The sequence below is a fragment of the Pistacia vera genome, unplaced genomic scaffold, assembly GCF_008641045.1.
Source record: "Pistacia vera cultivar Batoury unplaced genomic scaffold, PisVer_v2 Contig22, whole genome shotgun sequence".
NCBI lineage: Eukaryota > Viridiplantae > Streptophyta > Magnoliopsida > Sapindales > Anacardiaceae > Pistacia > Pistacia vera.
In genome coordinates, this window is record NW_022196024.1 from 1,054,782 (window position 1) to 1,197,237 (window position 142,456).

General features: G+C 35.8%; 15 protein-coding genes and 1 pseudogene across 19 annotated transcripts; 4 read left to right on the plus strand and 12 right to left on the minus strand.

Annotated features, from left to right (window-relative positions):
* Positions 1-1,679: 1,679 nt before the first annotated feature.
* On the minus strand, positions 1,680-4,694 carry LOC116130399 (annotated as a pseudogene).
* A 6,805-nt stretch (positions 4,695-11,499) lies between these two features.
* LOC116130349 (F-box protein SKIP31-like) lies at positions 11,500-14,574 on the minus strand. The gene is made up of 9 exons (XM_031416098.1): positions 14,482-14,574; positions 14,241-14,411; positions 14,066-14,139; positions 13,891-13,966; positions 13,288-13,398; positions 12,806-12,980; positions 12,575-12,693; positions 11,847-11,901; positions 11,500-11,733 (listed from the first exon to the last, which is right to left on the minus strand). The coding sequence occupies exons 1-9, from the start codon at positions 14,572-14,574 to the stop codon at positions 11,657-11,659; spliced, it is 951 nt and encodes a 316-aa protein (XP_031271958.1). The 3' UTR covers positions 11,500-11,656.
* An 838-nt stretch (positions 14,575-15,412) lies between these two features.
* Positions 15,413-17,099, minus strand: LOC116130351 (protein TRI1-like). Its single transcript, XM_031416100.1, has 3 exons — positions 16,945-17,099; positions 16,717-16,896; positions 15,413-15,613 (listed from the first exon to the last, which is right to left on the minus strand). The coding sequence occupies exons 1-3, from the start codon at positions 17,017-17,019 to the stop codon at positions 15,488-15,490; spliced, it is 381 nt and encodes a 126-aa protein (XP_031271960.1). The 5' UTR covers positions 17,020-17,099; the 3' UTR covers positions 15,413-15,487.
* Positions 17,100-24,002: 6,903 nt separating this feature from the next.
* Positions 24,003-25,250, minus strand: LOC116130419. Its single transcript, XM_031416174.1, has 2 exons — positions 25,037-25,250; positions 24,003-24,405 (listed from the first exon to the last, which is right to left on the minus strand). Exons 1-2 carry the CDS (start codon positions 25,247-25,249, stop codon positions 24,268-24,270), a joined length of 351 nt encoding a protein of 116 aa, XP_031272034.1. The 5' UTR covers position 25,250; the 3' UTR covers positions 24,003-24,267.
* Positions 25,251-26,063: 813 nt separating this feature from the next.
* Positions 26,064-29,578, minus strand: LOC116130423 (uncharacterized zinc finger CCHC domain-containing protein At4g19190). Its single transcript, XM_031416177.1, has 7 exons — positions 29,220-29,578; positions 29,052-29,114; positions 28,437-28,579; positions 28,224-28,337; positions 27,641-27,842; positions 26,951-27,068; positions 26,064-26,843 (listed from the first exon to the last, which is right to left on the minus strand). The coding sequence occupies exons 1-7, from the start codon at positions 29,439-29,441 to the stop codon at positions 26,101-26,103; spliced, it is 1,605 nt and encodes a 534-aa protein (XP_031272037.1). The 5' UTR covers positions 29,442-29,578; the 3' UTR covers positions 26,064-26,100.
* A 1,419-nt stretch (positions 29,579-30,997) lies between these two features.
* Positions 30,998-34,129, minus strand: LOC116130397 (ABC transporter G family member 14). The gene is made up of 5 exons (XM_031416150.1): positions 33,907-34,129; positions 32,929-33,721; positions 32,280-32,456; positions 31,963-32,150; positions 30,998-31,853 (listed from the first exon to the last, which is right to left on the minus strand). The coding sequence occupies exons 1-5, from the start codon at positions 34,075-34,077 to the stop codon at positions 31,203-31,205; spliced, it is 1,980 nt and encodes a 659-aa protein (XP_031272010.1). The 5' UTR covers positions 34,078-34,129; the 3' UTR covers positions 30,998-31,202.
* Positions 34,130-36,907: 2,778 nt separating this feature from the next.
* Positions 36,908-40,115, minus strand: LOC116130395 (ABC transporter G family member 14-like). Its single transcript, XM_031416147.1, has 5 exons — positions 39,825-40,115; positions 38,839-39,631; positions 38,190-38,366; positions 37,873-38,060; positions 36,908-37,763 (listed from the first exon to the last, which is right to left on the minus strand). The coding sequence occupies exons 1-5, from the start codon at positions 39,993-39,995 to the stop codon at positions 37,113-37,115; spliced, it is 1,980 nt and encodes a 659-aa protein (XP_031272007.1). The 5' UTR covers positions 39,996-40,115; the 3' UTR covers positions 36,908-37,112.
* Positions 40,116-49,018: 8,903 nt separating this feature from the next.
* Positions 49,019-54,338, plus strand: LOC116130401 (conserved oligomeric Golgi complex subunit 6). The gene is made up of 10 exons (XM_031416154.1): positions 49,019-49,477; positions 49,927-50,074; positions 50,171-50,278; positions 51,141-51,208; positions 51,631-51,754; positions 51,865-52,011; positions 52,124-52,387; positions 52,470-52,754; positions 53,050-53,196; positions 53,590-54,338. Exons 1-10 carry the CDS (start codon positions 49,206-49,208, stop codon positions 54,109-54,111), a joined length of 2,085 nt encoding a protein of 694 aa, XP_031272014.1. The 5' UTR covers positions 49,019-49,205; the 3' UTR covers positions 54,112-54,338.
* Positions 54,339-54,635: 297 nt separating this feature from the next.
* LOC116130346 (WAT1-related protein At3g45870-like) lies at positions 54,636-58,761 on the plus strand. The gene is made up of 7 exons (XM_031416096.1): positions 54,636-55,026; positions 55,647-55,709; positions 55,797-55,913; positions 56,040-56,325; positions 57,261-57,416; positions 58,112-58,263; positions 58,424-58,761. The coding sequence occupies exons 1-7, from the start codon at positions 54,683-54,685 to the stop codon at positions 58,614-58,616; spliced, it is 1,311 nt and encodes a 436-aa protein (XP_031271956.1). The 5' UTR covers positions 54,636-54,682; the 3' UTR covers positions 58,617-58,761.
* Positions 58,762-59,299: 538 nt separating this feature from the next.
* LOC116130390 (probable apyrase 7) lies at positions 59,300-63,972 on the plus strand. 4 transcript variants are annotated; one of them, XM_031416139.1, is made up of 4 exons: positions 59,300-59,434; positions 59,692-61,889; positions 62,761-63,087; positions 63,569-63,972. In XM_031416139.1, exons 2-3 carry the CDS (start codon positions 59,888-59,890, stop codon positions 63,063-63,065), a joined length of 2,307 nt encoding a protein of 768 aa, XP_031271999.1. In that variant the 5' UTR covers positions 59,300-59,434; positions 59,692-59,887; the 3' UTR covers positions 63,066-63,087; positions 63,569-63,972. The 4 variants fall into 4 exon arrangements, with proteins under 4 accessions (XP_031271999.1, XP_031272001.1, XP_031271998.1 ...); XM_031416141.1 differs by having other exon boundaries at positions 59,931-61,889; XM_031416138.1 differs by lacking the exon at positions 59,300-59,434 and having other exon boundaries at positions 59,442-61,889.
* A 1,060-nt stretch (positions 63,973-65,032) lies between these two features.
* LOC116130400 (probable carotenoid cleavage dioxygenase 4, chloroplastic) lies at positions 65,033-67,115 on the minus strand. Its single transcript, XM_031416153.1, has one exon. The coding sequence runs from the start codon at positions 67,076-67,078 to the stop codon at positions 65,228-65,230; it is 1,851 nt and encodes a 616-aa protein (XP_031272013.1). The 5' UTR covers positions 67,079-67,115; the 3' UTR covers positions 65,033-65,227.
* Positions 67,116-67,764: 649 nt separating this feature from the next.
* Positions 67,765-70,516, minus strand: LOC116130396 (pentatricopeptide repeat-containing protein At1g31790). Its single transcript, XM_031416148.1, has 2 exons — positions 68,027-70,516; positions 67,765-67,805 (listed from the first exon to the last, which is right to left on the minus strand). Exon 1 carries the CDS (start codon positions 70,514-70,516, stop codon positions 69,212-69,214), a length of 1,305 nt encoding a protein of 434 aa, XP_031272008.1. The 3' UTR covers positions 67,765-67,805; positions 68,027-69,211.
* A 3,471-nt stretch (positions 70,517-73,987) lies between these two features.
* LOC116130342 (bifunctional peptidase and (3S)-lysyl hydroxylase JMJD7) lies at positions 73,988-76,978 on the minus strand. Its single transcript, XM_031416088.1, has 4 exons — positions 76,228-76,978; positions 75,787-75,962; positions 74,560-74,630; positions 73,988-74,487 (listed from the first exon to the last, which is right to left on the minus strand). Exons 1-4 carry the CDS (start codon positions 76,885-76,887, stop codon positions 74,318-74,320), a joined length of 1,077 nt encoding a protein of 358 aa, XP_031271948.1. The 5' UTR covers positions 76,888-76,978; the 3' UTR covers positions 73,988-74,317.
* A 346-nt stretch (positions 76,979-77,324) lies between these two features.
* Positions 77,325-92,567, minus strand: LOC116130340 (protein root UVB sensitive 1, chloroplastic). The gene is made up of 7 exons (XM_031416087.1): positions 91,840-92,567; positions 91,413-91,688; positions 90,850-90,906; positions 90,461-90,659; positions 87,591-87,706; positions 86,609-86,785; positions 77,325-78,014 (listed from the first exon to the last, which is right to left on the minus strand). Exons 1-7 carry the CDS (start codon positions 92,509-92,511, stop codon positions 77,730-77,732), a joined length of 1,782 nt encoding a protein of 593 aa, XP_031271947.1. The 5' UTR covers positions 92,512-92,567; the 3' UTR covers positions 77,325-77,729.
* A 2,277-nt stretch (positions 92,568-94,844) lies between these two features.
* On the minus strand, positions 94,845-99,867 carry LOC116130386. 2 transcript variants are annotated; one of them, XM_031416131.1, is made up of 9 exons: positions 99,276-99,867; positions 98,915-99,113; positions 98,713-98,790; positions 98,274-98,637; positions 98,038-98,150; positions 97,652-97,816; positions 97,363-97,502; positions 95,274-95,366; positions 94,845-95,189 (listed from the first exon to the last, which is right to left on the minus strand). In XM_031416131.1, the coding sequence occupies exons 1-9, from the start codon at positions 99,389-99,391 to the stop codon at positions 95,024-95,026; spliced, it is 1,434 nt and encodes a 477-aa protein (XP_031271991.1). In that variant the 5' UTR covers positions 99,392-99,867; the 3' UTR covers positions 94,845-95,023. The 2 variants fall into 2 exon arrangements, with proteins under 2 accessions (XP_031271991.1, XP_031271992.1); XM_031416132.1 differs by lacking the exon at positions 98,915-99,113 and having other exon boundaries at positions 99,276-99,864.
* A 34,129-nt stretch (positions 99,868-133,996) lies between these two features.
* LOC116130333 (sugar transporter ERD6-like 11) lies at positions 133,997-135,868 on the plus strand. Its single transcript, XM_031416079.1, has 10 exons — positions 133,997-134,306; positions 134,407-134,469; positions 134,568-134,657; positions 134,738-134,797; positions 134,962-135,027; positions 135,110-135,175; positions 135,260-135,335; positions 135,417-135,481; positions 135,552-135,644; positions 135,764-135,868. Exons 1-10 carry the CDS (start codon positions 134,127-134,129, stop codon positions 135,866-135,868), a joined length of 864 nt encoding a protein of 287 aa, XP_031271939.1. The 5' UTR covers positions 133,997-134,126.
* Positions 135,869-142,456: the final 6,588 nt, after the last annotated feature.

A 142,456-nucleotide genomic window follows, 5' to 3' on the forward strand; every position in this document is an offset into this window, starting at 1 on the left:
GGACATGTCACAGTGGTTCCATGAGCGTCATACAGAGTCAGATAATTTTACCACAACCCTTGTTTTGTCAGCTGAAAAAATATTGCGAGAACGTATGGAAATGTCAAATGCACTATTTACCTATCGTCTCAATGCTCAAGAGTTCACCGTGTGCAACTATGGTCCGGATGCTCTAGTTAACATTTTTAGTAAAACTTGCAGCTGTAAAGTGCTTGACATTCAACGTTTACCTTGTCCTTGTGCACTTGCAGTACTGAAACTCCAACAGAAGCCAGATTTTGGTTCAAGAATTTACATGGAACTTTGCTTCCCTCTCTATATGGCAAACCACTACATGTTGGCTTATTCAGAAACGATATATCTTGTTCCTCTAGAAGAGTAGTGGGTGGTACCGCCAGAGTTGGTTGACATTATCATTCATTGTAATAACTCTCTCCTTTCTTTTCTGTTCTCTTCTTTTCTATTCTTTCTTGCTTTTCTATTCTTTCTCTTCTTTCTTTTCTATTCTTGTTTGTCAATCAGACTCGGTTGAGGCATGAATTCGGAACCCTGGCTATGTGAGTAGGTACAGTCCTCATCCACATGCACTTCTAACGGATTATACAAATTCTTCTTTCTTATTCTGTGAGACAGGGATGAAAAAGTCATGGTAATGGGACTAAAACCCTCTTATCTCCCAATTGGCTTCATTTACGTTCACCTTTCATTAATGAAGAATTTATTTATTCATTTTCTGAATAACAAACGACGAATAGATTCTTAAAATACGCATGGTTTGGTTTCAACTTTTAATTAGATGTCAAATTTTTGTGCAGTCTTATTACTTCATTTTTATGACAACCACAAATGATTCCCGGCCACAATAATGATAATGAAAACTTGCACAAGATGAACCCTATACCTATAGTATAGCAAGAACGAAAATTTTCAACACATAACTTCTGATACCGACCAACGATCACGATTACATGATAATATGCTCTCATATACTCAACTTAAAACAAGCTCCAATGTAGGTTCATCTTTTGGTTTCCATGTGAGGCAAGTCTTAACTGTCTCAAGGTGCTAAATAAATACTAAACCATCCATGCATTCTTGGGCATTGTTTTAAAACCCAGCCTGGCCGGCCTGGCCCGGCCGGTTCAACCGAGACCCGAAAGCTTCAACGGGTCAACTTTATATTTTTCCTATCACCCAAAACTCTAGGATTCGGGAGGATGATCAACGAACAATTGACGGCCGAAATGTTAGAGCTTTTGAATATAAATTGCCGGTGACTGCAATGGTAGTAACAGAGTTGATTTCCGGTGAGTAAATCAACCGAAAATCGAACAAAACTGGCAACAGCAACAATGAGATTTTTCTGACGATTAACGAGGCTAAAAGGCGTGGGGTGAGATGGGTTTTAGGCGAGAGGAAAAGGGGAGTAATTCCTTGGTGATGGGGAGGGTTTTCGACGCTGGCATCGATGAGATCTGGCTAGATACCGACGCCGACGAGTTACATTTTATTACCTAACAAAGTTAGCCACACCCATATTCCACAAGATCCCAGGTTTTCTGAGAGTCTTGCCAGCCAGAGCAAGCCAACCGGAGGGTTTGTATGGAGCAATTTTTATATAAAATGGCTATAAAAAGAAGAGATAGATCAACACGAAACATAATTTAAGTTACCTAACATAAGTAATTAATTCTTACAGCCGGTAAAAGTGAGAAAGCTTAAATATTTAACAAGGTAGTTGTGTGAAATTTGTCAACAGCTCTATAATACCAGATCAATACATAATCTCCAAGGAAACTGTAATTTAAATCGGGCAAAACCTCAAAGCAGCTTCCAGCTCCTTCTCATCATCACAATTGTATCCCAATGTATAAGCTCGAGCTGGCATACATACATCGAAATGAGATGTATAGCATATTTACCAAAAAAAAAAGGACGCTAAATCAAGGAAAAAAAACTATAAGATAACAAGGTAGGAGTAACTTTACTACCAAATCGGCCAGATCCCATGAAAGGCTCTGCTTCATCTGCCACACCACCTTGTTTCCTAAAATTTGACAGAAAATTTAGGGGATAAATCAGAGAAAATTACAGGATAAAAAACAACACTAATCTAACCTACGTAATGGATGATCATTAAATTGGGTCCTATAGTGTTTGCAGTAGATGCATGATGACAAATGATATAAAGCCGAAAGAGTTTTTTTTTTTTTTTTTTTTTTTTTTCCTCCTCTTTGATGGCCAGGCAGAAGTGCATGTTTAGCATGTTGCACATAAATTTATTTAGAGGAGAACCTGAACCAAGGAGGAAAACCATCATATTGGGCATCAAGACAAGAATAAGCATGTCTTCTCACTGTTCTTATAAATTTCCAAAAGCAGCTCTCTATACATGCACGTACATCTTCACACAACTTGGAAAAACCAACATTCCCCATTTAAATTATGCCCCTAAAAAAGTGTAGCACCAATATGGATTTTTGCTCTATTTACAGGTCAGAGAAAGCCCATATATTCAGGCTTTGTTTATCCAGAATGTTATGTGCCCAGAGAACTTCAGAAAAAGGTATTATCCATAGGTAAATTACGAGTCCTGAGCAACAGTGTAGGAGCCAGATTAACTAATTAAAATTTAGTTCACACAGTGAACTTATCCCCATTTAGTCTTTCATGGTTCAAAATTCTAGCAAACAAATGAAGATGCAGAAAACTTATACTCACAGAATCTGACTCTGTTTCAGCTTGTGACATCAAATTTTCAAAACAGCGCCCAGAAATTTTACAGACCATAAGCAAATCGTTGGGGTCCAAAATGACCTCTCTGCATGTATCATCACAGACTGGAGCAAAGGGAAGGCAAAATGACACATTAAAATCCCAAAAGTAAGTAGTAAGCATTATCAGCATGCAGATGAAAACGGTCGTGCTGTTAACAGAGTGTTTCCTACCATGAACATAGCCAGTCTTCTCACAGACAAATACATTGCCAATTTGGTGGTAACTACACGTTTCTCCAGAACAAGCATGGTCAGTAATCATGTTATCAGTCAGGCCCCGACTGCTTTTCCAGATAGAAACTTGATCACCAACTGTCTTGTCAAGAATTATCCTGTCATCCTTCACCTTCACATCACAATAAAAAGCAAAATAAGGCCTGAACATAAACTGCAATAAGAGAATATCACATGTGAACTCAAGCAATAATGTGCCAGAAACAAATTCTCTGGGAATTTGTGTTTTCATAAAAGCACACAACTTACGGTACCAAAAGAGGTGATATAAAAATCTCTTTACTTTTTTCTTCCTTAATAATAAATGCAAATTATTTTTTGATAACCAATGTCATTATTATTCTCTATGTTTTTCATTATCAACTTAATTTGAACTTATTTTGATGAGAAAGAATGTTGATGCTCAAGCCATTAGTCTACATGTTACCTGTGAAGGAAGAGGTGCTTGACTTCTCTTTGACATTGCATTTGCATATAGTACTCCTTAAACTCAGCTGAGCAATTCTAACAAATTCAACCATATCTTCTCATCTCGCTGCAACATGAAGAATTGTTTGCTCAAAGACTAATGTCTACACAGCTTTAACAATTTTTTAATCTTCAATGAAGAATTCAATGTGGTATAGACCAGCCAGATCTTGAAAAAAAAAATCCAACTTCCAAACACACTTAGAAATGTAAGTCAAGGAAATTAAGCCCAAAAACTATAGATGTTCCCTTTTAGTAAAAATGGTTAGGATGCAACAACAATAACAAAGTTTAGACCTCAACTCTTACCATTAAGAAAAATAAAGGAATAATTTATAGGACTTCCATAAAAATCACATTTCCCTAATAGTAAGAGCACTTCATAAGTTAAAAAATGGCACATTTCTTCTTATATGCAGACACCAATATGAAAATGTTTGCCCTTATAAATTTTATGCAAATAACCAATCTTGAAGTGCAATGATTCATAATCCTTATGCTAATTACAACAGAATAATAAAAATAGAGTAAATAAAAAGAAAAGAAACCTGAATGTAAAGCTTTTTCCAAGCACAAACTCGCAAACTCTTATAGGCGGCAACAGACCCCATCTCATACAGTACTGCCCAAACAAAAACAAAATAAGCACGGATTTAATCGTGACCACATCTTAACTTTACATACAAAGCATGAATACGCAGAAATCAACTGAAACTCACAGGCGACGCCCCAGACACTCATCAGAAGCAGCATAATTAAGGAATCTACAAACCAGTGAAACGGATACAAGGTCCTGCATAAGAAAAAAACCAACTTTACATTCTAAAGATAAAAAAGACAACGTCTGAAAAATGATCAAAATCAACCTCAATTTTTGATATATACAACCTCAGAAGAGAGAAATTTGAGTATGTGGGGAAATAGTTCGGGAGGAATCTTGCTCAAAATTCCACTCGCAATTCTCGCGGATCTGCACCTGAACTGAGCTTGAAACTCCTCTACACAGCAATTTCTTCTTCTTTGGCTCTTCTTCATCCTCCTCAATTTCTCTCTTTCTATTTTACAAACAAAGCATTAATATGGTATAAGAGAAAACGATATTGTTATGCTAAAACGAGTAGAACCTCGGTATCGGCGTCGGCACGTAGGCTTCACAGAGGACTTCAGATTCGAGAAACTCGCTAAGGACGCGTCTTCATCGTCTGACAACGTCATGGATGGAGATCGGAGACGGAGGAAACCAGAACTGATCGGACGATGCTGGTGGTGGTGGCCGGAATTTTAGTTATTTATTTAATTTTTATTTTGGGAGGTGAAAACCAAACAGAACCCTTGCATGATCATACGAGGATAAGCTAACAGAGATAGATGGACGGTCTAGATGACACGCCATTCCCTAATGGGCTACCCGTACTCTACGGAAAACTTTACTAACTCCACGAGCCCAATATTCAAGGTTATCTGGTAATTTAAGTGTAAAAACTAAAACCGACAAGTAGTCTACACACATATATTATTAAGAGATCTGTCGTTCCACTTCTAAATATCTTGGCTTACCAATGAGATTATATAATTATATTGAAATTTCGATAGCTTTGATATCACAGAAATTCTTTGTAGAAAATGCAATGGTCTCTGTTCTTGTGAATCATTCAAGATTCCCTTTTTCTGCAATTTCACAAATATTGTAACATTTATATAAACAAATCAAGTTAAAACAGATGTCTTGCATCTAGTCTTCTTCCCTTGGTAAGCATTTCTTCTTCTTTTAATGGTGCTGGTTATCAATCCTGGTTTGAAGCATACATGCATATAAACACTCATATATCAAACTTAAAGCAGAAAGAAGCACAATATGAAAATGAATCTAACAATTCATAACAGTTTAGAAAAATAATCGTTCAAATTACATCATCTACCATGGTGAAAATCAGATGTCTTGACACATCTATTTGAAACCTTTTCCGTATAACATCGAATGAACATGGGTTTCTGGCCTTGTGCTAAATCTACGATTTAAGTTTAAGGGTTCAAAGTCTAAACTAAGAGGTACATCAAAACCAAACCACAACCCAGATAAACTGATTTGAAAAGAACAGCATCAGGAAGATTTCACAAAATGCTGGGATAGCAATTTGGCAATCTCCAGGAAGCCAACGGTGTCTCTTCCGTTGAAAATACTCTTCCATTTCTCATCACAACGAATCTCCCTCTTATTGCAGGATTCTACAAAACATCAGAGCATATGTCATGTACAGCATTCTACAAAACATTACAAATGACAAAACAAAATGGTAGGCATGCTAGTTTCCTAATTTCATGATTGTGTAAAAACTGCGTTCTTTTTTCTATAAATTTGATTATAATAGATTGTTAGATCCTAAAATATCACACACAATCGGTCAAAACATGGGAGAGTCAACTTCAACAATAACATTAACTCAAAACACTTGTTTTATCCACAATTGTTGGTTAGCAAAGAAAAGAAATATTAGGACCATAACCATAGAAGGGGAAGTTAAATATAATGATAGATTCCCCACTTATTTGGTAAACCATGGTCTGGGCCCTAGGCACAAACATAAATTAAAAGGATCCCCTCTAAAGTTAATATAGGTTTAAATCCTATATGTCTTGCTACAGTCTTGAGAAATATAACTGACCAAAGTTAATGTTCAGGGGAAATTTTAAAAACAAGAAGGACAAGGTATGAATCCCTCTTCATTGTTAATTTTATATTTCAATATAAATTAGCACTTATTATTTGCCTTAAGATAGTTGTGGAATGAAGAACAACTATAAAACATGCACATTCGATAGATGATTAAATAACCTCACCAAGGATTTTTAGTTCCCACACGGAAAAGAAAGACAAACTATGATCATTAGAACTTTAGCTATATATTATACTCTACATGGTGTTCTGACTATAACCAAGCATTAAATAAAAGAAAAAAATCTTTCTTAAAAAAAACAAAAAAAACATTACAAGTACTAGCCTTATCATTGGGGAACACATTATTAAGCAACCGGCTCCATTGACCAAATTTATTATTCTTTACTTTTGAACTAAGCATGAGTTTTTACTCTTCAGCTTTAGATCTCTAAATCACCATAAAAAAAAAGTTCATATATTTTCTCAAGAATCCTGCTTTTTAACATTCCAAAAAAGAGTTCCTTATTTATTCAACAAACTTCAGTGGACGAAACTCAACTTGGTTATTATAACATGCTAAACAAGCGAAACAGCAAATGATGTAGCAATGTATGTTCAAAATATTTGATAAAGGCGAAAATTAGGAAGCACTGGAGGTTGTGGGAGTTTGACATGTTGCCAGACTTCTTGACAACATCAGCGCGAGAAGCTTCGTTGGGCCCAATAAACCTTCCTAGTTGTGGAGATACAGAAAACGGTTTCATAATCCCCTTTTTGGGTTCTCCGGGCCAACAGTGCTGCTGACGAAGATGACTTGGCTGCTGCTGTTGAAGATGACTGGCGCTGCCATCAGTGCCCTGCATCCTCAAATACCCTGTTGCACATTGTGTTGCTGCATTTCACTCTCCTCTTTTGCCTGCAAATACCTCACTGACTCCACTAAAACCCTAGAACTGGGAAAGACAAAAGGCAAGGGTTTTGTTTCACAAATGACAAATGACTCTACAATAAAGCCATATATACCCCGCAAGTTAGAAAATTTGAGCTGAAAAAGACTTTCTTACCTTCGCACCATTCAGGCGTGCTGCATTTTCAACATATTTTTCATCGACCAAGGTTAATTAAACATAATTAATGGTTAATTAGGATTAATTAAGTACTGTGTAATCTTTTAAAAATTATATATATCTCCAAAAAGCCAAAATTCTTGCAAACAACACCAAACACATTCTCTTCTTCCTCTTGCCATTAACGCACCTCCTGCTATTGATGTTTCTTCTAAGCTTCATCACATCTTCGTCTACAACTTTCTTCCTCTGCCATTAACACTTTTTTCTTCTCTTTCATTAACATCTATTCGCCAAAGATCGTCTCCTTCTCATCCTAACATTTCGTTCAGGTATGTATATCTCCTCTTTACATTTTAAATTTCGATTTACAAAGTTTAATGATGGATTAGGTTTAGGTTATGATTTTGATTTAGTTGTTTATTAGGTTGTGGATTGTGTTTGATATAATGCAAGTTCAAATGAGTGAATTTTGTTAAATATTTTCTGCATGTGGGTAGCTGGGGGTGGTAGCACCGATTGTAAGTGGAGATGACTGAAAATGTGTTTTAGATCTGATGGATCACTTAAGTAATCTTGTGAATCGCTAAGCGATCTGATATATCTAGTATAAGGCAGCAGATGGCAGATCACTTAAGTGATCAAGTATATGACATAAGATCGCTTAAATGATCAGACTTATTTATACCAGATCGCTTAAACAATACACACATCGGGTTAAGTGACTTTGAAGTGGCTTTTTAAAATCGTTACCCTTGAATATACGAGGTGCATTTTGCATGGCCTTATTTTGATCAGTGATAATTCCATTAGGAGCAACATCCATGCATTCAAGCCAAGAACGAAATAGCTATACAAATGTCTCAGTGTCCTCATAAGAAATTAACCCACAACCTAACAACATCGAATGTCCATGATGATCAACCCCCACAAAAGCAGCAAATGGCATATCATACTTGTTCGTCAGATACATTGTGTCGAAGGTGACAACATCATCGAACTCTTTATATGTAGCCCTACATCTAGCATCAACCCATAGCACATTCTGTAATCGACTCTCTTCATCTACATCAATCATGTACCAGAAATTTGAATTTTCCTTTTGCATTTTCATAAAATACTTGAGTATTGCCGAAGCATCTCCAACTCCAAGTCGTAGCTTTCTCACTTTTTCAATGTAGTTCCTATAATCTTTTTGTAGAAACATCAAATTCTCTACACCTCATGCCTCAACTAAACATGACTGAAAATTTTTACACGATCTAATCCCAACCACATCATTAACTTCAAGTCGCCTTTTCACATAAGGTTGTATCGTTCGGTTAACCTTGAAATATCTTCTTTTTGTCAGACTTGTAAGATCATGGTTATGTTCAAGTACAACTGATTTAATTTCCCATTTGCATTCACCATTCAAAGCTGCACTAATCTGACTCTTACAATCTGTTTTGGCAACATGTTGTTTTTTCAAGGTATTTTTGGACTAACATCTCTCCTTCCCAAAACAAGAACATGCCACTATCACATATCTCATCTCTCCATCATCACCTTTCTTTGACGTACGTATCATTGTTTCAAATCCCATTTTGTTACCATACCGCTTGTAATACTTCACTAGACTATCAACTGAATCAAACACCATTCCAATATGAGGCTCCACTTCTTCCTCTGCACATCCCATATCTTTTAATTCATCACGTTCATTCTCCTGATCATTTAATAGTTTTATAATAAACAAAATTAGAGTGTACTAATACAACACATCAAAATAAACAATACGATACAATAACTTTAAAATCTTGTTAACGAAAAAGTTAAGGTTTCGAGCACAATTTACCTCAACATCATTGAAATGAAGCAAACTGGATTCTTCCATATTCTGTAATTTAATGCAAAACCAATACTAGTGTTCGCGTTCACGAATCTGATTCATAACAATCACCAACAAATATTCTCTATCAGTTTTTTTCTATTATAACATATATTCAATCCAAAATAGAATACAAAACTAAATAAATGCATAACTAAAATAAAAACTGGTTAACAATCTCAACAAATCTTTCTAATCTGAACAAATTTTAATCTTCTTATCTCCCTTTCCACTGTAAAAAATTGTTTGATGAAAAATTTATAGCTTTCGTTCTTGTCACGGGAGCTAGAAAATGAGGAAGAAACGGCTGTTGAGGAAGAAATGGCTGAGGAATGTAGACGCAACGTAGACGCAAAAAACAGACGACAACGATGAAGCAGAAGGTGGCGATAGGTATAAAATGAAGTTTTCTTTCTCTCGAAGAATTTTGGCACTGGTTTTTGGAGAAGCGTATTGGAGAAGCTAATGTTATTCGCAAATAAAAAAAATTAATTAAAAAAACATTTCATTATATTATGGACGGTCGTCCATATTATGTGGACGACCGTCCTTTAGAAAAGGGACGGTCGTCCATACCTAATGGACGAGTGTCCATTCCTTACGAACACCCATCCAACCGTAAGGGACACCCATCCACAATTTATGGACGGGCGTCCAAAGTTTTAATTTAATTTTTTAAAACAACATAATGGACATGCGTCAATTCCTTACGGACGCCCATCCAAAATGAAGGGACGACCGTCCATAACTGATGAACGGTCGTCCCTAAATGTTTTTTAATTTTTTAAAAAGAATTGTTAATGGATGGGCGTCCATTAACATATGAATGCCCGTCCAATATTTAGGGACAGTCGTCCATAACCTATGAACGGTCGTCCCTAATTTTTATAAAAAAAAAAATTATTCCATTTTACTGATGGACGGGCTTCCTTTAAATGGAGACGCCTGTACATAGTAAATGGACCCCCATCCATATAATATGGACGGGAGTCCATGTAAGTGAACAGCCGTCCATATTTGATGAACGACCGTTCACTAGAACAAAATTTAATAACGTGCAATGTGTGTGGTGTGAGTCACAAGACACGTAGGCCGGTACAACATTTCTGTGCAAAAATCCCGGTGTCTGTAGCATTATTGTTATATATAATGGGATAATAGGGTTCCAGGTGTAGGTTTAAAGCGTAAATGAAGGGTCTGAAGATGCAGAGTGGCGCCGACGAGGACGCGTGCAAGTTGGCCTCAAGTAGAGCTATTCCTTGGTTTATTTGTTCAGCAGGGCCTTGTCCGAGACTTCCGATCAGAAAGTTTACTATGCTTAGATTGAAATTAATGTAAAATGGTAAAATCATCCTATGTGTATCTTCCCTTTGCATTCTTTATGACAGGGATGAAAAAGTCATGGTAATGGAAGTATAAGCCTCTTATCTCCCAATTGGCTTCATTTACATTCACCTTTCATTAATGAAGATTTTATTTATTCATTTTCTGAAAAACAAACCGACGAATGGATTCTTAAAATACGCATGGTTTGGTTTCCAACTTTTAATTAGATGTCAAATTTTTGTGCAGTCTTATTACTTCATTTTTATGACAACCCACAAATGATTCCCGGCCACAATAATGATAATGAAAACTTGCACAAGATGAACCCTATACCTATAGTATAGCTCAAGAACGAAAATCTTTTGCAACAACAAAACTTCTGATACCGACCAACGATCACGATTACATGATAATATGCTCTCATATACTCAACTTAAAAACAAGACTCCAATGCTAGGTTCATCTTTTGGTTTCCATGTGAGGCAAGTCTTAACTGTTTCTCAAGGTGCTAAATAAATACTAAACCCATCCATGCATTCTTGGGCATTGTTTTAAAACCCAGCCTGGCCCGGCCTGGCCCGGCCGGTTCAACCGAGACCCGAAAGCTTCAACGGGTCAACTTTATATTTTTCCTATTCACCCAAAACTCTAGGATTCGGGAGGATGATCAACGAACAATTGACGGCCGAAATGTTAGAGCTTTTGAATATAAATTGCCGGTGACTGCAATGGTAGTAACAGAGTTGATTTCCGGTGAGTAAATCAACCGAAAATCGAACAAAACTGGCAACAGCAACAATGAGATTTTTCTGACGATTAACGAGGCTAACAGGCGTGGGGTGAGATGGGTTTTAGGCGAGAGGAAAAGGGGAGTAATTCCTTGGTGATGGGGAGGGTTTTCGACGCTGGCATCGATGAGATCTGGCCTAGAATACCGACGCCGACGAGTTACATTTTATTTACCTAACAAAGTTAGCCACATCCCATATTCCACAAGATCCCAGGTTTTCTGAGAGTCTTGCCAGCTCAGAGCAAGCCAACCGGAGGGTTTGTATGGGAGCAATTTTTATATAAAATGGCTATAAAAAGAAGAGATAGATCAACACGAAACATAATTTAAGTTACCTAACACTAAGTAATTAATTCTTACAGCCGGTAAAAGTGAGAAAGCTTAAATATTTAACAAGGTAGTTGTGTGAAATTTGTCAACAGCTCTATAATACCAGATCAATACATACATCTCCAAGGAAACTGTAATTTAAATCGGGCAAAACCTCAAAGCAGCTTCCAGCTCCTTCTCATCATCACAATTGTATCCCAATGTATAAGCTCGAGCTGGCATACATACATCAGAAAATGAGATGTATAGCAATATTTACCAAAAAAAAAAGGACGCTAAATCAAGGAAAAAAACTATAAGATAACAAGGTAGGAGTAACTTCTACTACCAAATCGGCCAGATCCCATGAAAGGCTCTGCTTCATCTGCCACACCACCTTGTTCCTAAAATTTGACAGAAAATTTAGGGGAATAAATCAGAGAAAATTACAGGATAAAAAACAACACTAATCTAACCTACGTAATGGATGATCATTAAATTGGGTCCTATAAGTGTTTGCAGTAGATGCATGATGACATAAATGCTATAAAGCCGAAAGAGTATTTTTTTTTTTTTTTTCCTCCTCTTTTGATGGCCAGGCAGAAGTGCATGTTTAGCATGTTGCACATAAATTTATTTAGAGGAGAGACTGAACCAAGGAGGAAAACCATCATATTGGGCATTCAAGACAAGAATAAGCATGTCTTCTCACTGTTCTTATAAATTTCCAAAAGCAGCTCTCTATACATGCACGTACATCTTCACACAACTTGGAAAAACCAACATTCCCCATTCAAATTATGCCCCTAAAAAAGTGTAGCACCAATATGGATTTTTGCTCTATTTACAGGTCAGAGAAAGCCCATATATTCAGGCTTTGTTTATCCCAGAATGTTATGTGCCCAGAGAACTTCAGAAAAAGGTATTATCCATAGGTAAATTACGAGTCCTGAGCAACAGTGTAGGAGCCAGATTAACTAATTAAAATTTAGTTCACACAGTGAACTTATCCCCATTTAGTCTTTCATGGTTCAAAATTCTAGCAAACAAATGAAGATGCAGAAAACTTATACTCACAGAATCTGACTCTGTTTCAGCTTGTGACATCAAATTTTCAAAACAGCGCCCAGAAATTTTACAGACCATAAGCAAATCGTTGGGGTCCAAAATGACCTCTCTGCATGTATCATCACAGACTGGAGCAAAGGGAAGACAAAATTGAAACATTAAAATCTCCAAAAGTAAGTAGTAAGCATTATCATGCATGCAGATGAAAACGGTCGATGCTGTTAACAGAGTGTTTCCTACCATGAACATAGCCAGTCTTCTCACAGACAAATACATTGCCAATTTGGTGGTAACTACACGTTTCTCCAGAACAAGCATGGTCAGTAATCATGTTATCAGTCAGGCCCCGACTGCTTTTCCAGATAGAAACTTGATCACCAACTGTCTTGTCAAGAATTATCCTGTCATCCTTCACCTTCACATCACAATAAAAAGCAAATAAGGCCTGAACATAAACTGCAATAAGAGAATATCACATGTGAACTCAAGCAAATAATGTGCCAGAAACAAATTCTCTGGGAATTTGTGTTTTCATAAAAGCACACAACTTACGGTACCAAAAGAGGTGATATAAAAATCTCTTTACTTTTTTCTTCCTTAATAATTACTATGCAAATTATTTTTTGATAACCAATGTCATTATTATTCTCTATGTTTTTCATTATCAACTTAATTTTGATGAGAAAGAATGTTGATGCTCAAGCCATAGTATCACATGTTACCTGTGAAGGAAGAGGTGCTTGACTTCTCTTTGCTACTTGCATTTGCATATAGTACTCCTTAAACTCAGCTGAGCAATTTCTAACAAATTCAACCATATCTTCCTCATCTCGCTGCAACATGAAGAATTGTTTGCTCAAAGACTAATGTCTACACAGCTTTAACAATTTTTTAATCTTCAATGAAGAATTCAATGTGGTATAGACCAGCCAAGAATATCTTGAAAAAAAAAAATCCAACTTCCAAACACACTTAGAAATGTAATGTCAAGGAAATCTAAGCCCAAAACTATAGATGTTCCCTTTTAGTAAAACTGGTTAGGATGTAACCACAATAACAAAGTTTAGAGCTCAACTCTTACCATTAAGAAAAATAAAGGAATAATTTATAGTACTTCCATAAAAATCACATTTCCCTACTAGTAAGAGCACTTCATAAGTTTAAAAAATGGCACATTTCTTCTTATATGCAGACACCAATATGAACATGTTTGCCCTTATAAACTTTTATGCAAATAACCAATCTTGAAGTGCAATGATTCATAATCCTTATGCTAACTTACAACAGAATAATAAAAATAGAGTAAAATAAAAAAGAAAAGAAACCTGAATGTAAAGCTTTTTCCAAGCACAAACTCGCAAACTCTTATTAGGCGGCAACAGACCCCATCTCATACAGTATCTGCCCAAACAAAAACAAAAATAAGCACGGATTTAATCATGACCACATCTTCACTTTACATACAAAGCATGAATACGCAGAAAATCAACTGAAACTCACAGGCGACGCCACAGAGACTCATCAGAAGCAGCATAATTAAGGAATCTACAAACCAGTGAACACGATACAAGGTCCTGCCATAAGAAAAAAACACAACTTTTACATTCTAAAGATAAAAAAGACAACGTTCTGAAAAATGATCAAAATCAACATCCAATTTTTTGATATATACAACCTCAGAAGAGAGAAATTTGAGTATGTGGGGAAATAGTTCGGGAGGAATCTTGCTCAAAATTCCACTCGCAATTCTCGCCGGATCTGCACCTGAACCTGAGCTTGAACCTTCCTCTACACGCAATTTCTTCTTCTTTGGCTCTTCTTCATCCTCCTTCAATTTCCTCTCTTTCTATTTTACAGACAAAGCATTAATATGGTATAAGAGAAAACGATATTGTTATTGCTAAAACGAGTAGAACCTCGGTATCGGCGTCGGCATCGTAGGCTTCAGAGAGGACTTCAGATTCGAGAAACTCAGCTAAGGACGCGTCTTCATCGTCTGACAACGTCATGAATGGAAGATCGGAGACGGAGACAACCAGAATCTGATCGGACGATGCTGGTGGTGGTGGCCGGAATTTTAGTTATTTATTTAAATTTTTATTTTGGGAGGTGAAAACCAAACAAAACCCTTCCATGATCATACGAGGATAAGCTAACAGAGATAGATGGACGGTCTAGATGACACGCCACTTCCCTAATGGGCCTACCCGTACTCTACGGAAAACTTTACTGACTTTCCAACTCCACCAGCCCACAGGTTATCTGGTAATTTAAATGTAAAAACTAAAACCGACAAGTAGTCTACACCATATATTATTAACAGATCTGTCGTTCCAGTTCTAAATATCTTGGCTTACCAATGAGATTACATAATTATAATTGAAATTTCGATAGCTTTGTAGAAAATGCAATGGTCTCTGTTCTTGTGAATCATTCAAGATTCCCCTTTTTCTGCAATTTCACAAATATTAGTAACATTTATATAAACAAATCAAGTTAAAACAGATGTCTTGCATCTAGTCTTCTTCCCTTGGGTAAGCATTTTTTTTCTTCTTTTAATGGTGCTGGTTATCAATCCTGGTTTGAAGCATACATGCATATATAAACACCATTTTATATCAAACTTAAAGCAGAAAGAAGCACAATATGAAAATGAATCTAACAATTCATAACCAGTTTAGAAACTAATCGTTCAAATTACATCCATCTTCACTGTAACCAAACCCAAGATACTACCATAGTGAAAATCAGATGTCTTGACACATCTATTTGAAACCTTTTCCGTATCACATCTCAATAGCTGAATGAACATGGATTTCTGGCCTTGTGCTAAATCTACGATTTAAGGGTTCATAAGTCTAAACTACAGGGTACATCCAAAACCAAACCACAACCCAGATAAACTGATTTGAAAGAACAGCATCAGGCAGATTTCACAAAATGCTGGGATAGCAATTTGGCAATCTCCAGGAAGCCAACGGTGTCTCTTCCGTTGAAAATACTCTTCAACTTCTCATCACAACGAATCTCCCTCTTATTTGCAGGATTCTACAAAACATCAGAGCATAATGTCATGTACAGTATTCTACAAAACATTACAAATGACAAAACAAAAATGGTAGGCATGCTAGTTTCCTAATTTCATGATTGTGTGAAAACTGCGTTCTTTTTTCATATAAATTTTGATTATAATAGATTGTTAGATCCTAAAATATCACACTCAATCGGTCAAAACATGGGAGAGTCAACTTCAACAATAACATTAACTCAAACCACTTGTTTTATCCACAACTGTTGGTTAGCAAAGAAAAGAAATATTAGGACCATAACCATAGAAGGGGAAGTTAAAATATAATCATAGATTCCCCAACTTATTTGGTTAAACCATGGTCTGGGCCCCAGGCACAAACATAAATTAAAAGGATCCCCTCTAAAGTTAATATAAGGTTTAAATCCTATATGTCTTGCTACAGTCTTGAGAAATATAACTGACCAAAGTTAATGTTCAGGGGAAATTTTAAAAACAAGAAGGACAAGGTATGAATCCCTCTTCATTGTTAATTTCATATTTCAATATATAATTAGCACTTTATTATTTGCCTTAAGATAGTTGTGGAAAGAAGAACAACTATAAAACATGCACATTCGATAGACTGATTAAATAACCTCACCAAGGATTTTTAGATTCCCACCACGGGAAAAGAAAGACAACTATGATCATTAAGAACTATTAGCTATATACTCTACATGGTGTTCTGACTATAACCAAGCATTAAATAAAAGAAAAAATCTTTCTTAAAAAAAATAAAAAAACATTGCAAGTACTAGCCTAATCATTGAGGGAAACCAATTATTAAGCAACCCGGCTCCATTGACCATAAATTTTATTATTCTTTTACTTTTGAACTAAGCATTGAGTTTTTACTCTTCAGCTTTAGATCTCTAAATCACCATAAAAAAAAAAGTTCATATACTTTCTCAAGAATCCTGCTTTTTAACATTCCAAAAAAGAGTTCCTTTATTTATTCAACAAACTTCAGTGGACGAAAACTCAACTTGGTTATTATATAACATGCTAAACAAGCGAAACAGCAAATGATGTAGCAATGTATGATCAAAATATTTGATAAAGGCGAAAACTTAGGAAGCACCTGGAGGTTGTGGAGTTTGACATGTTGCCAGACTTTCTTGACAACATCAACACGAGAAGCTTCGTTGGCTCCAATAAACCTTCCTAGTTGTGGAGATACAGAAACCGGTTTCATAATCCCCTTTTTGGGTTTCTCCGAGCCAACAGCTGCTGCTGACGGAGATGACTTGGCTGCTGCTGACGGAGATGACTTGGCTGCTGCTGACGGAGATGACTTGGCTGCTGCTGATGAAGATGACTTGGCTGCTGCCATCAGTGCCCTGCATCCTCCAAATACCCTGTTGCACATTGTTGTTGCTGCCATTTCACTCTCTTCTTTTGCCTGCAAATACCTCACTGACTCCACTAAAAACCCTAGAACTGGGAAAGACAAAAGGCAAGGGTTTTGTTTCACAAATGACAAATGACTCTACATAAAGCTATATATACCCCGCAAGTTTGAAAATTTTGCGCTAAAAGACTTTCTTACCCTTCGCACCATTCAGGCGTGCTGCATTATCAGCATAATTAAACATAATTAACTACTAATTATGTTTAATTATCCTTAATCAATAATAAGACTATTTACTTAATACTTTAAAACTACATAATCTTTTAAAAATTATGTAGTTTTAAAGTAAGTAATTTTTAAAAATTATAATATATCTCAAAAAACCTAAAATTCTTGCAAACAAACCCAAATATCTTCTTCTTCTTCCTCCTGCCATTAATGCACCTCCCCTCGTTGTTGTTCTTCTAAGCTTCGTCTACATCTTCTTCTTCCTCCGCCATTAACATTTTCTTCTTCCTTTGCCATTAACTTCTTCTCCGCCAAAGATCTGCCTCCTCCCCATCCTGACACTTCGTCCAGGTATGTGTATCTCCTCTTTGCATTTTAAATTTCGATTTACAAAGATATAATGGTGGATTGGGTTTAGATTATGATTTTGATTTAGTTGTTTAGGTTGTTGGATTGTGTTTGATATAATGCAAGTTCAAATGAGTGAATTTTGTTGAATATTTTCTTGCATTGTGGGCAGTTGAGGATGGTAGCACTGATTGTAAGTGGAGATGACTGAAAATGTATTCTAGATCTGATGGATCGCTTAAGCAATCTTGTGTATCGCTTAAGCAATCTGATATATCTAGTATAATGCAGCAGATGGCAGATCACTTAAGTGATCAAGTATATGACATAAGATCGCTTAAATGATCAAGCTTATTTATACTAGATCGCTTAAGTAATACACCACATTGCTTAAGTGACTTTGAAGATGCTTTTTAAAATCTGTTAACCCTTAATATATCGGTTAATAATTTTTGTTTTCTTGCATTATAGGTACTTGGCTATTATTAGACATGGGACAAATGGTTTTGGGTGTTGAATATTTTGGTGAGTGGGTGGAGGAAGAAAGTTGTTGGAAGTGGATTGGGAAGAGCGAACAAGTTAAAGCAGTTGCTGTGAGTACAGAAGTTAGTTTTGATGAGTTGTTTGAAGAAATCATTAGAAGAGGTGGGTTAAGTTGTCACGTAGTGATATAGTTGTGAAGTATGTTTTAACCAAAGCTCTTGCAAATTTTAAGATACCCCCTATTGTATTAATGTCTGATGAAGATGTGAAGTTATTTATGCTTGATGTGGGCGATAATGGTTCGAGGCCGATTTTAACGGTTTCGATTGTGGATAAAGCTTTGGAAGTTGGTTCAAGAGTAAGCGATGATTTGGGTGGGGAGAATGTTGGTTTTAATTTTAACTACAAGGGCATTGATTTCTTTGATGAAAAATCAAGATTAAGCGGTGATTTGGGTGGTGAGGGGGACATTGTAGAAGAGGCTGGTCATGTGAGACAAAATGAAAATGTTGAGCGAGGAGGACCCCATACATGTTCCCGCAGATGCAATGATTTCTATAAATACAGATTTTGCAGAAGGTATAGTTTTTGAGGAAGAGAACAATATGGTCGTTTATATAGGTTCAGAGGTGGCAATTGCGGGTAGTAGTGAATCACCTCGCGTTTTTACTAATGGATCAGACTTGTGCATAGGTTATTTATTTGACAGCAAGGAAGAAGTAGTGAGGAAGCTAAAACATGTTGCCGTGAGAGGTAATTTTGAGTTCATTACCAAAAAGTTTAATTCATCAGTAGTGACAGTTGCATGTCATGACTGAAAGTGCAAGTGGCAGGTTTATTGTAAAGGTTGGCGGAGTCCGAAAAATTTATTGTTAGCACATATACTCGTGAGCACATATGTGGGTTGGGACATATTTCAGGCGAGCATTCGACAAACCTCTGTTGATATTATTGGACAATTTGTCAAAAGTCAATTTGTTGAAGGGAAAGGTCTATCTTCTAAGGACATTCAGAGACTTGTGCTCACAGAGTTGGGAAGCGATGTTAGTTACTAGAAATGCTAGAAAGGGAGACAACATGCACCAGATTTTGTGAAAGGCAGCCAGAGCATAGGTACACAGTATTAGAAGCGTACCATTCTATGCTTGAGTTGACAAACCAAGGTAGCAAGACGGCTTTGAAGTGGGACAACAATATAAGGTTTAAATATTTTTTTGTTGCTTACGGTGCTGCTAAGGGGTTTTGTAAACACGAGAAAGGTATTGGCTGTTGATGGTTGCTTTTTGATGGGAAAGTATGAAAGTACTTGTTGGTGGCCACTGCACAGGAAAGTGAGAATCACACATATCCCGTTGCATGGTGTGTGGTTGACTCTGAGAACGACAAGTCTTGGAATTGGTTTTTCCAGCAATTACTTACAATATTGCCTGACAGTGACAAGTTGTGCATAATATCCTATAGACACAACTCTATAAAGAAGGAGATTGCCACTATTTACCCTTAAGCACATCACGAATTCTATATGAGACTCCTTGGCGAGAACATAAAACAAAAGTTTAAGTGTCTTGGCCTCTTTCAGACATACTATGACAGGGTAACAAAAGCTTATTAAGTTGATGAGTTTGAGGAGCACTTTCGGCAAATCCGAATAAAGGATGATAGAATTGCTAAGTATCTTGAGCATGATGTTGGTTTCGAGCGATAGAGTATAACTTACTTTCTAGAAGAAGGTTCGATGTCATGACCATGAATATAGCCGAGTCCATAAATTTGAAGTTGTTAATAGAAAGAGAGTTTCCAATTGTTGCCATTTTTTATGCAATCCAGAGGACATTGTCACGATGGTTCCATGAGTGTCATACAGAGTCAGATAATTTTACCACAACCCTTGTTCCGTCAACTGAAAAATTATTGCGAGAACGTATGGAACTGTCAAATGCACTATTTACCTATCGTCTCAATGCTCAAGAGTTCACCGTCTGTAGCTATGATCCGGATGCCCTAGTTAACTTTCTTAGTAAAACTTGCAGCTGTGAAGTGTTTAACATTCAACGTTTACCTTGTCCTCGTGCACTAGCAGCACTGAAACACTAACAGAAGCCGGATTTTGGTTTAAGAATTTGCATGGAAATTTGCTTCCCTCTCTATATGGCAAACCACTACATGTTTGTTTATTCAGAAACGATATATCATGTTCCCCCAGAAGACATTATCATTCATCTGCCATTCAAGAAGACAGAAAAGGGGAGAAAAATAGTTAAGTGTATTCCATCAGTCTGTGAGGTTCCCCGGATGATGAATAAGTGCTCAATTTACAAGCAACCTGGCCATAAGAGAAGCAGTTGCTAGAATCAATCACATGCAGATCTAGGAAATTAGGTTCAAATCGAATAGAAGCAAGAAAGCAAGCAATCTGCAGATAAGATCAGATCGCTTAAGCGACTGAAGATAGCTTAAGCGATCTACTCTTATCTGTAGCTCTGAACAATAGATCGCTTAAATGATCTCCTGCTCAAATCAAATCTGGTTAACACCATATCACTTAATTGATCCTTGGTCGCTTAAGCGATCTGCTACTCAAATCAGATCTGGTGAACACCAGATCGCTTAAGTGACAAAAGCTCGCTTAAGCGATCTTCTCTTATATGCAGATATGACTAGTAGATTGCTTAAGTGATCGAATATATGCAGATATGACTAGTAGATTGCTTAAGCGATCTTCGATCGCTTAAGCTGATGAAGTTATTATGTTTTTCTTTTGTGGTGCATTAAATTGATTTTATATCCCTGTATTTCCAGTTATGTCACAAGAAGAAGGATGAAATCGAGAGAGTTGTCAAGGCCAACTGTTGAAGACTTGTTATTTTCAATTTTTTATGTTCTAAATTTAATTGTTACCTTGAATAAATAATCTTTTATATCATATTAAATCAAATTAATTATTTTTCATTTTTCATCCATTTTAAAAAGGGTTTAAGTAAGTAAAATTTCACATATTACCTGTATACGTCACTAATTGCTACCCAAAGAAGTAAGACAAGCAAAATAAATATTATCAATATAATTGTCGTGTCAAGTCAATCAATCAATCAATTTACTGAATTAGTTATGAATGTGACACATTAGTAGAAACATACCTCATTTCACAAATATGGATGGTTATGATTAAATATAGAGCTAACCCGTAATACGGAATATAATTTCTCACTCAAACGCGCACAATATCAAAAGATCGAGGAGATAATAAGCAAAATGGCCTTGGTGGACCAAGGCTAAAATTAAAGAATCGCTTCAATGATCTTAATTTTGCCTTGGACATGATCGTTTAAGCAATCATAGATTACTTAAGTGACCAAGGGTAAAAGAGAAGAATTGCTTAAGCGATCGTACACTTGGGGTGACTTGGTTTTGCCTTGGACTTGATCGCTTAAGTGACCAAGGGTAAAAATGAAAAATCGCTTAAGTGATCTTGATTCTGGTTTGTACGTGATCACTTAAGCGACTAAGATTAAATATAATGGATCACTTAAGCAAGACCTAAAATCGCTTAAGCGATCCAGTATATTCGGATAAACATTAAAGACGTCCATGCCTTTTCCATGCAGGGAGTCAATGGTCAGTTAAAATGATAACTGTCCCCACGGATAAGCATTAAAGAAGTCCATGTTGCTTGCAAACTTCATCCAATCCATAGTAATGGCTTTTGTTGAGTCAGAAGCCATTAGAATCGAATGCACGAACCATACCAGACACATCTTGAACTTCTCTAAAGAGGCATACCCTATCTTCTCCTAACCTCTTCTCTAAATTACATCCTGTAATAGACGCCTTCCCCCCCCAAAACCTTTCTAGCCAATTTATCGACTGCCCTACTTTTCATTATTCTCTCTTGCTCTTCCGCATCTGGAAATGCCCCACATCTTAAGCTTGTCATAAGGGCATATTCCATCATCCCAAAACGTAGTGGCTTCCCATCCACCACGAACCATATTTCATTTTTTTTCTTGGCTTTTAATTGAGTGTAGCAACATATAATGCACTCCCTGCCCCCAAAACGCCTTTTTCCAATTTTCTCCGATGTTTGCAAAATGACAGAAACAACTATCTTTGAATCAGTCCATACCCTTCCTTTGTTCCTCCAAAATCTCCATTATTCTCATAAAAACTTTCCAACTCGACCTAATTGTCACCCTTACGGGGAAGTACGGTATCTTATCGCTTACAAGCTCTAACCCATAGTCATTATAATTTACCTTTGGAAAATCTGCACAATCGATATAAACTAAATATCAGCAAACAAAACAAAAAAAAAAAAAAAAAAGAACCAAAACAACAAATAGGCTACCAATTTGGGGGATATAGGCTTTGAGGGCATCGAGGAATGGGTGTTTTTGGCTTTAGAAGACTAGGGAAGCCAATGTAGGCCTTACAGAGGTTGTTATGGCAGGTTCAAGACTGGAAATGATTGAGGATGGCAGGAGGTGACGAAATAGGGGGGTTGGAGGGCTGCCCTACATATTGTAGGGCTAGCCACGCACAACTGTGTGCACGCAACTGTGCATGGCCCTCTAGCCCCCCTATTCCGCCACCTCCTGCTATCCCCAACCCTCTAACCTCCCACAAACAACCTCCCTACGACCTCCCTTACCTTCCCCCATCCTTTAGAACCCAAGCAAAGCCACTTCCCTGATGCTCGCCAACTGCTCGACAAAATACCACAACTACCGTAACAATAAAACCAACTACATATCCCCCAAATTCGCACAAACTAATCAATTTTTTCATCAAATTCAAAGCCGCCAGTAAAAAACATACTTTTTCTTCACTGACATCCTCCTCTTCAGAACCATTTTCCGATTCTTCTCTCTATTCTTGTGCTGCCATTGTCTCATCTGCCTCTGGACCGCCTTCACTCATTGGATGATCCACCAGAGCGTCTTCTTCAACAACCTTTGAACAATTGCCGCTTCCGAAGTCTAGGATTTGGAGTGGGGTTGGGTTTTCCTTCTCTTTGTGAATATCAGCTATGACTTTGTGTAACGAAGCTTTAGGATTGAATATTGGCAGGAAATAGGGAACTTTTATCGTCGAAAATCGCAGTGAAATGGAAGGTGTTTCATCAATCGTTTTTTAGGTATACTACTCGATTAAGCGATTTTGAAGGGAGGGGGTTGTTTTCTAATTTTCAAAATTTAAACAAATTTCTATTAATTATACTATTACCCATATACGTTTCAATCTTTTCACTCTAGTCCTCTTTTTTTTTGCATGTTTAGCTACAATTAAGAGTGCCACGTCAGATTTTTAAATTAAAAAAAAAAAAACCTGCGCTTTTCAGTGTAATTGTTTTAAATCCAAACTTGGGATTTAAATTTCCTCCCTTTCATCCTATTAAAGCACGTTTATCTGTACTAAATATGTTACTATTTTTTGATATTCCCCAAAATTTTGTGATGTTCAGCACAGATGAGAATGAAATGAAGAATTCCATGACTCGGCATATAAATGGGCTTCAATGGTAGGCTCATGGGAAGCATTCTTTGTTTCTGAACGTACAGCACGTGCTACTTTTGTTCCCATGGTTATATTGTTTCTCTAATTCTGGTTATCAAGTTCACATTCAGAGCTTCATTGCTTGTTAGATTCTAAATAATGACACATATGTGCCAATCAGAATGATGCAGAAAAGAGCATTTCATTGAACATTTGTATAGTTTGCAATTGTAAGTAAAATCCTGTGTGTAAGACTGATAATGGAAGTTACGGCTTGCAATCAACAAATCATCACAGAAACAAGCATAAGCAACCCTGTGTTTGCCAATGTTCAATCATCCTAATGGCTTTATCAAATGTATTCGTATCCCATTTTCCAGCAGGCTTGCTTTCTACCTTCGATTTTTTTCCCAAATAAAAAATTCCCAAACTCTTCAAATTAAATGAACTCATGAGGCATTAGAAACAAAGACAAAAACTTCATCCTCAGCTTGCTAATATTTTCTCCAGAATACAATTCTCTTGAAGAAGCAGAAAAATTCTCCCAAAAAGCTATAATAATAACTTACGAAATTATCACAAACAGATTTAAACCATACACTGAATGTCTGACTACAACTTCAAACAAATATGCCCATCAAGTTATGTTCCTCAATTTTTATAGCATATTCTGACTACGCCACAATTTTATTAGTAGCACAACAGTTCAAACAAAATCAAGCCAGGCAACTATCGGCGGCTGTAGCGAGTTTTGACAAATTGCCCGGACAGCAATTTGGCAATCTCCGGAATCCCAACTTTGTCTTTCCCAGACAATATAGACCTCAGCTTCTCCTCACCAAGCATGTCCTTCTTCATTCCAGGGTTCTGCAAAAGAATCATAGAAATGTCACAGCCAATAATTTCTAGACATGAAATGGGAATGGAAGAGGAAAGAGGATTACTTATGAACAATAAACAAATTTTTGAGATGCAAATATACTTCTGGCACAACAACAAAGTGTATAATATGGAATCAACATGGATGTTCTAAATAGATGTGAGATTATCTTATGCTACCAGTACTTATCAACAAGAATGACTGTCTGCTAGTGTTTTGCCGAAAGACCAAAAAAACTTTCTACCACAAACTCCCCATACATGTGATCATAATTATGGTCATATCTCCATAGAAACAATAATTTATGTATATCAAATATTGTGGAAATAGCAATAATATAATGAATACATATCATAATAAAAAAAAATTAATGCAAATAATCCATGTTTATTGCAAATGGCGGAAACATCTATAACCCAAATAGCAGCAATTTAAATTATAAAGCCCAAAAAAAAAAAAAAAAAAAACATTCGAAACATTCAGTTAGGACAATCATCGAACACCTAGTATTACAAGCAACATAAGCTAAGAAATCACAAGAAATTCGGCAGGAGAGAAAGGGTTCGTCCCTAAATCTAACAATTTCTCCGCTATCAGAAAGTCGATAAAAGGAAAAACCTCGCGATTGTTGAGTTTGATGAACTTGGTGATCAATTTGGAAGTTTCCGAACGAGCCGTCTCGGGAATATTCAAGAACTTGCCCAACTCAGAAGAAGGAGAAGGCAAAGCTGATTTGGTTCTGAATTTGCATTTAAAAGGCCCACCACCAAATTTAAGGGCTCCGCCCTTCACCGCCCCCATCGCTGCTTTGCTTCCTCCTCTCGCAGCCATCTTCTTCAATTTGCTTTGGGCTTCCTGTAGTGAAAGCTCTCTAAAAAGCCGACTTCTTAAACCGAATAGTCTCTTTTCACACCCTACTTATAATTACCCGTATCATAGGTCGGTTTGTTTAATTACTTTTTCCCATTCTATTAATACTATTTCTTAGTGAAATTATATGTTTCTTTTTCTAAAATACTATTATATACTATTTAGTTTATTAATTTAACTAAATACTCATAAAAAAAATTTAAAAATTAACAAAAACATCCTCGTTTCATCCACATTTACTAGATTTTAGTCACCATCATTAGAAAATGACCAAAATCTGGTATAATAAAGCACTCTACCTACCAATAATATTTCAAAAATACTACCTAAAATAATAAAACAAACACACACAAAAATTTTATATTTTTATTTCATATTTCTTATAATTTTAACCTTAATTTAAATTAATTATTAATAGGTTAAAAATACAATAATAAAATATTGAAAAATATCATTTACAAAATCTTGAAACATTTTTAATCTTTATTTAGGCATTCTCTTTCTCCTTTTTCAGTGGATTAGTCAGGCTTTCCATCCTTCACGTGTACAATGACATCAAATTCTATATGTTAATGACATCAAATTTTATAGAGATGAAGTGAAAAACATAGGATAAGAGAAAATGAATGCTTTGATTTATGATTATCAGTTTATCACATACTAATTGATGTAATGATTGTGTCAACCCTTGAGAACCTGAGTGACAGAATACAAGATTGAAAATGATACAAATAAAGATAAACAGCATCCTTAGCTTCTTCCTGTCAGGGCCACGGCTTAAAAGTTATTGACTCCATAAATTGACGGTACTATTATTGATGCCGGCCAACTTTACCTCTACGATGTCCATAGGAGTCAGATTCTTCATATGACCGTGAATAAGAATACTCGTGTCTGCTCTTTTCACTTCTATGTCGCCGATCAGAGTCGTTTACAGCTGTGTAAGAATGCTTTTGCCTGCTTTTTTCACTTCTCCGATGCCTACCAGAGTCTGAGTCTTGATATGAATTAGAATGTTTGTTTCTGTTCTTTTCACTTGTATGCAGCCGGTCAGTGTCATCCTCAGATGAGAGAGGATGCTTTTGCCCACTCTTTTTTAATCTATAACGCCTATCAGACTCTAGATTTTCAGAGCGAGAAGAATGCTTGTGTCTGCTTTCTTTGTTCATATGATGTTCATCGGAGTCATCTTCGGATGGATAAGGATTCCTTTGCCTGCTCCTTCTAACTTCATTGAGCCTTTCAGAGTCAGAATCGTCAGATGAATAAGAGTGCTTGTGTCTGCCTTTTCTGGGATGCCAATCACATTCTGAATCTTTGGATGAACTTGATCTGGAATACCTCCGCTTCTGCTTTTTCTTATGTTTTTTCTCCTTTTTTGACCTCTTCTCTTCATTGTCAGAAGGTGAAGATGACCCATCTTCATCAGGAACTCTTAAGTCTTTACTACTTGGTGATGACTGCCTTTTGTGCTTACTTTTCTTTCTGGATTTCTTTCGAGGTTTGCTTGACAGGTTGGTCAACAACTCAGGCACATCACCCCCACCAAGAAACCCTAGAATATGCGAAAAAGGATAAATAGAATGCTTCATTCAATACAGCATGCATAGAATAAATATAGTAAAAATTTCGGCCACAACAAAAAAAAAAAAAGCCATTTACCTCCATACTCATCAAATATGTCCTCAGCAACTATTTGCTGATTGGGATCATCAGGTCTAAACCCTCCACGAGGAGGACTAAAATTTCCTGGTTGTCGCTTCAGCTCCCACTTGAGAGGCTGCAGGGAAAGAAGTTGCATCAGTAAGCAGCTGTTGCTCCCACTTTTTCAGAAATGAGAAGAAGGCAAGCAAAAGGCTCAAATAAGGAGAAACAATATAAATGTGCTTGTCCAAGCCTTGAACACAAGTGCAAAATAAAGTTACAAGTCTTTGGCAGCTTCAAATATCTAAATTGTTAGTGGCTAATTTTTCATGCATACTGATTTCTAGAATGCTTTCTCCATGTACCAACAAAAGAATTAGAGATTCTAGGTTTTCCTTCGAAGCTTGTTATCTGACAGATTTACACAAATATTTTTCAGCAACTGCAGTTACAATTTTAGTAAAGTTTTATCAATTACACCCTGTGCCTAAAATTCTATTTCCAGCCTTGTAAAGGGGATCAAAATACTTAGTTTCACACATACACCTATACAGTAGCAACTGGAAATCAAAAGAGAAGAGTAGTAATAAGGAAAAAAAGAAAAAAAGAAAAGAAGCATGGAGTTATACTTTTCAAGCACAATTCTGAAGTCAGGTTATGCAAAAGACCACTTAATTTGTAGACAACTGACACAGGAATAATGCTAACCTCAGTAGGATCTGTACGAGCCAAGATAGCGGTCAAGGGGTCATCTCTTTTCAATCTACTCTCTTCATTAGGCATTATAGCATCCTTCAATGGACATTCACGATCACCACTTTGGTGCCCAAAATTTCCACATCTTAAACATTTGACGTTGCGCACTTCAACACCAAATGGTTTTACCCTTGCAGGAGCACCTGTCTCCAGCCTATTCATATTCAAAGCAAATGCAACTAACAGTCCTGTACCTCTAATAGTATTTGTGAAAAAGCTATAAGTGCCCTTTGAACAATTCATGTCAGGTTAAACAATTTTGTCAGATATTTATTCTCTTGAAAATAACTGCAGCTTCCGGCTCAGGAGAACAAATGATGAAAATGTTTCATTAAATAATATACAATTTTGGTTAGGGCTGAGCAGTGGCATAGCAAAAACCTTGAAACTATATCATGGTTTAGATAAATGGCCTAGACAAATTTAAACAGTCATATATTGTCCTGATCAAAAGATTTACAACTCAGTTCAGAAGCAAAGCATAAAGATGTATGTTACTAGAGGAAAAAAATATCTAGGCTGAATTTAAACATACCGTGGAGCATTTTTAAGGACTTCAAATTCTTCTTCAGTGGGTAAAGGACGTCCGAAAACATCTTTAGGCCTAGATTTTTTCTTATCTTCACCCACAGGCAGAGATTCTGATTGCCTAGAAGACAAACAAATAACACATCACATTCAGAAACAAATGCAAAGAAAATTATAACAAAAACCAAAATTCAAAAGCAATAATAATAACAAACAGTACATTGCAGGAGCAGGTGAGTCTTGAGATGTGTTAACTTGTTCTTGTCTCTTCTTCTCCTCTTCAATCTCGGCCGCCTTAGCACTTTCAGCATTATAACCAGGTGGTCGAACATACATGAAGCTAACAGCTTGCATAGTTTCCATCTACACCAAATAATCAGAGTAGAAGAAGACATAAAAGAATATTCGGGTGAGGTCTAAAAATACATAGTTCAAAGTTTAAAACTATAGAAAACTAAGAAACAAACTCATTCAATTTTTTTTTAATGATTTTACACTAGTTTTTGTATCTGACAACAACTGCATTTTCATAAAGTTTTGATATTCCTTGTTTTCAAGAAGTTAGAATTGCATTTAAATTTTATACTTTTAAAAAGTTTTTATATTCCTTGTTTACAAGAAGTTAGAATTGCATTTAAATTTTATACCACACAGGTGCTAAACAAATATTCAAAAATTAATATCTCAATATTTATAACATCCGAAAATATCTTTTTCTAACATTTAAACAGAGATTTTTCAGAGTTAAAATCTGTAGAAAATGAACTGTATCTTGCACTAAAATACGAAGAATTGTACTAAAATTGTATATGAAACAAGAGCTAAACGAAGGTACCTTGTCCTTGTCTTTCTTGGAGATGAGAGCAGTCTGGCGAAAGAAGTCCTGCTCTTGGGCATACTAAAAATACCAAAAAAATAAAATTAAAAGTTTCAGTATTGAGTAATGAAATAAGGGAAAAAAAAAAAAAAAAAAGGAAAGAAATTGACTGTAAATAGTAAATACTTCGCGGGCGACTTCTTCGTTGCGGCGTTGTTTGTTAGAGTGTATCTGTTCAGCGATCCACTTACGGCGTTGGTTAGGATAAGAAAGTGGATGCCATGGTTTCTGGTTTAGATATGAATGACTCCATGCTGTTCCTGCTTTTGTTTTATAATCAACTTCCCCTGATTCGGTGAATTTCTTCAATCTCTTCCCTACTCCGCCTTCGAATTCCTCCCCCTCCATTCTCACCACTCAGATTCTCGTCGTCGTCGACTCAATTTCGTTCACATAAAACAAGGGTTAATAACAAGAAACACCTTGTTGTTGAGGGTTTCATCACTTCAATCTTGTATACATATGACATGACACAATAAGGGATCTTTTCATTATTTTGAAACATTATGGATTTAATAAATTTAAAATAACTATAGAGGGTATATTGTTATTATTCCTACCAGACAAATAAAAGCCCAATAGTCTAACTATATAGTTTGGGCTTTTGGCCCAAATTCTCCAAAACAAGAAACGACCCAGTTTTGAGAAGACAAGTACAAACTCTTGTTGCGGAATAAAGAGTCCAGCGGCAGCCATTTTTATGTTGGCGGTTAAGTTGAAAGACATACTTTGATTTCCCTTTTCCCATATATGATGATGCCTCAGTTTTTATCTGCTAAAGATTGTGAAAACGTTATAATTAGTCAACATCTGTGTAAAAGTTCCATTTTTGCAACTTTGACTAACTTTTATGCTGCAGTAATTAAGGTTTCTTTATTTTCCTAATCAATAGTTAGTTCCTGTCCATCTCAAGCTTCAATGTTAACGGCACTAGAATCCTCTGTTGTGTGATGTCTTTAAAGGAGTACACAGGACATATCCCTCTGTCGTGTGATGTCTTTAAAGGAGTACACAGGACATATCCCTCTGTTGTGTGATGTCTTTAAAGGAGAGTACACAGGACATATCCTATACATCTATCAGAATAAAAATGAATTCAGAAAGTCATTAGAGAAAAATAACACCAAAGGGTAACTGTTGTTAAAAGCCTTATCTGTTTTTAGCTTAGCTCAATAGTGGCTTGCTAAAGCATTGAATGATGTGATATAAATCGGTGAACAAAGAGTATCTTCAGAAACATGGGCACGTTTTCCTGCTAAATTAGGTTACAGATGTAGTTCATCCGCACTGACGTATTCTGCCGACTAAATATTTATTTTTCACACACGCCGTTCAACTTTGACTTGGTGGTCTATTATGTTCCTTTATTGGAAGCTACGGCCTACTCAGATTGCCACGTCTCATTGTTCTCAATGATCATTTTTGGAGAAGAAAAGGGTTGTCCTTTCCCATTAATTCACTATATTCAAGTAGAAAATGACAAGAATTTTTGCTGTCATTTCTCATTTGCATGGCTCTCCACCCAACTTCAATGATTTTACACCATTTATTGCCTTCTACTTTCCTAGTTTTTGTTTCATTTTTATGACGTCTTGTTTGATTTATTGATAAAAGAAGACAAAAAGACAGAAGATATGTTTGTGTTACATTTTGAACTTGGTAATTAACTTTTTGGTGTGACTTATGTTCCATATTCCTTTTCTTATCAATTACTACATTAACAGAAGTGGAAACAATGATTTGTTGTTCTCTTTTTTTGCCTCACTTGTTTTACTTGCAGGAGTAAAACGTCTTTTGGTTCGAGAAGCTCCAGAAATCATTCTGAAGATCATAAGGGGCTTCAAGGTGAGAAATGTATGTGCTTTTCCTTCCTTCTTTTTCTAAAGCGAAATGATTTTGTTGAGAATGGTATAATTTTATTCTGAAATTAAAACTTCAAGTTAGTATTATCTAGACTACAACAAAAAGGCTAATAAAATAAATCAACTTCAAGGTAAGTTGATCCAAAGTCTCACATGATTCCCATCTAAGCCTAACATTATTCCTCAGTTGAAGAAGGAGAAAACTCTTCAAATCGTCACATTTGAGGGAATGTGACCTATGCTAACTTTACCTCAATCGCACTCGATGCAGTGCCATATAAGCAACCAGTCGATAACCAACCAACATCAGAGCCATAATACATACATCTATCCACAAATGGTTCAGCCCCATTGACTTAACAGCAGGAAAATCTGCAACTCTGCACAACTCTCCCTTTGAGCACTCATAATAATCATCCTCACTGTATTGAACCCCAAGTAGAAGCTTGTAACAGTAGTAGCTATAGCTCAAGTACTTCAGCCACACAATGAAGGGTGGGATTTGTTGAACATAATATCCTCCTGCTATCAGGAAAACAAGAGTTGTAACTGAAGCTAAAGTAGTGGCTTGTTTTATGTCCATCAGAATAGCACCTATGGCTAAGCCAAGACTTTGAGCAACAAGGACTGTGTAAAGGACAATAAGTAAAGATAGGATGAAAGTAACGGGATCAGCCTTAAGGCCACCCATCCAATAAATTATGAACACAAAGGCAGTTGGAAGGGCAAGCTCCAGTGGCAGGTCCCCAAATGTTCTGGCCAAAAAGTAGGAGGAAAGGCGGTACATTCCCGAAGATCGTTCCTTAATTAGCATTGTTCTTTCTTGGGGAAATGTAAAAACTGCATTGTAGAGAGGATAGAAGCCCCAGAATACTGAGAAGAAGAAGAGCAATGCAATCTGCATTCAAAAGGAAAGCCTTGCTTAGCCTCCATTAAAAAATTAGAGTAGCCACCATTTTTCTACAAAGTATGCCATATTTTTTTTTCCTGCAAAGAACAATTCTTACCCTATCTTCAATGTGAGAAGATGGAGTATGCCACCATAGTAGTCCACCAAGTACAGCAACGCTAATGACTTGGAAAATTCTAAGCTTGTTGAAAGCTTCATGCCTCCTTTCCCTTACACCCCTTTGGAGCAGCACTCTGAATTGATGCCACCAGCTTGTGCACCATTGCTCTGCTTTCTGGTTATTTCCTGGATCATTCCAAAATTGATACCCCAGATTAGCTAAAAACCAGAAGAAAAGAGAACCAGGGATATATTTGAAGTTAAAATTAGTCAATCAAGAGGTAAAAACTAAAAGATAAAAAATGACAAAATTACTTCTGGAAGCATCTTTTGTATGGCTGTAGTTATTCACTTCCGAACTGTAAAGTTCAGCTTTTAATCTTGCGGAAATGTTCTTTTCATAAGCAGATTTGAGATTTTCCCTGAGAGACTTCTGCTCTTGTTCCAAGTTCTCACCTTGCTCAGTTGACTGCTTGAAATCGGGGCTTATTCCTGCAAATTTTGGATTTTCTCATAAATTTCGTGTCATTGTACACATTATGTCTCTGTTTTTGGTCGGTCAAAAAGCAATGCAACAAGTTTGAAATAATCAATCTCTAAAATATAAACTATTTGATGTCCACAAAATCAGTTGGCATGTTTATGCAAGACGTGTGTATATTGACATGTAAAATAGTATTGATGAGATGTAATATAGTATTAATCTTAAGAGTTTCAAAATTCACATATATAGTAAGTAAACAAAACTGATGATTTGTATGATTGGGTTGGTGGGGTCTTTTCTATATTAATTATATTCCACTTACATAATGGTACAAGCACCACTGTCAGTAGGCCAACTGATATCCTCGTCTCATGTTAAAGAAAAGCTAAAGAAATGATGACTAAACAAAAGTAACCTCCCCCTCACCGCATATAAAAGTTTAAATGAAAAGTAAAAAAAGTGAAGAACTGAAGAACTTACCATTGGCAAGATCAAGTAAGAGATCTGCCGGATTCACAGTCATGGATGTTGAGAAACCAATGGAGGAAAAGTAATCCAGAGCTGTAGATGCAGGACCATTATAGATTGGGGAGCCTTCTGATAGCAAAACCACTTTATCAAACATGTGATAGAGTCGGCTAGATGGCTGGTGAATGGTGGTTATGATGGTTCGACCTCCACTTGCTAGCCTTTTGATTGTGGTTAGGATCCTTTGAGCTGTAGTTGAGTCCAAACCTGAGGTTGGCTCATCTAACAATAATAAGCATGGGTTGATTAGCATTTCTTGAGCTATACTAACTCTCTTTTTCTCCCCTCCTGATATTCCTCTCACAAGTGGCCCTCCTATCATGCTATTCCTGCATCTAGTCAACCCCAGTTCAGTTATAACTTGCTCCACATGTTGGAGTTTATCATTCCTGCTCAAGCTATTGGGAAGCCTTAGAAGTGCAGTGAAAAAAAGTGTTTCAGTGACAGTGAGATGTGGGTATAAAATGTCATCCTGAGCAACAAATCCTGTTCTTCTCTTTATGGAACCAGAAAAAGGCTGGCCATTGTAGGTGATTTTTCCAGACAACTTGCCGTTGAGACGGCCTCCAAGAGCACTCAGAAGAGTGGTTTTGCCACTTCCTGAGGGCCCTAGCATGGCTAGCAGCTCTCCAGGACATACCATACCTGTGATTCCATTTAATATAGTCTTTTCTTTGGAGCCCCATGTACCACCACAGCAAAATCCTCCCTGCTCCAATTTCACTTTGTACACCACCTCCTCAAACTGCAAACAAGTTTATATGTTAGCAAGAACTAATGATTTCATATAATAAAGTAATATATGATTATTGGAAGAGAGACAGAGAAACTACTATATCACACATGATAGAAAGATGAGATACCTTATGATGAAAAAATGACTAATGGTAAGATACATAATATAATAAATGGTATGATGAGAAGAGAGACCTTGAGAGTTATAGGATACAAGGGGACTTGGAGTGGCTTTGGTTGTACTGGAAAGGCAAGGACAGCCTTGTTTTGAGACTCAGACATCTCTGTCAGACTGAGACTACTTTCCACTGGATCACTAGTGCTGCCATGTTCAGATTTTGGTGCTATGCAGTTGAGCTGAGGCATGGTTAATAAAATGATTGAACTAATGAAAGATGTTACTGATTGGTAGGTGTTTTGGGGGGGTGGAGTGGTGGTGGTGCTGATGATTAGAGAAGGGAGAGAAGTTAAGGCTTTGCTTTTTAACTTTGGCCTAGCTCCCAAAGTGAAGTAGAGAGCACATAAATATATAGTAGAGTCGAGGATTTGTCCTGTTTGTGTGCGCTATGGCTCCATGCCCTCCATGGTGGGTTCCCACCTCCTTTCCCTTATATTATTCTAACACCAACTCCTTATAACCATTATTTATACTAATCTTTTTCCTTAGTTCCTCTTTATCAGCATCTTCTTTCTATCATCTTCCTATGCTCACCTTCAGTTGCATGGATTCATTATGCAGCTCAGATCAAATTATGACAATTGGAATATCAGAAATTACAAATGCAAACCATTAATTCTCGCCAGTATAGTGTTTGAAAGAACCATTTATATATTCATATACTACTAAACATAGCAACACTTGCCATATTAGGGGTCAACATAAATATTAATATTATTCTGTTGTTTTTTCGATCTTGTTTTGTTTCTGTGTATAGTGTATGCCCACAAATCTTTGTGGAGTGCATGTGAAAAAAGAAAGCAGATTCTTAATTATATCCAAGTAGACAAATCAATGATATATAGTGCTTCCCACAATTTCACAAATGAAAGACAAGATCAAGATCATGATCATGATCAAAACCTCTCTCTCTCTAAACGTACAAATACCTTAAGGTTTCTAAGTCATAACCCATTTTCGTATATTATTTCCGAAATTTCTTATACAGCATTATTTGCTATTTATGGAACTTTAAAGATATGCTATACTGCGTGCATGTGAAAAATAAATGGAGTAGTACTTACTGCCTAGAAGACAATCATGGTGTTTCCCACCATTTTATAATACAGCCAATCTAACTCTTCTGCAAATGCCCTCATGCTTTTACACCATTTCTAAATAAATCCAACCCCCAATATCTCCTTACACTCTCTTTTTCTCTTTATTTGTGAAATGTACCAATTCTTATGTTTCTTGTCTCGTTTTAGACTGTTGATCAATTTACTGCTCTAAATCTAGTTGTAAACATTGAGTTGTTTTATATATTATTCGCAAATATCAGAATCCATTTATATAAGTTGTAATTTGGTGGGGTCATTTTGATTTAATGAAATACTTGTAGAAACCAAAATTCATTTGGGGTATTAAATATAGATATAGTAGTGTGTAGTGATCCTTTTCTTACTACTATATGGCTAGCTTTAGCATGTGTTATTCTTGCTTTGTTCTTTCCGTTTTCCTTTTTACTTTCTTTCGGGAAAGCTAAACCGATGATGTTCCATCGAACATGGGTATTTGCGACATAAAATAACATAAATTAGACATCAACAAATCTCTTTATCATTTTTGCTCCAACACGAAATAAACCCTCTATGCATATATTCTCTGTCACTATCACTGTAAAATTGATGTAGTAGTGTATAAACCTGATTAATTACCTAATCAATTAAGCACTTTGATTATTGATTAATGAAGCCAAAAACAAGATAACAAGTTTAGTTATTTTCACACACTTTTAAGTAATAATATACTTAGGACAATGACATTATGATGAGTATTCTGTAAGTTCCGTACGTGCATTTGGGACCAATTTCCAGCAGTGGAAATGAAACCTGTAAAAGGAAAAGCATAAGAAACCAAAGCAAAAGTATCTCTCTGATTCTCCCCTTCAGTGTGCATGCATCAATGTGTGTGATATACATCAATTCGTACCCTTTAATTGAGACCAGAAGTATTTAGATTTTTCTTATATATATCTTCAGTTTGTTAAATTGAAAAATATATATATATATATCGTTATCAATCTTTGTTTTTGACTAGTCTACATTATTTTAGATAGGAGAATTTTCAGTTAAGCAACTGGGTTGCTTCTTCTTGGATTATGAACATCTCCCCTAGCAGTAAGCTTTTTCTGGGTTTCCTCTTTCGGCAGATTCTGCAAATGAGTTCGTACAAAGTCAAAACAAATAGAAAGGGAGGCTTGTCGGTGAGTACAAAACTGAGGTTGGCTCTATTCTAACATAATAAGCATGGTTGATTAGCATTTTTGAGCTATACTAACTCTCTTTTCTCCCTCCGATATTCCTCTCACAAGTGGCCCTCCTATCATGCTATTCCTGCATCTAGTCAACCCCAGTTCAGTTATAACTTGCCCACATGTTGGAGTTTATCATTCTGCTCAAGCTATTGGGAAGCCTTAGAAGTGCAGTGAAAAAAAGTGTTTCAGTGACAGTGAGATGTGGTATAAAATGTCATCCTGAGCAACAAATCTGTTCTTCTCTTTATGGAACCAGAAAAAGGCTGGCCATTGTAGGTGATTTTTCCAGACAACTTGCCGTTGAGACGGCCTCCAAGAGCACTCAGAGAGTGGTTTTGCACTTCCTGAGGGCCCTAGCATGGCTAGCAGTCTCCAGGACAACCATACCTTTGTTTCATTTTTATGACGTCTTGTTTGATTTATTGCTTAAAGAAGACAAAAAGACAGAAGATATGTTTGTGTTACATTTTGAACTTGGTAATTAACTTTTTGGTGTGACTTATGTTCCATATTCCTTTTCTTATCAATTACTACATTAACAGAAGTGGAAACAATGATTTGTTGTTCTCTTTTTTTGCCTCACTTGTTTTACTTGCAGGAGTAAAACGTCTTTTGGTTCGAGAAGCTCCAGAAATCATTCTGAAGATCATAAGGGGCTTCAAGGTGAGAAATGTATGTGCTTTTCCTTCCTTCTTTTTCTAAAGCGAAATGATTTTGTTGAGAATGGTATAATTTTATTCTGAAATTAAAACTTCAAGTTAGTATTATCTAGACTACAACAAAAAGGCTAATAAAATAAATCAACTTCAAGGTAAGTTGATCCAAAGTCTCACATGATTCCCATCTAAGCCTAACATTATTCCTCAGTTGAAGAAGGAGAAAACTCTTCAAATCGTCACATTTGAGGGAATGTGACCTATGCTAACTTTACCTCAATCGCACTCGATGCAGTGCCATATAAGCAACCAGTCGATAACCAACCAACATCAGAGCCATAATACATACATCTATCCACAAATGGTTCAGCCCCATTGACTTAACAGCAGGAAAATCTGCAACTCTGCACAACTCTCCCTTTGAGCACTCATAATAATCATCCTCACTGTATTGAACCCCAAGTAGAAGCTTGTAACAGTAGTAGCTATAGCTCAAGTACTTCAGCCACACAATGAAGGGTGGGATTTGTTGAACATAATATCCTCCTGCTATCAGGAAAACAAGAGTTGTAACTGAAGCTAAAGTAGTGGCTTGTTTTATGTCCATCAGAATAGCACCTATGGCTAAGCCAAGACTTTGAGCAACAAGGACTGTGTAAAGGACAATAAGTAAAGATAGGATGAAAGTAACGGGATCAGCCTTAAGGCCACCCATCCAATAAATTATGAACACAAAGGCAGTTGGAAGGGCAAGCTCCAGTGGCAGGTCCCCAAATGTTCTGGCCAAAAAGTAGGAGGAAAGGCGGTACATTCCCGAAGATCGTTCCTTAATTAGCATTGTTCTTTCTTGGGGAAATGTAAAAACTGCATTGTAGAGAGGATAGAAGCCCCAGAATACTGAGAAGAAGAAGAGCAATGCAATCTGCATTCAAAAGGAAAGCCTTGCTTAGCCTCCATTAAAAAATTAGAGTAGCCACCATTTTTCTACAAAGTATGCCATATTTTTTTTTCCTGCAAAGAACAATTCTTACCCTATCTTCAATGTGAGAAGATGGAGTATGCCACCATAGTAGTCCACCAAGTACAGCAACGCTAATGACTTGGAAAATTCTAAGCTTGTTGAAAGCTTCATGCCTCCTTTCCCTTACACCCCTTTGGAGCAGCACTCTGAATTGATGCCACCAGCTTGTGCACCATTGCTCTGCTTTCTGGTTATTTCCTGGATCATTCCAAAATTGATACCCCAGATTAGCTAAAAACCAGAAGAAAAGAGAACCAGGGATATATTTGAAGTTAAAATTAGTCAATCAAGAGGTAAAAACTAAAAGATAAAAAATGACAAAATTACTTCTGGAAGCATCTTTTGTATGGCTGTAGTTATTCACTTCCGAACTGTAAAGTTCAGCTTTTAATCTTGCGGAAATGTTCTTTTCATAAGCAGATTTGAGATTTTCCCTGAGAGACTTCTGCTCTTGTTCCAAGTTCTCACCTTGCTCAGTTGACTGCTTGAAATCGGGGCTTATTCCTGCAAATTTTGGATTTTCTCATAAATTTCGTGTCATTGTACACATTATGTCTCTGTTTTTGGTCGGTCAAAAAGCAATGCAACAAGTTTGAAATAATCAATCTCTAAAATATAAACTATTTGATGTCCACAAAATCAGTTGGCATGTTTATGCAAGACGTGTGTATATTGACATGTAAAATAGTATTGATGAGATGTAATATAGTATTAATCTTAAGAGTTTCAAAATTCACATATATAGTAAGTAAACAAAACTGATGATTTGTATGATTGGGTTGGTGGGGTCTTTTCTATATTAATTATATTCCACTTACATAATGGTACAAGCACCACTGTCAGTAGGCCAACTGATATCCTCGTCTCATGTTAAAGAAAAGCTAAAGAAATGATGACTAAACAAAAGTAACCTCCCCCTCACCGCATATAAAAGTTTAAATGAAAAGTAAAAAAAGTGAAGAACTGAAGAACTTACCATTGGCAAGATCAAGTAAGAGATCTGCCGGATTCACAGTCATGGATGTTGAGAAACCAATGGAGGAAAAGTAATCCAGAGCTGTAGATGCAGGACCATTATAGATTGGGGAGCCTTCTGATAGCAAAACCACTTTATCAAACATGTGATAGAGTCGGCTAGATGGCTGGTGAATGGTGGTTATGATGGTTCGACCTCCACTTGCTAGCCTTTTGATTGTGGTTAGGATCCTTTGAGCTGTAGTTGAGTCCAAACCTGAGGTTGGCTCATCTAACAATAATAAGCATGGGTTGATTAGCATTTCTTGAGCTATACTAACTCTCTTTTTCTCCCCTCCTGATATTCCTCTCACAAGTGGCCCTCCTATCATGCTATTCCTGCATCTAGTCAACCCCAGTTCAGTTATAACTTGCTCCACATGTTGGAGTTTATCATTCCTGCTCAAGCTATTGGGAAGCCTTAGAAGTGCAGTGAAAAAAAGTGTTTCAGTGACAGTGAGATGTGGGTATAAAATGTCATCCTGAGCAACAAATCCTGTTCTTCTCTTTATGGAACCAGAAAAAGGCTGGCCATTGTAGGTGATTTTTCCAGACAACTTGCCGTTGAGACGGCCTCCAAGAGCACTCAGAAGAGTGGTTTTGCCACTTCCTGAGGGCCCTAGCATGGCTAGCAGCTCTCCAGGACATACCATACCTGTGATTCCATTTAATATAGTCTTTTCTTTGGAGCCCCATGTACCACCACAGCAAAATCCTCCCTGCTCCAATTTCACTTTGTACACCACCTCCTCAAACTGCAAACAAGTTTATATGTTAGCAAGAACTAATGATTTCATATAATAAAGTAATATATGATTATGGGAAGAGAGACAGAGAAACTACTATATCACACATGATAGAAAGATGAGATACCTTATGATGAAAAAATGACTAATGGTAAGATACATAAAAGAGTAATATAATAAATGGTATGATGAGAAGAGAGACCTTGAGAGTTATAGGATACAAGGGGACTTGGAGTGGCTTTGGTTGTACTGGAAAGGCAAGGACAGCCTTGTTTTGAGACTCAGACATCTCTGTCAGACTGAGACTACTTTCCACTGGATCACTAGTGCTGCCATGTTCAGATTTTGGTGCTATGCAGTTGAGCTGAGGCATGGTTAATAAAATGATTGAACTAATGAAAGATGTTACTGATTGGTAGGTGTTTTGGGGGGTGGAGTGGTGGTGGTGCTGATGATTAGAGAAGGGAGAGAAGTTAAGGCTTTGCTTTTTAACTTTGGCCTAGCTCCCAAAGTGAAGTAGAGAGCACATAAATATATAGTAGAGTCGAGGATTTGTCCTGTTTGTGTGCGCTATGGCTCCATGCCCTCCATGGTGGGTTCCCACCTTCTTTCCCTTATATTATTCTAACACCAACTCTTATAACCATTATTTATACTAATCTTTTTCCTTAGTTCCTCTTTATCAGCATCTTCTTTCTATCATCTTCCTATACTCACCTTCAGTTGCATGGATTCATTATGCAGCTCAGATCAAATTATGACAATTGGAATATCAGAAATTACAAATGCAAACCATTAATTCTCGCCAGTATAGTGATTGAAAGAACCATTTATATATTCATATACTACTAAACATAGCAACACTTGCCATATTAGGGGTCAACATAAATATTAATATTATTCTGTTGTTTTTTCGATCTTGTTTTGTTTCTGTGTATAGTGTATGCCCACAAATCTTTGTGGAGTGCATGTGAAAAAAGAAAGCAGATTCTTAATTATATCCAAGTAGACAAATCAATGATATATAGTGCTTCCCACAATTTCACAAATCAAAGACAAGATCAAGATCATGATCATGATCAAAACCTCTCTCTCTCTAAACGTACAAATACCTTAAGGTTTCTAAGTCATAACCCATTTTCGTATATTATTTCAGAAATTTCTTATACAGCATTATTTGCTATTTATGGAACTTTAAAGATATGCTATACTGCGTGCATGTGAAAAATAAATGGAGTAGTACTTACTGCCTAGAAGACAATCATGGTGTTTCCCACCATTTTATAATACAGCCAATCTAACTCTTCTGCAAATGCCCTCATGCTTTTACACCATTTCTAAATAGATCCAACTCCCAATATCTCCTTACACTCTCTTTTTATCTTTACTTGTGAAATGTACCAATTCTTATGTTTCTTGTCTCGTTTTAGACTGTTGATCAATTTACTGCTCTAAATCTAGTTGTAAACATTGAGTTGTTTTATATATTATTCGCAAATATCAGAATCCATTTATATAAGTTGTAATTTGGTGGGGTCATTTTGATTAAATGAAATACTTGTAGAAACCAAAATTCATTTGGGGTATTAAATATAGATATAGTAGTGTGTAGTGATCCTTTTCTTACTACTATATGGCTAGCTTTAGCATGTGTTATTCTTGCTTTGTTCTTTCCATTTTCCTTTTTACTTTCTTTCGGGAAAGCTAAACCGATGATGTTCCATCGAACATGGGTATTTGCGACATAAAATAACATAAATTAGACATCAACAAATCTCTTTATCATTTTTGCTCCAACACGAAATAAACCCTCTATGCATATATTCTCTGTCACTATCACTGTAAAATTGATGTAGTAGTGTATAAACCTGATTAATTACCTAATCAATTAAGCACTTTGATTATTGATTAATGAAGCCAAAAACAAGATAACAAGTTTAGTTATTTTCACACATTTTTAAGTAATAATATACTTAGGACAATGACATTATGATGAGTATTCTGTAAGTTCCGTACGTGCATTTGGGACCAATTTCCAGCAGTGGAAATGAAACCTGTAAAAGGAAAAGCATAAGAAACCAAAGCAAAAGTATCTCTCTGATTCTCCCCTTCAGTGTGCATGCATCAATGTGTGTGATATACATCAATTCGTACCCTTTAATTGAGACCAGAAGTATTTAGATTTTTCTTATATATATCTTCAGTTTGTTAAATTGAAAAATATATATATATATATCGTTATCAATCTTTGTTTTTGACTAGTCTACATTATTTTAGATAGGAGAATTTTCAGTTAAGCAACTGGGTTGCTTCTTCTTGGATTATGAACATCTCCCCTAGCAGTAAGCTTTTTCTGGGTTTCCTCTTTCGGCAGATTCTGCAAATGAGTTCGTACAAAGTCAAAACAAATAGAAAGGATTTCATTAAAACTTGTAAACGGCATTGTTGCGTTGGATTTACGAGAGCAATAAGGTATATTCATATTCATAGCTACACACCAAGAATTTTAATGACTTTCAAATAGTCTACATACATAGAAATAACTATACAAGAATAATCTCTAAGCGTCGTGGTGGCCTCTGGAGATTAGAGAAAGCAAACGAAAAAATATTGTTAATAGAGTGGAAGTAGTAGTAATGGTGCTTTTCCTTGTAAAGCCAACTGATTCTTTTATTCCCTTTTCAACTGCTATTGGTTTTTTACTGTAGTTTTCAACATTCGTATCACCGAAATTCGATATGACCTTTCTATATCATTACTAGTTAAATTATATTTATAACTTAATAATATTCATTTAAAAGTTAGACTACCTCACTTAGATGCTGCTATGCAAAAGTCTTCTTCTTTCTTAATTTCTTAAACAAGGGAAAGAGAAATGATTAAAGGAAGAACCCATCAAAGGGATTCCAATTTTTGTCTATATGAAATATAAATATGTGTGCAGAGCACTCAGATTAATGAAGTTGATGGAGGGGTCCGAGGGTGGAGCCAGGCAGCTTTTTTGAAGGTTGAAGACTTAGTTATACATTTTGGCTACTTGACACATTGGGTGCGCATCATTTTTGAGTGCAGCCTCTTTCTGCTCCCCAACTTGTACATTTATTATTTATATATAAATATGCAAGAAGAGTTGCAATTTCTTCTGTTAATGCCCTTTCCTATTTCATTTATTCCTTCACAATCCGTCTCTTCAATTTTATCTATACACTATACACTCCACCTTCTTCCATCTTGCATGGATTCTCTCTCTCTCTCTCATGCTCATAGGTGTCTGCCATATTATATCATATAAAAAAAAGAAAAACAAAGATTTCCCAGATGCCGAATCTCTCTCATTTCACATCAAATGCCTAATGTTATTTACTGCTAACAAAATAAGGACCCTCTCGATAGTGACATGTATAAAATAATTTAATACATATTGACTAAATTTATTCCATAACCATGAGAGTTATAGTTTATAGCTCGGCTGCAAGTAGCCGGTTCTTTCTTGTTTATAAGATAATATATCGACAGGGACACGCACTTAATTCAAAGATTTTCTTCCTGATCTAGATGACGATATCATAGTAACACAGAATACTATATAAGTAACTAGTAGTGCAACTTAATATTATGTTTATAATTAATTAATTAAGTTGAGAAAGATTATTATAAAGTTAATGATAATGAAGGTCAGTTAATCTCCATCGCCATCAAATACAATATATCACAACTCATTATGCTTTCTAAAGCTATATAATCATACCCCAAATTGAGTTCAATGAATTTTGTGATCATCTCCTATTAGAATTTTTGAAAAAATAGTGCAATTTCCACTGATATATATATCTTTTTTGATCATTGTAAGACTACTAGAGATCCACCATTAAGCTAGAATTTTATATAAAATAATCAAACTTAAACACGTATCAAAGTATGTACAAATTAATTGTTAATTAATGGGTTTGATTTAGAGACATCTATCTTTAAACATAATTATGGGGAAAAAAAATTTACTGAAATTAATTAATTATAATAATATATACAATTGATGAATGTGTTGGAGAAGGATTTGTTGTTAATTAATTAATACTGATACCATAAGAAGCAATAAGTGCAATGTCCTACCAGAATTATAAGCAAAGTGAAGAGTATTTATTTACTTTGGTGATCTGTATCTGATAAAAAGTTTAGAGAGAGGTTAATTAAATTTGATTAAAAAAAATATATAGAATATAGTTTCTTCCACTTTAATAATTAATAGTAATTAAAACAACAAAAAGCATCGTATTAGATACTGTTTTATGGCTTTAAATTAAATAGTGACCAGAAGGCATTAGAAGAAAGCACGAATCATTTTTGTACAAGTTATTATAAGTATGGGGTAAGATTATGAGTTTGATTAAACAGTGATATCATCGTAAAAGTTAATATTATTTATATATACAAAACGTTATCTTGTAATGGAATACTTGGAGCGAGATAGGGTTTAAAGTTGGAATTGTCGTCGTATAGTGATTTCGTGAAGTAAGTTGGGAAGTTGACAAGTGGCACGCACTCCCAGTTTGAAGTGGGGAAATTTTAGTGTCGTTTTACAACCAAATCATTTGGTGGAGGCCATCAATCCCACTTATCTATTAGTTTAACTCATAATTTCATCAATAATGGGAATTCATTTCATTCATCATTTTAATTATTGTCTTCCACCTTCCCCCTCCGTTTTCTCTTTGTTGTATTACTAAACTAAGTAAAGTCTAACATCTTTCTCCTCATCCGTTTAACTTATGTAAAACCTTAAATTACTAAGTAATGATAGAATTTAAGGTGAGTTTGACTTCTCATCCAATAAGACCTTATTGAATGAGAAAATTATCCTCTATTATAAATTCTAACATCTTTTCCTCAACCGTTTAACTTATGTAAAACCTTAAATCGGTAAGTAATGATAGAATTTAAAGTGGGTTTGACTCCTCATCCAATAAGACTTTGTTGAATGGGAGGATTATCCCCTTTTATAAATCAGTAAGTTTAAGCGTACCAAGTTAGTGTGAGACTCCAACACCCCCCTTCACGGCCAAACCTATATGTTGGATCATGCCGGCTTGAACGTGTCTAGTCGGTGTGGGATTCCAACACTCTCCCTTACGGTTAAGCCCATATGTTGGATCATGCTTGTTGATGGAGGTAGTTTCTGACTCTAACTCTTCACTCGATGGTCAAGTGCTCAGCTTAACTGCACCTGGGCTTTGATACTATGATAGAATTTGAGGTGGGTCTGACTCTTCACCCAGTAAGTCCTTGTTGAATGAGAGGATTACGCCCTCTTATAAACCAATAGACTTGAGCGTGTCTAGTGTGGGACTTCAACAAGTAATTTATATGGGATGAATGATTATTTGATCAAAATTGGTGGAGTGAATATCATGCGCGCGCGCTTGCGATTGTGGATAAATCTCTTCTGCAGGTAATTACATCCATCCACCTATATATATACTGGTTCTGGTGGAAGACTACTTTAATTATCTATCTCTGGACTTGGCAACTCACATTTTATTTATTACATTATCTTCAACTATACATTACTTATGTTTATCGGAACCAACAATATAGCTGATGATAAGATAATTTGGAGTTTTTACATTTTATGTACAGACTTTGTGTTAATGGTAATGCTTATGTAATCTGTATAAAGTAAGTTAAAGGCAGAGAGAAAGATATGCTAACAAACTTGAAAAGATGCATCTAGGAGTTTTCGAATATATGTAGTGCTGCTGCTAGTCTTACGTACGTTGATATATACATATAAAAAAACTTTCTTCTATTAATAGATCATATGTATTCTTCTTTTGATTCTAACTTAAGCTTTCACTTTTTCTCATTGTTATTTGTTAATCACAAAGCATTACCTTCTTATAGTATAAGTTATATATATGGTTTTTAAACGGAGGAGATAAAGATTCGACTATATAGCTACCTAGGATTATATATTAATCATAGCAAGCTAGCCAAGACCTAATTATAAGACCTTAGTTATATATATTGATATGTAAAGTTAAAGATATGTAGCTTGACAGAATTAGAAATATAAAATGCAAAACATTGAAAAAGTATGGCCGGAGAAAAAAGAAAAAGTGACGATGAAACAGGAAGAAGAAGATAAAAAAAAAAAAAAAAATGATCACATGATGAAGACGCAAGTGATATGAATTAAAGAAAGAGATCTCCAAAAAAAAGTGATTTTGGCAATGATACCTGGCCATAATATATTCATTAGCTGGGTATCTAGCTATATATATCTATATTGGTAAGCCTTAAAAATAAATGAATAAGTATGTGTGGTGGATGTTGAATATATAGATGGATGAACAGAGAGAGTGTCCTTTAAATTTATATTGTTTATAGTGTGATACACATTACACACACCCATGTGATAGATACCAAACAATGTCACTCTGCAATCAAAATATTCTTAGTGGAAATGATGTGGAGAAGGAGAATGACATGTAATTCAGCAATAAACAATAAATATTGGAAAAAAGGTAGTAGCAGAAGAATTCGTAGCAGCTTTGTTTCAAAGATTTAATGTAGAGACAGGAGAACCCACATAACCACGCGTGTGCTTCTAATGTTTTTGATGCTCTTGCTTTAGTTGTACTCCCACTTCATCACCATCAACTCAAAGCATTAACATATATATATATATCTATCTATTCAAGAAAGATAGAAAGAGATCATTGAGCATGTTGGTCGTTATTATTGTTGAAATCATATATTAGTTCTTGAAATAATAATTAATACTCATTGTGGATCAATTGGTGTTGATGGATTTAAATACTTGTGTAAGTGAGATAGATGGATATAAATTAATAAAATTGCAGAAGTAGGGAGCTCTTGCTCTTAGGTTTGTTGCAAGTGGAAGAAATAAATATACGATATGATAAAAGGAATGATTGTGTGGCTTGAAAATCTTGGGTTATCGATATAATTTTTATATACCTCTTACAATAGCACGCGCAATATCCTTCTTCTTCTTCATCTTTCTCTTTCTCATTCTCACGTAAGCATGAGCACTCACTAATTCTCAACCTAAAACTTTCATATATATCCTACCTAGCTTAATCAGTGAGATACTGATATGGATCCAGAGTTCGGCTGCTGTAGCTTTCCACTTTTGTCTATCACTAACTGCCAACTTAACTCATTTCCTAAATCTACACTTAACCAATTTAATTTTATATATTTTTTTGTGGGGATTTCAATATGTATATGCAGATTGTGTTTACGTAATCTGCAGATTTAGTTTTAGGAATATGTTTCAATTTGATGTTTACAGTATTGTCAGTTTATTTATATATATATATATATATATATAGGAGATTGAGGGTCCATCCACGATACAATCATGGTATTGATGTTTTTTTTTTTACAAGTTCAACAATAATGTATTATATAATGAATAAATAGTGTTAAATTGATATATATTTAGGGTTTGTATCTTGGACATTCATTGATGTAGTGGGGAAGTACAAACAAAGTCGACATATACCAAAAATAAGATAAAACATTCAAAAATATAATGTATGCGCAAGAGTGTCCCTTTCATGCATAAATAGATCTTATAATGCATCTTCTAATCTCTATGAATAATACTTGATATTAATGAACAACGAACAAGTTGCGGCTTCTGTGGGATTAATGGTAGGGGCAATTATATAAGGTCACTCTCATCTGGGTAATGGAGGATTAAAGAGAACAGTGTGGTCATATATATTACTGTTTATTATCATTATATCCAAAGTGGAAATACCTCGCTATGCAGATCTAAAATAATTATTGTAGCATACATCATGCATTGCTCTATCTACTGTGTGTATATATACAAAAATGATTCATGTTTGGATATTTGGCACTAGTTGTGTATTTTAATGGAATGGTAACCAACTTAATATTAACTTTGGATTGGATGAATTATTTCATTATAAAGAGAGAATATGAACTGTCATTTTTAATATATATTATGACATTCCATTATCTACAATGTTTATATACCAGGACCAAGCCTTGACCCGGTCAAAGGATTGGTCCCTAGGTTGGACGGTCCAACTGGTGGGTCAAATCGGTGATGTCAACATGAAACCTTTGTATGAAACTTAACGTATATATTTCATAACATACATACTCTTGAGAAATCCAATTGGACCGGTGACCTCAACATAAAACCCTAGTATGAAACTTAACAAACATAGCTTTGAGAAATAATCATCAATCCCTACAAGTTTGAAATCCAACAAACACACTCCTGCTATCTAGCTAAGAAACCTTAGCCACTAAAACTGCAATCCATCCCAAACCAGCCCAACGCTGGACAAACTACCACCAGGCCACCATGAAAACCCTAATCCACCACAAAACACCACCATAGGCCATAACAAAACCCACCACAAACTAGGGGAATCATCACGAAGAGGAGATAAAGGTTGAACGAGAGATGAAGGAGTGGCGACATTGTAGAGTTGCAGAGTGAAGAGTGAAGTGTGGCTGTGGTGGCAACATTTGGTTTAGAGTTGCGAAGCAAAGAGTGAAAAGTAAATTAGGGATTTCATTTGAAAATTAAAATTGGAAAATGAAAATTTGCAATAACCCCGTTTAGCCACCGGTTTGTTGACCCGAAGGTTGAAGCGGGTTCGATATTGTTCCCATTAGTTCAATCGCGAGTCAATTCGGGCCAATAGCTGAAACCAAGTTTAGAGTGTCTCTAGACTGAGTTTTAAAACCATGATTATCAAATAATTGGGTAGTTTATGTTTTATGAAAGATGAAATGACACATAGTTTTGCATATTGTATGGGTCGTGACAAATAACATTAGAACTAACCCAAGATCTTGCAAACATAATTCTTGACGATGTTTACATCTTTTTTTTTTTTTTTTAATAAATAGTCAAAAAATGTATTTTTGACATCTCACTATTCAAAATATTTAATTATCATACCCATACACATAAAAAAAAGAAAAAGAAAAAGGTTAATATCATTTTTTACTCGATTTCTGAATGAATAGTTAATGGGAGTTTAGACCATGTCAAGTTTTGGTCCTCATTTAAGACAAAATTTTGAAACTGTTGGGGGCACTTTGACAAAATCTGTATAGTTTCCCACAAATGAAAACGTCGAGCCTCGAGGGGAAACTGATTTTCTCTCTGAAATTAATACTAAAAATAAACCTCTCCTGTTTTACATGCTCCTTCCTCCCAGCTCTTGTATTGTTTCCGTGGGCTGGAAATCAGTTGAACCCAACCCATTACGTGTTATGAAATTATAAGGCCCAATTGAACCCATGACGTGGTATGAAATGGTTAATTCTATGATCTTCCTCTGAGTCTTAATATGTGCCTCATATACCGCAATAGTTTGGGAATTCTCATTGTCTCCCATTTTTAACATTTTGTTTTAAATTTTAATTATTTTTAACCCGTCATGAAATTGTAAGGCCCAAATTGTTGTTACTGAATTGATGAATCCAGTCCGGCGTTTGAAAATAACAGACAAGTAAATAGAGAAAAGAAGAGAGGAGAAGAGGAGATCACAGAGGGAGGGAGAGAATGGGGACGGTGGGATTGGCGCCGGGGCTGTCTCGGAAGCTGAAAAAAGTATTGGAATCAAGAACAGAAACTCCAGATCTACTGTCTTCTCTCAAAACACTCTCAACTTTCTATACTGATAACACTCCACAGACTCGTCGCAACCTCAGATCCACTATTGAAAAGCGCTCTCTTTCCATCAATCTCGATTTTCTTCAAGCTTCCCATGGCGCTCAACAAGCCTTGGATCGCGTTGAGGAGGAGGTTAATGAGCTTGCTCAATGCTGTGACAGGTCTCATTCATTTTACGTTACTTACTATCATTTCATTTTCTAGCTTAAGACTTGGCACTTTCATTTATAATTATATGAAACCTCTCATAGAGATCGAATTTTAAAGTTCACTTGTCAATTGCTTATTCGAAACCTACTTTGTTTTGGTTAGTTTGGACCTAATTAAAGGATATGAAGATCTATTGTATATTTTACCAATTAGGAGTGTTTGTTTGGTGAGGAAATGAAAGAAAATCTAACAAAAAGAAACACACCCAGTGAGAATAGAGGGGGAATAGGGAGAATTCTAAGAAATTGGAAATACTTAGGACAATCCTGGCACTTTTTGTGTTAATTGCTGTCATGCATTCTTACATATTTACGAAATATTGATCCTATAATATTATTCCATGTTCATCTTGAATTATTGTACAGCAACAATGATATTTAATGAATCTTGTACTTGGCAGGATTGAAAAGGCTTTGAATAGTTGTAATGCTACCACCGGGAATATCATTGAAACCACGGAGAGACTCAAACGAGATCTTGAAGTTAATACACAAAGACAAGAGATTGTTTCTTGCTTTCTTCGTGATTATCAGCTCTCTGATGAAGAGGTTTGAGTTTAAGCCTTTAGTTTTGAATTAATATATGCTTTTGTTCCATTATGGTCCAAATTCAACTCAAGTTACTGTATTCATATTCGTCTGTAGATAAATGCACTGAGGGATGAGGACTTAAATGAAAATTTCTTCAAGGCACTTTCTCATGTTCAAGAAATTCATGCTAACTGCAAAGTACTGCTTAGGACTCATCATCAGGTAAAATCTCCAAGTCTTTCTCTTTCCTACGTAGGAAATGTTTGTAAAGTAAGGGTCTGTGCAGTATAGTGTTGCAAAACTGTTCTGTAACTAAAAATGATAAATAGAATTTTGTGTTTTGAAAATTTAGAATTTGTTCAGTACTGTGTTTTAAAAGTAGTTTTCTGAAACAAAAAATAGTGAAATCCATTTGATTATGTAGAAATTTCTTTTTCAATTTTTTTTTTTCAAATACTAAAACTGTTTAGTAATTTCGAATTCAGCACTAATTTTTTGAGAATTAATTTATAATTTTCAACTCCCATTTACAATTACCAGACCAAATGCATTTTTAATGTGTTTTTGGATTTGCAATATAGAAAATAGAAATAGAAAACAATCATGCATAACCCCTAAGCAATATTAGAAGTTAGATGTGTAGAAAAGAGATCTTTGGTTTGAGATTTGACTAGATTTTTATAAGATGTTTGTTTGATTTTGAAAACTTGAAGAATTAGATACTGAGAGTAGTGATGCGAAAGATTTCTACAATATTGCTGTTACACAACTAAAGATGCTGTGGTTTGAATAGTTCCCTTGCTTTAGATGGTTGATGATGATATACCCCTCTTGGAGTCTGAGATGATGTTACTTTGGATGCTTCTTTTCTTGGAAGAACCAGTCTTGACCTTGATAATTTTTTATGGGAATTGTTAAGATTCTTGGTTGTTGAAATATTAAGTACTTGTCTGCTTGTATATATGTTATGTTGGTTGTATTTACAGTTATGTTATTTGCTCTGTGCTTTCATGTCTTCACCATTTAAATTCCTGGTTGTTGAATAAATGAGAAGAATTATCATTCACTTGAGGAGTCCTCACAGCGTGCAGGTTTGGAGCTGATGGATATGATGGCTGTGTACCAAGAAGGTGCCTATGAGCGCCTGTGCAGGTGAGGCCTATGTGATTATTAGAGAAGTTTCTTTGGTGAATAAAGTAACATCGTTTTTTCCATTGGCTTTAAAAATTTGGTTTATGTACTATCCTAATAAGCACACTGTGATCTTTTATAAAAATTTTTGGTTTCATGCTTTATTGATGCCAGTAGATTTTATTTAGCGAAATAGAGGAATTTATTATCATGCAAGTAGTTCTGTGCATGATTCATAAATATTTTTATACTGTCTTTTACAAAGCTCTGTAGATAGCTTATTGTTGTACACTATTCATAAACTTTTAATAGATTCTATCTTTTGGAGAGAAAAGAAAAAAAACTGTTCATCTCTTTAACTCAGTGTTTTTTAATTCAGAATTTTGTTACTTGGATGGTGCTTGAACAGTTTAGATAATATATATCTTATTCCTTTCTTCTAGGTGGGTTCAGGCAGAGTGTAGGAAGTTGGGTGACACTGAGAATCCTGAAGTTGGTGAGCTTTTGAAAACAGCAGTTTGCTGCCTCAAGGAAAGGCCTGTCCTTTTCAAGTATTGTGCAGAAGAGGTGATTCTATTCTAACCTAAGGCTTAATGATACATATCTGAAGCATGGTACATGCTTGGTAGTTCTTTATAGGAGTTTGTCTTAAGAGTATCGCTTCACTGCCTGTACAGGTAGCAAATATGAGGCATAATGCATTATTTAGAAGATTTATAAGTGCTCTTACACGCGGAGGACCTGGTGGACTGCCAAGACCGATTGAAGTGCATGCTCATGATCCCTTACGTTATGTAGGAGACATGCTAGGGTGGTTACATCAGGTGGCTCACAGAAACCTCTTTTAGTTGTATTTTATATCTCGTATTCTGATCTTGCTGAAATCTTTTCGACATTAAATTAAATTTTTGATTATTTCTATTGCTTTCAATGTAGGCACTGGCATCTGAACGGGAGCTTGTCCTTGGGTTACTTGATCCAGATGCGACAGTAGATATTGGAGTGACTGCTAGCCGATTCTCTAAGAACCTGGAGAATGATTCTGGAAAGACTGATTCAGACCTGACATTTGTTCTGGATAGAATTTTTGAAGGAGTTTGCCGGCCATTTAAAGTGAGAGTTGAACAAGTTTTGCAGTCACAACCTAGTCTTATAATTTCTTATAAACTCTTTAATACCTTGGAGTTTTATAGCTACACTGTGAGTTGAGCTCTATCCCTCTTTTGTATTTCTAGTTGTTTTGTATGCTGTCTCACATTTAACCTTTTGCTTTGTTGTGTAGATATCAGATTTACTTGGGAGAGAGACTGCTCTCTGTAATACACTCTGGGTGCTCAAGGATGCTACCCAAAAAACATTTTTTGACATATTGAAAAGCCGAGGAGAAAAGCTTTTGCGGTATCCACCCCTTGTAGCTGTTGATCTTTCTCCACCACCAGCTGTGAGGGAAGGAGTCTCTATACTGCTAGAGATAATTGAAACCCATAACAGTATGATGGTTCCCACTTCTGCGAAAAAACCTGATTTTGATCTGGTGATATCTGCTTTACTTGATCCTATCATCCAGGTGTGTTTGTGTTTGATTTTAGTAATTTAAAGTGCACTATATATTGTGGGATTACTTCTTCTTGTGGTTTTTGTCGTGTAACCAAATGTTGCATATAGAATTTGGGGAAGAAGTTATTTTTCCAAGCCTTTTATATTTAAGCTCTAGATAAACTTCAGGTTAATTATTCAAGTCTATGTCAAACTTGATTCAGGTTTTAAACCATACTAATGTGCATTATGTTAAGGATGGCAATAGTTTCATGTTTCTTAAATTTAACTAATGAGATAAAAGTCATTACTTTCAATTGTTATAGATGTGTGAACAAGCAGCAGAGGCACACAAATCCAAGGGAGCTGGGCATTCATCAAGAAGAAGTAGAATGAGTTCTGACTCGGGCCAAATTAGTAAATCCTCGGTTGATGCAATCTTGTCCAATAGCAGCTCCACCTTGTCCACGCAGGTTTCCTCGTCTGCTCCCCTGGTTACTCTTAATGTTTTTGCTTGTCAGACTTAAAACTTTATTTATGTGCCAATTGGATCATATTGTTATTTATTTCTCAGTTCATTTTTTGGTAGATATGTCCAATACAAACATTTTAAGTTATTATATGCAGAAATCTTGTCTAGGAAGAAAGCAATGGTCCTTTTATTATGCTCTAATGAAGTCAAGAAAAGGTTTCTATTTTCTGATGCAGTGGACCAATATTTAGCTAATCTAATCAATATTTTGATTATTAGGACTGCATCGCAATTTATGTTTTGTGTAAACTGAAATAACTTGATGTACAACAGTAATTTTTGTGCAAATTTTCTGAATAATTTTGCATCCTAATCTCCTTGATAATTTATGCAGAATAATGAGACTCCCTCCAAAATATTCCTTATCAACTGCTTATGTGCCATCCAACAACCATTACTTGGTCATGAGGTTGCAGCCGAGTATGTGAAGAACCTAGGATCAATGATTGAAAATCATATGCGTGTTCTTGTGGATAAAGAAGTTGATGCCATTTTAAGAAGATGTGGCTTATCACAGAAAATGCATCACTTCCATGGTTCTCTTAACAAGGAGTTCAGCAGTACAGTAGCAGGGCCCCCATTGGCAGAGATAGAAGACACTTCTCCAGCATCTCTTTCGGAGTGTTTAAAGGCTTTCTTTGGGCTTATTTTGGGAAGCGAGAGTTCTCTGCCTGAATTTGAGCTGATGCAGGTTCCAAAATTGCGTTCTGAAGCCTGTATCAAGGTGGCTAGGTCACTGGCCGAAGCTTATGAACTAATTTACAGGGCAATTATGGCTCCCGAGAATGGATACCCAGATCCAAAGTCACTAGCAAGGCATCCTCCACCTCAAATAAGGACCATTTTAGGAATATAAAGTTGTAATATTTGTTTTTGGAGCGACAAAATACCATTTCTTTTTTAAATGGATATAAATGTGTTGTATTCGTTTGTTTCATCTTTACACATTCATTGATAGCATGTAGTCGTAGATGAATTGCTTTTAAAGTGAAGTGCAATGAAAGAGGAAATTGTGTATTTTGTTTCGTGAGTGATTGAACAAACAAATATGAGATTTGAATTTCATTTTCAGTTTTTGATGCACATCTCGTCCAACATTGTTTCAGTTTTGTGTTAGAAAACAGACAGTTAAATTGACATTCCCATTGTATTCGCGAAGCCAACAACAAAAATGATGAAGGATTAACAATAATTTGCTTTGATTAGTAATTTAATTAGGGAAATTATTAATTAATTTAATCGAATTTATTTGTCAATCTACCAATCGATACTTGATGTAGAAATGAACTGAGACGGGGACGGTGCAGAACAGAACAGGGACCCATTTAGGAGAGAAACAGAAGAAAACAACAAAAATATCAAAATCAGGATCAAAGCCAGCATTATATTTAATCTATATTACCTTAAAAAACTTTGTTCCCTTGTAAATGAAGCGCACAACCCACACAAATGATCATTATGATGCTGATAATATCTTATTTTTGACACAATACGAATTCACCAACCAACTATTGCCCACCAAACGAAACCCTTCTCTCTTCGTTTCTCAGGAACAAGATTCCATGGCTGCTACTGCTACTGTAATTCCCTCAACTGACAAAGATACATGGAGAGCACATGGCGCCATGGCTTTGGTTCAGTTGTTCTACGGAGGTTATCATGTAATTACCAAAGTAGCCCTCAATGTTGGAGTCAACCAGCTCGTCTTTTGTGTTTATCGTGATCTTCTTGCTCTCTCTATTCTTGCTCCCGTTGCCTATTTTCGTGAAAAGTATTTTCCTTTTTCTTCTCCTTTTTTTTTTTTTTTTTATCTTCATGCATTGTTCTAACTATATCTTACATCCTTTTGTCTTCAATTTTCGATTTTTTTTCCTAGTTTGACGTACAATTATCATTGTCTGAATTTCGATTGCTAACTATGATTCCTATTCTTTTGAGTACCGAACAATCATAGTGCTAGTTCATTACATTCATTGCCTGCTAAATCTTATCTTTTTGGTTGCATCCATATTCCAATATAGATCAGTTTTTAAATTTTGATACCCATATGCCATATTATGGCTTCGATTGTTTGTGAAGGTTCAACTTTCGTTATCTCAACTTATGATCATATTTTACTCATTTTAGGTGATAAGTGGTTTACTAGATGTATTTTGTGGTTCCATGCTTAAATATGTCTGACTTAGAAAATTAGAACGGATTTAGAGCCTGGAACTGTGTACAATGAGCATCTTATTTCTTGTTCAAGCCTGTATCCTAACATATCCTTCTTTAGGTTTAGTTGTACAAATAGATACTTCAAGGTTGCAACTTTATTTCAACTAATATGTTATGCTTTATGATATATAAACTCATTAACTTGAAATGTTTCTTTCTTTTTTCTCTTTATAGAAGAATCCGTCAACCTATGACTAGACGCTTCCTCTTGTCATTCTTCTTTCTTGGGTTAACAGGGTAAGCTCTATTTTGTAAAACTCATTCTTGTTGGACTGGTCATGGCTGATCTATCTGGTTCTGTTGCTAATTTATATCTTTGATCAGGATATTTGGGAACCAGCTTTTGTTTCTTATTGGTCTTAGTTACACCAATCCAACTTATGCTGCTGCCACACAACCTGCAATTCCTGTGTTCACGTTTCTCTTTGCTGTGATGATGGGGTGAGTGACAAATTTCTACCTTATCCTGAATTTAATTGATTTTGTGCCCTTGTTATCTGTTTATATGCATGTATGCAGAGTGTTGGTGTTGCTTGTTCAATAATATGTATGAACTTGTTCATGCAGTACAGAAAGAGTAAATTTGCTCAAAACCGAAGGTCAAGCAAAGGTTGGCGGTACCCTTGTCTGTGTTTCTGGTGCTATATTAATGGTTCTATTCCGTGGTCCAGCTTTGTTTGGAAATAAGAACCAAGAATTTGTAGTGCACAGTGAAATAAGTGCAAGGGGTCAACCAGAGCCTGCTGGATGGTTCATGTCCAGTTTTCTGGTGATTGGATTTGATCAGTGGCACCTTGGAGTTTTATGCTTAATAGGGAATTGCATATGCATGGCTGCTTTTCTAGCCATTCAGGTACTGGATTGTATAGTTAATTTTTACAATTGAGACTTCATTGCTGAATCAAAAAACATAAGTGAGATGAGCATTATTTTTATCATTAAGAGTCTTAGATGATGCTCTTTGTGCATTTTTCACTTTTCTAAATGTGTCTAGTATCTTATTTACAATCGTGTAATTGCCTCACTTTAGCATTATCTACATGAGAACTTAGCTTATGTTCATGAAACTTTTCCATCTGTTTTTTGCATACCATGTTGTAAGTTATGTAAGAGTTCATGTATGGCATATGAAAGGATTCAGAATATGGAGCTGATTGATCATAAAAGAGCATCTCCATGTTGGGGGATTCAATGTATGTGTTACACCATTCCAAGAATTTGATGATGGTTTGAATGGCGAGCTTTTAGTGAATATTAAACTTACCTAGACAAAACTAATTGGGGAGAGTAACTTTTAAAGCATGTAGGGAATTTTGATTGGTATGTAGCACCAACTTTGCAAGACTTAATGATATATTGAGTTTTGGTTGGACATCAGATTTTTAAGTTTAAGAGTGTTCAAGAAAGAAAAGTATTGGGATATCTCCTTTGTTATACAGCAGTATTCTATGTATGGGATTGTGTTGATAGCCTAGTTAAACTAAGAGTTTATCGGAATTGATCTAAGAACCTTAATAGATTTAAGGCCGTTTTTGTTGCATGTAGAAAGTCTGATCCCTTCTGCTTGAGGGTTAACATGATTACTAGATTTAGCTTTCTGATAACCAATAAATCATGAGAAACATATGGTGAGATTGTTGATGAAAAGTTTCAATAGGTAATTACAGAAGCTGATCGCCTTATGTATTTCATGGAGCTTAACTTTGAATTTATTACTTTAGATTTAATGGTCTATCTCCTTGTAGATTATATTCTTCTGATCAATTTATTGTTATGAAAAAATTTCAGGCACCACTTTTAAAGAAATATCCAGCCAGCCTGTCTGTCACAGCATATTCATATGTTTTTGGTGCTGCTTTGATGGTAATAACAGCGTTCTTTATGACCAATGAATCAACAGACTGGAGTTTGACACAGTCTGAGCTGTTTGCAGTCATCTATGCGGTAAGTTTCGGATTGAAGTTACATTTACCTTGTTTCTTAACTTAGTGCTAGTCAGTTTTGTCTCTTTTTTATTAGTTATAATTTCATGAGAAGTTGTTTTGTTGTAACTGTTAATCTTCAGGGTATATGTATAACAATGCTAGTTGTTTTACTGGAAGGAATCAGTGGGGTGATGATTGTGTTAGTAGGAGAGGAATGCCTAACTCACTTCATGAAATAGTGATGACATTGCAATGATCTATCTCTATTATATGCAAGGCAAAGCTATGATCTGTCTTCTTTTTTTCTATTGAGGAGTACCTATTTGTTTTTTTGCATGTTACTTGCGTTTATAGAGTCATAAATAATGCAGCTTCTTAATCATAAGTGCTGCAGGTGGATTTTCGTTGTTTGGCTTAAATTTTGTCTTTAGTGAAGCAGAAACAGCTAATTTAGAAGTGATAAGTTCCTTCAGTCGTGTTAATTTATTCTCCAATCATAAAGGTTTAAGAATCCACCCTTGAATTTGGCCTGCCAATTGTTCAATCAAGAGATTGCTGACAGCATCTTAATCAGTGAAATCATAAATTTCTTCAGATCTTTGTTTTTCCATAAATTTTGGTGGCTTGGAATAACCTTTGAAACTATTGTAAAGGGAACCTTGTGCTTTTGTCTTAAAAAAGAATAGTTAAGAAAAATGCTCCATGCTTTCTCAGGGAATTGTTGCATCTGCTATCAATTATGGACTCTTGACATGGTCCAATAAGATCTTGGGGCCAGCTTTGGTTGCATTGTACAATCCACTTCAACCTGCAGCATCTGCCTTCCTGTCAAGAATTTTCCTTGGAAGCCCTATTTATTTGGGAAGGTAATACTTCTACTACTAACAATTTTGTGCAATTTTACTTGTTTGCGGATCATTGATATTCTTTGTATGTATCCAATGGAAAGCGAAAGTGTTGTTTCCTTGAGTTGATATCATCAAAGATGGTGTGATCTTACTTGGTATTTTTGACTTGTGGACACAGTGTTTTAGGGGGATGTCTAATTATTGCGGGTCTGTATTTGGTCACCTGGGCATCCTATATAGAAAAACAAGCAGCTCAGGGGCTCATTGCTCATGTTAGTCGGCCTTCTGAACCGCTCATTCACAAAGACGCATCAAGTAACAAGATTCCTCATCAGAGAGGACATGTTTTATCTCCAAAATCAAGAGACTAGACAAAAACTATGATGAGATTTGATGTAAAGTTAATTGTCATAGATGACAGTTACTATTGATATTGTTGGAACAATATAGCAGTTCTTGGAAGGACAGTTTTCCAGTCTCCCTTTCCTTTGGATATTCCAGCGATTACTTATGTCACATTCATCCTTCTCGTCTTCATAAAGCCATCCTGTGATGGATTTTTGTTCTTCACATGGCTACAGTTTTGCTCTACTGGCCTCATACAAGTCCATTTAACTATCATATTAGAACGGAGAAAAGTTGCCTAAATTAAAGGGAGGGGTAGACATTGTGGGAGAATCGTACTTATCTATTTTGGAAGGTAATCTTATGATTCATTTTTAAAAGTAAAACGTTATTATGGTATGTAATATTTTCTCTCTATTTGGGAAGGTAATCTTATGATTCATTTTTAAAAAGTAAAACGTTATTATGGTATGTAATATTTTCTCTTAATGGAAACGTAACATTTTTGGATTAATCAAATCCATGGTCTAAAGATAATAAAAGTTCAATGGACGGATTCAATGGTTTGAAGAGCAAATCGCTTAAAATCAAATAGTATAAACCCAAACCCGATATAAATGGGGATGTGATGGGTCGGGTCAATTGGCAATAATAATAAGTATTATATAGGAATTAGGAATTTCACAAACAAGGAAAACGGGGGGTGAGTTGTTAGTAAAAAGAGTCTGTCCCTGTCCCTGTCCCTGTCCCTGTGTCGACTCAGACTCAATTCACACATTTTAGTTTGGATCTGATTGTTAACAAATCTCAGGGACTTATAGATCACCCACCCACTTTTTTTACTGTAAGTGTTCCTTTTCTCAACCCTAACTTCTTTCTTGGATTTTTAGTATTACTCCTTTTACGTATATTATATATCTCAACTCAAGATCACAATGTCCTTCCCCTTGTTTTTTTTATTCACCTCTTCAAAACTAACACAACCCATCTTCCAAAATCTTTTTTTTTTTTTTCGTTAATTTAAGATCCTAATTTCATATTACTTGCGGTTTTCTCAGTAGTTGGACTTATTAGATTTCGTCGTGAAATCTTTACTTGCAGGATTTCTAAATTGATATTTGATACCAGCTCTCTACCCACAATTCCAATCATTATGCAAACTTCGTTTTAACTTGTGTTGGTTCCTTCCTTTATGAATACTATGTTGAAAGGAGGCACTTAAGCTATTTCGTTTTTTCAACACTAACATTAGTGTGGGATGTTAAATTATCGAAATTAGCAAATTCTGCTGCAAGTTATGGTGTTTAGTAAACTAGCAGAATTGATCTCTGTTGCATCAGGTCGTATTTCGGCAGCACAGTCTTCTACAGTTCCTTATATGTCGCCTGGATTGCCCCCCGAAACCGGTTCTGCTCATAGGTTTGACCTTTCTAACCCTGGAAATAAGAATAATTTGCGACTCTCATCGTCGCTCCAAGATTTTTCAGCATATCGTCGACTTGATCCAGAGGAGGGTGATCCTCGTGTTGGAATTGATAGGTATTCAAAACAACTTAATTCCTTACAAAGAGAAAATTTTAGTTCAAGTTTTTCGAAGGAGAAAGCATTGTCTGGTGGAACTCCATTTATGCGTAGGAAGTGGGTCCGAGTGTTCTTAATCTTACTGAGCCTATTGTTGTTGGCTTTTTTAGTGTATATGGTTTCAATGTATATTTATTCTAATTTGTATCAGGGAGGGTCCAAATTCTATGTTGTGCTTGATTGTGGAAGTACTGGAACTCGAGCTTATGTTTATGAGGCATCCATTGATCACAATAAAGGTGGCACTTTCCCTATCTTCATGAAATCATTAACAGAAGGTCTTTCTAGGAAACCTAGCTCACAGAGTGGGCGTGCTTATGATCGAATGGAGACTGAGCCGGGTTTTGATAAGTTGGTGCACAATAAATCTGGATTGAAGGCTGCTATAAAGCCACTTTTACAGTGGGCAGAGAAACAAATCCCTGAGCATGCACATGAGACTACCTCTCTCTTCATCTACGCAACAGCTGGGGTTCGGAGGCTGCCTAAAGCTGATTCTAAGTGGCTACTAGAGAATGCTTGGTCCATAGTAAAAAGTTCACCTTTCTTGCGTCGGAGAGAATGGATTAAGATTATTAGTGGCACAGAAGAAGCTTACTACGGATGGACAGCCTTGAACTATCGCACTGGTATGTTGGGGGCCATACCCAAAAAGGCAACTTTTGGTGCACTTGACTTGGGTGGGTCGTCATTGCAGGTTACATTTGAAAGTGAGAAGCAAGTGCATAACGAGACTAACTTAAACCTTAGGATTGGTGCGGTTAATCATCATCTCAGTGCTTACTCTCTTTCTGGCTATGGTCTAAATGATGCATTTGACAAGTCTGTAGCTAAACTTGTAAAAAGAATTCCGGACATAAAAAATGGAGATTTAGTTAATGGTAAAATAGAAGTTAAGCACCCTTGCTTGCAGTCTGGGTACAAGGAGCGATACATCTGCTCTCGCTGTGTTTCCAATCAACAAGAGAGTGGAAACCCTGTAGTTGGAGAGAAAAATTTGGGTAAGGGAGGAAAGTCAGGCATTTCTGTTTTATTAACTGGAGCTCCAAACTGGGAAGAATGCAGTGCACTTGCAAAAATTGCTGTTAATTTGTCTGAATGGTCGAATCTTAGCCCAGCAATGGATTGTGATTTGCAACCTTGTGCTCTTATTGATGGTTTGCCTCGCCCTAATGGCCAGTTATATGCTATATCTGGCTTTTTTGTTGTGTATCGGTTTTTTAATTTGACTTCTGAATCTGCACTTGATGATGTGCTGGAAAAGGGTCGGGAGTTCTGTCAAAAAACTTGGGAACTTGCCAGAAACAGTGTTCCTCCCCAGCCCTTTATTGAACAGTATTGTTTTAGGTCACCATATGTTGTTTCATTATTAAGAGAGGGTTTGCACATCACTGATGATCATATCATTGTTGGTTCTGGAAGTATTACTTGGACCCTTGGGGTTGCTCTGTTGGAAGCTGGGAAGACATTTTCTACTAGATTGAGAATTCACAGTTATGACATACTCCAAATGAAGATAAATCCAATTATTCTCGTTGCTGTTGTTTCAGTTTCACTGATTTTGCTGGTTTGTGCATTATCATGTGTCAACAATTGGATGCCAAGATTTTTCCGGAGGACATATCTCCCATTATTCAGGCATAATGGCACAGCCACTACGTCTGTTCTCAATATTCCATCTCCTTTCCGGTTCCAGCGTTGGAGTCCTATGAACTCCGGTAAGCTTTTCTACGATTTTAGTGGACATTTATATCGGTAAAACTGTGCTACATGTTTTGAAATTACTGGTTATATATTATTATTATTCTCTGTTGTTGATCTGTTTCTGTTAGAGGGAGAAGTCTCTCCTAAGTCTAAAAGTGTTTTATTAGTCTCTCTGGAAATCTTTTTCATTCAATCAAGGTTGTTAAAATTGGGATTCTATCTGGGATCATTTGGTAGATCCGGTCATCTGAATGTGGGAATATCGTTGAATTGAGATGTTCAAGATTCAACGAATTCTTGAAACAAAAACCAAAATTATTGTGGTTAGATGTTAGAAAACACTGAAAACTCAAAAACACCAGCCTAAAACTCTAAAATAAAGATCTCTGCTTACTAAATAAAATATAAAAAAGTATGATTATCGTGTTTATTTGATCATTAAGCATTTTCTACTTTAATGTTTTAGAACTGGAATATAATTGAAAAAAGTTGAAGCTTCTATAGTAGCTTTGAATTATGTCATTTTACAATAGAAAAGTTACAATATGCAGTAGGCTGGAGTGATTCGACAGGCTTTGACAGCCATATTACATTTTAATTTAGTATTTTGTTTCTGTTTCATCTATATATTAAATCAGTTTGTTGGAGTATGTTTTGTCCCTCTTTTCTACCTTACCTACTGACTTAGTTTTTTAATCCATGTTGCATGATCCAAATCATTAAAACTATGCTTTCATTGCTTATGTGAATCTCATTCTTTCTCTAAAACCATTTTCCTTTCCAGTTAGTTAGGAAGTCTTATTCTATTGGTTTGGATTTTTTATCTTGTTGGTTCTTATTTTGTTTGTTCAATCTACTAAGGCATTATCAACTGTGGTTTTATAGGGGATGGCAGAGTTAAGATGCCTCTGAGTCCGACAGTTGCAAGTTCCCAGCAAAGAGCATTTGGCTTGGGACATGGTCTTGGTGGCAGCACCATTGAGCTCATGGAGTCTTCCTTGTACCCATCAACTAGTGGTGTTTCACATAGTTATTCTTCAAATAGCTTGGGGCAGATGCAATTTGACAGTAGTAGCATGGGATCCTTCTGGTCCCCTCACAGAAGTCAGATGCGTCTTCAAAGTAGGAGATCACAATCTCGAGAAGACCTTAATTCTTCACTGGCTGAGACACACATGGCAAAGGTTTAGGACATGCTCTTGCGGAAGTTTGGTATGGTTTTTTCTTATCCAAATTACATTTTTCCATTATAAGAGGACTTTAAAATAAATATCTACAGTTTTGCTTTATCCATTCAATTCTAGGCATTCTTTTTGTATCATAAAGAGATTCGATTGAAAAGTAAATTAACACAGATTTTAATCCTTTGGTACCTTGTGCTTCAGATGTGTTAATAATAATTATATTAAGACAAAATGAAGAATTTGCACATTTATACAGTATTAATGATATTTTATGATTATAGATCCTACAAAATATCAAAGGATCAGACTTTAAATAAATCCGATATTCTTAACTCTCACCTGAATGCAAACTCTAACGAAAAAAGGAAAAAAAGAAAAAAATAAAAACATGACTCTGATGACCATGGATGATTAGACGCATTATTCAGTTATTATTTCTTTTTTCTCTCTTGTACAAGTAATGTCAAAAGAAATTGAATGTTTCTTCCATTCTTATTTTGATCTGTAAGGCATTCCACCACATTTTGTACATCTTCCCACATTACAGCGTTTGATGAGAAGGAGATGATTATGGAGCGAATGATGAGTTGGTCTTATCATGTTGGAACAGATCTTGGTCAGCAGGGATTTCAGGCATCCTTGGCAAATTCTCAATTAAAACAAAAGCTTGCATTCTTTCAGATTCCAAGCAATGTTTACTGCCCTCAGTCACTACCTAATAATTATTCCATGTTCGGCTTCTTCTTATATATGACTTTAACCAGGACAAAGCTCAGCTGATGACAATATGTAGTTATTTTCATGAAGCATGCATCTGTCTATAAGATAGCTTAGACCAATTATTTGACATCGGTCCGGGTGATATTGTCGGAGAGACTTGACCAAAATTAGTTGTCACTTACTGAGAATTTTACCCCATCATTGATTACCCAAATTGGTGAGGTGTGGTGATAGTTTAACCACTTATTATACTTGCAATACATTGTATTGACATCTTTTTATTTGGAGGTAGTTTTGTTTCAGAAAGATGCATTGTAATAGTATTCTATTGAAGATTATTCAGGCTGCATTTTCACCAACACCATTATGAAATACAAGAAAGATACTATTTTCGAAGTTTCGAAGTTAATTCTTCCCTTAACATGCGGTTTTATGCATTTATCAGTTGAAATGGAATGATGGCTATGTAATTACTTAAGTTGATCTCCAGCTCACTTTCTAATATTATCTTTAATCAGATTTATCCCTTCTTAAATACGTCTGCAACAATTAATTGTATTTTAAGCAAAGTTAATACTAATTATCAGTGAATGTGAACATGAGTTGTCGATTAGAAATTGTTGTTTTCGGCTAAAGGCCAAGGCCTGCTGCTGTTGTGTTGGCTGGCTCTAGTTCGTGTCAACAACGCCTGTCCCGTCTCAGACCACACCTGTTGCTTCCTCAGCTCACTCTCTATCCACACCGCTTCCTCCAGAAGAAAAATAATTGTCACTCATTTGACTTTCAATCGGTGGAGTGAAATACAATCAATTTAATAAGACAGTGAGTGAATTCTTGCAACACATAATAACTTTGCTTTAGCAGTAGCTTAAAGCAATAGCCAAAGCAACGGTCCCATTGATAAACATCTTTCAACTGTAATAATGTCAGATTGGAATTTATTCTCAACCTTTATTTACTGATACAATTGAGTATGACTANTGTGTTGGCTGGCTCTAGTTCGTGTCAACAACGCCTGTCCCGTCTCAGACCACACCTGTTGCTTCCTCAGCTCACTCTCTATCCACACCGCTTCCTCCAGAAGAAAAATAATTGTCACTCATTTGACTTTCAATCGGTGGAGTGAAATACAATCAATTTAATAAGACAGTGAGTGAATTCTTGCAACACATAATAACTTTGCTTTAGCAGTAGCTTAAAGCAATAGCCAAAGCGACGGTCCCGTTGATAAGCATCTTTCAACTGTAATAATGTCAGATTGGAATTTATTCTCAACCTTTATTTACTGATACAATTGAGTATGAGTAGCAACATAATTTGCCATCTTAACACTAAGGCTGTGTCTTAAGGAGCAGGAACTATGATTATAATGATCAATTACAATTAGGTCTTACGACTAACGACTTGTATTTGTAATTACTATTTGGTATCTAGTTTTAACAATGTTCCTAGAGCTTATCCAGGTCACTTTGCCTCACAAAAAGCCCGTGAAATCCATAAGGCACCCGCCGGGGTAGCTTCACTGCGGCCACAATATCAAGATTTGGTGACTTTGCATCCATAACCAAGAATTTGGACTCCCCTGCATTCTCATCATGAACATAAGACACCACATATCCATCCTCCTCCTCTGCGTCCGGGTTATCAGGTTCCCTTGCCACGAAGAATGGTTCACCTCCATAGCACCCTGGTCCAAACATTTGGGTGGCCACGATGCACTCTTGGCGCTCCCCTTTTGACACGTCTAGTTTCACCACCCCTGATATCTTTGGCATTGGATCACCTATTGCTGCATACACATATCTATTTTTCTTGGCTACATAAGCCGGATTTATAACTGCAAAGTCTAGATTTCTTGCTGATATAGGATGCCTTGTTACTAGGCCAGTCCTGAGGTCGATTCTTACTTTCTCTACCAAGGCATGGATAAGGTCCATTCTTTCTAAAGTGTGTTCAACTGAAAGTATGTTGGGTGCCAGCATCACAATTGCATTACCATCATCTTCGTCCCAGGCGTTTATGGCGTGTATGATGTTGAATCCTGGAACATCAAACCACCTCATTTGGGACTCATTTTTTGCATATCTTGGAATAATTCCAAGTCTTGGCACTTTTGTTGAATCTGAACCCACCGGAGACCCTCCTCCGAATATCATTTCCATGGGATTCATTCCTATCTGTATGTCAGAAAATATTGCATACTTCTTGGTGATTGCAAAGTCATGAAGAAAAGAAGGACGAACCATGGAGAATATAGGTACATCTGCTTGTTTTCTACCATTGGCATCAAAGTGAAAGTAAGTTAAAAATGGTGGCACGGGGCCATATCTGAAAGCAAAAGCTTCACCTGTTTCAGGATCTACTTTGGGGTGAGCAGTCATGCTCATTAACAGCTTGCCATCAAAATCTTGGCGACCAATAGTCTCTATGTCTCCGTTTGATGTCAAACGTAAAGCATAAGGTAGATCAGACTCACCAAGAGCATAGAGTCGGTTGCCAAAGAAAGCCAAGCTAGTGTTAGCCAGACCAATGCCATTAACAGGATTGAATTGACCAGCAAGGAATCTGGCAGCAGAAAGAGCACCACGAGCTGCAGAGGCAGTTAGGCCATTAAAGCCTGAGAAAACATTAGGAAGGATTGGAGAGCCAGCATCACGCTCAATGGTGTACTTATAAGTCTTGACATAACGGCTGCAGAGAATGGCTTTGCCTTGAGATATTTGCATAGAGTGAAGCATGCCATCACCATCAAAGAGGTGGTAAGGTCCACGAGGAAGATACTGAGGGTTGGGGCCATTGCGGATGTATGCACCGTCTAGACAAGAGGGGAGTGATCCTTGTATTACTTCACACTCTGTCGGAGGCAGCTCATCCACAGGAGCAAAGTTGTCAGAAAGAACATGTCTTGGATCAACAGAGGACTTGACTGGAGGGTCTATGAAGTTGTTGATGATGTTGTCAAATGAATTGAATATGATAGATGAAATTGGTGGATCAACACGTCTCTTGTGGGCAGTTGATGGAGGGAATGAAGGTGAGGATTTTAGAGATGGGGTTGGGGTTGTTGCTGTAGGAGTAAGTGTTTTGTTGTTGGAGGTTGTGGTGGTAGTTTTGGTGACTTGAGTTGGAGGCTTTTCTTCAATTCTAACAGAGGAAATATTGAGGTGGTGAGCATAAGGTAAGAAAGGTGGTGTTGTAGTTGATTTTGGTATGATAATGGGGATTTTGGAGAGGAAGGAAGAAGAGAAGGCATCCATGTTAATATTTGTTGTTGAACAGAAACCAATGGACTTAATCATAGCAAGTGATGGATGGATGGTAGTATATTTATGAGCAGCAAGCGAGGGAATCCTGCCAATGCCAAAAGATACCAAACTGGCTTGAGACTGATATTTTCGGTACCCTTAAATGGACAGGGGACCATTGGTAATAGTTTCTCAAAAGTTTGCTATAAAAATGATATGAAACCAAGAGAAATTTACCCATCTATTCAACACTCCAAGACAACAATTATTTGAATATCTACAGCTACTAACAAGTTGAAGCAAGTTTGTCTTCCAATTTTACGGCGATGTAGCGTAATAAATAAATTATTACGTTGTTATTGAGATACTGGAATTCTGTGGTGTATAATATCACACCAAATAAAAATATCCGTAGACAGAAATGGACAATCATTAACAAACTAGGACCCGCAGAAACAACGTGGATTTATTATCCATGCATCTATGTGGATGAGTAATAATCTACTAGTTACTGTCGAACAGCAGATTTCTTATGCACCTCTAGTCCTGATTTAATATCACCATCGCCATCGATATTGCTTTCAGTAGTAGATATAGATAATAGGACCCAATAGCATAGCCTGCATTAATACATCAACATCAACCTAAATGGAACATTGATCAACCACATATGCTTTGGACAAACGTCTTATATCGTGCCTGCAGATAGTGAGATAATTCATTTTTTACCAAACCAAACAAGGAGACTTCATTCCTTAGCTCTTCCGTTTTCACTCTTCTACTGCAATGCAACATATGATATCACACACAATTTCTAGACGGGGATCAAAGCAAATATAAAGGAACTTCATCTTTGAATAATCAACATATAAATACAATTTGCTGATAAAAAGTTTCATCCTCATCCATCATCCAACTTCCAACAAATTTAAAAAGTTTCGGCACTTGTAAACTAACTTATGATATGCTTTCAACTGGATTAATAGCATTTAATTGGTTTACCAGATCGGAGAAGGAGAGCTTGAGACATTATCTCTAAAAAGCCCTCTCCAAGCAACAACAGAAACCAGAAAAAAGATAACGACATCCATGACGCTGAGTTGCACAAAATATTACATTTATCCATCATCAGAATAAAGAACTCTACAAGCATCAAATATATAATTATTCAACAAAGGTAGGTACATCTCAGAAGGACCAGAACAAATACCTTTCTTAAGTTCTAAAAGTAGATTATTATTGTGAGTAACTCGAGCAATACTATTTTTCTTCCTTATCTTTTTCTATTTTCTAAAGCAGAATTCTCAACACCAAGTGACCAAAATCCAAGACTTAGATGAGTACCAATTACTGGGATCTTATACTTCTATGAATTTCACGTTGAAAATTCTTCAAGAACACTCAATCATTCGAGATGTGCTGACTTGAGTGATACTCTTTCTCCGAACTAAAGTAGGCATCAACAGACCATCTGGAACCAACCTTGTAATTGATAACCATATCTAAAGGGATGTTTACCATTATTTACTCCAAAAGCTCTGCCACTTCAACTAGTAAATCAAACCTTGCTCCAAGTGCTTGAATAAAACAGATAATATGCTACAGAAAGACTTTGGTTACCACTTTGTTTCAATGATAATACATTCATAAATGTAATTCAAATACAGAATATCCGGACACACCTCATCCGTAGCATATTATATCTGTTCAACATACACAGCAGTAGCTGTATAATGGTATGTAAACCAGCTAATAGTTTCTCCTCATGTGGTACGACCCATATCAAACCTAATTGTTGCCGTTCAAGATTTCAAGCTTAGTAACTTGATGCCTTTGCCGAATTGCTTCTAGAATCATGAATGGCTTTTCCCATAAACTTTGCTTGGCTCATATGAAGATTAATGGGTTGCCTTGAATGTGAATTCGCATCATAACTGAATCAGTGTTCTGAAACATTACTGGAATTAAAAGATAAAAGAGTGACATGTTGTTGCATATGGCACATAGTTGAGTCAGTGTACCCATTTTTTCATGCCCACAGAAGCAGTCTCTCACCAGCAGGGATGAAAAGATTTATAGTTATGGTCTAGTTTGCTACTATATTAAAGCTAGGGTTCTGCTCTATGCATAGAAGGACAAGAAGCTATGGCAAGCCATCCATGTATAATCGAAAGAAATGGTGTTAAGTTATTTACTCTCCATAACAGTTTGTTCGGCCCTGTTTCCAAGAACATTACTACCACTACCACAAGCAATCCTCACGTCTTTGATCAACGATTCCTGCACCTCAATTCCAGCTGCTTTCATCTGATACATAAACTTAATGGCCTCAACACAAAACCCATTCCTTAAATAACCCACAAGCATGGCATTCCAAGACGCAACGTTTTCGTTATCATCCATAATTGCAAACACCCTTTTGGCATCTCCCAGTAACCCCTGTTTTCCATACATGTCAACTAATCCGCACTGCACATAAACATCCCAGTCCAGCCCAAGTTTGATAGCATTAGCATGCACCTGTTGGCCACAGTTGCCATCATCATCCATCCTAGCACATGCCTTAAGAACAGTAGAGAAGGTGAAACTATTCTTCTTAATTCCTTCCCTTGCCATTTCCTTAAAATCATTAAAAACATCAAAGAAATGTCCTTCCCTACAGTTGTTAACAATCTTAGCCGTCCAAACAACAGTATTATGACGGTTAAGTTGGTTAAAGACAAAATTAGCATCCTCTAAGCATCTAAATTTGCCATAAAAGTTAATCAACGAACCCGTCAAAGAAATGTTGTTACTACTACCTAACTTAAACAACAAAGCATGTACTTGCTTTCCCAATCCCATATTCATGGTGCACACACAAGCCTTAAGAATGCAAACTATAATCCAGGAAGGGAATACCAACTCCTGTTGTTGCAGCTTCATCATTTGTACAAAGAGGGCAATGGACTCTTGGTAATCGGCTATGTCAATGTAACCGAGAATCATGATAGCCCAAGAGTTGAAATCTCTAAGAGACATTTGATCGAACAGTTGACGGGCAGTGTAGAGTTGGCCGCAGGAGACATGCAACAGAAGGAGACGGTTGAGCAAGAGTACCGTGGGTTTCAAGACTCTGTTGTTGTTGTTGTTGATGATGTAAGAGTATAATTCTATAGCTCCGTTGGAGTCTTTTTTGATGGTGCAGTCTTTAACTAGAGAAGTAAACATGTCAGGTGGTATGGGAAGGCGAAGGGCAACCATTATGCGTATAATGTCTGTGGTTGTGGTTGTGGTTGTGGTTGTGGGAATGTTCTTAGTTTTAGTTCTCAGCCTTCTCTGTTTAATCAGTTTTTGGTTTGGGGAACGTAGGGATAGAGGTAGTTGAATTTCTAGTGAGGAGTTGAGGGGGTGAGTGAGGGAAGATGGAGGGTTAATTAATTTGGTGCTGGAAGTGAAAGATGAATGAGAAATAATAAATGGGTAGGAATTGGGGGATGATAAAATTTTCATTTTTGTTGACAAAAACAGAGCACACTTCACTACCTCTACCTCTTAAGTCTTAACTAGAGTTGGGCAAGGGACCGGTCCTTGCGGCCCAGGCCTGGGCCCGTTTGGGACTGGTCCCAAATGGGACCAGTCTCTCATGGGCCTGGGATCGGTCCCAGGACCCGGACTAGGTCTTAGGCTTGGTCGGGACTAGTCCCATGGCCCAGGACCGGTCCATGGGGTTTGGAAAATTTTATTTTCCCTCCTTAATTTTTTTTTTATATTTTGGGGACAAAACAACATTTTATAGGGGTTTTAGTTTTTTTAGGGGTTGATTAGTAAGTTTCTAAAAATTTAATTAATTTAAAAAATATAATTAAATAGTTAATTTTAATTTTTAACATAAATGTAATATTCCATTTCCACCATTCACGCTTCCAAATAAACAATTAAAATTTTTTTTAATTAAATTATTCATCTTCAATTTCATCGTCAACACTAGTTACATTTTCAAATCTGTATTCCTAAAGAGTTCGAGTAGTTCGGGATCTTCAGGGTGCTGTTGTAGTCTTCTTTCTGCATGATCAAATCCCGTAAACACTTTATCACTTCATCATCTCATCGGTTAAAGAACATCTTCTGCCTTCAACAATCCGACCACTCGTTGAAAATGTTGACTCGGATGCAATTGTAGAAACCAGCACAGATAAAATATCACGTGCCATTTGGGATATATGGGGAATGACTTTCTTGTTGGTTCCACCATTGAGAATATCCATGCTCAGTTACTCCTTCATCGTCAGAAAGGTCAAGTCCACCTGTAGGTAGAGTCATCTCATTGCTCTATGTATGTACGAGCTGGAGCTAGAGCTGGAGCTTTTGCCACGTCCCACATACCCTACTTGCTTGATCCTTGAGGGAGGGCTACATCAAGTCCTGATCGCCTCTCATAGACTTTCCACTTCCACCTCCACTTTTATTTCCATTGTATCTGTTCTTATATAAGAAAAAAGCCTATCCAATTGTGTGTTTAAAGTCAGTCAAATAAGACGTATAATCATGTCCTAAATAATGGCCTAACTCATAATTACACTGTTAACTACGGATAATTTAAACCTAGGATCTAGAAAAAGACCTAATCCATATAAGAATGGAATATCTAACCAATATCTCTTATATTTTTCTTCCATACTTGAAACAATTTCACTTAAAATGTTATTATATCTATATTGATCAAAAGTTTTAGCAATTTGAACTAAAATATCTAACACTAAATTAGTAGTTGGATATAAAACCACTTAATGTATTAGTAGCATCATAAAAAATTTTAAGAAATGAATTAAAAGGTTCACAAACCGCCCAATCATTATAGTTGACACTTCCTCTGATAGTTCTCGGTTGACAAAATCTGTAATTTGTTTCGCGTTTGCAAAGTTTTTTCCAACATCAAGTAGGTAGAGTTCCAACGATAGGCATGTCTGTACATAACTTCAAAGGTCGAACCGGTGGGTCCTCTTGCTTACAATATTTGACGTACTCCTGCCATATTTATACTACCGCCGACGAAAATCCGATAGCTCTACGCACCCTCTCCATCTTTAATGTATACATTTAAACCTGCTTTAACTATCAATTGATGATGTGACAACACATCTCTGGTGATAAAATTTGTCTTCACCACGGATCCAATTTCTTTTCAAATAAAGATATTGCCGCGGTGTTAGCAGCTGCATTATCAAGCGTTAGCGCTACAACCTATCAGTTAATAATATTCTTGCAAAACTTCAAGAATTGTAAAATAAATAGTTTCAGCACTATGTTTTTCATATAATGGTTTAAAACCTATCAATTTTTGTTGTAAACCCCAATTATGATCTAAGAAATGTACTGTGACAGTTAAAAAATCGGTTTTTGATCTACAAGCCCATATGTCTGATATAGTGCAATAGATATATTCCTAAAATTTTGAAATTCGTTTTTAAGTTATTATTTATTTTGTTATAAGTTTTAGTATATTCTTCTACTTGTAGTTCTACTAACAGGGGTATATGCTGGACAAAATGCAGTTTTAACCATATTAACAAAAAAAGGATTTTCAATAAACAAATGGGAGAGTCCGTACAACTATATATCTTGCTATTTCCTCTCGTGCAACAGGTGTATTGTATTGCTATGTTGAGAGAGTTGAGGATTGTGACTTAATTAAGTTGAGTTTGAATTTGTCTACCTGATCCGCTTGAAGATGCATTTATTGGGGATGCTTCTTCTCTACGTGTCGTCGCATCGTCGAAGTCCCCTTCTCAGCCCCATAATGGTTCCACATAAATTACATATCCCACACGATCCTTCCCCCTCCCCATTTGTCTTTGGCCGTTTTGATTTGGTGAAGTATCACCAGACATCGTACACGACCCTCTTTGACGGTCGGGGGGTTGGGCTATGTCTGTGCCGTTGACTCGTAGCTCACATGTTTTGGCTATACTTCGTCTCGACCGAATGTGGTTGTGGATTACAGCTGCATCCTTTGAAGGAAATGTGAAAATGGATTGAAGGCTTCAATTTCTTCGGTGGATGGAACGTAAAACTCATTTGGGGAAGACATTATAAATTTATGATAAATAATAAATAATTAAAATGAAAATAAATAATAAATGAAATTATGATGATATTGAAAATAGAAAAAAATTTGAATAATAATAATAATTATAATATAAATTGAATGAATTGATTGGAGATTGGAATAGAGAGATTGAGAGAATAAAAGAATGGAGATTGATTGGTGTGAAAAAAATTAAAGGTTTAGGTTATTTATAGTGTAGTTTTAGGGGAAAAATGAAAAAAAAAAACTTATAATTATATAAATTAATCGTTGGTGTGAGTTGCACCGTTGGTAGCCAACGGTTAAATTTTTTTTTTTAAATAAATTTTATAAAATTTCATTTAATCCTAAATTTATACTTATTAGGGGGTTTCATGTAATTTTACAAAAGACTAAATTGATAAAAGTAAAAAAAATTTGGGCCCAGGCCCGGCCTTGGAGAGGGCCCAGTGGAGGCCCGACTCTCCTCCTTAGGCCTGGTCCGGATTGGTCCTCCCAAGGACTGGTCCTAGGACTGGTTTTTGGAGCTGGGATCGGAGGACCGGTCTTAGGACCGGTTTTTGAAGCTGGCCCAGTGACAAACTCACGTGTGGCCCGCCTCTATAAAGTGTTAAGACTAGGCTGGGCATTTGGGTCTCAAATGCCCAGCTGAGTTTGTCCCACTCTATAAAGTAGTTAAGACTAGAGCTGGGCATTTGGAACCGTGACAAACTCCGTGTGACCCAAATGCCCAGCTCTAGTCTTAACTACTTTATAGAGCGGGCCACACGTGAGTTTGCACTGTTCTTCTAGACCATAACGGTTATCTTCTAGAATATCAGCACCATCTTTCCACAACAAAACACAAATTATTTATACCTTCTGGATCAGGGAGAGTCAACTTATAAGACAAGCCGTTTATCAAGAGAAAGAATAACATCCAATTCAATTTCTTACCATTCATACCCACATCAAATTAATAGAAGAGCATGCTGAAGATAAAAAATCCAGTACATCCAGCCTATCTTTTGGAAACTCACATCCCAAAAGAATATGAAGGGACAATGCTTAATAAAGTGTAATGGATGAAATATGAAAATATTTATCCACCCAACAAATTGCTTTTTGAGATACAGCAATTTCGTTATAGATTTAGAAATTTAGAAGAGTTCATCAGGAATGATTTTAACAGACACATATAGGGAAACAAAGGGAGAGACAAACACAATGTCTCATCACATCTGTGCTCATTCATCTTCAGTCACTTTATCAGCCTCCCCTTCATTTGGTGCAGATGCAACAGATCCCGAGACTCCACATTCAATTTCTAGCAATGTTGGACCATGGGGTGATTTGTAATGAATTGATTGCAAGAAATTGAAGTATGCATATTTGATATCAAATTGCATATCATACCCTGCCACACATACAACAATTTATGTCTAACATAATCTTAATCTAAGGACATAAAAAAGAGGCTCCGTCTTACAATAGTTTACTGCAATAGTGAATCCGTTGTCATCTGGACTCTGCCTAACATGATGAAACCACATACTTGGCCTGCATTAATTCCACCAGATTGACCTCAGAATTACCATCAGCTTTACAAAAGCAGTTAATCTAAGCCCAAGTGCATTTCTATTCCACTCGTGCTTCAAATATGTATACCTATAATCTTTTTCCCCAATTCAACCATTTGAAAGTAGTCTAAGAAAATTACATTTAATTTCAGCTTTAAAATCTTAATTCACGTAATTGTGAATATCATTTTACTCAGCAAACCCATTAAAATAAACAGCACGATAATGAACTTAAGTATAGGGATCATGATCATGATCATGAAACTGTAACAGTCCTGCCATATTAGAGGGCCTGAAGTTCAACTGCTGGATCCACTGGCACCAACGAACTTTAGTATATGAAATAATTTGACCAAACTTTGGCCAAATTTTCTATCTCAATTTAGATATAAGTATAGATAATTCTACAGTTACATTTTAGACATTTGAAAAGATACAAATATCAAAGAGAACAAACAGCAATTATTAAACTAAAACAAAAATAATCAAGGTGATTTTCCCTTCCAGATGGAACAGACATTTCTTAGGAAGATGTTTTTCCTAGTCTTCTGAAGACTTAACACTTCAAATGCAAGATACATAAGAAGCTCTCCAAGAAACTCAGATGATAATGGCAACTTCTTATTATTCACCAATGTCATTTATACCAAATTGATGCCTAAAGAAACTCCTAGTGAAGGTTTCATAACATGAATGCAACTAAGAGAAATATATATATATATATATATATATATATAACCATGCATTACACTGATTACTTGGTTACTCTATCTAAATACAAGTGTAAAGTATTCATTCATCAAAATGTAGCCAATGTGATAAAAATAAATATTAGCAACATCCTAACTCATTCAAAATCTTTATTTGCCCATAAAAACCAGGTGTCTTCTTAACATAATTAATATGAAATGAATGTTAAATTGCCAATTCTTAAAACTTAAGTTCGAAAATTCAATTTTTCTCACTACTCCAAAAACCTCTCACTTGCTATTTGTCCTAAATGAATTACAGCTTATAAGCCATCCCAGAAGAAAAAACTGAAGTTGAAATGTTGTGCAATAAACTGCAAATGCATTCTCATAAAGAAAAGAATATGAACGAAAAAAAAAAGAAAAGAAGAAGGAAACAAATCTTACAAGTAAAGAATCTCTCCTGCATTGACAGTACACTCAAATGGCTTAGGCCCGTCAAAAAACGATGGAAATTTAGCCATTTCACTTTCTCTAGTCTCCGGAGATGGATATGGGTTCACACTACACCAAGGTACAAATCTCATCGGCCTCTCAAGTTCCACTGTAAACTCTCCCACATCCTACAATGCAAAAACATCCAAGGTATCATATTGTTCTATCAACAAGCGCAATGTAATTTAGGATGAAAATAAGTTTAAAAAACCAAGACACTTTAAAAAATCTATTTAAGGTCATATTCAAATTTTGTTTTCTAAGGTTTTTTTTTTTTTTTTTTTTTTTGCCATTTAGTGTTTAGTATTGTATCAAGAAAATATTTTCGAGCGCATTTAAGCAAAAGAGTTTCGTTAAAATTTCCATATCCATATCAAACAACTCATGTTTTACCTGGGAATAGGAGTAATTAGCAGCAGGATATTGACGAATGTACATACGATGGACGTCAGTAGGAGGAAGTAAAAGAAAATGCTTTTTACCAGAAACAACCACATAGAGATTCTCATAATGATCTTTATGAAAAGAAGTCTCTGACAAATGATTCCCAATCCAAAGATTCACTGCCTCAGGATAACATCCAAGAGCTTCAGTAGCCCAAGGAATATGTTCATCACATTCTGAACCCAAAACAGAGTACTCAGACCGGAAGCAGTCGTTCTGCTGTTGTAAGTAAGCCACAAGTTTAGAATCTTGCAAATTCGAATTCGATACAAGTTTTATAGCTTCATCAAATGGCATGCGCTCCACGTGCGCAGAGGCGAAACATAAGGAACCCAGGTGGTTGACGATTGAATCGGCGCGGCCATTAGGTGTAAGGTGGACAGAGACGAGAGATGAAGAGAGTTTATTGGAGAGATAAGAGGGTTGGGGCCAAAGAGAAAAAGCTGGCCAATGGAGGTTGGGTTTTTTAATAATAAAGGGTTTGTTTTGAGAGACATGATCTCTAAGGAATTGCAGAGGTGTTGGTGCAGAGTTTAGGCGTTCTACTTCACTATTGTTTCCAAGGCTTAGCTCCCTCACTTCCTCCCATAGTTTCTTCACCTCTTTCATTATCTATGGGACTTGTGAGGTTTTAGTTTTAGTTTCACTAAGGCAATTTACTTTGCTCCAATTCTAAACCAATCAACACCCCATACCGTAGTTTTTTTTTTTTTTTGGTTTGGTAACTCTAGTTGTATTTAACCAAAAAAAATGAAAAGATTTCTACAATAACTTTCCCAAAGTAAAGACAATCTTTGGTCCTAAGGACTAGTAAGTTGATAGTAGGATGATTATCATTCCAGAAAGAACAATTCCGGGTTCTATATAAGTGTTTGTCACCAATGATCTTTCCATCTATTCTTCTAACCTCACAATAGTTGTGGTAACAATATTGCTCACTGCAAACATGCCTGCATAACTTCCTCTTCATCCAGCGAACCAATCAGGTTGGATACCTGTTAAATGTTTACAATTCACATTTTTTTAATGCAAGTAGATCCATATCATCAGTAAATAAAGATACTAATAATTAACTCAAAACTAGTGCTCAAAATCACTGGGTAAGTATAGCCAATACAGTGATCAAATATCAACATTTTTGTATTTTCTTTCCTAAAAAAGAAAAATCTGTAAGAAACAGTCTCGCAACTTACTTTCCAATGGACTGACTACTTTTATCTTGATAGATGTCAGGCCATCCCCAATAATGGACATCACCTCAAAAGTTCTGAAACTAAATTCTTTTGCGTATGAAAAAATTTACGAGGAATGGCTAGTTTAACAAAATCATGGTCAACATATCAATGGGTTCCCAAATGATCTTCAAAGCATTTTCTCTTCCTTTTGCCAGCTCATAGGAAGCCATGAAACTCATTGCAGAAGAAAAACAGAATTTATGGTGTATCATGCCATTAACTTGAAGTTGAAGACTCCAGATAACCAGGACGAATCCTATTAGGCAAAGGTCTTGCAATAAGTCCATCAGTGACCCAACCTGCTGCTGCACTGTCACTTTTGACATGGTTGAATTCCCTTTGCACATACTCTAGAGATATTTGTAGCCTTCCACCTTTTCTGCAGTCCGTAGAGGCACCTCTTGCTACAATTCCAGCATTTCTCTCCAACCAGTACAGATAATTGACTTGGAACAATGACTTCAGCATGTCTTGAGGTAAGGAACTTTCTTTAAGAACAACCTGATTAAAGCCAGTAATTCCATTAGAAATAGAAAAAATTTCAGAACATTAGCTTGCCACCTTTTATCAACAGTTCGATGCTGCCCAAATAGAGAAAAGAAAGGAAATATTTTACCCCATGTTCCTATTAATTCATTCTTCTAATTAATGGTAATGTCAAAATCATTCTTGATCTTGGGCTTCATTTTTTTTTTCAGATTATTTTTTCTCAATAAAATAAAGTAGAAGACTCTAAAAGGAAATACAGTCTTCTCAGAAAGATATGTTATAGTGATTATGCTAAGACTTTGTTCCCAGATTTTATACTTTCTAACTGTTGGAAACTATGTATATGTAGTGTAAAGGGTATATATGTAATTGTTGAGTGTGTGTATATATTTTAGTTAGGTTTTACTATTGAAATATATGGAATATAGAAAATGAAACATGGTATCAGAGCTCTTGGACGACGTGTGAACCCTTAAACCTTAAACCCATTTCCTTGTTTCTGTTTTCCGGCGACCAACGATCTCCGGTGACATCTTTGTCCATGGTTTCTCTTTTTCCGGAGACGTCTGCCCTTAGCTTCTCTTTTTCCGGCGACGTTTGAATATGTTCTTCGTTGTTCTTTGTTCCCCTGATCTCTCCGGCGACCTCTGTTATCTCTGGCGACTTTCGTTTCTCTTTTTCCAGCGACTGTTCTTCGTCGTTCTTCTTTGCTCGACTTCTTAGAGTTAGTAAGGGGGAAAATCGAGGAGTGTCTAAGGACAAAGAAACCCTTAAGGATCCTAATGTTGATCATGCGGCCCTAACTAGCATAAAGTCTAGTGATGGAAAAGGTAACAAAGGGACAAGTCGTGATACCGGGAACAATCGTGATAATAGCCCTCGTACTTGCTTTCGTCGTGATGCTGAGGGTGGTCACGTAAAAAAAAAAAAAATTGTTGGAAGCTCCATGGCAAACCCTTGAATATGTAAGACACTCAGAAGTTTGCTCATGTTGCAACTCAAGATGGTCTCTTACCCACCCCATCACTGGTTACTATCTCTGCAGTAGAATATGCTCGTCTCACTCAGAATTCTTGCTCCCAGTCATCCATCCCATCGACTACCACTACATTAACCCAATTAGGTAATCCTAAAATCTGTTTGTCCACTTCTAGTAGTAACTGGGCATTGATTCTGGTGCTACCCACCATATGACGGGCGATACAGGTATTCTCTCCTCATTTACACTTTCTCCCAATTTGTCTTCCGTTACCTTAGCTGGCGGGTCTACTGCACCTATTATTGGATGTGGTACTGCCCGTCTCAACAAATCTATGTCTCTCTCCTCTATCCTGTGCCTTCCTCATTTTCCCTTTAATCTTTTATCTGTTAGTCAAATTACTAATGCATTCAATTGTGGTGTTTTCTTTTTTTCTACTCATTGTATTTTTCAGGATCTTGAGACGAGGCAGATTATTGGTAGGGGCCGTGTATCAGGTGACCTGTATATGCTCGATGATGTCTCCACTCCTGGCTCTCAACCTGTTGTGTGTACCGGTGATTCATCTCTACCCATATTACATGGTTGCCTTGGTCATCCTCCCCTTCCCATTTTGAAAAGGTTGTGTCCTACTGTAGGGTCAATGTCACACCTTGAGTGTGAGGCATGTCAGTTTGGAAAACACCATAGAGTGTCCTATAGCCCTAGGATAAACAAAAAGGCCACAGCCCCTTTTGATGTTACACATTCTGATGTTTGGGGTCCTTGCCCTGTGTTGTCTAAGTCTGGATATCGATACTTTATTATTTTTGTGGATGATTTTTTACGTGTAACTTGGTTGTACTTTATGAAAAATTGTTCTGAATTATTCTCCATATTTTGTACATTTTATGTTGAAATACAAAATCAATTTACTTCATCTATTAAAATTCTCAGAAGTGATAACGCCAAAGAATACTTTTCTGCTCCTTTCTCCTCCTTTCTGTCTACTAGAGGTATTATTCATCAATCATCATGTGTTTATACACCTCAGCAAAATGGAATTGCTGAACGCAAAAATAGTCATTTATTAGAAGTCGCTCGTACTCTCCTTTTTCACATGAAAGTCTCTACAGAATTTTGAGCAAATGCTATCTCTACAGCATGTCACTTGATCAATCGCATGCCTTCTTCTGTTTTGAGTGGTCAAATCCCATTCTCTATCCTTTTTCCATCATAGCCTTTATTCTCTCTTCCTCCTACAGTGTTTGGGTGCACGTGCTTTGTTCAAGATGTTAGACCTCATGTATCAAAATTTGAACCTAAGTCCCTCAAGTGCATATTCTTGGGTTATTCCCGATATCAGAAGGGTTATCATTGTTTTTCTCCTGTCCTAGGTAAGTACCTTATCTCAGCTGATGTTTCCTTTTTTGAAACAACTCCATATGTTGAGTCCTCCACTTCATCTACTTCTCTTGAAACACCCCCTGATGATCTTCTTGTTTACAACATTACCCATCATAGTCCTCTACCATCTTGTCCTCCTATCACCCAGGTATACTCTCGTAGGGTTCACCAACACCATGAGACACCTGCAGCAACATCTGATCCATTGCCTCTATCGACTGCCTCGCCCTTGGATCCGGTTCCTCCTTCCTATGACCATGATCATGATCTTCCCATTGCTCTTCGTAAAGGTAAGCGCTCTTGTACCTATCCTATCTCCTCATTTGTTTCCGATCACTTTGTCTTCATCTTCCAAGTCTTTTATTGCCTTTTTAGACTCTGTGTCTGTTCCCAATTCTGTGTCTAAAGCAATTACTCATAATGGGTCGCGAAGGGCTATGAAAGAAAAGATGTTGGCTCTAGAACATAATGATACATGGGTTCTAATGGAGTTGCCTGAAAATAAAAAGGCTATTGGGTGCAAATAGGTTTTCACAGTGAAGGCTAATCCCAATGGGACTGTGGCTCGATTGAAAGCTCGTTTGGTTGTAAAGGGTTATGCCCAGACGTATGGTATTGATTATTCTGAGACATTCTCCCCAGTGGCTAAAATGACCTCTGTCCGACTATTCATCTCTCTTGCAGCTTCATATTGTTGGCCTCTTCACCAACTTGATGTAAAAAATGTCTTTTACATGGTGATCTTCTTAAAGAGGTTTACATGGAGCAACCTCCGAGGTTTGTTGCTCAGAAGGAGTCAGGAAAGGTATGTAAACTGAGGAAATCTTTATATGGCTTAAAGCAATCTCCACAGGTGTGGTTTGGGAGGTTTAGCGAAGTGGTGATTCAGTTTGGTTTACATAGGAGTGCTTATGATCATTCTTCTTTTATAAGCAATCTAGTTCTGACATCATTCTTTTCGTTGTTTATGTTGATGACTTGTAATCACTGGCAGTGATGATGTTGGCATTCAGAGTTTGAAAAACTTTTGGCTTCCAAATTTCACACAAAAGACTTGGACACTTAAGGTATTTTCTGGGAGTCGAGGTTTCTCGGAGTAAGAAAAAGATTCTTCTCTCTCAATGCAAGTATGTGTTAGATGTGTTGACCGAAATAGGTCTAAGTGAGGCTAAGCCTTGTGACACTCCTATGGTTCCTAATGTGAGATTGAATGCTGAGGATGGAGAGATGTTTGGTGATCCAGAGAGATACAAACAGATAGTTGGAAAGTTAAACTACTTTATAGTAACCCGTCCAGATATTGCTTTTTCAGTGAGTGTGGTGAGTCAATTTATGTCATCTCCTAGGACATCTCATTGGGAAGTGGTCCTCTATATTTTGAAGTATCTAAAATGAGCCCCTGTACGTGGGATTCTTTACAGTGATCATGGTTATAATAAGGTAGAAGGTTTTTCAGATGCAGATTGGGCATGATCCTTTGTGGATAGACGGTTTGTGACTGGGTTATGTGTTTTTATTGGAGGAAATCTTATTTCTTGGAAAAGTAAGAAGCAACTGGTTGTAGCTAGGTCAAGCGCAGAGTCTGAGTATCGGGCTATGGCACAAGTTACGTGTGAGCTTATATGGACAAGACATCTTCTTAGAGAAATTGGGTTTGGTGACCCAGGGACTATGGACTTGTGGTGTGACAACCAAGCAGCCATACATATAGCAAACAATTCAGTCTTTTACGAGAGGACTAAGCATATAGAAGTGGATTGTCACTTTGTTCGAGAGAAACTTGAACAAAAGCTAATTGCTACTAATCATGTTAGAATAGGGGAACAACTAACTGACATCTTCATGAAGTCTCTAGTTAGTAAAAGGGTAACAAGCTGGACATGATAGATATATATGCTCTAGCTTGAGGGGGAGTGTTGGAAACTATGTATATGTAGTGTAAAGGGTATATATGTAATTGTTGAGTGTGTGTATATATTTTAGTTAGGTCGTACTGTTGAAATATATGGAATATAGAAAATGAAACACTAACCATGCTCAGAAACCTCCTTATGTGTCTTAGCCATCACATGAGCACTCAAAATGGCTGAAAATTGTTCATTACAGACCAGACAATTATTCATAAGGTAATTTACTCATTTAATTATCAAATGCAGACCATTATGCAAGTACACCAATCATTTTGCACGATACCGCAGACCTTTCCTGCAATGAGCATTCAGATTTTCTAACTTCTAATAGCAAGGACTGATCATAAGTCAAAAAATCCAATGTGGACTTTGATGAAGGATCCATAGGCCACTCATCTAATTTATAGGTGCATAAAGAAAAAGGTACCCGCATGAAACCAAAAAAATAAAAATAAAAAACATAAAAACTTAAAGCAATGACAAGAAGCCAAGAAGGTAGTTTACTTACACAGAATTTTCCCCCATACTCAGTCAAAATATAGCCTTCATCTTTATATAAATTGAACAATGCAAGGGCATCCTCCCTGTTGCTAACTACATCACTGAGATTCGATCCCAGCTGCAGCCGACACTCAATTTCAGCAGCTGCATCCTTTGCTTCCAAAGATAGAACCACTGATTGTAACTGAAAATGGAACCTCATTAATAAGAATCGTATTAAAGAATTAAAAACACACACCTATATCCACATCTTCCTATTATCCTTATAATCTGTTTCACAAGTAAATCTCATAATTTTCTGCCCCCCCAAAAAAGAAAAAAAATGCTAACGTTAATAGTGCACTATTTGAGTGTATTGGATCACAGTTAAATAGATTTAAATAGATATCCAAACTTCCAGGTCAGGCTTAAGATAAATTTTAAGATGAATGGTTTGATCATTGAATCACGTGTCACTGGCTACAGGTTTCTTTCCAACCGGACCAGAGGCGGCTGAGAATGTTATGTCAAAGGGACCAACAACACCACTATCTTGTTCTAACTACGGCTAAAATCCTTATAAGGCTCTGTGACAAATCCACCAGGCTCGCACCTCACCAGGTCACAAACAATAATCAAGAACTTGAATTCATAAATGGGCACTGGGCAGTAGTAATTGATGTTTGTGAATATTCTGCATAGTATAGAGCTATAGGGGAGGACCTCAAAGAGATGTGTTGCTATCGCACAGAAAGATTAGCTGAGCAGCACTGACAGCAAACTGAATAACTTTAAGAAAAGACATCTGAGACCTTGACCTCACAAGTAAGGTCATCTGGAATGCAATATCAGGTGTTTCAAGCATGTCAAAAGTGTTGCATTTCCATGGCATAGACACACATGGGCTTCCCAATCATATGGGTTGTTAAAATTTCTTGCTTTGTATAATCCCCTTTTCTTCAGGATAGAAATATTAACAACAGAGGGAAGACAAGATAAAAGCAACTTACTTTCTTTGCAGGCTTTATATTTAGGAAGTGTAAAGCTGGAAAAAGTGGTTCTTCATCATTGACCTCTTTGACTGGAGGAGCTTGGCCGCTAAGGAGATATTCACTGAACACCAAACCTGTTGAAACAGTATATAAAATGAACCAAAAAACTCCACAACAGTAATGATGATGATCGCAACAACATTGATAATAATTTATGTTTCTTTGTTATATGAGCAATTCTGAACAATGCCAGATAATCCAGTCGAAATGATATCACACTGGTGTAAAGGTGTACAGTGTCCACCACAGAATTTATAGTTAAAGAGAATGAAGAAAACACCGAAATAGGGCAGTTTGGGTCAATCATAAAATTCTAGAACACATTAATTGGCCAAATTTCGAAGCTACATGCTTTAAACAAATTTGTAAAGTTTGCAAATGGAGAGGTGACAACCACCAAACCAGGCAATTTGACTTCTTTTATTAGGAATTTGTATTCTTAGATAATTATCAAGGGTAGAAAACAGATTCCAACAAGAAGATTAACTTGAAATAGCCCATTGCCAAATGAAGAGGCTCTCTACTTGACTCTTGTTAAGATAGCGTAAATTTAAACAAATTCGGAACAGTAGTGGCAATTTATATACACTGTTCAGATTTTACACAGCCATATCAATGGTCTTTGTTGATATTACAACACAATGTAGCTGACTTTACCAAATTTTTTTTTCCCACATTTTCTATTTTTCTCTTTTATAAAGACTGAGTTTCATATACGTATATATACTATCCAAGTTTTTAAGCCTTTAGCAGATGGGTTATTTTGTAGTAGTGGATATTTGATCCACTATCTAAGTATTTTACAGGAAAGAAAAGATGTTGGCTCTAGAACATAATGATACATGGGTTCTAATGGAGTTGCCTGAAAATAAAAAGGCTATTGGGTGCAAATGGGTTTTCACAGTGAAGGCTAATCCCAATGGGACTGTGGCTCGATTGAAAGCTCGGTTGGTTGCTAAGGGTTATGCCCAGACGTATGGTATTGATTATTCTGAGACATTCTCCCCAGTGGCTAAAATGACCTCTATTCGACTATTCATCTCTCTTGCAGCTTCATATTGTTGGCCTCTTCACCAACTTAATGTAAAAAATGCCTTTTTACATGGTGATCTTCTTAAAGAGGTTTACATGGAGCAACCTCCGGGGTTTGTTGCTCAGAAGGAGTCAGGAAAGGTATGCAAACCGAGGAAATCTTTATATGGCTTAAAGCAATCTCCACGTGTGTGGTTTGGGAGGTTTAGCGAAGTGGTGATTCAGTTTGGTTTGCATAGGAGTGCTTATGATCATTCTGTCTTTTATAAGCAATCCAGTTCTGGCATCATTCTTTTGGTTGTTTATGTTGATGACTTGTAATCACTGGCAGTGATGATGTTGGCATTCAGAGTTTGAAAAACTTTTTGGCTTCCAAATTTCACACAAAAGACTTAGACACTTTAAGGTATTTTCTAGAAGTCGAGGTTTCTCGAAGTAAGAAAATGATTTTTCTCTCTCAATGCAAGTATGTGTTAGATGTGTTGACCGAAATGGGTCTAAGTGAGGCTAAGCCGGACACTCCTATGGTTCCTAATGTGAGATTGAATGCTGAGGATGGAGAGATGTTTGGTGATCCAGAGAGATACAAACAGATAGTTGGAAAGTTAAACTACCTTACAGTAACCCGTCCAGATATTGCTTTTTCAGTGAGTGTAGTGAGTCAATTTATGTCATCTCCTAGGACATCTCATTGGGAAGTGGTCCTCCATATTTTGAAGTATCTAAAATGAGCCCCTACACGTGGGATTCTTTACAGTGATCATGGTTATAATAAGGTAGAAGGTTTTTCAGATGCAGATTGGGCATGATCCTTTGTGGATAGACGGTATGTGACTGGGTTTTGTATTTTTGTTGGAGGAAATCTTATTTCTTGGAAAAGTAAGAAGCAACCGGTTGTAGCTAAGTCAAGCGCAGAGTCTGAGTATCGAGCTATAGCACAAGTTACGTGTGAGCTTATATAGACAAGACATCTTCTTAGATAAATTGGGTTTGGTGACCCAGGGACTATGGACTTGTGGTGTGACAACCAAGCAGCCATACGTATAGCAAACAATTCAGTCTTTTACGAGAGGACTAAGCATATAGAAGTGGATTGTCACTTTGTTTGAGAGAAACTTGAACAAAAGCTAATTGCTACTAATCATGTTAGAATAGGGGAACAATTAACTGACATCTTCACGAAGTCTCTAGTTAGTAAAAGGATAACCTATATTTGTAACAAGCTGGGCATGATAGATATATATGCTCCAACTTGAGGGGGAGTGTTGGAAACTATGTATATGTAGTGTAAAGGGTATATATGTAATTGTTAAGTGTGTGTATATATTTTAGTTAGGTTGTACTATTGAAATATATGGAATATAGAAAATGAAACACTAACCATGCTCATAAGCCTCCTCATGTGTCTTAGCCATCACATGAGCACTCAAAATGGCTGAAAATTGTTCATTACAGACCAGACAATTATTCATAAGGTAATTTACTCATTTAATTATCAAATGCAGACCATTATGCAAGTACACCAATCATTTTGCACGATACCGCAGACCTTTCCTGCAATGAGTATTCAGATTTTCTAACTTCTAATAGCAAGGACTGATCATAAGTCAAAAAATCCAATGTGGACTTTGATGAAGGATCCATAGGCCACTCATCTAATTTATAGGTGCATAAAGAAAAAGGTACCCGCATGAAACCAAAAAAATAAAAATAAAAAACATAAAAACTTAAAGCAATGACAAGAAGCCAAGAAGGTAGTTTACTTACACAGAATTTTCCCCCATACTCAGTCAAAATATAGCCTTCATCTTTATATAAATTGAACAATGCAAGGGCATCCTCCCTGTTGCTAACTACATCACTGAGATTCGATCCCAGCTGCAGCCGACACTCAATTTCAGCAGCTGCATCCTTTGCTTCCAAAGATAGAACCACTGATTGTAACTGAAAATGGAACCTCATTAATAAGAATCGTATTAAAGAATTAAAAACACACACCTATATCCACATCTTCCTATTATCCTTATAATCTGTTTCACAAGTAAATCTCATAATTTTCTGCCCCCCCAAAAAAGAAAAAAAATGCTAACGTTAATAGTGCACTATTTGAGTGTATTGGATCACAGTTAAATAGATTTAAATAGATATCCAAACTTCCAGGTCAGGCTTAAGATAAATTTTAAGATGAATGGTTTGATCATTGAATCACGTGTCACTGGCTACAGGTTTCTTTCCAACCGGACCAGAGGCGGCTGAGAATGTTATGTCAAAGGGACCAACAACACCACTATCTTGTTCTAACTACGGCTAAAATCCTTATAAGGCTCTGTGACAAATCCACCAGGCTCGCACCTCACCAGGTCACAAACAATAATCAAGAACTTGAATTCATAAATGGGCACTGGGCAGTAGTAATTGATGTTTGTGAATATTCTGCATAGTATAGAGCTATAGGGGAGGACCTCAAAGAGATGTGTTGCTATCGCACAGAAAGATTAGCTGAGCAGCACTGACAGCAAACTGAATAACTTTAAGAAAAGACATCTGAGACCTTGACCTCACAAGTAAGGTCATCTGGAATGCAATATCAGGTGTTTCAAGCATGTCAAAAGTGTTGCATTTCCATGGCATAGACACACATGGGCTTCCCAATCATATGGGTTGTTAAAATTTCTTGCTTTGTATAATCCCCTTTTCTTCAGGATAGAAATATTAACAACAGAGGGAAGACAAGATAAAAGCAACTTACTTTCTTTGCAGGCTTTATATTTAGGAAGTGTAAAGCTGGAAAAAGTGGTTCTTCATCATTGACCTCTTTGACTGGAGGAGCTTGGCCGCTAAGGAGATATTCACTGAACACCAAACCTGTTGAAACAGTATATAAAATGAACCAAAAAACTCCACAACAGTAATGATGATGATCGCAACAACATTGATAATAATTTATGTTTCTTTGTTATATGAGCAATTCTGAACAATGCCAGATAATCCAGTCGAAATGATATCACACTGGTGTAAAGGTGTACAGTGTCCACCACAGAATTTATAGTTAAAGAGAATGAAGAAAACACCGAAATAGGGCAGTTTGGGTCAATCATAAAATTCTAGAACACATTAATTGGCCAAATTTCGAAGCTACATGCTTTAAACAAATTTGTAAAGTTTGCAAATGGAGAGGTGACAACCACCAAACCGGGCAATTTGACTTCTTTTATTAGGAATTTGTATTCTTAGATAATTATCAAGGGTAGAAAACAGATTCCAACAAGAAGATTAACTTGAAATAGCCCATTGCCAAATGAAGAGGCTCTCTACTTGACTCTTGTTAAGATAGCGTAAATTTAAACAAATTCGGAACAGCAGTGGCAATTTATATACACTGTTCAGATTTTACACAGCCATATCAATGGTCTTTGTTGATATTACAACACCATGTAGCTGACTTTACCGAATTTTTTTTCCCACATTTTCTATTTTTCTCTTTTATAAAGACTGAGTTTCATATACGTGTATATACTATCCAAGTTTTTAAGCCTTTAGCAGATGGGTTATTTTGTAGTAGTGGATATTTGATCCACTATCTAAGTATTTTACATTTATATATATATATACACACACAGTAGAGCATCTCTATAGTTATAATGTTGGGGCTAATTAAATTTATTACTATAAGGAAGTTATAATTTAATAGAGGTATAATTATAAGAATTATAGTTTTGATTTCTTATTTTATAATTCATGTTTTAGTAGTATTAGGATTTCAATTCATTGTTTTAGTAGCATTAGGATAGTACGGAAATGGTAATCAAAGAGTCAAGTCACTGTAAAATTAAGTGATCAGATTCGACAACTTCACTACACTAATCAAATGTATATTAATGTCTTCCTCAATAATCCAAATGAGCAACAAGTCGTGTATGTTTTAAATGAAAAAGAAATCATTACTGGAATTAGACAAGAAGGGGAAAAAGATAATCTAGAGGATGATAGTACGGAAATACCAAAAATTTCATGCTAAGAAGCTTTAAACATGCTTGAGAGCTAGAAATATTTTGGTTTCAACAAGAAGGTGTCCATGCTGGCGGTTTATTACGTACCCGAAAGATAAAAGATGTGGTAACAACTCTAAAGTATAAATCATTGTCCCAAACAACTATAGATAAATATTTTATTTCATCTTAAAGCTTTAATGTAACATAGCATATATTTTTTGCAATATACATATAATTATTACTATGTAGAAGCAAGTTCCTTAAGACGGGACCTAAAAAAATTATAACTTATTACAATTTGAAATTTATTCTTATTTATAACTGGCCCAAGTTGGGACCATAATTTTTTATGACTATATGGAGGTTATTCCTATATAGATTATTACTATTTTTAGGGTTTAGGGTTTAGGGTTTAGGGTTTAGGTTATTCCTATATAGAGTATTACTAAAAGATGTGGTAACAACTCTAAAGTATAAATCATTGTCCCAAACAACTATAGATAAATATTTTATTTCATCTTAAAGCTTTAATGTAACATAGCATATATTTTTTGCAATATACATATAATTATTACTATGTAGAAGCAAGTTCCTTAAGACGGGACCTAAAAAAATTATAACTTATTACAATTTGAAATTTATTCTTATTTATAACTGGCCCAAGTTGGGACCATAATTTTTTATGACTATATGGAGGTTATTCCTATATAGAGTATTATTATTGAGAAGTTATATATATATATATATATATATATATAAATATATCTTACATCTTTCTTTTTGTAAGTTTTACATCTTTCAATTTTATTTTTCTACTGGTTTCCAAGGGAAAAGTACAAGAAAGAAAGGCATGTAAACAAAAATACATTCAGAAGTACTTTTAAAAGTACTAGTGAATCTAACCCATTTGTTAAACTAAATCAAACCCACCCTAAAACCAATACAAATCTGAAACAAATTAGGAGCAGAATTGAGAAATAAACCATAATTATCAAAGATAATTCAATGGTAAATGAAATAAAAAGGTTTTATTTATTTATTATTATTATTAAGTAAAAGGAAATAATACACTAGCATGCAAATCAATGGGCTTATATTCAAACTGAGGAATGCAAATCACATCTTTCTTCAAATAACTTCTAATCATACTGATAATTATTGAATAGTGCATACAAGATATCTTTCTCCAGTAAAAGCAAAATCATAATACCTATTTTTTTTCTCATAACTAAAGTGTTTAAATACATTCTATAGGGATGGAACTAAGCTAGGAAGTTTAAAGGCACTAGCCTAGTCTTTGGGAAGGTTTGTGCATAGGTCAAGGAACCAAGAGCCACTAAACTTTCTTGCCAATACATTCCAGTCAAAGTAGAGCTCCTTGCTATAATGTTTCTTCATACAATTACGTATCACATAGATAAGTCTACTAGTGTTGTGTACAGCAAACCATTTAAGCATCTACAAAAACTATGCTAGGTGCCTAGGTCTTTTTGACTAATTCAGGCATTGTACAAACTAATTCATTATAAAATTCAAGTGTAAAAGTAAAAATATCATCGCCACAACACTTCCGATGAAAGAGGGAGAATAAAGGAAAGTAAAAGAAATGAAAGAGGAGATATATTACTTGCGCGATAGGGATTTAAAGTCCTGAGTTCAATAGACTGATACGACTTCAGATTACAGAACATGTGAATCCATGTGACAACACCGAAGGAAGCAAGAGCAAAAGGTGTAGAGGAGCCTATGTGGTTAGCCAGTGCTATACCTAGCATAAGACCAATAGATTTGCTCACCATTCCTTGAGCTTCACCCTTAGCGATTACCTATAATTAATAATTCCTTTCAGAAAAATATATACTGGCAGACCAGGGTATTTTAACAGATTCGAGTATTACAAAAAGACATTACTATGGCATGTTACAAAAAATTACATTCCCACTAACAGAAGAGGCTTCCATGCTTCCTTAAGAATAAAAAATTGAACAAATAAATAGCAAGGGAAATGCATTTCACCTCAGCAAAATTCCTTTGCGCTGCAAAACCAGCATAGAAACAACTCCTTGTTGCAGCCTGTGAATTGATGGATGCCAACTTTCAGTAAATGTATATTCTATATTGGGTCAATGTGAGAAAGGAAAACAACAGGGCATCATTACATTCTCAGTTGCTGAAATTGTTTGGAAAAGCAGACAAAAATGAACACAACACCAACTTTAGACATGAAAATATCTGAGAACGATTGAACACCAGATGAAGCTTGTCTAAATTTGTTTTAGGAAAAATAATCCAATTTCCTCATCTTAAAATATCAAAGCACAGGAGATGAAGTGGTATCATCTAGAATGGTAAATCACAATCTCCAACCAAGTATAAGCACCTAATCCACCAATTAATTAAAACATGATCAACAACCTCATTACACTTTTTATTTTCCAAATTTAACCTCTTCTTCTTCTTCTTCTTCCTCTTCATTTTTCATGTGATGTATGGAAATTTGCCAATTGTATATTAAGATTGGAACTTTTGAAACAGAACAAATAGATCATAATCCTGTAAGTACAAGTAAAGAGGTTTACCTGAATGAGTGCAGCTGCAGAGCGTCCGGCTCCAGCAGCTGCACCAATGACAACAAAATAATGTGGAAAAGCAGGAGTTAGCATCTCTAACCCAAAAGCTGCATTTTCCAAAAGATCAGCAAACAATCTCCACCCTTTGGGATGAACATCGAAATGCCTTCCAAATTTTGATAACATAATTTTGCTAAGATACCCAATTCCATCTTTGAGCACCCAATTGATGGCAGCTGCCGTTGGAATAGCCCCTTTCCCCAATCCAACAGCATAAAGCAACGCCTACAAAACACGCAATTTGTTAGGAGATTAACAACATTGGAAATTAAATCACATACCACATAAAGAAACAATAATCTATCGTGGCTACATGCACAGCTTAACAAACCGTACTAGGAATGTTTCAAATAGATTGCTAGTTTAGGTAGAAGACCTGAGTGGCGAGAACACCACTAATTTGGCTGGCAACGCCTTGTACGCCTCGCCAAAGAGAGTAGTCCAAGTAATCGCTGGTAACGCTATCAGGAAAACCTTCGGGGAGCATCAGCCGCATAAAGAGGTCTCTGCACTGATACCATAAATTTCCAACAGATAACATAGATGATAATGATACTTCACCTGCAGTTGCATTTGTAACAACAAATGCATCTTTTGAAAAATCAGGGATGAGTCTTGTCCACTTGCTTCCCTTGACTTCCCAAACAGCGTCGTTGTCTTTGTCTTGAGTTGTTGCGAGTGCCGCGGCCAATTGGAAGTGATAGAAACAATATAGAAGGGATAATATGAAGGGGGGAAATTGATAAAAAGATTCAGAAGAATCATCTCCGTCGTGCCACCACCACCACCAAGAATTACTATTATTATTGTTATTGTTGTTGTTGTTGTTGTTGTTGTTGTTGTTGCTCCAACCCCCGTAATCGATGTCGTCAATGGCTAACCGGGGATGAAAATGATACTTTTCAAACTTTAAGGAATTAGTAATATGATGTTTAGAATGTGAACAAAGCACAAGAGGTATGATGGGTGAGGTTCTGTTAGTGAGTGATGATATTGGGGTGAAAACCCAAGTTCCAGAAAGGAACAAGGGCCAGCAAGCGCACCCCATTCCCTTCTACTTCACTACCATGCTCTCTGCTCTCTGCAAGAAACACGTCAAATACCAACTAAATATATTATAACGGTGTGGTTGGTTGGGGTAATTAAGATTAAGGTAACGTGCTCTCATATTATTTGATTAGTTAAGTAATATGTATAAGATTTCAATTTTGATAATCTTTTAAAACTAATAGTATATATTATTGATAATATATGAGATAATCTGATTATTTTTATTTTCTTAAGTATTTTAAGATTATTTGGTAATCTTAATTTTGTTACAATTTTATCCTTTATTAATAAAAATTTTGGATAAAAATACCCTTATTTTGAAATTAATTTACAAATATATTCATAGACTATTTTATCCTTATATACAAATTTTTTAAGACATAAATACTCTTAAACTTTAAAAAAATTACCCAAAGGTGATGGCTGGATTTGGTCACCATCATTGACAGTGACAGAATAGCGCACGATCGGCTGGATTTAACCGGTTGTGCGTTAGTAAGGCCATTTCTAGCCATTTGAAAACAGCCAGATCTGTGGCCATGAAACGATTGTCGTTTCATGGCCAAATATCTAGCATTTTCACGGCCAGATCTCAATTGTCGTCGTTGCCGACGGTGGTGGTAAGCCACAGACAGTGGCTTGGGTTCGGTGGGGGTGTTGTTGTTAAGTTTTAAAATCTTTTAGTTGCTAGTGTGTTTTAGCTAAATCTGAAATAGAGGGGGTTAAAAAATTATTCAAGAATAATAATAAAAATAATATTATATTAATATTTAAAAAAAGAGGCAATATAGTAATTTATATAAATATCAACCAATTTATTTCTCCCCACCAAACATATTAATATAAAATACTCATTAATTTATTCCAACCAACCAACTAAAATGGTTTTTTCTTTCTCTTTACCCCCTTTTTATTTCATTTTCCTTCCCTTTTTTTTTTTTTTCTTCAATTCCTTTTCCCCTTCTTCTTTTTATTCCTTTCTTTCTTCTCCTTCCCCTCTCCTATCAACCACTATGCCATATACGGCCGCTCGGAGTTGGGGGAGGCCAAGGAGGTCGAATCTAGCCTCCCACAGCGTTAAAAAATAACCATTATCAGAAAACTTTTCTTCAAAATTAACCATTTATCACAATCTTAGGGCTCTGTTTGGTTCACTATTTTAAGAGTTTTTAGAATAATTTTTTGGAAAAAGTTGAGTTGAGTAGTATTCTGAGAGGCTTTTTGTACATTTTTTAATAGAATTTTCTGAAAATATTTAGATTATTTTTAATCCCTAAGTTTGTTAATTTAACTAAATATACACAATAATAAAAGTTTATAAATTGATAAAAACACTTACACCCACCCACATTTGCCAAATTTAACATAATGGCGCACTACCAACCACTATCGGTTAGATATGGCTGGTAGTGCGTAGATCTAGCCTTTTTCGGTCAGAATTACCATGAACCTGGTTAGAAAGGGCTAGATCTATGGTTGCTAGATTTGGCTATTGATGGCCAAATCTAGCCAGATATGGTTGTCGTCAATGGCCAAAAGATTTGGCCAGATCTAGCGACTGTAGATCTGGCCGAAAAAGGTCATATCGACGTACTACCGACCATATCTAGCCGATAGTGCACCATTACGGTAGATTCCGGCTACTTTCCAACAGTGGTGGCTAGAATTTGACAAATGTGGGTGGGTGTCTGGGTGATGATGTTTTTGTTAATTTATAAACTTTTATTGTTTGGAGTGTTTAGTTAAATTCACAAACCTAGGGGATTAAAAATAATATAAATATATTGAGTTGAATAAAATAGTATTGTATTTTGAAGAGAATTTTGAATATTGAAACAAATATGTATTTGGATAGGACTGAATAATAGGGTAAAAATAGTGAACCAAAGGGAGAGCTAAATTTTCTTGCAAAAATAGCCATTATCAGAATCCTAAACATTTTTTACAAAAATAACAGATTATCGAAACCCTGAAGTTCTTTACAAAAATAGCAATTATCGAAACCCTAAATTGTTTTACACAAATAGCAATTATCAAAACCCAATTTTTTTTGGGGCAAAAATGATTATTTTTTAAACCCTTCATGTTTATAAAAATAACCATTTATTACACCTTAATTACTTTTACAAATAAAACATGAATTTTGTTTTTTTTGTTTTCTCAAAAACAACCGTTTTAAATAATAATTATTTACAAAAAATAGCCATATGCAGAAATGCATAAAAAAGATCGTCGGAAATATCTTTTTAAGAAAAGAGAGGTGTTTATATGTGGTTAAATTGGTTAGCATGTATGTGAACATTAAAGGATCAGCCTAATTGGAAGTGGATCTTGTCCTAACTAAAAGCTGGAAATGTCTTTATCATTATAATTCTGAGCTTCTGCTTAAAAAAAAACAGCAACTCAAAGTGGTTGAGGTAGAGCATATATGAAGTCGGTTAGAAGTCACAACAACATGAGTTTATCCATTCTACACAGATAGAGAGAAAATAGATTATCTACAAATGAAGTCATGGAACTGTCAACTGGCCTGCATCTGCATGTCCCAAAGACTTCCATGATGATTCAAGACGCAATAAATGCAATTTCTCAACAAATGGTTCTAGAACTTCTGATTCTTCTTCTGGGGCAAAGGCCATGCAAATGCTAAGCTCTTGCACCGCCTCTCCATACTCCCTGCCATTCACCATCATATTTTATTTTTCAATCAACCGAATCAATTCCGACCATGCAAAAAAGTAAAAATTCCAAAATTCAAACCTATCATAATACAGCATCATGCCATGGTCTCTCCTCAAAGCCCAATTATGTGGCTGCAGAATCAACAATCTTTCTGAAGCCATGATAGCAAGCCTGCAAAAGAATATTTCTTTAAACATTATATACATAAAAGAGGTCTTTTAGATCATATACTAACAAATCTCAGTAGAATTCACCATTTCATCTTAACAAGACTTCAAAACAGAATCCATACTCCACATTGTGCCACCAAAGATTAGAAGAGCAAGATATACCTTATCCAAAGGGTCTATCTTCAAAACAGATGCTAACAAATTCATTTTAAAAAGGCAACTTTTCTGAAAATTAGTATACAATCTTGGATAAGTTAAATAGCCTTGATACAACTTATTGATTTACTTTTTTATGATGAGAAAACAGAAAAAAACTAACAAAAACATATTGCGTTCTTTATGATGAGAAAACAGAAAAACCTATCCAAGGCATAGTGCACAGCAAAGTAGGCAAAAAATATAAAATTTGAAGCTAACAAAGGCATATTACGTTCTTTGTAACGAGAAAACAGAAAAAACCTCACAAAGGCATGTTACACAGCAAACTTTACAACAGACATAACATTTAACAATAAGCACACAAGTCTGGCATGATGAGAACATTAAANAATCCATACTCCACATTCTGCCACCAAAGATTAGAAGAGCAAGATATACCTTATCCAAAGGGTCTATCTTCAAAACAGATGCTAACAAATTCATTTTAAAAAGGCAACTTTTCTGAAAATTAGTATACAATCTTGGATAAGTTAAATAGCCTTGATACAACTTATTGATTTACTTTTTTATGATGAGAAAACAGAAAAAAACTAACAAAAACATATTGCGTTCTTTATGATGAGAAAACAGAAAAACCTATCCAAGGCATAGTGCACAGCAAAGTAGGCAAAAAATATAAAATTTGAAGCTAACAAAGGCATATTACGTTCTTTGTAACGAGAAAACAGAAAAAACCTCACAAAGGCATGTTACACAGCAAACTTTACAACAGACATAACATTTAACAATAAGCACACAAGTGTGGCATGATGAGAACATTAAACATCAACTGTCCCGTTGAATACATTTTTGGTGGAAGAAATTTTATATTTCAAAAAATTAGATAAATTTACTGATTATCCTAGTGATGGAAATAGGTTATACGTAAGAAAACATGAGACACTTGAAAAATAAGTTAAAAAACTAACAAAATAAATAAATACAAGAAGGGGAAGAAGGGGGGTTCATACCCAATATAGTGCTAAAATATAAGAAAATTTTCAAAATAATATAAAGTTAGAGGGGAGCAAATGGCCCCTTTGTTATCTCTGCAGTTCCGCCACTGATCTATATCAAATCTCTGACTACTCACCAAGGACAACCTGCTTTCAATTTTAAAGGTTCTCAAAAATAAAATTATTTAAACAGTATATGCTACATGTCTCTCAGTAAGGGCAAGTAGCAAGGAGTATGCAAATCATTAACAGAATCACAAAACTTTGAAAGATGGTTTGCAAATCATTATCAAGCAATAACTTTGTACCCAAGAGCACAACTCAGAGTGTAGTACTTTGAAGAGAGGCTTGAACAATATGCAAACAGATTTATTAATGACATCAAGCTGCAGCATTTTAGTAGCTGCAAAGACTCTGTCATGTGACAGCATAACCAGAATTTAACATCCATGTATTCCAGTGTTATTCAAAATAAGCAAAAACTTCAGTCTTCAGCTTTATATGTGATTATTAGTTCTTTTAAAAAGAAGGTTGGAACAGTAATTTGTTTTAAAGGTTGGAACAGTAATTTGTAACGTAAGAACATATAAAGAATTGGCACACTCAAAATTTAAAACCTCAGCATTCATAAGCTGAATGTCACAACTTTAAACAAGGCACTTTAGCAAAACAGAACTGCACAATGACCCTCTTCTCCAATACTGGACTTATTGAAACGATATCATAGGTCAATATTCAACTGTAATATCAATTAAAGCATGGAATTTACAAATTTGAGCCAGTGAAAATGTGGAACAACCTAAAAATGGTAACTAATACCATAAAAATGTTTCAGAGCTTTACCTAAGATCCCGAGGCCGCAACAAAGGAAAATTTGAGTTATTGATCTTGTTAAGTTTGTCATTAGCATCGTGAACATGCCTAAGTGGAGAAGTCAGCATCAACCCATGGCTTGATCTTGAAGCACGTTTCCAATGAAGCCTCTGCAGTTCATTAATTTTACTTCAGATTATATGTGTAAAATTCAGGAATAATACTACGAGGAACAAATACTGTCTACCGATAAGAGTAACCAAATCCTGTGATCAATTAAAAGAATTATATATTATAAATTGGCAAGATTAAAACTTACAATCATGTTGGCAAGAGCAATTCCAATAATGTCTCGCTTCGTAGCTATTTCAAGCCCTAAAAGTGAATTACCAGTTAAATCAGATGCCATTGATCTAGGGTCCTCCACACACCTTCCGTTGACAATTGCAAACAAGCTGTGTCCTGAAGTTACTTTGAACAGCTCCTGGAGAGAGAAAAGGTTAAATTCAATGAGTTCAAATTCAAGCTACCTTACAGCCAATAGAAAAATACATAAAACTTCAGGCTCCACTTGAAACTGTTGGCTTTTCCAACTGGGTATATAACACTGACAAGAAAAGACATCAACATTGCAATATAAAAGTAGGCACTGGCAAGTATGCACAATCAAATTAAGTTATACCAAATCTTGCAAGATTAAAGCACCTCTGGGTACCCCGTTTGGGGCCATATCAAAAAATCTTCCCCAACTCGAGATCCCACAATAGTCAGACCAAGTCGTCGACAAACTTCAATGTAAATTATGCTAAGCAAAATTGCTGTAAGCAAGGAAATTACATTGTCAGCTAATCTAGAGTATATGGAGAATCAAAGGGAAGATGGCAAAAATGCATTAAAGCAAGTAGCTACTGATTTAAAAAAGAAGCAGGATAGCACTATACCACTGCCACACCCAGAGCTTAGTACAGAGTGTAGGTATGAGTACTTAGAATCTACAAGAACAGGTGACCTTTTGAAGCCTCTACACTCAAAAAGAACTACATTCACTGCTTCCAAAACTGCAACCAAATGGCAACCAATGTCTCTGTAAACTAGTTCTGCTTCAACTTCCTTGGCAATAGTGTCCAACACACTTAGCCACTCAGATATATTCTTTCCAGCCAAAGGCATTTGGTCCACATGTTTCCAGTCCTCGGAATCAGCTGAGACCGACGCATTTCTCCTCTCATTCATCATTGAACGAGCATCCATTTCTCGATTGTAAGCTATAAAGGCCTCATCTTCAGCAGCAACATAGAGCAAAGCCTGCAATATGATATAATAAATGAAATAGAATCTTGAAACAATAGAAATATATGCATTAGTTTGAGAAATATATACCTTAGCGAGAGAGATGTCTTTGTCCTTGGACTGGAAGGAGATCTCTTGAGTGAACTTTTGTCTTGCAGTCTTAAGAGCCTGATATTTGTAGTAGCAGCACAATAAATGAGAAGTATGAAGAAACAACAGTGAAATTAAAAGTAGTAACTGTAGACAAAAGTTGCATATCCACAATATCATTTTGGTTACAAATCAAATCAACCTCCTGGTAAATAGGGTGACGGGACGAGTCTTTGGTTAGCTGATTGCTAAAGAGAGGGTAAGCAGAAGCTGGTGAAGCTGAAGTAGTTGAAATCGAAGGGAAATGTCTCCTACTCCTCGACCTTGTCATCATCATCACCGTTGATTTTGATTTGTTGGTCTTGTTATTCCAACAACAAGGACGTTGATCATGATCATACCTGATGATCGTAAAGAATAAACGGATATTGGGGGTTGCCTACTACAAATCCTTCTTCCATCTCTAATCATATACTAAATTACATTTTACATAAACTAAACATATCAAATTCCTACTCCCAATAACAATTACACAAATTAATTAGTTAATAAAGAAATTGTACCTCATGGAGATGGACTGATGATCATAGAAACCGCCGTAGATTGCCATAGTTGCAGACGTGGCTGCCGGGAAACTAGTACTAATGTTAATCATGGCGAAGGGAAATAATGTACACATAAGAAAAGAAAAGAAAAGAAAAATGAGATTGATGAATAATCAGGCGTCTTCTCTAATAAAGAAAGTAAAAGAAGACGCAGCAGTAATGATATTGCAACAAGAGGATGGTTTGAACATGAAATTTTCCAGAATAGTATTGGGCTTTGAGTAGTTACTTCCACGACACAAGGAATACGACGACGACGATGATGATGACCTTGATCTTGAACAAAAATGAAAGTTATAACAAGAAGAATAATTAAAGTAATTAAAGGAGAAGCAAGAATTCCCAAATTCCATAATAAAATTCATAACCAATACTCCCACAGAATAAACCGATTACATATAAAAAGAAAAAGAAAAAAAAATGGCTCCTCCTTCTCCACCGTTGTATTATAGTGCAGAAGATTGAGCCAGAGTAGATTAGATGATAATAGGTTTGTAATTTGGAATCCACTACCACTACTACTTGCTCATATTTTAATACTTTTAAGCCATTTTAATATTATCCCTATCTTTGTATTTATGGGGTTGTTTTTTTCTTTCTCATTATTAATTACTCTACTGTGCTGGTGTCTGAACTCTGAAATAACTTGTAACTAAACGCGGTTAAAGGAAGACCCAACTACCCATTTCATTTTAAAAAAAAAAAAAAAAAAAAAAAAAATCAAAACATTACAGTATTAAGAAAGAAAAGGGGACGGATAAGGTCAGTCCCATGTTGGTTTTTGGAGTAGTGGATGATGATGAGGAATGCAAATGGTTATAATTTGATTGATTGGTATGGTAGCCCCACCTGACCTCACGTAATGTTATGTTTTTACTTTCTTTGATGTTTACATATCTGTTTTCTTGTTTAGTAGAGCAAAGCATATTACTAACAGTATCATCAAGGATTCATTCTCTTCAAATAAACGAATATCTTCCCTTACATCTCGGATATTTTATTGGACCCTCACTCTGCCTCTGCCACAGCTACATTGGATAGGATCGTTGTCACACCCTGATTTTCTCCTCTGCCTTTGTATTCTAGTAGTGTGTATATTATGTATCAGATAAGATCTCTTATCATCACTCATATATCTATTATTTCCCAACAACTGCATCATACGTGGCATTAAAAAATAGAGTTTCCAGATTACCTACCATACTAAGGGAGAACACATTACAGTACCAAGGTTTGTCGTAACGACAAGTTGGTCCAAAGGTTTTGAAACGACATAGGTACCTTCCATCATGTTCTGTTAATGGTTTCTGTTTATTACTGTTTATTAATAGTAAAAAGACTAAAATGCCCTTAAAGGTTTGAATTTAGTTTTTTATAAATTTCAAAAAACCCCCTAAGTTTACAATAACTAAATACCCCAATGTATAAAAATTTTGTAAAATAACAAAAACACCCCGCCATGCAGTGCCAGTTCCGGCCACCACCGCGGAATCTGGCGGAAAGTTGCGTTACGACACGACCCGTCGGATCTGTGTCGTGACGCACGATCTGGCTTTCCGGCCAGACCGTGGCTGATCTGGCCGAAAAGGCCAGATCTATAGCTAGATCTGGCGTCGACGCCGCAAAACTCCATCTGCGGCGTCGAGGCCAGATCTGGCAGTAGATCTGGCCCTTTCCGGCCAGATCAGCAGGATCTGGCGGAAAAGGTCAGATCGGCACGTTACGACACAGACCGAGGGTCTGTCGTAATGTAGTTTTCCGGCCAGATTCCGCGATGGTGGCCGGAATTGGCACTGGGGGTGTTTTTGTTATTTAACAAACTTTTTTATATATGGGGTGTTTAATTAAATTAGAAAATTAGGGGGTTTTAGAAATTTTAAATATAAAAAACTAAAATTGAAACTTTGAAGGGCATTTTAGTCTTTTCACTATTAATAAACAGAAATCAGTAACAGAATATGACGGAAGGTACCTATTTGTCGTTTCAAACCTTTGGGTACCAACTTGTCGTTACGGTAAATCGGGTATGCACAGTCGTTCGGCCACCATACTAATAGGAAGCTACCATATTTAATTCGTTTATCAATACTAAAGTCTTCTTATAAAACTTTACTAAATCTATATCGAAAACACCTTATATTCCAACACATGGAATTAAGAGCTCTCGTCATTCTGTTCTACCTCACTCCCAATATTTAAGGACAATCCGAGTGCTACAGCCTTGAAATGGGCATCTAGAAAATTCCCTATACTTGAGAGTATTCCACCTTGAGTCTCGCTCACAAACTTTTCACACAATGGGAGTGCTGCAAGCTTGAAAACGAGCGTGTCAAAAGCCGCTTACACCGGAAAACCTTATGTGCGACCATCATCTGATTTCAAAGAGATTATTCAACATGAAGTAGCCTTTGTTTCTAGCTTTCTCACAAACTTGAGGCCAATCAAAGTGTGTTAAAAGCTTGAAAACAAGCATAATAAATTCCCTACACTGAAAAATCGTTATTTTCATCATCGTCTATCTTTGAACGATTTCACATTGAAGTAGTATATTTTCAACTTTTTATATGCTGAAAAAAAAGAAAAAAAAGAGAGTAAATGGGTATCAGATCAATGTGGTTTTTACTGTTTTATACACAGTTTTTCACGCTCAAGGCTGCTATTTATCTAAACTCAGTATAGATTGACGGTAAAGAAAAAGATTAAAAAAGAGTTTCGTTCACCCCTAATCGATATCATATAGGTCGAGAAACTAAAAACTGAGTAAAATGGGTATCGGGTCAATGGTATTCTACTCATTTATACATTTTTCGAGACACTCGAGTATGCTATTTACCTAACCTTGTATAGATTAGACAGTAAAGAAAACGCTCCAAAAATACTCAGAGTCACCCAATATCAAGAATTAATACCAAATAATTTTAAAAGAAAGAATGCAAATTACCCCAGCATATTTCGAACCAACGAATTAAATAATAACATGTGATTATTGCACACACATAAGTATAATGTAGATTAACACCAGGTTTGAAAAAGTAAATTACGCATAGATGGTCTTTACAATTAATGGATATCATTATTGAAATTTGCATGCCTCAAACTTGGTATGTTTCTTCTGCTCCTCAAGGGTAGGCAGGTGATAGGGGTGGGATAAAAAGTCCAGAAACTGAATCGAAAATTGGTTTTTTTACAAATCGATTCGGTTTTTGGTTTGGGGAATTCAAAAAACCGGAAAAACCGATCGGTTTTTGGTTTGAAAACAAATTCAAAACGGTTAACTGAAAACCGGTTTTTAAACCGATTTAACCCTAAAGATAAAAGCAAATTTTTCTTTTTAACTCCTCAGTCACAGTCCTCACGTAGTCACGCTACTCCATCCACATTCATCTTTCTGCCTCCATTCTCAATCTGAAAATTTCAAAACTTCACATTTACTTCGTCAATCCTCAATCGTCTGTTCGTCACTTCCAAAGTTCCAGACTCCAGTTCGGCGCAGTTCCAGTCTTCCACCGCGGACTCTATCACAGTCCATCCATCACAGTTCGTCAGTTCCATCGTGAGCTATGAGCAGAGCTGACTCCTTCCACTGTCAATCACCCTGATCTACGTTCGTCGTTCGCCAGCACCCAGCACACCAGCAGACTCCATCGTGAGAAGTGAGCAGACCCACCGTGAGGCTTGAGCAGACATAAACCAACCAAGTGCACTAAACCAAACATGACTAATCAAATATCTCTCTCTCACTCACTCTTTTCTTTGTTCCAACGTTGTTGTATTTCTCCAATAGATATAAGTGGCAAGTGCGAGAATACTAGGAGAACAATGGCGGTGTTTTTTATCTTCTCCAGATTTTCTTCAGGGCGTTTGATTCCAAAGAGAGGTCAGTTAAGCTGGGGATGTGTTGGGGTTGGCTCACTCTTTGCTTCTATATCTTCTCAATCTCTCTCAAAACAGATGCAAAGTGCGACTTTCTCAGTAATTAAACCCAGAGCATAAATTTTGATAGGAGTGAGAGAGAGGAGATTATAGAGGGTAGTGGATGGGGGGAGATGCATGAATCTTTTAATTTGACTCGTTCATGTAATCTAAAGAGTAATTTTGAGTGTTTGTACAAGGAAATGTGAATGGTATAGAATGAATTTTCTTGTTTGGTATCTCATTTTTTTTTCTTAATGTTAAAATAGAAATGTATTTTCATAAAAAGATACAACAATAATACAAAATACAAGAGAAATATGAAATTATATATAAAATAGTAATATTGAATTTAGGGACTGAATGAAACATTGAAGAATTTAAGGATTTAAGGGTAATTTGAAAACCGGTTAACCGGTAACCAAACCGAAAATCGGTTTGGTTTACATTCGGTTTTTAACCGAAACCGGTCCGGTTTTCGGTTTGGATAAACGGTTCGGTTAACTATTTACCACCCCTAGCAAGTGAGGCAATTGCCTAGGGCCCCCAAAAAATAAGGCCGAAAAGGGCCAAATTTTTTATAATTTTTTTAATAATTTAAAAATAAAAAAAGTATATAATTTCTTATCTAGCCAAAGGGCTAAAAAAAAAAAAAAAAAAAAAAAAAAAAAAGGCCCAAATTTATTATTAACTTTTTACTATAATATTCCCACACAAAGTTTGACGAAATGACAAGTTTGTAATCTAGTGTTCATATATTTTAATTTACACCCTTAAATTAACACATTAAATTTCTTTTAACAAGGAAAGATAAATGGTCATTACTTGTCTCAAATTACTCACCCCAATTCAATCCAAAATTTAACCACAAATTAACATTCACATAAATCATCTCCACCCCTCTCCGCCGTCGACCGTTCAGAGCTAATTTCGATCGAATTTTTCACCAAAATAGATCGGAACCATCACTTTATTGTTTCCAAGTGTTTTTCCAACCTTGATAGCCCTCAATTTAGCCATTTTTAAGAATCTTGCAACCTAGCTCCACCACGTGCGATAACCATTTCCGACCTTTTCAGCATGGACTTGGCATCGTTGGCCTTCCCCAACACCACCATTCCTCCCATCTGCCTTCTCACCAAAACCCCAAAACCCCCTATCATACCTATTTATTTATTCTGCTAATCGCCGACATCGATACCTTTTGGGCCGTGACTTCTCAAGTCTTTTCCGTCAATCCTGACATTGGAATCACCAATTTCACCACCCATCGCTTCTCCAGCATCTGTTCTTCACCATCCTAATGATTTGCATCTCAAAAGGCAAGAAAATTAAATTTGAAATAAATTTTTTAATATATGTTTATATTATTAGAAGGCCCGTAAAGTAACTTGCCTAGGGTCACAAATATTCTAAGACGGCCCTGTGCTCCTCCTCCAAATGCAAGAACCACAAAAAACCTATACAAGTAATTAAGTCACACTGAAGTTCTACATACAACAAGTATTGACTACACACAACGATAATTAAAGCAAAGACTGATATCACTTCATGGAAAGGAAAGGATAAGGAAAGGGAATGGTGATGGGAATGGGAAAGAGAATGGGAATGGCAAGGGAAAGTGAAAGTGAAAGGGAAGGCAATGGGAAAGGAATAAATACGATTGAGAATAACAATAAGAGCTAAAATAAAATAGAACCAAAATAGAACAGAAACCCAAATAGGAATAATTAAGGCAAGGTATAGTAACTCGAATGGAAAAGGATCAAAATAGGTATAGTGACCCAATAGGAATGGTGACTCGAACAGGAATGGTGACCCGAATAGGAATAATAACAAGAATAGAGTAAGAACCGGAATTGAATAAAACTAGAATAAGAGTAAGAACTAGAATTAGAGTAAAAACTAGAATTAGAATAAGATCTGCAATTAGAATAAGAACTGGAATAAAGTAGGAACATAAACTAGAACATGATAGGAATAGAATAAACTTAATAGGAATAAGAGGAATTGGAAAGGAATAACGATAGGAATAAGAGCTAATAAGAATAAGAATAAGAACTGGAATAGAAATAGGAACCCAAATAGGAATAAGAATGACAATAGATAAGTAACTCGAATAGAAATAGAACCGGAATAAAAAGAGGAAAGGATGGGGATTTTGAGTTATAACTTGTAGAAACACGAGACATTAAAAGATTTTTCATCTTAAGCAAAATAATGAATGTTTATAAATCCTTCCTATATTTTGAATAGCGTGTAATGAATTAAGAACCATTATTAATCATTTTTTGAAATACTATTATAGTCCTATTTATGATGGAAGATAGGGCCTAATAGGAATGTGAATGAAAATAGGGAAGGGTACTGGAATTTTTGGTGTATTTTAAGAGTTAATCACTTATTATTTATCAGCGAGATATAAAAAACTGATTATGAGAATTATACATGCTTAAAAACTTTCTTTTTAAAATGAGGTTAACAAAATTGTTCTCCGTTAGAGATTTACGTTATTAAAATATATGTATTCTTTTAAAACCATAAGAATTAGGATAAAATTATAATTCTATAAAAAAACAAAAAAAGAATGAGGATATTGGGCCATTATGAGCTCGGGCTTGTCTATAATTGAATAGGGCATATCACACCCAATCTCACTCAATTTCATTCCACCACAACCCATCCCCACCATCATAAACCCCCACCCCCCCTTTTTCATTTTTTGTTCACATTTTTAGACTTTTCTTTACCACCATGCCAAAGGTAAATAGCATGATTCTGTTGAAAATCTGTAGATAAAATGAGCAAAAAGCCGCATAGGCCTAATACCCATCTTTACTCAGTTTTTCAGCCGGTAATGGATCTCGATTGTGGGTAAATCGATGATTGTTTTTGGAGGGTTTTCTTTTCTGTCTAATCAATACTGAGGTTAAGTAAATCGCATGCTCGATCCTGTTGAAAATCTGTGGATAAAATGAGCAAAAAGCCGCGTAGGCCCAATGCCCAATTTTACTCAATTTTTCAACCGGTAATGGATCTCGATTGTGGGTGAATCGATTGTTGATGTTTACCTAACCACAGTATTGATTAGATAGAAAATAAAATGCTCAAAAAATAGTCCTCGATTTACCCACAATCGAGATCCATTATCGGTTGAAAAAACTGAGTAAAACGGGGTACTGGGCCTATGTAACTTTTTGCTCGTTTTGTCATCAGGTTTTTGATGAGATCGACCCTTATGTTTACCTAACTCAGTATTGATTAGAAAAAAAAATAAAACACTCAAAACTAGCTCTCGATTCAGCCACAATTGAGATCCATTTTTGCCTGAAAAAATGAGCAAAACAGGGTATTGGGCCTATGCGGCATTTTGCTCGTTTTGTCATCAGGTTTTCAATGAGATTGACCCTACTGTTTACCTAACCTTAGTATTGATTAGGAAAAAAAGAAAATGCTCACAAACTAGTCCTGGATTTGCCCACAATCGAGGTCCATTATTGGCTAAAAAAATGAGTAAAATGGGGTATCGGGCCTATAAGGCTTTTTGCTTGTTTTGTCATCAGGTTTTTGATGAGATCGACTTGCTATTTACCTAACCTTAGTATTGATTATAAGGAAAAGAAAATGCTCAAAAAATAGTCCTGGATTCACCCACAATCGAGATCCATTATCGGCTAAAAAACTAAGTAAAATGGGGTATCGGGGCTATACGTCTTTTTGCTCGTTTTGTCATTAGGTTTTCGATGAGACCGACCCTGTTGTTGTTGGAGTAGGTGTCCTAGAGCCAATCAATTGTTGTGAAATTGACTCTTTGTAATAATGTTTATAAATTAATAAAAGGCATTATCTACTATATCATGTAAATCTTAGTTGTATGTATTGATATATGTCCTTAGGATAATAGAACAATGAGAGGATATCAGGTGTCTCAAATCTTGATAGTGAGAACCCTATGAGCACATATGGTGGCCATTCTAGAAATGTCTGTAGCCCCAGTATTATTCTAAACAATGACACAAATAATACAGTAAGGCTATCATAGTGTTGAACGACCTTGTCGAAAGGTAGTGACTGATCTCACTTGTCAAGGTTGTTTGTCGACAACCTTGTGCAACACATGGGTGCTTGTTGTAGGCAAGTTCACTAGACTAACCCACCAGAGGATTCCATATAGATGGTAACCCCAATGTCTATGGAACAGATCCTCTAACGAATGGTGGTGCATGTGATCCTTAGACTCGAGATCACCGAAGTGCCTTGTGCACTGATTGGTGTAATTTGACACTAGCCCAACGCAGTTCTATGCAGAGCTATCAATACGATAGTTATTGGCTGCATCAAGGAGTGTATCAAGACTATGATGGATCGATAGAGGATTCATCACTCCTGGGCATGGGAGAAGTTATCTCACGACACAATTCAATTAATGACAATGATAGTAAATCTTTGATCACAGTGGAATTGAGTTATTGCTCAATCTAATTTATTATTCCGATCATTGGTTTAGTAACTAAATATAAATATATCGAGGATAACTAAGGTTGACATAATTTCTATGCCTCAGTCTCGATGAGATAACAGATGATGAAAGGATTTGTTTGCACGGTAACCATATTGTTGACAGTTAGCTATTTCGCTGAATCAGAATCTATCGGGTGGCCATGATGCTTTGCTAGAGGCTAATCTTGATTTGTGTGTAGTGAGACGATTGATTGGTGTAATATCCCACTTGAGGTACGTATTTAAGACTTGTTGTATTAGTTAAAAGTTTATTGTTTCAACTTAAATTGAGTTTGTATGTTGAGTTGGTTGAATTGTTGCCTTGAAGTTACAACAAGTATTGACTACACAACGATAATAAAAGCAAAGACTGATATCACTTCATGGAAAGGGAAAGGGATAAGGAAAGGGAATGGTAGTGGGAATGGGAAAGAGAATGGGAATGGCAATGGGAAAGTGAAAGTGAAAGGGAATGGCAATGGGAACAGGAATATAAATACGATTGAGAATAACAATAAGAGCTAAAATAAAAATAAGAACCAAAATAGAAACAGAAACCCAAATAGGAATAATTAAGGCAATAGGTATAGTAACTCGAATAGGAATAAGGATCAAAATAGGTATAGTGACCCAATAGGAATGGTGACTCGAATAGGAATGGTAAACCGAATAGGAATAATAACAAGAATAAGAGTAAGAACCGGAATTAGAATAAAACTAGAATAAGAGTAAGAACTAGAATTAGAGTAAAAACTAGAATTAGAATAAGATCCGCAATTAGAATAAGAACCGGAATAAGAGTAGGAACATAAACTAGAACATGAATAGGAATAGAATAAACTTAATAGGAATAAGAGGAATTGGAAAGGAATAACAATAGGAATAAGAGCTAAAATAAGAATAAGAACTGGAATAGAAATAGGAACCCAAATAGGAATAAGAATGACAATAGATATAGTAACTCGAATAGAAATAGAACCGGAATAAAAAGAGGAAAGGAATGGGAAGATTTTTGAGTTTATAACTTTGTAGAAACAAGAGACATTAAAAGATTTTTTATCTTAAGCAAAATAATGAATGTTTATAAATCCTTCCTAAATTTTTTGAATAACAATGTATATGAATTAAGAACCATTATTAATAATTTTTTGAAATACTATTATAGTCCTATTTATGATGGAAGATAGGGCCTAATAGGAATGTGAATGAAAATAGGGAAGGGTACTGGAATTTTTGGTGTATTTTAAGAGTTAATCACTTATTATTTATCAGCGAGATATAAAAAACTGATTATGAGAATTATACACGCTTAAAAACTTTCTTTTTAAAATGAGGTTAACAAAATTTTTCTCCGTTAGAGATTTACGTTATTAAAATATATATATTCTTTTAAAACCATAAGAATTAGGATAAAATTGTAATTCTATAAAAAAACAAAAAAAAGAATGAGGATATTGGGCCATTATGAGCTCGGGCTTGTCTATAATTGAATAGGGCATATATGATCCGGAGATCCACACCCAATCTCACTCAATTTCATTCCACCACAACCAACCCCCCACCCACCCCCCACCCCCCTTCCTTTAATTTTTTGTTCACATTTTTAGATTTTTCTTTACCACCATGCCAAAGGTAGATAGCATGATTCTATTGAAAATATGTAGATAAAACGAGCAAAAAGCCACATAGGTCCAATACCCATCTTTACTTAGTTTTTCAGCCGGTAATGGATTTCGATTGTGGGTGAATCGATGATTGTTTTTGGAGGGTTTTCTTTTCTGTCTAATCAATACTGAGGTTAAGTAAATTGCATGCTCGATCCTGTCGAAAATTTGTGGATAAAATGAGCAAAAAGCCACGTAGGGCCAATGCCCCATTTTACTCAATTTTTCAGCCGGTAATGGATCTCGATTGTGGGTGAATTGATTGTTGATGTTTACCTAACCTCAGTATTGATTAGATAGAAAATAAAATGCTCAAAAAATAGTCCTCGATTTACCCACAATCGAGATCCATTATCGGTTGAAAAAACTGAGTAAAACGGGGTACTAGGCCTATGCGACTTTTTACTCGTTTTGTCATTACGTTTTTGATGAGATCGACCCTTCTGTTTACCTAACCTCAGTATTGATTAGACAAAAAAGAAAACACTCAAAAGTAGTTCTCGATTCAGCCACAATCGAGATCTATTTTTGCCTGAAAAACTGAGCAAAACAGGGTATTGGGCCTATGCGGCATTTTGCTCGTTTTGTCATTAGGTTTTCAATGAGATTGACCCTATTGTTTACCTAACCTTAGTATTGATTAGGAAAAAAATAAAATGCTCACAATCTAGTCCTGGATTCGCCCACAATCGAGGTCCATTATCGGCTGAAAAAATGAGTAAAACAGGGTATCGGGCCTATATGGCTTTTTGCTTGTTTTGTCATTAGGTTTTTAATAAGATCGACCCTGCTATTTACCTAACCTTAGTATTGATTATAAGCAAAAGAAAATGCTCAAAAAATAGTCCTGGATTCATCCACAATCGAGATCCATTATCGGCTAAAAAACTAAGTAAAATGGGGTATCGGGGCTATGCGTCTTTTTGCTCATTTTGTCATTAGGTTTTCGATGAGACCGACCCTGTCGTTGTTGGAGTAGGTGCCTTAGAGCCAATCAATTGTTGTGGAATTGACTCTTTGTAATAATGTTTATAAATTAATAAAATGCATTATCTACTATATCATGTAAATCATAGTTGTATGTATTGATATATGTCCTTAGGATGGTAGAACCGTGATGAGGGTATCAGGTGTCTCAAATCTTGATAGTGAGAACCCTATAAGCACATATGGTGGCCATTCTAGAAATGTCTGCAGCCCCAGTATTATTCTAACCAATGACACAAATAATACGGTAAGACTATCATAGTGTTGAATGACCTTGTTGAAAGGCAGTGGCTGATCTCACTTGTCAAGGTTGTTTGCCGACAACCTTGTGTAACACATGGGTGCTTGTTGTAGGCAAGTTTACTAGACTAACCCACTAGAGGATTCCATATAGATGGTAACCCCAATGTCTATGAAACAGATCCTCTAACGAATGGTGGTGCATGTGATCCTTAGACTTGAGATCACCGAAGTGCCTTGTGCATTGATTGGTGTAATTTGACACTAGCCCAACACAGTTCTATGTAGAGCTGTCAATATGATAGTGATTAGCTGCATCAATGAGTGTATCAAGACTATGGTGGATCGACAGAGGATTCATCACTCTTGGGCATGGGAGAAGTTATCTCACGACACAATTCAACTAATGACAATGATAGTAAATCTTTGATCACAATGGGATTGAGTTATTGCTCAATCTAATTTATTATTCCGATCATTGGTTTAGTAACTAAATATAAATATATCGAGGATAACTAAGGTTGACACTATTTCTATGCCTCAGTCTTGATGAGATAATAGATGATGAAAGGATTTGATTGCACGGTAACCATATCATTGACAGGTAGCTATTTCGCTGAATCCGAATCTATCGGGTGGCCATGATGCTTTGCTAGAGGCCAGTCTTGATTTGTGTGTAGTGAGACGATTGATTGGTGTTAATCACGATATTACTCACTGTTGGTATGATGAGGAGCCTATGGGTTACACACTAAGGAGATAGTTTAAGGGTAGTTAACCATGGAAGGGTATTTTCGTCTTTTGGATGAAAGGGCATATTGGTAATTTTGCTATGTAATTAAATTTACTGAGGTTGTAGCCTGTGTCCAATTTTATTGGAACAATTTAGCAAAATTACGAGTTTAATTATTGAAGCTAATATTAATATTAATATTTAATTAAATAATTAAACAAAGACCTATGTGCGGTTCCACCTAAGTTTGGGCTGTTGCTAAACTTTGGGGGTGGAATTGATACTTTCCTTTTTATATAAAAAAAGGGTTGAATAGGTTTTTGATTGAATCATTCATTCTTCAGCCGTGGGGAGTAAAAGCTTTTAGAGATAATTTTTTCTCTCTTCCTTACTTCACCCTTCCAAATCCTTGAACCCTTAAAGCCAAGGATTGGTTCTAGCAAAACCAATCTTTGGTCTCTGTTGTACTGTCTTCATGTGGACAATGTGAGTTCGTTCCTACACTTGTATCGGTAGTGAGATCGCGTTCAGACATATTGATGGAGCCTCCAAACGTTGGTATGACCTGATCCTTGCTTGGATTTATGTTATTTCAATTTAAGCATGTAAAATATATACATATCAGACCATGATCATGGGTTTATTAGAGTAATCAATGGGAAAATTTTTCGTTTTCCGTTGCATTTACCCCATCGATTTACTTATAGTGGTATAAGAGCCTAGGGCCTTGAATGTATATATTTTAATAATATTTTGATTGATTAACTGAATTGATTGCTGAATATTGCATGTTTGGTTTATTAATCTGTTAATATTGCTTAAATTGAATAACTGATGTATTGGATTCGTTGAGGGATTTGCATTGGATCGTCTTTGTGATACGAGCATGAATAGTAATCTGGAAACGATGATTTACACCATGGGCAGTTCTTCTAAGCTGCGGCCTAGAGTTTTGTAATCCAGAGTTATGTAAATGCGTCGCGGTGAAATAAAACTTCACCACAGTGCAAATGTGGGAAAATGTCGAGCGACTAAATTTATGCATTTGGGCCACAGTGTAATAAAACTATGTCGCGGCGTGATTCTGCAGTGTATTCGCGCAATCGCGCGATTGTAGCCATGGTGAAATAACACTTTGCTGTAGCGTGAAAGCGTCATGAAATGCAAAAATGTGCATTTGTGCTATGGCATAATAAAACTACGCCGTGGTGTGGTTACGACGAAGTAGCACACTAAATCGTGAGATCTTACTGCGGCGTAAGTGTAATACGCCACAGTGCGAATGCGTCGTAAAAAACGTGAGTCGCTGGTTTTACGCCATGGGGAAATAAAACTTCGCTAAGGTGCAAACCATTCCTACTGTGCGCCGCGACATGATAAAACCAGGTCGTGGTGTGAATTTTGCTATAGCGTTTTTAATGCTGGATCATGCGTAATTATGCAAATCCAAGAGGGTAATTTTTATAAATCAACCCACCCAATTCAAAATTGATTGTTTTGAATGTATGCAATAATTCTTGTTGGAAAAATTGCATGGTGCCTGGTGCATGGGCCTTATACCTATGGTGAATGTTTTAAAGTATTTTTGGGTATGTATGATTGTAATTTTTTTAATAGGGAATGCGTACCCTGCCTTTCTCCTACCTTCTTGATGTACATTCTCTTCTCATCTCATTCCCTTCGAATGTAAATCGAGGTTTCTAAATTTATTAATGTAAAATTAGTGTAACATTAATTTTACTGTAAATTTAGTATGATGTATTTTGTAACGTACTGGAAGACGGAGCAAGGATGCGGCAATCATACTTGAAGACTCAAGATATTTTTTACAGGACCCCTAGGTGACCCATTGATTCCTCTAGGCTTGAGGAAATTGGTTTTAGTTGGGCCATGTACCGGCACGTTTTATTTTTCTTAGAATGAATGCTAAGGTTGAAGTTTAATAACATGCCAAACGATGTCATTCTAACAAAGATAATAAAACTGGTGAGACATAAAATAAAAACCCTCAAATAAAGTATATTAAGTCATGTGTATGCCTTCCATCACCATGGGTTTAATCAAACCACTGTTCGTCGAAACCTTTTACGCCAAAGTAAAGGGTACACTTCTACTAGTGGGAGGTTAAATTTCATTGGAGTTTTCCTTAATGGTGATGGGTAGACTTAAAATGACAGTTTTGCTTGTTCGCCAAAGTGAAGGTTGAAAAACACGTCCTAGTGTTACAAATCCCACATTAGAAGCGTATTGGGGAAGTCTTGGGCTTATAAATGGGGGGAGTCCCTCCACCTAATAGGTTAGCCTTTTGGGTGTGAAACTCCCAGCCCGTGACAAGTAAATGTAACAAATCCCACATTGAAAGCGTATTGGGGAAGTCTTGGGCTTATAAATGGGGGGAGTCCCTCCACCTAATAGGTTAGCCTTTTGGGTGTGAAACTCCCAGCCCGTGACAAGTGGTATCAGAGCATACCTAATCCGTCTTTTGATGTCCCACCAAGCGCCCACATAGGGGCATTCACGTGTGATTGTGGGTCCACACAAGAGTGAGGTGGACGGGTAGGTAGGGGGCCGTACCTGTGATGAGGGCGTCATAGGATTGGGTGGGGGAGAATGTTACAAATCCCACATTGGAAGCGTATTGGGGAAGTCTTGGGCTTATAAATGGGGGGAGTCCCTCCACCTAATAGGTTAGCCTTTTGGGTGTGAAACTCCCAGCCCGTGACACTAGGCATAGTAGAGAAGTACACTTGTAGTATGTACGTGGCGACTATTAGGAAACGATCAAACATGGCAGCAGAAAAACAAAAAACATTTACAACAATGGATCGTTCTTTAGAACCAAGATCAGGGCACAAAAATTACAGTTTATACATAATAATGGAATCTACAGAAAAATCAGTTTAAAGTTTAAGAAATCATACGCTCGTTTGGAGGCTCCTCCAACTTATCTTTGAACGTATTTCACTACCGACAAAGTGTAGGATCGAACTGGTGTAGTCCACACGAGGATAACCTCAAGGAACTAAAGAGGGATTTGGTAGATCCTCTATAGCCTTTAAGAACCAAGAAGAAAACAAAGTGTATTTGATTTTAGCAAAGAATGCAATCTGGTGTGAGAGTGTTTAAGGGGCTGGAATTTTTCCTTTCAATGATTGAATGAGTGAATTAAAATATTTTACAAAGTGCGCACTTATATAGTGCACACTATACCCTATTCTATCATGGAATGGGCTTGGGCTCCAACCCAAACACCCCTTGTATCTAAACATCCCCTTTAAGATATTTTTAATTTTAATTTATCATTATCTCAATTAAATTCAATTAATATATATTTACAATATATATATATACATATATATTAACATTTAACAATAATGATAATTTATTTAAATATATGCGAACACATATTTAAACGTAATCTCACTTATTTAATTTTAATATCAAATTAAATAAAGGCTATGACCTCAGCAAATTTAATTGCACTGTGAGATTACCAAAATACCATTTTGCCTAAAAAGACGAAAACACCCTTCTTCTAAACTGGTTCTTAAATTATTTTCTATGTGGGTGACCCGTAGGCTCCTTATCATAGCGGTAGTGTGTAGTATCGAGATTAACACCAATTAATCGTCTCATTACACACAGACCAAGATTGGCCCCTAGCAAGGCATCATTGTAATAACTGCTTTTTATTCATATGCTCGTAAAATATATCTAATAAAATACATGTATAATAACATAAATAGTTGGGCCCAAAATTTTTCTTTTATTAAACATATACATTCTTTACAAAAAGTTAGCATCATGTACAAAAACTATCAAAAACTATGTGGACAGTGTAGCTATTTCTCCTCGCTCGCCGACATCCATCCGACTGCGTCCTCACCTAGATCCTGCAAAAACATAGAAAAACAATGGGGTGAGCACAAATAATGCTCAGTAAGTAAACCCTCTACTCATTTATCCCCGTAACTCTATCACTCTAACTCTTTCCTTACAAGCCTCATTTACTCTCTCTTCTATGTTTCTCTCTGTTTTCTCTTTCTACTAATTCTCTTCCGTAAGTCACGGCCCTATCTTACCAGAGGCATGGCCGGGACTCATTCCCGCTCTTCGTGACTTCTACTCATTCTCAACTGATCGGGCTCGGTTATGCATGGATTCAGAACCCTTGGCCATGTGAGTGTTTAGTCTCTCTTTTTGGTACTCTCGGGTATAGCCCTCATCTGCATGCACTCTCATGGGCCATACCACTTTTCTTTCTAATACTCAGGCCGCTCTCTCATTGCAGTGTACATGCGGGAATAGTCTACCCATTACTCACGGGTTCCCCATCGTACAACCTACTCTATTCTACTCTTTAGCACCTTTCTCTCTTTGTTTTCTAGTGTTTAATCTCTCATTCTCTTTACTCTTAAAGTAGTTACTTCTCAAAATTCTCTACTTTTTCTCAAGCTACCTCTCCAATGCACAATTAATGCATATGAATGACTCATGCTCATTAATGCACTAATGAAATGCAATTATGCCATATAGCAATAATTAAGGTTCTCTACTCTTACTTATACCTCTCTGAAGCATTTCATCAAACAACTCATGTGCTTATATAACTCTACTTTAACTATAACTCTTCTCCTTTCTTTAATCATCAAAAAATGGGAGAAAACTCCCTCATACACTCTAAGTTCCTGTCAAGGAAAAAAACTCCCATAGGGTTTGCTCAAAACTCTCTCCAACTTCTATCAACCCAACTCAACATCATGGAAGGTCAACACTTCTCATACTCAAACATATTCAATAATCATAAATAACTACTCATCTCATCTCATCTCAATTTCTCAACAAATATAATTCATACACATACATACACAAATCTCTACTCAAATGAATTCTTAAATCTCAAATGAATTCATTAAATCTCAACTTAGGTTGGATTTACTTACCTTGTGATTGAGTGACTCCACCATAACTTCTTTTCCTTTGGTAGATAGTCCTTTCTCTACAACTTTAACCAACAACACTATAAGACTTCAGCATATCTATAAATAAATTCATATCTAAAGCAAGAATCCTTACCTTAGGATGCTTTAGATTAACTTTCTACCAAAACCATTCAAAAAGCCCTCTAAAATTCTTGAAAGATTGAATGAAGAGTTGAGAGAAAGTAGTGAATGGGAATGGCGGTGGAAGAAGAAGAATGAAGTGTTTGTTAAACTTAATCCCTTTTTAGCTCATATTATAACCACTCTTTCCCATTTTGCCCTTGCTCTTCCTTGAAAATTCCATCTTTGTCCTTAAATTCATTACAATCACACCCCCAACTCCAACACATTCTCCATGAAATTTCTTTACATTTTACTCCCTACTTTTCCTGCTAATTAGGGGTAGAAACGTCATTTTACCCATATGGAGAATTCTCTTGAAACCTCAAGAAATTTTTTTGCCATCCCGTCGCTGCGGCGAAGAAAGTTTCATCGCCCCGACGAAAAATTACAAAGTCGACGTCGCCTCGGTGAAGACTTTTCTTCGCCCCGGCGAAGACTGTAATTTAGAAATTTCTCCAAGTTTCAACCAATTTCAGGGCAAACACTCCATAAACTCAACTCATACATTCAACCAAGGGCCAACCAATAAAAAATAACAACATACAAACTCAATTGAGGGTAGGACAATAAACATTCAAGCAATACAACAAATCTTAACTACGTACCTCAAGTGGAGCGTTACAATCATGGCCATCCGATAGATTCGGATTCAGTGAAACAGCTACCTATCAACGATATGGTTACCGTACAATCTGATCCTTTCAACATCCGTTATCTCGACGAGACCGTGGCATAAAAATAGTGTCAACCTCGGTTACTCTTGATATTATGTATTCAGTTACTGGACCAATGACTTGTATTATAAACTGGATAGAGTAACAACTCTATCCCACTGTGGCCACAGTTTTAGTGTCATTGCCATTTACGAAATTACATCGTGAGATAACTTCTCCCATACCTGGGAGTGATGAATCCTTTGTCTATCCACCATAGTCTTGATATACTCCTTAATGCAGCCAATCACCACTATATTGATAGCTCTTAATAGAACTGCATTAGGCTAGTGTCAAACTACACCAATCGGTGCACAAGGTGCTCCGGTGATCTCAAGTCTAAGGTTCACATGCACCACTATTCGTTAGAGGATTTGTTCCATAGACATTAGGGTTACCATCCATATGGAATCCTCTAGTAGGTCAGTCTAGTGAACTTGCCTACATCAAGCACCCATGTGTTGCACCAAGTTGTCACCAAACAACCTTAACAAGTGAGATCCGTCACTGCCTTTTGACATGGTCATTCAACACTATGATAACCTTACCGTATTATCTGTGCCCTTTACTTTAGAATAGTACTGGGGCTACGGACGTTTCTTGAATGGCCACAATATGTGCTCATAGGGTTCTCACTATCAAGATTTGAAACACTTGATACCCTCGTCATGGTTCTACCATTCTAAGGACATATATCAATACATACAATGATGATTTACGCGATATAGTATAAAATGCCTTTTATTGATCAATAAACATTATTACAGAGAGTCAATTCTACAATAATTGATTAGCTCTAGGGCATCTACTCTAACAATCTCCCACTTGCACTATAGCCAATCATTCATATATTTAATACCAAATGATCTCAAGTGCCTTTCTTGCTTCTGCTGTGACAGAGGCTTTGTTAGTGGATCTGTGAGATTGTCGTCAGTATGCACTTTACATATCTATGCATCTTTCCTCTTAACTATCTCTCTAATGAGATGGAATCGTCCGAGTATGTGTCTAGACTTTTGATGAGACCATGGTTCCCTGGCTTGAGCAATTGCTCCATTGTTGTCACAATAGACGTCTATAGGATCAACAATCATAGGAACCACACCAAGTTCAGTAACGAACTTCTTAATGCAGACTGCCTCTTTGGCCGCATCTACTAATGCAATATATTCAGCCTCCATAATAGAGTCTACTATAGTGCTTTGCTTGGAGCTCTTCCAGCTCACTGCACCCCCATTGAGACAAAATACAAACCCTGATTATGATCGATAATTATCTTTGTCCGTTTGGAAACTAGTATCTGATAATCCGTGGATTATACAGTTTTCTTTTGTCTTTTATTCGGATTTCAAGTACTTTTTGGTGCATTTTGACCTGAATTGTTGTTTAATTCTTTACATTCTGTGTTTCAGGTTAAAATGGACAATTTATGCAAATAAGGACAAAATTGAAAGTTTTTGACTCAAAAGTTAGCGTATCTCAAAAGTTAGGAGAGTTCTGAAGCAGGATAAAGCACGATGAGCCTTGTTCCAAAGGGAGAGCATCGAAAATCGAAGAAGGAATCGAAGAAGCAAGCAGAGTGGTAGTTCTGTAATTTCAGAACTCGTCAAATAGCTTCGCCCCAGCGAAGATTTGTCCTTCGCCACAGCGAAGTACTCCAGACGCTTTAGATCTGTTTCTTTCTTCACTGCGGCGAAGAATTCTTCTTCGCCGCGGCGACGATCATTATTTGCAGTTTTGTTAAACGCACAGTTTCATTTTGTGCGTGTTTTTGGGCAAGGTATAAAAGGAAAACTAAGCCTTTTGTTCGAGGGTCTTCGTTTTTAGGTTAAACAGCTTTTACATATTCTTTGGATGAGTTTTTGATGCGATTTTTGGATTGTAACAAGGGTGAAGATTCGATTCTAACTAAGGGATTCATCTTTTAGGGAGATTTCTGATCTTTTATCTCAGTTTCATTATGTTGAACTTGATTATTTCTGTTTTTCGTTTTTGCATTGTTAATCTAGCTATGAACTAACCATTTTTGGGTTAGGGTTTTGATTGTGGTTTGGATTTTAATGGGTTAAGTGTTTGATTGTTTTACTTAAGGTGTATCTTGATCTCCTTCAAGAAAATGATTGGAACCCTAAGAAAATTTGAGAAGAAAATGCTTGGATTAGTGGCTTTTATGGTGGATTTGAGAGAGGAAGAAGAAGAAGATGCATTTGGGGTGTACTAGGCTGAATCTTCTCTCTTAAAACCTATAGATATTTATTTTATTACTATTCTATTGTGATTGGTCATTAAAAGTTAGATATAAGGGTCATTTGGCATAAATTTTTCATATAAGGGCGTTTTGGTCATTTCTACCACAACATAATGATTATCACTCATTTAATGCCATTTGACTTCTTTTAAACACTTGGTAATTAAGTAATCCCATTAGGTAAATGACTAATTTAACCTTAGTGCACTTTTATAGATACTTAATTCATATGAATTTGTGTGAAAAGACCATTATACCCTTGGTTACCATTTAAGCCATTTAACCCTATCAATCTACTTTATGACCATTCTACCCTCATTTCTCTTCAATGACATCACCCCTTACACTTTATAACGGCCACATCTCGAAATGCATGCAAATTGACCATTTTACCCTTCCATTCAAAAAAGAAAACTACTTGTAAGGGTAGAATTTCATACCTTAGGGAATCGAAATAATAACGCAGGGTTAGAAAAATACCATGCTCGAGCCTGTAAAAAATTTGTGGATAAAACAAACCGAAAAGTTGCATAGGCCTGATATCCCGTTTAACCTAGTTTTTCAACCTATAATGGATCTCGTTTTTGAGTGATTTGAGGACTATTTTTGGAGTGATTTATTTACCATCCAATCAACACTGAGGTTAGGAAAATAACATGCTTGACCCTATAAAAAATCTGTGAAAAAAACGAGTAAAAAGCTGCATAGGCCCCCATTTTTCTCATTTTTTAGCCTATAATGGATCTCGATTATGGGTGAATCAAGGACTATATTTTGAGTATTTTCTTATTTTCCTAATCAATACCGAGGTTAGGTAAGTAGCATGCTCAAGCCTGTTAAAAATATGTTGATGAAATAAACATAAAAGCTACATAGGCTTGATATCCTGTTTTACTTAGTTTTTCAACCTGCAATGGATCTCAATTATGGGTGAATTGAAGATTATTTTTGGAGCATTTCCTTTTCCACCTAATCAATACTGAGGTTAGGTAAATAACATCCTCGAGCCTATCAAAAATCTTTTGGTAAAATGAGCAAAGAGCCGCATAGGTCTGATATCTCGTTTACTCAATTTTTCAACTTGTAATGGATCTTGATTAGGGGTGAATCGAGGACTATTTTTGGAGTGTTTTCTTTACCTCTAATCAATACTAGGGTTATGTAAATAGCATGCTCAAGCCTGTCGATAATCTAAGGAAAACATGAGAAAAAAGTAGCATAGGCCCGATACCTCATTTTACTCAATTTTTCAGCTTGTAATGGATCTCGATTATGGGTGAATCGAGGAACAATTTTGGAGCATTTTATTTACCATATAATCCATACTGAGGATAGGTAAATAGCATGCTTGAGCCTGTCAAAAATCTATTGATGAAACAAATAGAAAAGCCACATAGGCCCGATACCCTGTTTTACTCAGTTTTTTAGCCTGTAATGGATCTCGATTATGGGTGAATCGAGGACTATTTTTGGATTGTTTTCTTTTCCTACTAATCAATACTGAGGTTAGGTAAATATCATGCTTAGGCTTGCTGAAAATCTATTGATAAAATGAGCAAAAAGTGGTGAAGGCTCGATACCTGTTTTACTCAATTTTTCAGCCTATAATGAGTCTCAATTATGCGTGAATCGAGGACTGCTTTTGGATCATTTTCTTTTCCTTCAAATCAATATTGAGGTTAGGTAAATATTATGCTTGAGCCTATAGAAAAAGTGTGGGTAAAACAAACAGAAAAGCTATATAGGCCCGATACCCCATTTTACTCAGTTTTTCAACTTGTAATGGATCTCGATTATATGTAAATCGAGGGCTATTTTTAAAGTGCTTTCTTTACTGTCAAATCAATACTATGGTTAGGTAAATAGCATGCTTGAGCTTGTTGAAAATCTATGAAAAGAATGAGCAAAAAGCTATATAGGCCTGATACCCCGTTTTACTAATTTTTCAGCTTGTAATGGATCTCAATTATGGGTGAATCAATGACTATGTTTGGAGAGTCTCCTTTTATGCCTAATCAATACTAAGGTTAGGTAAATAGCATGCTCGAGCCTGTCAAAAATTTGTTGATGAAACAAACAGAAAACTTGCATAGGCCTGATTACCTGTTTTACTTAGTTTTTAGCCTGGAATGGATCTCGCTTAAGGGTCAATCGAGGACTTTTTTTTAAGCATTTTATTTTATACCTAATCAATACAGAGGTTAGGTAAACTATATGATCAAGCCCGTTGAGAATATGTAGATAAAATGAGCAAAAAGCCACATAGGCCTGATACCCCGTTTTACTCAGTTTTTCAGCCTTAATGGACCTCGATTATAAATCGATGACTATTTTTTGAGTGTTTTCTTAATCTCTAATCAATACTGAGGTTAGGTAAATAGCATGCTCGAGCTTATTGATAATCTATGAAAAAGATGAGAAAAAAAGGGCATAGGCCGATACCCTGTTTTACTCAGTATTTCAGCCCATAATGGATTTCGATTATAGGTGAATCGAGGACTATTTTTTGAGCATTTTCTTAATCTCTAAGCAATACTGAGGTTAGGTAAATAGCATGCTCGTGCTTGTTGATAATCAATTATGGGTGAATTGAGGACTATTTTTGGATCGTTTTTTTTACCATATAATCTATATTGAGGTTAGATAAATATCATGCTTCAGCTTGTCAAAAATATATGGACAAACTAACAAAAAAGTTGCATAGGCCCAATACCCCGTTTTACTCAGTTTCTCAGCATGCAATGGATCTCGATTATGGGTGAATCGAGGACTATTTCAGAGCGTTTTCCTTACCTTCTAATCAATACTGAGTTTAGGTAGATAGCTTGCTCAAGCCTTTCAAAAATCTTTTGATAAAACGAGCAAAAAACTGCATAGGCCCGATACCCTGTTTTACTTAGTTTTTTAGCTTATAACGAATCTCGTTTATGGGTGAACCAAGGACTATTTTTGGAGTGTTTTCTTTTTTGGCTAATCAATACTAAGGTTAGGTAAATAGCGTGCTTGAGCCTATCGAAAATTTGTTGATAAAATGAGCAAAAAGCCGTGTACGCCCGATACTCTATTTTACTTAGTTTTTTAGCCTATATTGGATCTCGATTATGGGTGAATGGATGATTATTTTTGGTGAGTTTTCTTTTCTATCTAATCAATATTGAGTTAGGTAAATAGCATGCTCNTTTTTTTCCACACAACATCCAAGCAATATACATAAAACATTTTTTATCCAACTCTATCTATTTTATCCACACAACATTCAGATCAATTACAAAAAACATTTTTTATTCAACAACTGTTTTATCACAATATGAACTAATATATTCATTTGTTGGCAAAAATGAGATAAAAGGGTGTGCCTTTGTATGAAAATGTGTTGAAAATCAATGTGTTGCAAATGGTTCTTACACTTGCAATAAGGGATTACACTTGCAACTTTGGCGGGTGATAAAGGTCTGACAGAAGAAAAAAACAAGTACTTGCAATAAGGGATTACACTTGCAACTTTGGGAGATAAAATGGATTACACTTCCTACTTTCCAACTTTCCAATAAATTAATTCCTACTTTCCAACCTCTATTCTTGGAAACATTGAAGTAATAATTACTTCTCTCTCATCCTTTCGCAATGTCAATGATGTAAATTGTTTTCCCTCTAAAAAATATGGTTTAGGAGCCAAAAATGATTTTGCCACCCTTACATTCTATACAAGACTTTATACTTGATTACCTATATAAATATATATTAAAACATTCTATACGAGACTTTATACACATAATATTGTATATATAGATATATATAATCATGATTTAAGGTGATTAAGAGTATTTAAGGAAAAAAAAAATACTTTGTTATCAATATTCAGAGTACATATACATAAAACATTGATATATGGAAAACATATTTTTTTACAGTTCTCTCTATTTTATCCACACAACATTCAAATCAATATACAAAAAAACATTTTTTTATCCAGCTTTCTCTTTTTTATCCACATAACATTCTAATCAATATATATAAAACATTTATTATCCAGCTCTATCTATTTTATCCACATACAACATCCAGATCAGTTACAAAAAACATTTGTTATCCCATAGCTATTTTATCACAATATGAATTAGCATATTCATTTTTTGGCACAAATGAGATAAAAGGATATGCCTTTGTATGAAAATGTGTTAAAAATCAATATGTTGCAAAAGGTTCTAACACTTGCAAAAAGGGATTACACTTGCAACTTTGGGTAATAAACGTTTGACGCAAGAAAAAAGCATGTACTTACAATAAGGGATTAACTTGTAACTTTAGGAGATAAAACGGGTAACTTTAAGCAATTTAATTATTACAATAAATTAATTCCTACTTTCCAACTTTCCAATAAATTAATTATTACAATAAATTAATTCCTACTTTCCAACTTCTATTCTTGGAAACATTGAAATAACAATTACTTTTCTCTCATCCTTTCATAATTTCATTTCCTGAAACATTAAGTAATTGATCCACACCGACATTGCAAGTATCTTTAAAGTCAGTCATTAACATATTTAACACATGTCGATTATAATTAGTTGTATATAACATTGGGTTCATCACAAGGCTTGATCTGTGAATCCCTGCATTTAATCTAATAAATTGGAGACTGTGAAATGGACGGTCAAAAGTTCAATTTTTAATAAAATTCAAGACCCTTCGTGCCATACAATATTACTGAACTCACATTAAAAAAAATAAAAATAAAACAAAAGGTTTCAAAATTATGAAAATTTNAAAAAAAAAAAAAAAAACATTGCGGCTCAAATCGCACGATACGCAATCTCACAACGTTGTTATGCCGTGACGAAGTTTTATTTCACTACAGCTTGTTTGTGCGTTCCAATCACTTACCCGATCATGCCATGGCAAAGGATTATTTCGCTGCAATGTGTGCTGGTTTTTCTAGCTCTATGAAACTCAACACCGCGACTCAAATCGTATATCCAAAACTATTCATGTGTTAAAACGTGAAAACGAACCTATACACATTCATCAACATTTAAACAATTGAATAGATTGAAAAAAACCTAAACATGCAATTCTAGCAATCAATATAGGAAACCAATCAGTTCAATTTAATTAAGATATATATTATCAAAACCCTAGGCGCTGATACCGTTGTTAGTAAATCGAGGTACAACGCAGCAAAAAAACAAAAATTGTTGCTCATCGATTACTATTGTTCTCATGACTAGGGTTTGATTAATGTACGTTTTACATGTTTCATATTGAAATCAACAAAAATCCATACAAGGATTTAGAATAAAATACCAACGTTTGGAGGCTCTTTCAAGGTTTTGATGTTGCTACCGATTTGAGATTGGAATTGAACGAACGTTGATCCACACGAAGATAATCCGAAGAACAAAAAAGATGATTTGCTAGATCCTCTTGATGGCTTCAAGAATCAAAGAACATAATTTTTTTTTTCTCCAACAAAAATTGATGAAAAACATGTAGGGTGGCTTGGGTTTTTCAATTTATTGAAATTATCTCTATACGTTTTACTTTAAGTTGCCCTTATATAGTGTAGCTAATTACAACCCTATTCCACTTAGGAATAGTCATGGGTTCCAACTCTAATCCAGCCTTGTAGCCAAACAAGCTAAATTGGTATTTTAATTATCAATTATTAATTATTAATTATTATTATTATTATTAAAAACTCATAAATATTAATATATTAAAATATATTAACATTTAATCATAATAATAATCCATTTAAATATATGCACACACATATTTAAATATAATGTCACCAATTTTAATTTCAATATTAAAATTTAATACATGCAATAACCTTAACAAATTTAATTACTCTGTGAGATTACTAAAATACCCTTTTGTCTTAAAAGACGAAAATACCTTTCACATATTGTTTCTTAAATTATCTTCTAAGTGTGTGACATGTAGTCTCACGATTGACACCAATCAATTGTCTCACTACACACAGACCAAGATTGGCCCCTAGCAAGGCATAATGGCTACCTGATAGATTCAAATTCAGCAAAATAGCTACCTATCAACGATATGGTTATTGTGCAATCAAATCCTTTCATCATTCACTAACTCATCAAGGCTAAGGTACAAAAATAGTGTCAACCTCAGATATCATTATATTCAATTACAGGAACAATGACTGGGATAATAAATTAGATTGAGTAACAACTCAATCCCACTGTGCCCACAAATTTAGTGTCCTTGCCATTTACTGAATTGTGCTGTGAGATAAATTCTTCCGTACCCAGGAATGATGAACCCTTTGTCGATGCACCATAGTCCTGATACACTTCTTGATGTAGCCAATCACTAGCGTTCTAATAGTCCTAAGTAGAATTACGCTGGGCTAGTGTCAAACTACACCAATTGGTGCAGAAGGCACTCTGGTGATCTCAAGTTTAAGGATCACATGCACCACCATTTATTAGAGGATTTATTCCATAGACACTAGGGTTACCATCCATATGGAATCCTCTGGTGAGTCTGTCCAATGAACTTGCTTACAGCAAGCACCCATGTGTTGCCCCAGGTGTTACCAAACAACCTTGACAAGTGAGATCAGCCACTATCTTTCAATAGGGTCGTTCAACATTATGATAGCCTTACCGTATTATTTGTGTTCTTGGTCAGAAAAATATTGGGACTATGGACATTTCTAGAATAGCCACCATATGTGATCATAGCATTCTCACTATCAAGATTTGAAACACTTGATACCCTCGTCACGGTTCTACCATCCTAAGGACATATATCAATATATATAATTATGATTTACATGATATAGAAGAAAATGTCTTTTATTGATAAATAAACATTATTACAAAGAGTCATTCTATAATAATTGATTGGCTCTAGGCCACCCACTCTAACAATAATTGATTGAGGTTAGGTAAATATCATGCTTGAGGCTGTCAAAAATCTATTGGTAAAACGAGCAAAAGGCTACATAAGCCTGATACTCCATTTTACTCAAATTTTTAACCTGTATCGGATCTCGATTATGGGTGAATTGAGGACTATTTTTGGAGCATTTTATTTTTCTTCTAATCAATACTAAGCTTAGGTAAATAGCATGCTTGAGCCCGCTGAAAATTTGTTGATAAAACAAGCAAAAAGCTGTATAAGCCAATACCCCATTTTCCTTAGTTTTTTAGCCTATATTGGATCTTGATTATCGGTGAATTGAGGAAAATTTTTGGAGCGTTTTCTTTACCATCTAATCCATACTGAGGTTAAGTAAATAGCATGCTCGAGCCTGTCAAAAATCTATTGATGAAACAAACAGAAAAGCCATATAGGCCTGATACCCTGTTTTACTTAGTTTTTCAGCCTGTAATGGATCTCGATTATGGGTGAATTGAAGACTCTTTTTGGAGTTTTTTCTTCTCCATCTATGAAATACTAAGGTTAGGTAAATAGCATGCTTGAGCTTGTCGAAAATATGTTGATAAAATGAGCAAAAAACTGCATAGGCCTGATAGCTCGTTTTACTTGGTTTTTCAACCTGTAATGGATCTCGATTATGGGTGAGTCGAGGACTATTATTGGATCAATTTATTTGTTGTCTAATCAATACCGAGGTTAGGTAAATAGCATACTTGAGTCTATCAAAAATCAGTGAATACAACTAAAAGAAAAGTAGCATAGGGCCAATACCCCGTTTTACTCAATTTTTTAGCTTGTAATAGAACTCGATTACAGGTGAATTGAGGACTAGTTTTGGAGTATTTTCTTTTCTATCTAATCAATACTATGGTTAGGTAAATAGCGTGCCCGAGCCTATAAAAAATGTGTTGCTAAAACGAGCAAAAAAGCCGTATTGGCCTATACCCTATTTTACTCAGTTTTTCAGTTTGTAATGGATATCGATTATGGGTGAATCAAGGACTATTTTTGGAGTGATTTCATTTCCTCCTAATCATTAATGAGGTTAGGTAAATAGCATGCACAATCCTGTTGAAAATCTATTGGTAAAACGAGCAAAAAGTTGCATAGGCCTGATACCCCGTTTACTTAGTTTTTTAGCCTACAATGGATCTCAATTATGGGTGAATTGAGGACTATTTTTTGAGCTTTTTCTTTACCATCTAATCAATACTGAGGTTAGGTAAATTGCATGATTCAGCCTATCAAAAATTAATTGATAAAACGAGTAAAAAGCCACATAGGCCCGATGCCCCGTTTCACTTAATTTTTTAGCTCGATTATGGGTGAATCGAGGACTATTTTTGGAGCGTTTTCCTTTTCTTCAAATCAATACTAATTTTAAGTAAATAGCATGCTCTAGCCTATTGATACTCCATGGATAAAATTAGCAAAACGCCACATAGGCTCGACATCCTGTTTTCCTTAGTTTTTCAGCTTGTAATGGATCTCGAGTCTGGGTGAATGGAGGACTATTTTTGGATTTTTTTTCTTTACTGTCTAATCATTACTGAGGTTAGGTAAATATCATGCTTGGGCCTATTAAAAATTTGTGGATACAACAAACATAAAAGCCGGATAGGCTCGATACCCCATTTTACTTAGTTTTTCAGCCTGCAATGGATGTCGATTATGGGTGAGTCGAGGACTATTTTTGAGCCTTTTATTCTATCTAATCAATATTGAGGTTAGGCAAATAGCATGCTCCAACCTGTCAAAAATATGTGGATAGAACAAACATAAAAGCCGCATAGGCCCGATAGACCGTTTTACTCATTTTTTCAACCTGTAATGGATCTCAATTATGGGTGAATTGGGGACTATTTTTGGAGCATTTTTTTTTTCTAATAAATACTAAGGTTAGGTAAATAGCGTGCTCGAGCTTGTCAAAAAATATGTTGATAAAATGAGCAAAAACCCGCATAGGCTCAATACCTCATTTTACTTAGTTTTTCAACATGTATTGGATCTCGATTATAGGTGAACCAAGGAAAATTTTTGGAGCATTTTATTACCGTCTAATTAATATTGAGGTTAGGTAAATAGCATGCTCGAGCTTGTCAAAAATCTATTGATAAAATGAGCAAAGGTCGCATAGGCCCGATACCCCATTTTACTCAGTTTTTCAACCTGTAATGGATATTATGGGTGAATCAAAGACTATTTTTGAGCGTTTTATTTACCAGTAAGAAATACTGAGGTTAAGTAAACCGTATTATCAAGCTTGTCAAAAATCCATTGATCAAACGAGCAAAAAGCCGCATAGGCCTGATACCCCGTTTTACTCAGTTTTTTAGCCTGTATTGGATCTCGATTATGGGTGAATCGGGGACTATTTTTGGAGCATTTTTGTTAATCGATACCGAGGTTAGGTAAATATCATGCTCGAGCCTTTCAAAAATCTATTGATAGAACGAGCAAAAAGACACATACGCCCGATACCCTATTTTACTTAGCTTTTCAGCCTGTAATGGATCTCGGTTGTGGGTGAATCGATGACTATTTTTGGAGCATTTTCATTACTGTCCAATCAATACTAAGGTTAGGTAAATAGCATGCTTGAGCCTGTAAAAAATCTATTGATAAAAGGAGCAAAAAAGCGTATAGGCCTGATACCCCATTTTACTTGGTTTTTTTAGACTATAATGGATCTCAATTATGGGTGAATCAATGACTATTTTTGGAGCGTTTTCTTTGTTGTCTAATCAATACCGAGGTTAGGTAAACAAATGCTTGAGTCTGTCAAAAATCTATTGATAAAACGAATAGTAAAGCCGCATAGGCTTGATACCTCATTTTACTCAGTTTTTCAGCTTATGGTGGATCTCGATTATCGGTGAATCGAGGACTAGTATTGGAGCATTTTCTTTTATGTCTAATAAATATTGAGGTTAGGTAAATAGCATGCTCAAGCTTGTCAAAAATCTATTGATAAAACAAATAGAAAAGTTGCATAGGCCTAATACCCCATTTTACTCAGTTTATCAGCCTGTAATAGATCTCAATTATAAGTGAATTGAGGACTATTTTTGGAGTATTTTCTTCTCCATCTAATCAATACTGAGGTTAGGTAAATAGCATGCTTGAGCCTATCAAAAATCTGTTGATAAAACAAGCAAAAAGTCACATAGGCCGGATGCCCCGTTTTACTCAATTTTTCAACCTGTAGTGGATCTTGATTATGGGTGAATCGTAGACTATTTTTGGAGCTTTTTCATTATCATATAATCAATATTGAGGCTAGGTAAATATCATACTCGAGCCTTTTGAAAACCTGTTGATAAAATGAGCAAAAAGCCGTATTGGCCTGAAACCCCGTTTTACTCAGTTTTTTGGCCTATAATGAATCTCGATTATGGGTGAATCGAGGTCCATTTTTGGAGTATTCTCTTTATCGTCTAATCAATACTGAGGTTAGGTAAATAGCATGCTCGAGCTTGTTGAAAATTTGTTGATAAAATAAGTGAAATGTAGTATGGGCCTTGTGCCTTGTTTTACTTAGTTTTTTAGCATATAATGGATCTTAATTATGGGTGAATCAAGGATTATTTTTTGAGTGTTTTCTTTACCATCCAATCAGTAAATAGCATTCTCGAGCCTGCTAGAAATCTGTGGAAAAAATGAGCAAAAAGTCGCAAAGGCCTAACATGCTGTTTTTCTCAGTTTTTTAGCCTGTTATTTTCTAAAAATAAGGATTACCAAAATGTGAATGCATATACTGATGCTGATTAGGCTAGAGCTGTGGATAACATATGATCTACTTCTAGTTATTTCACCTTTGTAGGTGGCAATCTAGTGACATGAAGAAGCAAAAAACATAATGGTGTGGCATGCTTAAGCACTAAAGGAGAATCTAGGGGAATGGCACTTGGGATCTGTGAAGTTTTGTGACTAAGATTTCTCTTGCAAGATTTGGGCTATCAACCAATCCAGTTGTATTGTGACAATAAAGCAACATGTGATATTGCTCACAATCTAGTTCAACATGATCGTACCAAACATGTTGAAGTAGATAGACTTTTCATCAAGGAAAAACTGGATGAAAAGATTATTTAATTGCCCAAGATTCGATCAGAGGATCAATTGGTAGACATTCTTACCAAAGCTATCTCTAAATGTATATTCTCACAAGTCTTAGACAAGTTGGGCAAGTTTGACATCTATGATCCAACTTGAGGGGGAGTGTTGAGATACACTAAATATTTAGTAATCTCCTATTTTTGTCAGTCTTAGATACTCCTGATATTGTATAGTCTTCTAATTATGTCAGTATATTGTGTAATCTATAACTGACATAATTAGGCGATTTAGTGGATCGTTCTCTCCCTGTATAATGTCTGTTGTAGTTGATATCAATGAATTGAAACATACAATTCTTCAATTAAACACATTGTAATTGAAACTCCATTAAACACCTTTCACAAACAACAATACTTAAAAATTGCCATGGATTTGCATATATTGTTACAACAAAAAGAATTGTCTATGTAAGTTATTTTGTCAACTTATGAATCTAGTGTGGTGACACTAGTCATAGTATGAACACCTTACTTTGTCTTTAGCACAATCATTCTGTTTAAATTTCCAATGTGTTGACCTTCTGTCAAAGTGACCACCTTCAATTAAGTTATTCTTCTGTTATATCTTGTGAGCATCTTAGAGTCAGAGTGGTCACAATGCATCTGGTAGATTTTTTTGTTAAAATACGTTTTGTATTTCAATATTCTCATGAGCTGTCATTATTCTCTTTATGAGTTATTGTTGTGGTCCATAACACTTATCAAATTGTCACACAATGAGCTAGAAAGTTTATTCTCTTTGATTGGTGGTCCCAAGAGAAATGGAATAAACTTTTCATAAAGTTTTCTTGTTAGCCACCTGTCCCTTTGCAGTGGCTGAATTTTCTTTATATAAACTCTTCTCCAATGCTATTGGTTTTTAAGCCTGATTATTTCCTAGAAAGTACTTTGAATATTTCTAAAGTTTTCTTTTGTTTTTATCAGTTTTTTATGCTTAGTTAAGCTTACAAATACAATTCAACAAAGTTCCTTGAAAATGTCCTTCTCTATACATTTGGTTATGTAGATGAGATTTGAAGCTTGTTGAGCTTGTTCAACCGAAGTGGATCTTCATTGTTGTACCTTGAGAGGAGCTCAACATTGACCAGGTATTTTGGGTTCATGGAGCTAGCTACAGTAGTACTTAGTTTGACCAAAGGGTAGAGATTGAAGCATTACAAAACAGGGGAGTGTTCTTGCAATTGAGTCTTAGGCTCCGTTTGGTTCACTTTTTTATATTTTTTAGAAAAGTTTTTTTGAAAAAAGTTGAATTGGGCGGGTATTACGATGTAGGATTTGAAAATTAATAAAAATACCTCCTATGTTTGTTTATTTACTAAACACTCCTATAATAAAATATTAAAAGTTAACAAAAACACCCCCAACCCACCCATTAAATAAGGACAACCGGCAACCACTACCTGAGGGTGGCCGGAGTCACCGTATCGGAGCATGACTGACTGGATCTTGCCGGTCGTGGGTCGATATGGCCTTTCCCAACGACGGCCAAAGATACGGCCGTCGTTGATGGTCAACGACGACCCTATCTTGGCCGTTGTTGACGACTGTCAACAGCCAAAGATCTGGCCATTGACGGTCAGATCTTTGGCCGGAAAAGGCTAGATTAGCACACTATCAGCTCTGGCTAGATTCAATCGGTAGTGCGCCATTACCTCAAATTCCGGCTAGCTTCTGACAGTGGTGGTCGGAATCTGGTAAATTTGGGTTGCTGGGGTGTTTTTGTCAATTTCTAAAATTTTTTTGGGGATTGTTTAATTAAAGGAAATTAAAAAATTTAAAATTATATTTTGGAAAATAGGTGAAACAAACTTAATTTTTTTGGGAAAACTAAAAAAGTTTTCCCAATATGTGAAGCAAACGAAGCCTTAATCTTTAACTTTGTAATTAAATTGAAAAGTATGCTATAGTGGATTAGCTTCATTCTAGGTCCCATGAATGTATGCATTTTGCCAAACCACGTAAAAATCTGATATTATTTATTTTGGTTCATATTTGATTGCTTTACGTTTATGATAAATGGACACTCAATCAACTTAGGAACCCATTCCGCTTAGGTGTAATCAACTTGGTAAGTGACTAAAACTTTTAGTATAATAGTAAGAGAATGGAGCATATAGAAGCAAGATAGGAGGGGTGAGATTATCTCCAGTTGAGAATGTGAAAATCGAAGGGAGAAGAAGTTGCTGCCTGGGTGTAATCGAAGAAGTAAGAAAGAAAGGTTTATTTACGGCTACTGTTACCGTTGTAGTAAATTTTTTGATTAGAAATTTATTATTCGAATCTTCTTGAGAGGGATGTTCAATCTCAGAGTGGGTCATGTAATAGCTCTTTCCAATTATTGTATTTTGTCAATCAAGCACTGATTCACAGGTGGGTAGGTGAGGAAAATTAACTGGGAGGGAGCTGAGGTTTCAATTTGCTCCCCACTCCTTATCTCTATCTTGTTTACAAACTCAATTTGTACTACTGATTCGTTTTCAAGAATAAAGTTTTAGGTTCATCTTTGACATTGGTGTCACCCTTCAATCTGCAGCATAAATGAGTTTCAAATGTCTTTGTGTGTATCTTGTTCCTTGTTCATAGGTGATTTAGTCGGTGTTTAGTCTGTCAGTTCTATCTCAATATTTATTACAGTATTAGCAAATTGAAACCAACAAAACCCATTACATCCATTCAATCCAAACACCACTTTTATCCCCCTCCAAGACCCTTTTGTACACCAAAACCATCAGCAATAAAAGAATCAGAAGAACTACTGTTACCGTTGTGGTAAATTTTTTTTATTAGAAATTTATTATTCAAATCTCCTTGAGAGGGGTGTTCAATCTCATAGTGGTTCATGTAATCTCTCTTTCCAATTATTGTGTTCTGTCAATCAAGCACTGACATATGAATAATGGTAACGCCACCTAGCTAATACATAATCGACAACTTGAAATGGGGAATATTGTTCACATGCATAAAGACAGTTATACAGGACAGATTTACGTCATATGAATGATTGAATCCATATATGTAAAATTTCTAGTTCGCCGTTTAGAACAATAGCAACATAAAAAAGCCCAGAATCAAAAGACAATGCATGGATCCGCAAAGATTACTAGAATTTTATAGTCTATGCATCTCATTATACGCTTAAAGATATTAGAGTATGCGTGTATTTAGAAATTGAATATTATTTTTAGTAATTTAAATTAAGGTTAAATTTGTTAAAACAAAAAATGAATTTGAAAGTGGGAGGTAAAAATGAATTAGGTGGGGGCTAAAAACAGTTCCATTGATTTTTTTACAAGTTTTTAGGAAAAAAAGAAAAGATTCTAAGGAATTATCAGAAAGGCATTTTGATCTGTATATAGAAAGCAGTGCACTGCGGGACCTGCTGCATCTGAAAAAAGAAAAGATTCTAAAGAATTATAAGAAAGGCATTTTGATCTGTATATAGAAAGCAGTGCACTGCGGGACCTGCTGCATCTGAAAATTATAAAAGTTAAATGAGTGGTCACTCTCTATGAAATTTGAATAGATGCTTACCATATGCTTTAGGAGTTAGCAGAGACTTGTGACTCCTCTGAATGTCGTAAAGGCCAAAATAAAGAGGGAAGAAGAAATCCTATCTGTTACTCTTCTTGTTCCCTTTTCTCTTTTATGCTCTTACAAGAAAAGATAATATGGGGAGAGAAAACCTGGAAGGACTGCTGCCAAGCTCTTCAATTCTTGAACCTGCTCATATTGTTAGTAGCATTGGCAATGGCGATGACACAACTGATCAAACTGATTCTTCCGCTACACCTGTCGTTTTTTTCAGCACTTTCATTACCATGTGCAGTTACTTTGCCTTTGGCTGTGCAGTAAGTAACATAATTTAAGTTAGAGACTCTCAACTGGGTGTCAGAATCCAGTAGACACTTCATTAGCAAGTATATAACTGTTTATACGACTGCTTTTTAGACAGGATATTCGTCGCCTGCTGAATCTGGAATCATGAAGGATCTCGGCCTCTCAGTAGCAGCAGTAAGCATATATTAATTTTTTGGTTACACCTTTTTTTTTACTAGCTATCCAACTCAAGTACCCTGTTTGTGACATGTTGAATTCTTCTCATTGTGCAGTATTCTGTTTTTGTTTCTGTATTAGCGATTGGAGCACTTCTAGGTTCATTAATAAATGGGGAAATAACTGACCTCATTGGTCGGAGAGGAGTAAGTTTCTCTGTTACATTTTTAGATATCACTATAAGCCTCACTAACTTTTCCAATAATTTAGTGATCCTGTCAAGCAGGGAATGTGGCTGGCAGATTTTTTCTTCATCTTTGGCTGGCTAACTATAGCATTCTCCCAGGTGCATTTCTGTTTGATATAATTTCCTCTCCGCAATTGTACTTAAATTAATAAGCAGCTGTCGGTTGCGAGGCCTTAAATCTTAGATTCTTAATCAATGTACTGCTATATATCAGTTAATTTTCTTTCCTTGACGAGGTTGATAATTAAAATGCTTGTTGACAGGCGGCTTGGTCACTGGATCTGGGAAGAGTGTCTCTGGGATTTGGAATTGCAATCATTTCTTATGCGGTATTATATAAAATTTTCATTGTATAGTAGTCAATTTATATGGTTGATGCATAACAGCACTTGCATTCTTGTTACAAGGCAGGGGCCTAGATATATTGCGGAAATTTCACCAAACAATATTCGAGGAGCCTTAACATCGGCTAATCAGGTAAAATTAATTCAACTATTGCAGAATGTGTTCCATAAGTCCAACTCATTGTACTTCTTAATAAATATTCTGTGATGCCTACAGTTGATGCTTACTTGTGGCTTCTCCCTAACATATGTTCTTGGAACTCTTGTGTCCTGGCGCATCTTGGCTCTAATTGGTAACATATTCTTTTACTTACTTGTAGCTTATAGTATTTCCTATTTAGAATAATGTGTGTTCTATACTGTCAAAATTTCAGCTGTTTTTCCATGCTTTGTGCAATTTTTTGGTATATTCTTCATTCCTGAATCCCCTAGATGGCTGGTGAGTCCTATTCCTGATTTTTTTCAAACCAAGCATAAAGTGCTTTTTTAATCAATAAAATATCCTGCAGGCATTTGTTGGTCGAGGGAAAGAATTATACACCACTCTGCAGCGGCTTAGGAGTAAGAAATCTGATAATTCTCAAGAGGCCGCTAACATAAAAGTGAAGTTTCCACATTTGTATCTTGAAATTCAACTAAATTTTCTCATTCTGAAGTTTAATATATTTTATGTGTATAAATTATGGTTCAGATATATATGTGTTTTCTATTGTCTGAGCAGGCTTATACAGAGGTCTTTGTGAGGCAATCAGAGGATAGATCTTTTAGCCTTTTCCAGCATAAATATGCCTATTCAGTCACCGTGCGTATAAAAAACAGAAAATGAACTTATACGTGGTAAATTGATAAAAATTAATAAATTTAATTACTATTTAAATATTATACTCAATCAATTATAACATTACATTATAGTTAAATGATTAGTTAATTAATTATAATTTTACAACATTACTTAATTATACTTTGGCCGTCGCTAACGGCTAAATCTGAACTTATACATAATAAGGCGTGAGGGATATATACTTAATCTAATACATGGGATAACCTCGAGATTTGAGGCCCTTGTTACATATTTGTGATAACCTGAAAGTTGTTCACAACCGGCTGAGGCCGAGCACGGTCCATAACAAGTAAAAATTCAAAAAACAGATTTAAAAAGAAGTAAATAGTAACTGCTTCAACTACCTTTTCACTCCTCTTACTCGATGAATCAGATGTACTTGCTCTACATAAAGACTGGTCATTCTGGCATTATGAAGTAGTTTTATTATATGTTTGGTCTGACGGGGCTTCTTCCGAAGATTCTTTTAGCTTGACAGCTACGAAAATTTGATGTCAGGTGGGGATCAAACGGAAAGCAAAGGGAAAGCCAAAGGTGAGATACTTTATAATCGCGACGAGTATGACTTAATAAAGATGGGAAAGCAACAGGTAAATTTATAATGCACTCTCGACATCTCTTTTTTCAAACTCTCCAGATCTCTTATCTTAAACTCTCTTTCTTTTAAACTCTTTGCCTTTCTTGTTTCAAACTCTATAATGGCTGGAGTAACACTAACTCAGGAAAAAATCATCAACTTTACATTTATATTGTTACTTAGAAGAAATAGGCAGTATATCGACAATCGTATCGATCCTACAACAGTAAAGATAAGAATGCAGAGCCGGATGATAATCTTGACTCTTCAAACATTATTAGGCTGGCGGTTCCTCACCCTTGCGGATTTGGAAATTTTTGAGGTATTTAGTCAAGTAATTTGTTTTCATTTGTTTTGGAACCTGTTTTGGAACCTTTTTGGAACCTGTTTGGAATTTTTTTGGAGCTTATTTGGAACCTGTTTTGGAACTAGGACTACAATGAAATATTTGTGAAATCTGAATAATGAAGGGTTTCTATTATTTTACATATAAAAAAATTTAAAATAGAAAAAGTTAAACTTTTAGAAAAACCTAATTAAATAAATATACGAATACAATTATACTTATTACATATAAATTACACCATATTAAAAGCTTTAATATATTTATAATACATTAATATTAAAGTTTTGCTTAATTAAGTGAATAATTGGAATTATGATCCAATTAAAAGTGTTTTACATTTTTAATGTTATTAAAATAATTATTTTTGAATAAAATAGTATATTTGATTGAGTAATAATATTTAGTTATTTACTTTAATTATCAAGTTCTAAGTATATCTATAATAAATTAGTAATTAATTAATTATATATGATAAATTGATAAACATTAATAAATTTAATTACTAGTTAAATATCATACTTAGTCAATTTTAACATTACATTATAGTTAAATGATTACTTAATTAATTATAATTTTATAACGTTACTTAATTATACTTTGACCGTTGCTAACGGCTAGATCTGGACTTATACATAATAAGGCGTGAGGGATATTTACTGAATCTAATACATGGGATAACCTTGAGATATGAGGCCTTTGTTATCTATTTGTGATAACCTGACAGTTGTTCACAACGGGCCAAGGCCTAGTACAGTCCATAACAAGTAAAAATTCAAAAAACAAATTTAAAAAGAAGTAAACAGTAACTGCTTTAGCTACCTTTTCGCTCCTCTCACTCGATGAATCAGATGTACTTGCTCTGCATAAAAATTGGTCATTCTGGCATGATGAAGTAGTTTTATTGTAGGTTTGGTCTGATGAGGCTTCTTCTGACGATTCTCTTAGCTTGACAGCTACGAAAATTTGATGTTAGGTTGGGATCAAACAGAAAGCGAAGGGAAAGCCAAAGGTGAGATACTTTATAATCGCGACGGGTAGGACTTAGTAAAGATGGGAAAGCAGCAGGTAAATTTATAATACACTCTCGACATCTCTTTTTTCAAACTCTCCAGATTTGTTGTCTTAAACTCTTTGTATTTCTTGTTTCAAACTCTATAATGGCTGGAGTAACATTAACTCGGGGAAAAATCATCAACTTTACATTTATATTGTTTCTTAGAAGAAATAGGCAGTATATCGACAATCGTATCAATCCTACAACAGCAAAGATAAGAATGGAGAGCCGGATGTTAACATTGACTCTTCAAACATTATTAGGCTGGCGGTTCCAGACCCTTGCGGATTTGGAAATTTTTGGGTTATTTAGTTAAATAATTTGTTTTCATTTGTTTTGGTACCTGTTTGGAACCTGTTTTGGAACCTGTTTGGACCTGTTTTCGAACCTGGACTACAATGAAATATTTGTGAAATGTGAATAATGAAGGGTTTCTACTATTTTACATATAAAAAAATTTAAAATGGAAAAAGTTAAATTTTTAGAATAACATAATTAAATAAATATACGAATTCAATTATACTTATTACATATAAATTAAAATAATACATTAATATTAAAGTTTCGATTAATTAAGTGAATAAATGGAATTATGATCCAATTAAAAGTGTTTTACATTTTAAATGTTATTAAAATAATTTTTTTTAATAAAATAGTATATTTGATTGAGTAATAATATATTTAGTTATTTACTTCAATTATCAAGTTCTAAGTATATCTATAATAAATTTGGAATTAATTAATTACACATGATAGATTGATAAACATTAATAAATTTAATTATTAGTTAAATATCATACTTAATAAATTATAATATTACATTATAGTTAAATGATTACTTAATTAATTATAATTTTATAACATTACTTAATTATACTTTGGCAGTCGCTAACGGCTAGATCTGGACTTATACATAATAAGGCGTGAGGGATATATACTGAATCTAATACATGGGATAACCTCGAGATCTGAGGCCCTTGTTATCTATTTGTGATAACCTGATAGTTGTTCACAACGGGCTGAGGCCGAGCACGATCCATAACAAGTAAAAATTCAAAAAATAGATTTAAAAAGACGTAAACAGTAACTGCTTCCGCTACCTTTTCACTCCTCTTACTCGATGAATCAGATGTACTTGCTCTACATAAAGACTGGTTATTCTGGAATGATGAAGTAGTTTTATTGTGGATTTGGTCCGACGGGGCCTCTTCTGACGATTTTCTTAGCTTGACAGCTACGAAAATTTGATGTCAGGTGGGGATGAAATGGAACTTTGACTATTTAGGCTTAAGAGCTCCCACAGGTTGTTTACTTCTTAAAAATAACATCTCTACTATAGATGGTGCTTCTATCATAGGATTCCATAGCTTGTACCCCTTGATGCCATCTTTAAACCCACAAACTTGCATTCTCATATTTACTATCAAGCTTGCTTCTCTTCTCCTTTGACACATGTACATACGCATCACAACCAAAAACCTAAATAAAGGACCGATTAGGCTTCTTACCAGACAGAGCTTCATATGGCATCTGTCTTTAACAGAAGATGTAGGAGACCGATTCTTCAAATAACAAGCCATTGTGTAGTTCAGCCTAAAATTCAGGCCCCAAATCTGTGGTATTCAGCATACATCTATCTTTCTAATAGTGATTGACACAACCCGTCCCGAATTCCTCATCCCGTAGGATCCGGGCGCTCCCACAAGACTCAAGTACCGAGACGTGTCATGTAGAAAAACTGCGAAACTTGTTTAAAGACATACTTTTCCTGAATAACATCATAGGATTTCCATTTCCAACATCTCAAAAAAAAAAAGACATGCATCATCTTTCGTTTTACAAAAGAAAGAGTTAGGGAAAAATGTAGTATCAGGTTTTCCACTTATACTATACATTCCAAAACATGAAACAAAAGGAAATACATGAAGGAAAACATGAGTTCTTGAAACGAAAGTCCAAATTTTACAATGCGACGTAAATATAAAACCCACATAAAAGAGTCAACGCGTGGCACAACCCTGCGAGAGGTCACTACTCGGCACGATCTCGGAAGGTCCTGGTGGGGGGGAAAAACATTTAAAAAGGGGGGTAAACTGAAATACTCAGTGAGTGGGGAAAGGGGAGTTGGAAAACATTCGTCAAACAAAAGTTATGGCATGCAAAGGTTTTTATAAAAATACAGAAAACAACATGATTCCATGAACATCTTTCTCGTGGCAGCTAATCATCCTGTAGGCATGCATAACTTATTCTAATTGTTCTAAGTATTATAATCTGACAATTAAACTGACAACAATTTCTGAATCCTAGCTCATTACTAAATGCTGAAAATTTTTATTGAGAACTTAAAGAATTGCTGTAATGCTTATGCTTTAAAGACAATGTTTTTTAAAATCATGCTACACATCAACTGTTTCATATAACTAATGCAAACTATCCATCGATACTGAAAACGAAACTATTACTGATATGAAACTGTAGGCTGGTATCTGAAAACTTTAAACTGAATCCTGTTTCGAAACAGTAAACCGTATAAAGGTTCCACACAACTAGTACCCTGGGGAAAAATCTCGATACCTGGTGGGCATCCCACACACAGGCAGAGCTGGGAAATACATCTCAAACCCGGCAAGATCTATCATCGCGCGGGCAGAGCCTGAAGAAAACCATCCAATACCTGGCGGACAAACTCAACGCCCAGGCAGAGCACTAAATATCTCAATAAGCATGCGCAGAGCCTGAAGACCAAATATTCAATACCCAGCGGAATTCTGCATCGCGTGGGCAGAGCCTGAAAACTGGGGGATGGGTACTTGTAGGTGGTTTAACACCATAACAATCTCATGCATAATCTCAAGTAAAATGTAAGTCCAGAGCATATTTCGTAAGTGCTTATAAATCATACATATATGACTAATATTCAAAAATCACATCCAGGGGTGAAACTGAAATTTCCAAACTGTTTAAAAATGACAGTTTAACCCAGATTAAAAATTACTTTCAATATCACATTTCATAGCTATGTCCATCACTAATCATAAGATATATACCACATTTCATAAAAAGTAAATCATGCCAAATCGTATGAAATTCCATGCAAAATGGGGGTAGAATGCAAGTTTTAAAACATACTTTCAAACTGACAGAATGCACCCCTCTCTTTTTCTTTACCAAGAAACCATCTACCAAACTCACGATCCTCAACCGTATACAATTCAACCAATTCTCTACTCTCAACAGAGCATTATTCAATGCATGAATACATATAAATTCTATATACCAAAATTCATCAAAACATTTAAAATAAAATCACAAGTTAACATGCAAGCCTGGATTTAAGGATTTGGAAGAAGATTTGGTTTAATCCATCACCAAATCAAGCTATAATTTCAATGGGGCTTCAAGACAAAATATGTTGATCCAGTAATATTTTCAAGTCATTTCAGAATCAATAACTATTTAAAAATAATTTTCTTTAACTCATTTAAATCTGCAACTGTTTCCAGAATTGAGGTTACTGACTTGTAAAATTCATAGCAATTCAGCCCTTAATCTAAACCTCATGAAACTCTCCAGAATTAAAACTAGACACATATAGGATCACCAGAATTTAAAATCACTCAATTTGGATAAGTAAAGTGCATTATTTCAGTTCTGAAAAATGCATGCTCTACAGAAACATGAAATTCCAGAATTTCATAGCAGAATTCAAAATTCAATAAAAAATCCAATACTTCGAATTTTGGGGTGAAATCAATTTTCAACCAATCTCTAAAGTCTAAACACAAATAGCTGAAATTTAGCTTCATTTACAAACCCGAACATATATAAATTTTCAGAAGTTTAGGCGTCAGAATTTCACAGCATAATTTTTATAACCAAAAACATACTTTAATAACTCTTGGTCTTTAGGATAAACATTATGCTCTACCCGTATAAAACTATTGCATTAAATCTCCAATTTCAGTTAACCACAATAGTCAGCACATATCCAACAATACAATTTCCCATAATTCTTTTCTATTCACAAACATTATGTATATGCATAAAATGCACACATGCATGCCAAGTTCAACATTTCTAATTCTGCCTATTTTATAAACTTTCTCCATCTACTCTTCAAATCAACACATCCACAACCATCTCTATGGTACAACAATATTCCAAATAATCAATTTAAACAAACTTTAAATGCTTGAAAACAATAAACATCAAGTAACATGCAACTTGAAAAATGCAAACTTTAGAAAAGGAATTTAATGCGTTTTCCACTCACAATTCTAACTCAGCCGAAGGCTCCTGCACTCTCCTCTACTCTTCTCTCCACTTACCATTTTCAGCCGAAATCATTCTCCTCTCTTCTCCTTTCTCTTTTCTTCTCCTTTCTTTTCTATCCTCTCTTTATCTTTTCTCTCTTATCTTCTCTCTTTCTCCTTTCCTTTCTTTCTTCTCTCCTTTTCTCTCTTCTTCTTCTCTGTTTTTTTTTTTTTTTTTTTTTTTTTTTTTTTCTTTTTTGGGCGAACTGCCCAGTTTCTTTTCTTTTAAACAAAATTTTTTTTTTCTAAAATTATAATATGCCCCCCAAAAATTCTAAAT

Coding starts and splice junctions, on each gene's coding strand:
- LOC116130351 (XM_031416100.1), bottom strand. CDS start 17,019: ATGGCAGCAACAACAATGTGCAACAGGGTATTTGGAGGATGCAGGGCA. Junction 16,897..16,944: donor CAGCAGCCAAGTCATCTTCA/TCAGCAGCAGCC, acceptor AAGTCATCTCCG/TCAGCAGCAGCCAAGTCATC. Junction 15,614..16,716: donor TCAAACTCCACAACCTCCAG/GTGCTTCCTAAG, acceptor GATGTTTTGTAG/AATCCTGCAAATAAGAGGGA.
- LOC116130340 (XM_031416087.1), bottom strand. CDS start 92,511: ATGGGGTGCGCTTGCTGGCCCTTGTTCCTTTCTGGAACTTGGGTTTTC. Junction 90,660..90,849: donor CGCAAAGGAATTTTGCTGAG/GTGAAATGCATT, acceptor TATTAATTATAG/GTAATCGCTAAGGGTGAAGC. Junction 86,786..87,590: donor ATATAAAGCCTGCAAAGAAA/GTAAGTTGCTTT, acceptor TTCCATTTTCAG/TTACAATCAGTGGTTCTATC.
- LOC116130395 (XM_031416147.1), bottom strand. CDS start 39,995: ATGCCTCAGCTCAACTGCATAGCACCAAAATCTGAACATGGCAGCACT. Junction 39,632..39,824: donor TGTATCCTATAACTCTCAAG/GTCTCTCTTCTC, acceptor ACTTGTTTGCAG/TTTGAGGAGGTGGTGTACAA. Junction 37,764..37,872: donor CTTCTCACATTGAAGATAGG/GTAAGAATTGTT, acceptor TTTTGAATGCAG/ATTGCATTGCTCTTCTTCTT.
- LOC116130346 (XM_031416096.1), top strand. CDS start 54,683: ATGAAGCGCACAACCCACACAAATGATCATTATGATGCTGATAATATC. Junction 55,914..56,039: donor CTCTTTGCTGTGATGATGGG/GTGAGTGACAAA, acceptor TTGTTCATGCAG/TACAGAAAGAGTAAATTTGC. Junction 56,326..57,260: donor CTGCTTTTCTAGCCATTCAG/GTACTGGATTGT, acceptor AAAAAATTTCAG/GCACCACTTTTAAAGAAATA.
- LOC116130342 (XM_031416088.1), bottom strand. CDS start 76,887: ATGAAAGAGGTGAAGAAACTATGGGAGGAAGTGAGGGAGCTAAGCCTT. Junction 75,963..76,227: donor CTAATTACTCCTATTCCCAG/GTAAAACATGAG, acceptor TTTGCATTGTAG/GATGTGGGAGAGTTTACAGT. Junction 74,631..75,786: donor GCAGGAGAGATTCTTTACTT/GTAAGATTTGTT, acceptor GAATTAATGCAG/GCCAAGTATGTGGTTTCATC.
- LOC116130401 (XM_031416154.1), top strand. CDS start 49,206: ATGGGGACGGTGGGATTGGCGCCGGGGCTGTCTCGGAAGCTGAAAAAA. Junction 52,012..52,123: donor TGCTAGGGTGGTTACATCAG/GTGGCTCACAGA, acceptor CTTTCAATGTAG/GCACTGGCATCTGAACGGGA. Junction 52,388..52,469: donor TGGAGTTTTATAGCTACACT/GTGAGTTGAGCT, acceptor TTTGTTGTGTAG/ATATCAGATTTACTTGGGAG.
- LOC116130386 (XM_031416131.1), bottom strand. CDS start 99,391: ATGTGTACATTATTTCCCTTCGCCATGATTAACATTAGTACTAGTTTC. Junction 97,503..97,651: donor TTGCTCTTGCCAACATGATT/GTAAGTTTTAAT, acceptor AATGAACTGCAG/AGGCTTCATTGGAAACGTGC. Junction 95,367..97,362: donor TTGCGGCCTCGGGATCTTAG/GTAAAGCTCTGA, acceptor ATTCTTTTGCAG/GCTTGCTATCATGGCTTCAG.
- LOC116130390 (XM_031416139.1), top strand. CDS start 59,888: ATGGTGTTTAGTAAACTAGCAGAATTGATCTCTGTTGCATCAGGTCGT. Junction 61,890..62,760: donor TTGGAGTCCTATGAACTCCG/GTAAGCTTTTCT, acceptor GTGGTTTTATAG/GGGATGGCAGAGTTAAGATG.
- LOC116130397 (XM_031416150.1), bottom strand. CDS start 34,077: ATGCCTCAGCTCAACTGCATAGCACCAAAATCTGAACATGGCAGCACT. Junction 33,722..33,906: donor TGTATCCTATAACTCTCAAG/GTCTCTCTTCTC, acceptor ACTTGTTTGCAG/TTTGAGGAGGTGGTGTACAA. Junction 31,854..31,962: donor CTTCTCACATTGAAGATAGG/GTAAGAATTGTT, acceptor TTTTGAATGCAG/ATTGCATTGCTCTTCTTCTT.
- LOC116130349 (XM_031416098.1), bottom strand. CDS start 14,574: ATGACGTTGTCAGACGATGAAGACGCGTCCTTAGCTGAGTTTCTCGAA. Junction 14,140..14,240: donor TCAAATTTCTCTCTTCTGAG/GTTGTATATATC, acceptor TTCTTATGGCAG/GACCTTGTATCGTGTTCACT. Junction 13,399..13,890: donor GGAAAAAGCTTTACATTCAG/GTTTCTTTTCTT, acceptor TTCATGTTGCAG/CGAGATGAGGAAGATATGGT.
- LOC116130423 (XM_031416177.1), bottom strand. CDS start 29,441: ATGGAGGGGGAGGAATTCGAAGGCGGAGTAGGGAAGAGATTGAAGAAA. Junction 29,115..29,219: donor ACGAAGAAGTCGCCCGCGAA/GTATTTACTATT, acceptor TGGTATTTTTAG/TATGCCCAAGAGCAGGACTT. Junction 28,580..29,051: donor CCAAGAAAGACAAGGACAAG/GTACCTTCGTTT, acceptor TATTTGGTGTAG/ATGGAAACTATGCAAGCTGT.
- LOC116130396 (XM_031416148.1), bottom strand. CDS start 70,516: ATGAAAATTTTATCATCCCCCAATTCCTACCCATTTATTATTTCTCAT.
- LOC116130419 (XM_031416174.1), bottom strand. CDS start 25,249: ATGGCTGCGAGAGGAGGAAGCAAAGCAGCGATGGGGGCGGTGAAGGGC. Junction 24,406..25,036: donor TCAAACTCAACAATCGCGAG/GTTTTTCCTTTT, acceptor ATTCTTTTGCAG/AACCCTGGAATGAAGAAGGA.
- LOC116130333 (XM_031416079.1), top strand. CDS start 134,127: ATGGGGAGAGAAAACCTGGAAGGACTGCTGCCAAGCTCTTCAATTCTT. Junction 135,028..135,109: donor TTGCAATCATTTCTTATGCG/GTATTATATAAA, acceptor GTTACAAGGCAG/GGGCCTAGATATATTGCGGA. Junction 135,482..135,551: donor CTGAATCCCCTAGATGGCTG/GTGAGTCCTATT, acceptor AATATCCTGCAG/GCATTTGTTGGTCGAGGGAA.
- LOC116130400 (XM_031416153.1), bottom strand. CDS start 67,078: ATGATTAAGTCCATTGGTTTCTGTTCAACAACAAATATTAACATGGAT.